The sequence below is a fragment of the Nomascus leucogenys genome, chromosome 4 (genome assembly GCF_006542625.1).
Source record: "Nomascus leucogenys isolate Asia chromosome 4, Asia_NLE_v1, whole genome shotgun sequence".
Classification (NCBI taxonomy): domain Eukaryota; kingdom Metazoa; phylum Chordata; class Mammalia; order Primates; family Hylobatidae; genus Nomascus; species Nomascus leucogenys.
The window spans coordinates 78842988-78986554 of NC_044384.1; the positions used below are offsets into that span (position 1 = coordinate 78842988).

The following is a 143567-nucleotide window of genomic DNA, read 5'->3' on the forward strand; positions in this document are numbered from 1 at the left end:
AAATAAAAGTCACCCTGAAGCTGATGAGAGAAACAGCACAGTGAATTTAATATCAAAAGAAGATAATGGGTCAAAAATAAACCCTGGCTTATAGAGTAGTCAAAAGGACAGGCCCCATGGGATGCAACAGTGAGCCCAAGGAGATTAAATTAGCCAAAGGATAATGAATGTTGAAGGATAGTGAATGTTGAAGACAAACTTTACTTAAGTCCCTCATTGGATCTGGCCTGGCCCTATAAGCATTCATGAACTAACTGGCTCAAATGTTTGCCACTTCCTGTCACCTGATCAACAAAATCTAACTTCTTACAATATTAACTTACTTCTGCAAGCAAACAGATTCTAATAAAAAGTCACACTTGCCAAATCACTATTCACAGGGTCTTGCTACCTTTGCCCAAGTAGCTTTGGTCTCAAGAGTCCCTAGACTTTTCTTTATGAAATTGCCTATGAAAAATACACACTACAAGCCACTTAATAGCCCATTTCACGCAAATCCATCCTTTGCCCTTTTCTTTCCTTCCTAATTCTTGTGACTCACTCAGATCAAGTTTTTATCTCTATATCAGAATCAGATGACTCCACAGATCTATAGGGCCTGATTAAGAAACATAATCCCAAGAGATCAAGAACCCAGGAACTCTTGGCATATCCTTGTCCCTGTTGACTTCCTTATGACTGTGTCTAAACATGCAACATAACCTGATTCAATAACTCAGGACAGAAAAAGCAATTGCATCTGATCACACAAACACTTATCGGCAGTGACATAAAATCACAAGTTGAGCAGCATTTTTCCCACTTAAATTAGTTTTTACTAGTTTTTGTTTGTTTTGTTTTATTGTTTGTTTTTTGAGATGGAGTCTCGCTTTGTCACCTAGGCTGGAGGGCAGTGGCATGATCTCAGCTCACTGCAGGCTTCGCCTCCCGGGTTCCAATGATTCTCCTGTCTCAGCCTCCTAGGTAGCTGGGATTACAGGCACACGCCACCATACCAGCTAATTTTTGTATTTTTAGTAGAGGTGGGGTTTCACCATGTTGGCCAGGCTGGCCTCAAACTCCTGACCTCAGGTGATCCACCCATCTCAGCCTCCCAAAGTGTTAGGATTACAGGCGTGAGCCACCGCACCCAGCCTAGTTTTTATTTTTATTTTTATTTTTTGAGATGGAGTCTTGCTCTGTCACCCAGGCTAGAGTGCAGTGGCACGATCTTGGCTCACTGCAACCTCTGCCTCCCGGGTTCCAGCAATTCTCCTGCCTCAGCCTCCCAAGCAGCTGTCATCAATAAATAAAAATTGTATATATTTACAGTGCACAGTACAATGTGATGTTTTATTATACATATACATTGTGAAATGATTGTTGTATGCTTTCACTATTTTTTAAGCTCTGCTGCTAAGAACTGTAGAAAAGTCAACTGACTCTGGGCACACATGTGGCTTTCAAACTGCTCTTTATGTATGTGCTCCCCAAATCAAATGTTTTCATAGTGAATATCTCTGGGTACACATGAAAAAATAACATAAAATAACTATGAAGTAACTGAGTTGATGAATATCAAGAGCTGTACCTAAAGTGAGCTATACATTTCAGAGATGTAGGTTAAAATAACTCTGGGGGCTGATGGGGCACAGTGGCTCATGCCTGTAATCTCAGCACTTTGGGAAGCCAAAGCAGGCAGATCACTTGAGGCCAGGAGTTCAAGACCAGCCTAGCCAACATGGTGGAATCCCATCTCTACTAAAAATACAAAAATTAACCGGGCATAATGGCTTCTGCCTGTAATCCCGGCCACTTGGGAGGCTGAGACAGGAGGATCACTTGAACCCAGGAGGCAGAGGTTGCAGTGAGTTGGGATCATGCCACAGTACCACTCCAGCCTGGACAACAGAGCGAGACACTGTTTAAAGAAAAAAAAATGTCCTGGGACAATGTACATGTTGCTTTAAACAGAAAATGTGGCCAGGTGCCGTGGCTCACGCTTGTAATCCCGGCACTTTGGGAGGCAAAGGCAGTTGCATCACCTGAGGTCAGGAGTTTGAGAATAGCCTGACCAACATGGTGAAGCCCCACTTCTACTAAAAATACAGAATTGGCCAGGTGTGGTGGCAGGCGCCTGTAATCCCAGACACTTGGGAGGCTGAGGCAGGAGAATTGCTTGAACCCAGGAGGCAGAGGTTGCAGTGAGCCAAGATTGCACCATTGAACTTCAGCCTGGGCAACAAGAGCGAAACTGCATCTGAATAAATAAATAAATAAATAAATAAATAAATAGAAAATGCACATATAAATCTATACAGTCTCTGAGAGCTGCTCTGACAGTGGCCACAGAGCTTTGAATTTTTCATTGTTACTTTTTTATTTATTTAAGTTTCATTTCCTAGCTGATTGCAGGCAAAGTGACTTTGGTCAAGAGGAAGACTGCACAGTCATTGGTGTGGTTTAACAAAACACTATCTTCCTGAGCCAAAGAGGAAAATGCACTGTCTCATGTGCTTCCTCTAGAGGAAAGGGTATGTCCTGAGTGCACTGGTGCCTCTGCATATATGTATGAGAGAGAACAGAGAAAAAATGAGAAAGAGGGAGACAGAACAAAAGAGAGAGAGTACAAGACAGAGAGCACTTGGTGACATTTTAATGACTCCCAAAGGAACTCCTGAGTTGTATTGTAGCATATTATATTGGCCACTCAGCTTCCACATTCATACCTAATAATATTCCCTTTGCTAATTCCTATATTGGGCTATGGCTGGAGACTAATACAGGTGGCCAAAACGTAGTAAGGCAGAAAAGAGTCAGAATACTGTAATTACCTGAGGTTGCCTTTTCCCATCTGAGGAAAGAAGATAAGAAAATCACTCACTTTGAGGTAGGCTTTACCTTAAACAGAGAATTTCCCCAGTACCTACTTCTTCTAAAACGCAGCTGGGGCATAAGTGGATCAATTTCCCACTTAAAGATTAAACCAGCAGTTAGTGTTAGTGCCTATGAACTTCTGAAACTGAAAAGCTGTTCGTGCTTAATTTTGAGAAATGCTGCAAATGTGTAGAATGTTCCTATAGAAGCCAAGACTCTTAAGAAACAAAGAAAAGACGTAGTTTTTCACTATTAGAAAGAGGGAAAGTGTGGCTTGCAAAATATAGGAAGACAGTCGGCTTCAGGAAATGTGGCTGTATTTTAGTTGGGACATTGAGGTTCAAAGTTTATTAAAGGTAGTTGAGAAGGTGCTGACATCACCAGCTCTCAGGAGGATGACTGCCTTGGAAAAACAGCCTTTGAAGGCAGTAATTCCTGTGTTTAGTAGATGCAGTTTTGTCTCTTGGCTGGGAATGAAATTTTGGAGGATCTGAGTAAGATGTTTTAATGACAAGATTATCTGTGCCTTCATGTACCACTGAATATGAATAATGCTTCTAGTAAAAGTTTTAGGGATTCAATCAAGAGTAAGGGATTTTCAAAATTGGAAAAGAGAAAACCATGATATGTGTGGCATCCTAGAAAGTCAACTTAATGTAGAGAATGAGGAAGAATTTGCTCAATGGGATGCTGCGGTATGGGGGGAACCCTCAGTTTGCAGGCTCTGTCCAAGATACTTGATAAGCTTGTTTCCAAAGAAGGGTCCCCTTTGGGATGATTTTTTTTCCTTTTTTTTTTTTGAGACAGAGTCTCACTCTGTCACCCAGGCTGGAGTGCAGTGGCGCAATCTCTGCTCACTGCAAGCTCCGCCTCCTGGGTTCACGCCATTCTCCTGCCTCAACCTCCCAAGTAGCTGGGACTAGGGGTGCCTGCCACCACGCCCAACTAATTTTTTTTGTATTTTTAGTAGAGACAGGGTTTCACCATGTTAGCCAGGATGGTCTCGATCTCCTGACCTCGTGATCTGCCCGACTCAGCCTCCCAAAGTGCTGGGATTACAGCCTTTCGGATGATTTTTAAGAAATCCTCATTATCTTTATTCTGACATTGCTAGACACGTGAAACTGTATTTCTTTATTCATTTCCCCACCCACTCTTTTTTTTCTAGACGGAGTCTCCATGTCACCCAGGCTGGAGTGCAGTGGCGCCATCTGGGCTCACTGCAACTTCCACCTCCCAGGTTCAAGTGATTCTCCTGCCTCAGCCTCCCATGTAGCTGGGATTATAGGCACCAACCACCATGCCTAGCTAATTTTTGTATTTTAGTAGAGACAGGATTTCACCATGTTAGCCAGGCTGGTCTAGAGCTCCTGACCTCAGGTGATCTGCCTGCCTCGGCCTCCCAAAGTGCTAGGATTACAGGCATGAGCCACCGCACCCAGCCCATCTTTCTATCTTAACTGTAAACTTCTTAAGGAAAGAATCTATATCTGAGTCACCTTTCCCTCAAAAAGACCACCTTAGTGTTATGGAAATCATACGTAGAGGAAGGAAATAAGAAAGAATATAGGAAAAAACTGAAGAACAGGAGAAAGGAAGAGGGGAAGGAGGGAGAGGACAGGTGATATGGGACACTCTTAGGCTTGTCACAGTGGTTTCCTGAGCAGAAGATTTGAAAACCATTGATTGATCATTGCAATATCCAAAAGAAAGTTCCTAGAGTGGGCTGCTGTCATTTACTAAAATACGCATCTGCATTCCAGATTAACCAAAGGTACCTTCTTGGATGATTCCTTCACTTTCCAGCCCTGGTAAGTACAATGTAGGGAGTTCTTCCTTCAAGGATTCTGGAGACTTGAAATCTGTGATGATTATTCTGAACATTTATTCTTGCCACCCCATATTGTTGACATAAATACCTTGGGAGGTGATTGAGAGAATCTGAATAAATACCAAGGGAATGGGAAAGAGAGCTCTTATTTTTCCGTGTGAGTAAAAGCAAGAGTGCTGCTTAGGGAAGCATAGTCTTTTAAGGACTTTTTTCCCTAAGTTCAGAAGAGTAAAATGGAAAAAAGAAATAGAGAAATTAAAGCCAGAATCAGAGAAAGAACTATGTGTGGACACCACGGTCACCTACGTAACACAAAAATTTAAGAACACCTCAAATCCATACACGAGTAAAAAATAAAACGGTAACTCTTGGGTTGGTCACAGTGGCCTGTGCCTGTAATCGCAGCACTTTGGGAGGTCCAGACAGGTGGTTCACTTGAGCCCATGAGTTTGAGACCAGCCTGAGCAACATGGTGAAACTCAGTCTTTTTGTAAAAATGCAAAAAAAAAACAGCCAGGCATGGTGGTACAACCTGTAGTCCCAGCTACTGGGGAGGCTGAGGTGGGAGGATCAGTTGAGCCCAGGAAGCGGAGGTTGCAGTGAGCCACGACTGCACCACTGCACTCCAGCCTAGGCAACGGGAGTGAGATCCTGTCTCAAAAAAACAACAACACAACAAAAAGTTTACTCTCAGATGATAGCTGGTGAAGACTATAACCATGTAAGTATAAAAGTAACTGTTACAAAAGTGAGTGGTCCGTTAAATTTTGCTTTAAATGTAATTCATTCTTTAAACATGAGATTAAAGTGTTATAAATGATAAATGTTATGTTTGTGATTTAAAACTTCATACTGAAGTATAATATGCTAACATACAGAAAAACGCACATACATGTACAGCTCAATGAATTTTTTTTTTTTTGAGACAGAGTCTCGCTCTGTCACCAGGCTGGAGTGCAGTGGCGTGATCTCAGCCCGCGGCAACCTCCGTCTCCTGTGTTCAAGTGATTCTCCTGCCTCAGCCTCCCAAGTAGCTGGGACTACAGGCGCGCGCCACCAAGCCCAGCTAATTTTTGTATTTTTAGTAGAGACGGGGTTTTACTATGTTGGCCGGGCCTCCACCCGCCTCAGCCTCCCAAAGTGCTGGGATTACAGGCGTGAGTCACCACGCTGGGCCAACTCAATGAATGCTTTTACACCAGCAGAATATGCCTGCTGGTGTAAACCAGCACCCAGATCAAGAAATGGAATATTACCAGCACCCAGAAGCCTCCCTTAGGCTCCCTTCAGTTTTGTATATATGAATAAAATGGAAGAGTGCATACTCTATGGTCCCTGGATTATTTAGCACAACATTATGTTTGTGGGATTCACTTATATTATTATGTATAGTGTAAATCATTCTCATTACTGTATCGTATTGTGTGAACATAACACAATTTATTTATCTTTTCTACTGTTGATGGATTTCTGAGTCATTTTCCAGTTTGAAGAAATTATAATCAGTGCTACTGGTCAGGTGTGGTGGCTCATGCTTGTAATCAACCTTAAGAAGCCAAAGTAGGAAGATCACCCAAGGCCAGGAATTTGAGACCAGCCTGGGTAACATAGGGAGACCCCAACTCTATAAAAAAAATTAAAAATTATTCCAGCATAAAAAAATAAATAAAAAGAAAAAAATTATTCAGGTGTGGTGACAGGCACCTGTAAGTCCCAACAACTAGGGAGGCTGAGGTGGGAGGATCGCTTGAGCTCAGGAGTTTGAGGCTACAGTGAGCTATAAGCTCACCACTGCACTCCAGCCTGGGTGACAGAGTGAGACCCTGTCTCAAAAAAAATAAAAAATAACAGTGCTGCTATGAATATTCTAGGACATGTCTTTTGATGAACATATGTACATATTTCCTAGAAGTAGAAATATGTCCTTAGGAGATATATAGGTAATGATATACAGATAGATCCTTTAAAAGAGATATATCAGCATACATGTAGATATATAGATATCCTCCTATGTACATATAAAACTATATCTATATATAGTCTTAGCAGAGATAATCAAATAGCAAAGTGGTTATACCAATTTTACACACCCACTAGCAGTGTATTAGAGTTCCAACTGTTCCACATCTTCACCACCACTTTTTCATCTTTTCAGCTTTTATCTTTTTCAATTTAGCCATTCTGGCGTGTATATTGTGGCTTATTGCTATAACTAATGAAGTTGAATTGGCATTTGGATATCCCTTTTGTGAACTATTGGTTTCAATCTTTTGCCATTTTGAGGTTGGGTCGTCCAGCATTTTTACTGATTTGTAGAGGCTCTTTATATATTCTGAACATGAGTCATTTCTCAGATAAATGTATTGTAAATATCTTGCTCCATTTGCAGGTTATCTTTGAATTCTCATAATGATGCTTTTATGAACAGAAATTCTTCATATATTCTGATTTTTTCCTACTATTTATTATTTTAAGTATCAGCTCTTATACTGAAAGTGCAATTGAATAGATTCACGGACTTGCAACCTCTGTTTCAGCAGCAGCAGTGAGAGAACTTTGTCCCCTTGGATGACTAAATCAAAAACCTGGGTAATCTTTCATCCAGTGGTGGCATACTGACTTGCAGACACAGTGAGTGCATAGGAAAAAGAACTTCCTCCTAATTCTGAGCCAAAACGTAAGTGAAAAGACAACACTAGATTTTAGGACATATCAATATTATTTAACTGCACTATTATTTCTTTCAGAGATGAACCTGATAAAGGATTTGTGATTCAATGGATCAGAGAAATTACACCACAGTGAAAGAATTTATCTTTCTGGGAATTACTCAGTCCCGAGAACTGAGCCGGGTCTTATTTATCTTCCTGTTTTTGGTGTACATGACAACTCTAATGGGAAACCTCCTCATCATGGTTACAGTTACCTGTGAATCTCACCTTCACACGCCCATGTACTTCCTGCTCTGCCACCTGTCTATTCTTGACATCTGCTTTTCCTCCATCACGGCTCCTAAGGTCCTGATCTATCAGAGTGTAATCCAAGCACTTTGGACCGAGCGGCGATCACAGGTCAGAATCGAGCCACGGTGAACCATCTCTACTAAAAATACAAAAAATTAGCCAGGCGTGGTGCGGCGCCTGTAGTCCAGCTACTCGAGAGGCAGGAGAATGGTGAACCAGGAGCGGAGCTGCAGTGAGCCGAGATAGCCCACTGCACTCCAGCCTGGGCGACAGAGCGAGACTCCGTCTCAAAAAAAAAAAAAAACCATCCTTCAGTGGCTGTGTCACTCAGATGTTCTTCTTCCACCTTCTGGGGGTAGCAGATGTTTTTTCTCTCTCTGTGATGGCGTTTGACCACTACATAGCCATCTCCAAGCGCCTGCACTATATGACCATCATGAGTAGGGGGCGATGCACAGGCCTCATCGTGGTTTCCTGGGTTGGGGGCTTTGTCCACTTCATAGCGCAAATTTCTCTATTGCTCCCATTCCCTTTCTGTGGACCCAATGTTCTTGACACTTTCTACTGCGATGTCCCCCAGGTCCTCAAACTTGCCTGCACTGACACCTTCACTCTGGAGCTCCTGATGATTCCAAATAATGGGTTAATCAGTTGGTTTATATTCTTCTTTCTCCTCATATCTTACATGGTCATCTTGATGATGCTGAGGTCTCACACTGGGGATGGCAGGAGGAAAGCCATCTCCACCTGCACCTCCCACATCACTGTGGTGACCCTGCATTTCGTGCCCTGCATCTATGTCTATGCCCGGCCCTTCACTGCCCTCCCCACAGACACCACCATCTCTGCCACCTTCACTGTCATCTCCCCTTTGCTCAATCCTATAATCTACACGCTGAGACATCAGGAAATGAAGTTGGCCATGAGGAAACTAAAGAAATGGCTAGGACATTCAGAAAAGGTTTTTAATTCAACCAGGATAAGATAGTACCCATATTTAAAGATAGACGTTAAATTTCACTTTCTCAAAATGGGAAAAGAGCATGTTCATGCCCAAAATAAAGAGATACCTATGGCCACCATCGAGTCCTAAAAGAAGTTATTTGATCGTATATGCTGGGGACCACGTGGATGATACTGCTTTAAGACAAAATCCACTCAAGTCTTTCCCTACTCACTTTCAATTATTCATCCCACAAATTTTTATAGAGCATACACTATATGCCTTAAAGTACTGGGATTCAGATTGCTGTAAAAAGATAAAATGTAGTCACCTTCCTGGAGGCATAACCCAAAATACTTTTTAAAAAATATAAACAGGCCAGGCGTGGTGGCTCACACCTGTAATCCCAGCACTTTGGGAGGCCGAGGCGGGCGGATGACCTGAGGTCGGGAGTTCGAGACCAGCCTGACCAACATGAAGAAACTCAGTCTCTACTAGAAATACAAAGAAAAATAGGCCGGGCATGGTGGTGCATGCCTGTAATCCCAGCTACTTGGAAGGCTGAGGCAGGAGAATCACTTGAACCCAGGAGGCAGAGGTTGCAGTAAGCTGAGATTGCGCCATTGCACTCCAGCCTGGGCAACAAGAGCGAAACTCCGTCTCAAAAAAAAATAAAAATAAATAAAAAATAAATAAACAAAGTGCTAGGGAAACTGTAGCCACAGTATTACTTGAGAGTTTCCAAAGACATTTAACAGCCAGTAGACATTTTCAAGGGGAAAAAGATAAGAAAAGAACAATCCAAGCAAAGAAAACAACATGTACACGTCCACATGAGGTGTCTTATGCCTGTAATCCTAGCACTTTGGGAGGCTGAGGTGGAGGGATCACTTGAGCCCAAGAGTTCAAGACCAGCCTGGGCAACTTAGTGAAACCTCATCTCTACAAAAAAATCATGATAATAGGCCGGGCACGGTGGCTCATGCCTGTAATCCCAGCACTTTGAGAGGCCGAAGTGGGTGAATCACAAGGTCAGGAGATCAAGACCATCCTGGCTAACATGGTGAAAGCCCATCTCTACTAAAAATACAAAAACAAAATTAGCCAGGCGTGGTGGTGGGTGCCTGTAGTCCCAGCTACTGGGGAGGCTGAGGCAGGAGAATGGCATGAACCCAGGAGGCGGAGCTTGCAGTGAGCCGAGATCACACCACTGCACTCCAGCCTGGGCAACAGAGCAAGACTCTGTCCAAAAATAATAATAATAATTAATAAATAAATAAAAATTAGCCAGACATGATGGTGCACGACTGTAGTCCCAGCTACTTGAGAGACTGAGGCAGGAGAGATTGAGACTGCAGTGAGTCATGTTCACTTCATTGCACTCCAGCCTGAGTGACAGATCAAGACACTGTCAAAAAAAAAAAAGAAAAGAAAAGACAAAAAGAAACCAGCATGTGCAAAGGAAGAAAATGAGGCGAGATTGTGCCACATTTGTGTAACAGTGAACTCAGTGCAGCCATGGCGTAATACACTCTTAGGGTGAATGCTGCTGGTACTGGACCTTTAAAAGAAAAGTTGGGAAGAATAACTCCATTTATGACCACCTGAACAATACAAGCCCATGATTTCTGTTGAGGAGAGAGGATCCCCAATTCACTTCAAGGACATAATTTCCTCCTAGGAGAAGGAAATAAAGCTGTTAGTGAGAGTGTTCATAAAGAAGAATCACTGTTGCCAGGCGCGGTGGCTCACGCCTGTAATCCCAGCACTTTGGGAGGCCGAGGCGGGTGGATCACGAGGTTAGGAGATCAAGGCCAGCTTGACCAACATGGTGAAACCCCATTTCTACTAAAAATACAAAAATTAGCCAGGTGTAGTGGTGAGTGCCTGTAATCCCAGCTACTAGGGAGGCTGAGGCAGGAGAATTGCTTGAACCTGGGAGGCAGAGGTTGCAGTGAGCCAAGATCGTGTCACTGCACTCCAGCCTGGGCGACAGAGCGAGACTCCATCTCAACAAAGAAAAAAAAGAAGAAGAAGAATCACTGTTGAGGCTGTGGACAGTTCCTTTGATTTTGAGAAAAAAATGAGCAAAGGCAGATGCCAAGCTCTCGCATGGGAAGCAACTGACTCCCCCTTATATAGCAGGATTAGCCAGATCCAAATTTCCCATTGTTTCTGTACACAGGGGTCTCACCACTCCTTTACCTGTGCCACTCAATCTATTAGAAGGTAAAGAAAGGGTATAAAAAGCATGATAGTTTAATTAGTGAACCTGAGAATTTGCCAGTCTCTGTTGTGAAAGAGACAGGGATAGTGCTAGAAGATTTATCTGACAATCCAGCTGATATTCTGCTAAGATCTATTGACTTCACCATACTGTGTTCCCCATTATGATAAAGCTCAAGCCATAGCAGCTGGCACACATTTGTCAATCAGAGTAGGCCAACCATTGCAACAAAAATGTCCACAGTCTAAGTAGTTAGCCATAACAAAAGTTTACTTATTGCTCATGTCACAGGCCAATGCTGTCTGCAGAAAGAAGGCACAGTGCCACACTGTCATTCAGAAATGCAGGCTTCTTCCGTCTTGGGCTCCACATTCTCTAGATCCTCAGAATCCTGTCCATGATCCAGCAGATGGAGAAAAAGAGAGAAAAATAAGAATAAGCGATTCTCCTGCCTCAGCCTCTTGAATAGCTGGAACTGCAGACATGCACCACCATGTCTGGCTAATTTTGTATTTTTTTTTTTTCATAGAGATGAGGTCTCACTAAGTTGCCCAGGCTGGTTCAAACTCTTGGACTCAAATGATCTCTCCACTTCAGCCTCCCAAAATGCTAGAATTACAGGCATGAGACACCTCACCTGAACATGCTCATACTGTCTTATGCTCCACAGTCTCTAGACCCTCACAATCCTCTTCATGCATCCAGCAGATAGAGAAAGGGAGAGAAATTAAGAATTATGGGGAAGGGAGGGGTGTGTCTTTATGGGACAGTCCTGGAAGTGGTGTGAACTACTTATGACCATATGCATTGGACAGCACCTGGTCACATTGCCTCACCTAACTGCAACGGAGCCTGGAGAATGAAATCAAACTCTGCTCCCAGAAAGAAGAAAATATGAAGAACAAACTCTAGTGATCTCTTCCACATGTAAGATTCACTGCTGAGAAATCACAATTGGGTTACATTACAAAGATTAAGACTTTGCCTTAAAAGGATTCTCTTAATACATAAAAATGTTTGCTACAGGGCTGGGTGTGGTGGCTCATGCCTGTAATCCCAGCACCTTGGGAGGCCAGGGAGGGAGGATTGCTTGAGCTCAGGAGTTTCAGACCAGCCTGGGCAACATGGCAAAACCCCATCTCTACAAAAAATATAAAAATTAGCAGAGCATGGTGGCACATGCCTGTAGCCCTAGCTACTCAGGAGACTGAGCTGGGAGGATCACTTGAGCCTGGGGAAGTCAAGGGTGCAGTGAGCCATGAATGCCCCACTGCACTCCTGCCTGGGCGAAAGAGTGAGACCCTGTCTCAAAAAAAAAAAAAAAGAAAAAGTTTGCTGGAAAGACAACTAGACCCTTAGAACACACAGAGAGCCAAACTGAAATGAAGGAGATGGGGGGAAATTTTTATTAACTTAAAGGAAGAGAGAAATGATCAAGGTAAACCCTGGGATTAGGATGAGAGTAGACTAGAAGGGCAGGGTTCCATGAGATAGAACATTAGGGTAGAGTGCCCCAAGAAGATTGGCCAAGAAGACAATCGTCATAGAAAGCAACTCTCACTTATTCCCAAACTTTTCATGGGCTTGTTATAAACAAGTTTTATTAATGCAGGAGCTCCTTTAGCAACGAATGTTCTCCAAAACTACCATTTGACAGAGCAATCCCATTGCTGGGTATATACCCAAAAGAAAATAAATTATTCTACCAAAAAGACACATTCAGCTGTATGTTCACAGTAGCAAAGACAAGGAATCAGCCTAGGTGTTACACCATGGAGTACTATGCAGCCATTTTTAAAAATGAATTCATGTCCTTTACAGCAACATGGATGCAGCTGGAGGCCATGATCCTAAGCAAATTAATGCAGGAACAAAAAATCACATACCGCATGTGCTCACTTATAGGTGAGAGCTAACCACTGATTTACACATGGACACAAAGATGGGAACAATAGACACTGGGGCCTACTTGAGGGGAGGAGGGTGGGAAGAGTGTGAGGTCAAAAAACTACCTATTAGGTACTATGCTCACTACCAAGATTGTCTTCTTGGCCAATCTTCTCTGGGCACTCTACCCTAATGTTCTATCTCATGGAACCCTGCCCTTCTAGTCACTACCTGGGTGACAAAATCATTTGTACACGAAACCCCAGCAACACACAATTTACTCATGTAACAAGCCTACACATGCTTGTTGTTGTTGAACCTAAAATAAAAGTTAAACAAAAATGAAATCAATGTTATCTTCTTTGCTGATTGACATTTCCTGTATTCTATTTCTACCACTCAAAAATGTTCTGAATTATTTTCCAATATTGGATATCTTTCCCCAAGTATGAAAATGCTAATACAGTCACAAATTAGTTTTCAGCTGGATCCAGCTGCAGCTATCGAATCACCACTTCCTGCCTGGCTCCATCCTTATTCCAGTATCATTGTTCCCCTCACCATCTAGTACTTTTTGCAACGATACCTTTTTTCCTACCTCCCTGTTGGTTTTACCGAAAACAAGACCTTTGCAACTGGGAAGAATTTTAAGTGACCAAAACTCCGCACAATCTTAGTTTATGTTCCTGAGTGTAGGATCTCACAAATGACAGCAACCCAGCAAAAGTTGCCCATGCAGCTGCTTTGGACTAATTGGAGAAGTGGAGAGTGTCAGAGTAATTCAGAGATACTGAATCCTTTGGACAAGGAGAGTGATAGAGCCAGCTACAGGAAAGGAAGGGTTCAGCTCTGGATAATAATGATCAGATCAGTTTTAGACATTTGAAATTAGAGATGTGCAACACACCCAAGTGAGATAAATCTATGGTGAGAGACAAGGTATCAAAAATACATGCAAAACAATCTGATAGAGTGAAGAAAAGTAATTGGGCCAGGCGCAGTGGCTCACGCCTATAATCCCAGCACTTTGAGAGGCCAAGGTGGATGGATCACCTGAGGTCAGGAGTTCAAGACCAGCCTGGCCAACATGGTGAAACCCCGCCTCTACTAAAAATACAAAAATTAGTTGGGTGTTGTGACGGGTGCCTGTAGTCCTGGCTACTTGGGAGGCTGAGGCAGGATAATCACTTGAACCCAGGAGGTGGAGGTTGCAGTGAGCTGAGATCATGCCACTGTACTCCTGGGCCACAGAGTGAGACTCCAAAAGAAGGGAAAGGAAGTGAAAGGGAAGGGAAAGGGAAAGGGAAGGGGAAGGGGAAGGGGAAGAGGAAGGGGAAGGGAAGGGAAGGGAAGGGAAGGGAAAGGAAGGGAAGGGAAAGGAAAGGAAAGCAAAAGAACACCAAGTTATTCTGGTGATCTCAGCATCGTCAAGATGCCTCTACCTGAAACAAAATACAGATTAATCCAAGTAATTATTTGATGTTATATACTTCTGATAAATATACTCCTCTTTTAATATAACATCAAATAATTACTTGGATTAATCTATATTTTACTTTAAAGGCCTTGTCTTAGGAAACTATTAAATATTAAACTGATTCTAGCTTAACCTACATAGATCATGTAAACTTGGTCCTATCATCTTTTATGTTTTTTCTATATAAAGAAGGCTTCTTTTAAATTTCTGCAGTATTTTTTCATAAGCAAATAAATGCATCTATACATTCAAACTGTCAAAGGAGTTATCCTAGTTTAGGAGTGATGCTGACATTTGGGTCTTCTTTCAGAAATTCAAAGAAGATTCAGATTGCTTTGGCTTAGTTTCTAAGTTGCTAGTATAGTCAGAACCCCAGGACCCACGTGTAAGCATCCACAAAATTCCATCATGAAGTGCTACTCTGGAGAAGTCTACAGAGTTTTGTTGTTGCTTTTGCATTGTTTGTTTTTCAAGTCTGAAAGAAAATGTTTTCAACATAGTTCCTGCTCAATAAAACAGATTATTCATTCAGTGTTATATTAGGAATCTATGGCTGCATAACATATTACCCCAAAAGTTTGTGGTTTAAAACAAACAAAAAAAAACCAACTTACCTTTTATGTCACAGTTTCTGTGGATCATGAATCTAACACAACTTAGCTAAGTTGTGGGCTTCAGGGTCTCTCAGAGGCTACCATCAAGGTGTCAGCTGGGAGCCACAGTCTCATCTCAAGGTTCAACTAGAGAAGGATCCATTTCCAAACTCACGCATACAACTGTGGGGCAGAATTATGAGTTGTTGAACTGAGGGCTTCAGTTCCTTAGTGGCTGTTGCTGGAGGCTATTCTCAGTTTTCAGAGATGAGTTTTCAAAAATTACATTGGGGGTGAGCTGAGATCAAGAGTTTTTGAAGGGAAAAAATGAAATTATTTGCTTTTAGGACCTCAGAACCCTCAGGCCTGGAAGATGATGAGTATTCAAAAAATATAACACAATTAAATATTTGGTGAATGAGAAGTACCAACACATCATATGTCTGTATATTTCCTCTCTTCACATGAGAAGTTTGGTGGAAAACAAGGAAGAAAATGCGTTTCCTAGACTTTATGATCCTCTGATTATCTACATTAAAAGGACAACAAGCAGGCCAGTGCAGTGGCTTACACTTGTAATCCCAATACTTTGGGAGGCCGAGGTGGGTAGATCACCTGAGGTTAGGAGTTCGAGACCAGCCTGACCAACATGGTGAAACCCCGTCTCTACTAAAATACAAAAAGTAGCCCAGCATGGTGGTGCATGCCTGTAATCCCAGCTACTCAGGGGGCTGAGGCAGGAGAATTGCTTGAACCTGGGAGGCGCAGGTTGCAGTGAGCTGAGTTCGTACCACTGCACTCTAGCCTGGGCGACAGAGTGAGACTCTATCTCCAAATTAAAAAAAAAAAAAAAAAAAGACAACAAGCAAATCATCTGCCCTTAGAAAAAAAAAAGAGGATGGGATAAAACACACAATACTAGGAGTTCTATTCATTTTTCCTAAGTTCCTACCTCTTAAGAAGATAGACTCCCGTTTAGTCCCCTATGACCTCTTTAGGCAAAGCTTGGGGCTCTAAGCCCAGTCTGTAAGGATTCATCTCATCCCCTACATTGGGAGAATTCCAAAAGCAAAATATGTGTGTTGCACACACCTACCAGTATATGTCTGACTTCTTAATAACTCCCAATGGAACTTCATCTCAATAGGAAAGTCCGGCCGCTCAACTTCAAAAGCCACATCCAAAAATATATTCCTTTTGGTGATCATTTCCTTGGCTCTGAGACTAATGGACTGGTACTCATGGCAGGCCCACTGTGGGGCAGTATGGTGGAGTCATGCCGAAGCGATTCTTGGAGCCTGCAGGGGAGAAGACACTGAACCAACCAACCCCTCAGATGCAGGTCTGCCTTAAAGGAGAATAGTCCTTGACAAGTAATGACTCCTAAAGTCAGAACAAATGGCCAGTTCTGCTTCTTGGGTAGGGATTAGAGGTAGGGGCTTTAAATGAGAACATTTCATTAAGTTAGAGCTTTGTGGTGTGTGCTTGTATGTCTAAATGTTTATCTATGCAGGTGCACCCATGCACAGCCAATTTTGAAGTATTATTGTAGATTACTTAGAAATGTATTGAATGCTAATGATGCTCTTGATAGGTATAGAATGACATACATTAAAGCTAAAAATTGTAGTGGTTCAGAGCAGAATAATTAGTTGTTCAATATTAGGAAGGTGACTTGAAGTGCATAGACAGTTCAACTTGTTAAGAGAAAGGGAGCAATATATGCTTTGTGGACAATAGAGTCAAGGGGTTCTCCAGGTTGGAGATGCTATAAAATTCCCTGTTTTAGTTGAATGGATTTACGTAGGCATATTTCTAAGGAACAAACTGGAGGATCCTCAGTTTGTTCTTGCCAAAAACAAAAACAAGAGAAAACTCATAAACTCTACTTCTCTGTTTTCTTCTTTCCTGTTGCAAACGGACACATGCATTCACAGGGCTTCCCACTGATCCTTCCACTCTCTATCTTTTATCTTTAGTTGTGCATAAATGTTATGCATGGAAGAGCACTATTTTGGCATTTTTCAGTTGAATTGGTGATTTGATCACTTTCACTTCTTTACAGAATCTCACATAATGAATGGATTCCATTCATCCCATTTTTAAGACAGAAAGCAATGATAGAATATTTTTAGATCTGCCTCATATTTTTCTTTCACCTAAAGTAACTGAACCACACACATCCCACCATGCAAGTGTTTGTCGTTGTTTGGTTGGGTTTTTTTTGTTTTTTGTTCTTTGAGACAGAGTCTCGCCCTGTCGCCCATACTGGCGTACAGTGCCATGATCTTGGCTCACTGCAACCTCCACCTCCCGGGCTCAAGCAATTCTCCCACCTCCGCCTGCCAAGTAGCTGGGATTACAGGCGTGCGCCTCCACACGCAGCTAATTTTTATGTTTCTAATAGAGACAAGGTTTCGCTATGTTGGCCAGGCTGGTCTTGAGCTCCTGACCTCAAGTGATCTGTACACCTCGGTCCCCCAAAGTGCTGGGATTACAGGTGTGAGCCACCACGCCCGGCCCCACCTGCAAGTTTTATCTGCTTCCCAATATATTAATCTTCCATGTGTGGAGCCCAAGGAACATCAAACACCTCTCATTTTCAATTTTTCCTGACCCAATTCAGTGACCTTGGATTGTCCCAAGCACCTAACACAGGCACAGGTTACAGGAAATCTAGGAGCCTCTGTTCAGCTCTTCTGCAGATCTCCAATCAAACCCACGTGGAATTCTGAATCATCCCAATCCACATGGCTGCACCACTTACTAGCTGTATACCCTTGGCCAAATAACTTATCTTTTCCTAGCTCAGTTTCCTTATATGTAAAACAAAGGATTTACCTCAAAGTATTGCTGTCAGAGCTAAATGAGCTGCAGCAAGCAAAGAACCCAGAAAAAATAGCTCAATTCAGATTTGCTGTCTCCCCTTCCCCACCTGCATTTGGATGGCCCTAAGTATGATAACTCACACATCCCTTGGTTCTTAAATATGCTCTGGATCTGAGTTTAACCCTGATCCTTGAATTGTTTCTTTTTTTATCACGTGTATTGGTCTTTTCAATAACAGCTTATAAACCTGCCTATGTGAGGTATGAGAAACACAGCTGGAGTCGTGCAAATAATCTAGATTTTTGTATGTATGTGTAGCAGTTTGGATACTGCAGAATGAATATGTTCTAGAGTCAGATGTAGACTAGATAGCCCTTAACTGCCAACCCTCAGCTGAAGAGACAAAGAAAAAGAAATCCACTTGTTAAGTATTTTTACTATTTTTTTCTGATTGCACATGGTTATTGATGTGATTGAATATATAGGCGTATTGATGTGATTGAATATATAGGTATATATTAATATACCTATATATTCAAATAATATGGAATAATATAGAGATTGTTATATATTCAAACATTGGGATATATACACACGCATATATGTGTATAAACAATATGGAAATCTCCAACATTAATTTATTTCTAAGAGATCTGTTAACACCTTTGATCACTTACTTTAAGGCTTTTTTTTTTTTCAGACAGTCTCACCCTGTTGCCCAAGCTGGAATGCAGTGACACAATCTCAGCTCGCTGAAACCTCTGCCTCCCAGGTTCAAAGAACTCTCTCCTGCCTCAGCCTCCTGAGTAGCTGGGATTACAGGCGTGTGCCACCACACCTGGCTAATTTTTGTGCTTTTTTAGTAGAGAGAGGGTTTTGCCATGTTAGGCAGGCTAGTCTCGAACTCCTGGCCACAAGCAATCTGCCTGCTGTGGCCTCCCAAAGTGCTGGGATTACAGGCGTGAGCCACGGAGCCCAGCCAGAGCATTGAATAATCTTAACCACTCCGTGAATTGATGATACTCATCAATCCCATAGTCATCAATATCTTTCTTGTTTTCAGTTTTATTTTACCTTCGTTGATGCTGGTATTGCATTTTGTTGTTGTTTTGTTTTGTTTGTTTGTTTGTTTGTTTGTTTTGAGAAGGAGTCTTGCTCTGTTACCCAGGATGGAGTGCAGTGGCGTAATCTCGGCTCACTGCAACCTCCACCTCCCCGGTTCAAGCGATTCTCCTGCCTCAGCCGGGACTACAGGCATGTGCCACGACGCCCGGCCAATTTTTGTATTTTTTAGTAGAGACAGGGTTTCACCCTGTTAGCCAGGGTGGTCTCAATCTCCTGACCTCGTGATCCACCCACCTCGGCCTCCCACAGTGCTAGGATTACAGGCGTGAGCCACCGCGCCCGGCCTTGTTGTTGTTGTTTTAAACGGATTTTCGCTCTGTCACCCAGGCTGGAGTGCAGTGGCATGATCTCAGCCCTCTGTAACCTCTGCCTCCCGGGATCAAGCGATTCTCTTGCCTCAGGCTCCCAAGAAGCTGGGATTACAGGTGACTGCCACCATGCTGGCTAATTTTTGAATTTTTAGATTTTTACTACAGTCAAGGTTTCACCATGTTGGCCAGGCTGGTCTCAAACTCCTGACTCAAGTGGTTCGCCTGCCTCGGCCTCCCAAAGTGCTAGGGTTACAGGTCTGAGTCACTGCACCTGGCCTGTTGCTAGTATTTCAATTTAAAGTAATAAAAATGGAATAAGGACCAGCATAAATAGAATTAGTTGAGGGCATTTGGGGCTGAGGAAGAGCATGAGCACCGACATGGTCCAGCAAACTTCAATTTGGAGGAACAGCACTGTATGGGCAGGGCAGTAACCAAAAAAGAAAAAAGAAAAACCAAGAAAGGAAAGCAAAGTGTTGGAGCCAGGTAGGAAGGTAGGTACTGGGGTCAAATGCTCAAAGTTGACTCGGAAGACATTAGCATACCTTTAAGCAAAGGTACCCAAGGCTTATTGATTAATTGTTAAGCATATGAATGTTAAGCTCAATTTTAGTCCTACTTCTATCATTTACTGGCCTATGAAAATCTTGACGTTAATACACGGAAGTGACTGCAAATCACATAAATGCATGCTGCTAGATCCAAAATAAGTGTATCCTAACTCAACCTCACCTTAACTAGATCCCCAAAATGCCTGTGACCTCTCTAAAGCCACCAAAAAAAGAATTGTGATGGAAGAGAGTTCAGAGTAGAAACAGGAGCCCTAGCTGATTGTGGTTATAATATTTTACTATTGCAAGCTCTACAAAAACATGTGACCATGTGAGCATATTGCTAGGCCTCTTCCCAGGGCCTTGGGCTCCACAAATAAGGGGCTACAAGGCTTAAGCTCCGTTAGCCTCATGAGAAATCCAATTTTAATCCTCCAGCCAGACCAAGGCCTCCTCAGAACTGGAACCCCTGGGCCTGAGTCAAATGTACTAATATAGGTCTGTCATAGATTTCATCTTTTTAGAATTTCATAATACAGGTACCAGTGAAGTGCTGCATAAACCACATTCAAAACTAAGGTTTTATTTCTAGACAAACCTGACCTGTGAATATATTGGTGCCAAGTAATCTCTTTAACAAACAAATCACATTTACATTCAAAATGGCATCTGCAGGGGTGAGATGGAGTTTTCCACTCGATCCTGGAATGGCAAGAAGAGGCCCTTGAGCCTCAGGGGCACTAACAGGTTGCTTCCTTCTAACAGAAGTCCCTGGGGATAGGAGCCCTCCGCTGTGATTTAAGGTGCAAAATACTGACTGTTTCAACCTGCTTGCTCCTTCTTTACATTTGGGAATTTCTAATTCTTTGAATGTTATAGCTAACTCCAGGCTAACAAAGACCTCCCTTCTTTCCACACTTTGTTAAAAATCTTTCTCGAGACTGGGCACAGTGGCTCACGCCTGTAATCCCACCGATTTGGAAGGCTGAGGCAGGAGTTCGAAAAAATAAATATTCTACCATTGCTCTATGAAGGGAGCAAGGTTGGCATCCAAAGCTCGTGACTTCCAAGATGGTGTCTTTTCTCTGTACCCTATTACTTCTGATTATAGTTCAACACAAAAGCAAAAAAAAAAAAAAAAAAAAAAAAAAAAACTTGTATGCATTATCTTGTGTTCTGATTTTTCTTAATACTTTTAAATATTTACTCTGAAGAAAACACCTGGCCTTTCAAAAATTAAAAATGTTTGAAAATGATGACATTCGCTGAGTTATTGATAGATTAATAGTTAATTGGGAGTCAGCCTAGAAAATTGGCTTTGTGTTGCTTGAACTTCAAAGGGAAGATCATAGGAGGTAAATTAGCTGAGTAGAAGTTGTGCTCTGATGAAACAATGAGAGGTAAAGGACTGTGAAATCCAGAAAGCTCAGTGGTTAGCAGTAGGACCAGACATTGGCCTCAGTATGGGCAGAACATGGAGGGAAAGTGTACAAAGGCACATCAAAGATATACACAGTGGGACATTGGTTAAAGCGGCAAAAACAGATTTTATTCAGTAACTACTGACAGTAGGGGAATGAGCTGGGCTCCACTGTGATTCGTGCAGAGGTGATTCGAGCATTTTACAGGGAGAATGAATGAAGAATGGGCGAGTGTGAGGTCTCAATAGAGTCAGAGAAGTGAAAAATTGCAAACGGTTCGTCAGTGTCAATGCGATGAGGCCAGCTGTGTCTGCTAGCTGGCAATCATCAAAGTTAGGATTCCACCCTCCCGCAGAGACTGGAAGACAGAGGCTTCATCCTTTTTGATAATTACATTTCAAAGGAATGGCTTCCAGGTCCTTAAGAAAGACATTTCTGAGTTCTAAGAGATACATGTTCACAATCATAAGTCATTTTTGGTAAATGCTATAAGTAAGGGAGGTCAGGGGCCTATCATCAGGGTTTGGGTAAAACAAACCATAAATTCTCCTGGCAGTATTGAGCTTACTCAGGCAGGCACTTAATGGGGGGCTGGGGTCATTCTAAGGACACAGCCTTATGCTGCTAGAAGCCATGTGAGAGTCTGGTCTAGTTCAGGGGTTTGGACGGAGCTATATGCCGAGAGTTCTGCAGTTCTCAGGAGCATGAGGTTTGGGGGATAATGGAGATACTCATTATCCTAATTGTAGTGTCAGTTTCACAGGGGTGTGTGTGTGTGTGTGTAAGTGTGTGTGTGAAAACTCAAGTTGTACCCTTTAAATATGTGCAGTTTACGGTACGTAAGTTATACCTTAACAAAGCAAGGGGCAATTTCATTTTAAGCAGTTTGCAAAACACAAAAGACATCCAGAAGCCTGTCAGCACTCAAAGTAGTATTTATTTTAAATGTTCTTTTTAAAACAGAGTGGAAAGTGGGAGGAGTTAAATTAGGATTTACAAGAAGTGATGTTTGGCAATAAAAGTTAAAAAGAGTGTTTCTTTACTTTGTACTCTGTTTTATCCTTTGCCTTATCTACTTTTTAAAAGTTAATATCTTTTTTTTTTTTGAGACAATAGTCTCACTCTGTTGCCCAGGCTGGAGGGCAGCGGCACAATCTCGGCTCGGTGCAACCTCTGCCTCCAGGGTACAAGCAATTCTTGTGCTTCAGCCTCCCAAGTAGCTGGAACTACAGGTGTGCACCACCACACCCAGCTAATTTTTTTTATTTTAGTAGAGACGGGGTTTCATCATGTTGCCCAGGCTGGTCTGGAACTCCTGAACTCAGAAATCTACCCACCTCGGCCTCCCAAAGTGCTGGGATTACAGGCATGAGCCACTACACACAGCTTTTCTTTTTTTTTTCTTTTCTTTTTTTTTTTTTTTTTTTGAGGCAGAGTCTTGCTCTGTTGCCCAGGCAACAGTGGGGCGCAATCTCGGCTCACTGCAAGCTCTGCCATTCTCCTGCCTCAGCCTCCCGAATAGCTGGGACTACAGGCTCCCGCCACCACGCCCGGCTAATTTATTTTGTATTTTTAGTAGAGACGGGGTTTCACCGTGTTAGCCAGAATGGTCTCAATCTCCTGACCTCGTGATCCACCCGCCTCGGCCTCCCAAAGTGCTGGGATTACAAGCGTGAGCCACCATGCCCGGCTGGCTTTTATTTCTTAAAGCAGTTTTAGATTCACAGAAAAATTAAACTGGAACTGTAGGGTTCCCATATACCTCCTCACCCCTCCAACACCACAGTTATCCCTCATTTGTTAACAATTGAATCAATATTGATACCTTTTTCTTTTTTTTTTTTTTTTTTTTTTGAGATGGAGTCTCGCACTGTCACCCAGGCTGGAGTGCAGTACAGGCACCTGGCACCACGCCCAGCTAATTTTTTTTGTATTTTTAGTAGAGACGGGACTTCACCATGTTAGCCAGGATGGTCTCGATTTCCTGACCTCGTGATCCGCCCTCCTCGGCCTCCCAAAGTGCTGGGATTACAGGTGTGAGCCACCACGCCCGGCCTTTTTTTTTTTTTTTTTTTTTTTTTTTTTTTTGAGACAGGGTCTTGCTCTGTCACCCAGGCTGGAGTGCAGTGAGGCAATCTCAGCTAACTGCAACCTCAACCTCCAGGGGCTCACTCGGTCCCTCCCAGGTAGCTGGGATCACAGACGCGCACCACTACACCCAGCTAATATTTAGTAGAGTCGGGGTTTCACCATGTTGGTCAGGGTGGTCTCAAACTCCTGGCCTCAAGTGATCCACTTGCCTTGGCCTCTCAAAGTGCTGGGATTACAGGCGTGAGCCACTGCACCGGCCAGAATTCAGTAAATTTTCAAGAGGAACATAGAATATGTAACATTTTGCAAAGTGAAAGTTTTAATAAGAATTATATGAATACACTGATATATATATGCTTCAATTAATTATACTGTGGGAAGCCCACTCTTCGGTGTGCTCTGAGAAAACTCAAGAAACACCATCCACTGGAGACAGTGCCCTGAAGTGTAGGCATCTATGTTTAAAAGGGAAATAAACCCTTAAAATAACCCCAAAGTGGCCAGGGGCGGTGGCTCACTCCTGTAATCCTAGCACTTTGGGAGGCCCAGGGGGGCGGACCACGAGGTCAGGAGATCGAGACCATCCTGGCTAACATGGTGAAACCCCGTCTCTACTAAAAACACAAAAAACTCGCTGCGCGTCGTGGCGGTCACCTGTAGTCCCAGCTACTTTGGAGGCTGAGGCAGGAGAATGGCGTGAACCCGGGAAGCGGAGCTTGCAGTGAGCTGAGATCGTGCCACTGCACTCCAGCCTGGGCGACAGAGTGAGACTCCGTCTCAAAACAAAGAAAAAAAAAAAAAAGTCCAACCTAACTCACAATAAAAAACACAAAATAAACCATTTCCAGCTGACTCAAAATTCAATTATTTTCATTTGAGAGAGACAGGAAGAACAAGGGCTTTCATATTGGAGTGAGTGTAATTCGATACAAGCTGTTTTGAAAGGAGTTGTGGCGGGGTTGTTGGGGACTAGCAGGGAGGTTGGTGGGACGGGTTTGCGGAGGGCGTCTCACCTTTTTGCCCAAGCTGGTTTCGAACTCCTGGGTTCAAGCCATACTTCCATCTCGGCCTCCCAAAGTGCTGGGATTACAGGTGTGAGCCAGTGCGCCCAGCCATCAATCAAATTTTTTCTAAGACAAAAAGGCAACACTCTTCTTGCTTGGGTTGATACTGTGTTCTGTCCCTGACCAGGGGTGTAACCCTGGGCCATTTCTTAATCTCACTATGCTTCCTCTCCCTCGTCTGTAAAACGGGATAAATAATAATAGAGTCATTACATTAAGTTAGCTACCCATGTAAGTGCCTGTTCAAGGTTTTGCTAGGATTGTTTTACATATTGCCCTATCTAAAACCAAGGAACAAGGAAATCTGCTCCGCATTGTTCCTAAGACTAGATACAATTTAAGTGTTCATCAAAAGGCATAAAGAATTGTTATATATTCAAACACAGGAAGTAAAAGGATAAGCGAAGATGTATGAACGAAATAGGAAGATTTTCAGAATATTGTTGAAGAAATGGGAGCGGTACCTATGTGTGCTACCTTTGTACAAAAAGCGTGAAGTGGCTTTTAAAGTAAATGTACATGTATACTGGTGAATGCATGGACAATTTCTGAAGGGTCACAAAAGAAACAGCTAACTGTTGAAAGACGGGACGGAAACATCACTGTGAAATACGTGGAGGTATTCTGAATTCTGTGCATGAAATTAATTTTTCAAAAAGCTTTTTTGTTTGTTTGTTTGTTTGTTTTTGAGACGGCTGTCTCCCAGGCTGGAGGGCAGTGGCGTGATTTCGGCTCACTGCAAGCTCCGCCTCCCAGGTTCACGCCATTCTCCTGCCTCAACCTCCCGAGTAGAGTAGCTGGGACTACAGGCGCCCGCCACCATGCCTGGCTAATTTTTTTTCTATTTTTAGTAGAGACGGGGTTTCACCGTGTTAGCCAGGATGGACACGATCTCCTGACCTCGTGATCCGCCCGCCTCGGCCTCCCAAAGTGCTGGGATTATAGGCATGAGGCAGCGCGCCTGGCCTCAAAAAGCATTTTTAATTTAAATAAATTAAGCATGAGGGCAGTGAACTTGGAGTTAATCAGCAAAGAAGAGGCGGCCTTCGCGATGTCCTTCGACTTAGTGGTGGCAATTTTTAGAGATGGCCCAAGCAAGGTTTAGAAGAAGGTAGGTGAGCCAAGGGGCAACACCCAGGAACCCAGAAGCAGGCTGGCCAGGCAGTGGACAGGCGCAGGCACAAGGGCGCGCGAAGCCTCCGTGGAGCGAGGCCGCCTGCACCTGCAGAAAGGCACCACACGGGGGCAGCCGAGGAGGCCGACTCAGCGCCGAGCGCTAAGAGAAACCGGGCTGATGATGCAGCAGGCGGGGAACAAGCCGTAGAAATTCCTGAGACATGGGTTCGTCGCCAGCTTCCTGGTGCAAAACCCAACACCTGGCTCACAAAACACAAGGTTACACCCCGTGGTCCCACTGGGGCTCGAACCCAGGACCTTCTGCGTGTAAAGCAGACGTGATAACCACTACACTATGGAACCCCACAGAACCAGGGGAATCCCCCAGGATTCAATAATTGTTCAAAAAGACATTTTAGCACTGAGGAATGGTTATGTAGACTTGACATCCGGCGATTGTGCACAGAGAAAAACTTTCAAAAGGATTCCTGATTTTTCAGTATTCAGAGGAGCACGACGGCGCAGAAACATTGTCAAAATGTCTGCGTCTCCAGCTTCCTGAAGCAAAACCCACCATTGGACTAGCAAAATGTTAATACTAAACATTTTAAAGAAAGGAAAGAAAAGAAAAAGGAGTCGACCACGCCGTGGTTCCACTGGGGCTCGAACCCAGGACCTTCTGCGTGTAAAGCAGACGTGATAACCGCTACACTATGGAACCGCGTGCGGGAAGGCCCTCTCTGGATTTAGCAATTCTGCATAAAGACCTGTTAACAACGTGGACTGAAATGGATTTACTGCTCAGCGATCGCGAACAGAGAGAGAAACTTTCACCAGGATTACAGACTTTCCAGTGTAATTCCTACCCACGCTCTCTTTAGAGACAAAGGTTCCACACTTACTCGTGGAAAGAAAGTGCCTCCCCTGATGTATTCATCGCGGAGAAGTCGCACGTGTCTGGCTCTGTGGCGCAATGGATAGCGCATTGGACTTCTAGATAGTTAGAGAAATTCAAAGGTTGTGGGTTCGAGTCCCACCAGAGTCGCTTTTTGTTTGAAAGAGGGCAAACGGAAAGTTAGGCGGAGGGAATGGATATAAAATAGATGAAACGAAAACTATCTACCATTTAAAATTTCCAGAATGATGTGAATTGCAGCTAATTGCAGTTCCTGGTTATGTCCCTTCACTTGAAGGCGTTAAGAATCCCGCTCCTCTATCGAGCCTTTTCTCCTTCACTTTTATGTGGCCCCAGTTTCTAGTGGCGAGATAAAAGAAATTAGGGAAATATAATCAAAGTCACGAAGTTTTTTCCCCATATTATTCTTTTACATCAGGAAAAAAAGTAATTTAAATTGTTCCGAAACTTTAGTCGCCTAGTGTTACCCGAGTTGCCTTAAAATAAGGTGTTATTTCATCAATTACCAGAATGGCCGAGTGGTTAAGGCGTTGGACTTAAGATCCAATGGATTCATATCCGCGTGGGTTCGAACCCCACTTCTGGTAAAGAGTAGTTGTTTTTCCGAGCAAAAACCTTTTTTCCTAATCCTTGGCAATCCATTTTGCAATCTTAGGCGTCCAGATAACAATAACTATAGTTAATATCATTTTGCCAGAAAACTTAAATATGGCGACAGCTTCACAGTTTATGGTTTGAAAAATAGAAAGAAAACGTCTGAAAAAAGAGAGAAAACATCTGGGTTCAGCTATATGGGAGTGAGGGAGCACAGAGCAAGAGGCACATTGTGCTGCAAAAACGTTCACTCCGAGTCGACAGTTTATTTCTTGAGATCCTATTACGTGCCAAGTACTGTTCTAAACACTGGGGTTGTGGTGATGCAGGTCTGTTGTTTTTTTTTTTTTTTTTTTTTAAAGCAAAACAACAAAAAAAACAAGAGCCTTACCATCAAGACCACTGCCCAATGTCACTTACATGACAAAGTGACAGAAGAAAAACATGGTTTAAAAACAAGCACACAGCCGGGCACGGTGGCTGACGCCTGTAATCCCAACACTTCGGGAGGACGAGGCGGGTAGATCACCTGAGGTCAGGAGTTTGAGACAAGCCTGGCCAACATGGCGAAACTCTCCGTCTCTTCTAAAAATACAAAAATTAGCCGGGCACGGTGGCGCGTATCTGTAATCCCAGCTACTAGGAGGGCTGAGGCAGGAGGATCACTTGAACCTGGGAGGCGCAGGTTGCAGTAAGCCGAGATGGTGCCACTGCACTCCAGCCTGGGCAACAGAAAGAGACTTCGTCTCCAAAAAAAAAAAAAAAAAAGCAGACAGGCTTCGTGCGGTGGCTCACGCCTGCAATCCCAGCGCTTTGGGAGGCCAAGGCAGGAGGATTGCTTGAGGCCAGGGGTTTGAGACCAGCTTGGGCAAGAACGTGAGACACTGTCTCTATTTTAAAAAACTTTTTTAATTAAAAATAAATAAAAACAACTGGACAAATTGGAGAATTTGAGAGACAGCGAAATGTACTACAGAGAAAATAAAACAAGGCAGCCCAACAGAATGGCTTTTTTCAGGACAAACTTATTCCATTTGATTATGAAAATCATCGTCCTTGACAGAAATGTTCTTCCTCTCTCTCTACCAAACAAAAACTTCCAAGGACGAATTCTGACCCTCCTCCTCCACTAAAAGCCTTTCCTGACCAATCACCCTCATTCAATTCTCCATTCTTTCATTCAAGGACAGTTTTTGAGAGCTTTCAGTGAGGCACTGACCCAGGGATTACAGATATACAGAGAGTTCCTGTCCTCACAGCAGAAACATTCTAGGAGGAAAACAGATTCGTTAAACAGGTGTTTAAGGTAGGTTGTAGTGGGCACAGCAACAGAGACAGGCTCAGAGCCCAGTTCCTAACCCTGTCTGGAAAGGATCAAGCAGGGATCTCTGGGGCAACTCCTGAACCCTGTCTGTAAAGATCAGCCAGAACCTTCCAAAAACAAACAAACAAACCACTGTGGAGTGCTAAATGAAATACTAACAGTTCCCTATGTTGTTGTTTGTTTGTTCGTTTTGACAGAGTCTTGCTCTGCCGCCCAGGCTGAAGTGCAGTGGCGCCATCTCTACTCATTGCACCCTTCAGCTCGCTGCAACCTCCGCCTCCCGGGTTCAAGCGATTCTCTTGTTCCAGCCTCCCGAGTAGCTAGGATTACCGGCACGTGCCACCACGTTCAGCTAATTTTTGTATTTTTTGTAGAGGTGGGATTTCACCATTTTGGCCAGGCTTCTCTCGAACTCGTGGCCTCAAGCGATTCGCTCGCCTCAGCCTCTCAAAGTGTTGGGATTACGGGTGTGAGCCACCGCGCCTGGCCTACTTCCCTGTGTTAAGCAGTCCATTACCACACAGTTAACACTTGATACAGTTAAGAATTTGAGACTTTTGGTCTGTGTTTGGTGCCTATCAAGCTGGTCTGTCCTAAAACAGGAAACGCATCTTCATGCTCTTATTCATTCAAAGCTGTACTCAGTAACCAGTACTACTCAGTTACTGTACTCAGTTACTCAGTGTACCTGGCACTTTTGTAAGAAGTAGAAGTTCACCGGGCGCGGTGGCTCACGCCTATAATCCCAGCACTTTGGGAGACCGAGGCGGGTGGATCACGAGGTCAGAAGTTCCAGACCAGCCTGGCTAGCATGGTGAAACCCCGTCTCTACTAAAAATACAAAAATTAGCCGGGCACGGTGGCATGCGCCTTTAATCCTGGCTACTAAGGAGGCCGAGGAAGGAGAATAGCTTGACCTCAGGAGGCGGAGGTTGCAGTGAGCTGAGATTGCGCCACTGCACTCCAGCCTGGGCGATAGAGCGAGACTCTGTCTCAAAAAAAAAAAAAAAAAAAAAAAAAAAAAAAAAAGAAAAAAGAAAAAAAAAGAAAAGAAGTGGAGGTTCAGAGGTTCGGAAAGAAACAGGCCAAAGGCTCGTAACCCCGAGGGACTGACCTCACGAGGCACAGGCACCTCCTTTCCAAGGGGTCTGGTTTTAGTTTTCTTCCTTGAGCCGAGACTTGCCATCAGATGCCTAGGTATCCACATCCTCATTTGTGAAAACTGTACCTATCAAAGTTGTGATTTTTCAATACCAACAACTCCCATCCAAAACAATGAGGCATGGAGGGAGTCCCGCAGAGGAGAAAGTGTGTGATTTAACCCTTCTCTTCTGGCTCTTTGTAGAAAAACTTCAAAGGAAGCTTTGATCTAAGGTGCCACCTCTGCCATCCCAGAAGCATGGAATATTTTAATAACAAATCATATTTTTCCCAGCACTTTGGGAGGCCGAGGCAGGCGGATCATGTGAAGTCAAGAGTTCCAGACCAGCCTGGCCAACATGTAGACACCAACCCCGTGTCTACTAAAAATACAAAAATTAGCCAGGCATGGTGGCGGGAGCCTGTAGTCCCAGCTATTTGGGAGGCTGAGGCGGGAGAATCGCTTGAACACGAGAGGAGGCGGTTGCAGTAAGCCGAGGTCGCACCATTGCACTTCAGCCTGGGCGACAAAAGAAAGAAAGAAAAGAAAAGAAGGAAGGAAGGTAGGAAGGAAGGAAGGAAGGAAGGAAGGAAGGAAGGAAGGAAGGAAGGAAGGAAGGAAGGAAATTAAGAAAGAAAGAAAGGGAAAGGAAGGAAGGAAGGAAGGATGGAAGGAAGGAAGGAAGGAAGGAAGGAAGGAAGGAAGGAAGGAAGGAGAAAAGAAAAAGAAAATAATGAAAACGTCCTCTCACAGGCTTCATTGCCATTCCTCAAAATGTAGCCATTTTATCAGGTTGTTTTCTATCTTTTTAGACCTTCCATGTATATGCAAACAACATTTATATATAATTATATGTATTATTAAAGGATATATGTTTATATAAGTTCATACACCTAAATCCTTTCATTTCTTTTTGAGACGGAGTCTTGCTCTGTCGCCCAGGCTGGAGTGCAGTGGCTCGATCTCCGCTCACTGCAAGCTCCGCTCCTGGGTTCACGCCATTCTCCTGCCTCAGCCTCCCGAGTAGCTGGGACTACAGGCGCCCGCCACCATGCCAGGCTAATTTTTTTTTTTTTTTTTTTTTTTTTTTTTTTTTTTTTAGTAGAGACGGGGTTTCTTAGCCAGGACAGTCTTGAGCTCCTGACCTCATGATCCGCCCGCCTCGGCCTCCCAAAGTGCTGGGATTACAGGCGTGAGCCACCGCGCCCAGCTGAATTCTCTTTCAAGGGATCCAGTGCTTTAAGAAATGAGATGGCAAAGAAGTTATGAAGAAACAGGTCGAACTTGCTTAGTTCCGAGAGTGCGGTATGCACTCAGTAAATGTCTAATCGATTATTGGAAACCTAATTTTTCATCACTGCTTCTCCCACAAGAAGCTCTAGGACTGACTCCTCAAAGACCAAAACTGGAATTAGAAATTCCGCTGTTTACCCGGAGGCCCGGTCAAATGTCTTAAATCTGGGAGGATTCCTCCTGGGAAATTCCCTTTAGGGCGCGGGGCAGGTCAGGAAGGCGGTTACTTTTTGGGTCTTTATCGTCTATGATGGGAGAAAAAGAGAAATGAAGACTCGATTTTGCTGAACGCCTGCTCAATATCAATTTTGCCGGTTCACCTCTCAAGAAATCAGCAAAAAGACTCAGAATTGTAATCGCGGAGGGAAAGAATGCGGCCACGTGGCCTACTTTCCTGTGGATAGACTAGGCAAACGCTTTTTTTTCAAGGGCCCGGATAGCTCAGTCGGTAGAGCATCAGACTTTTAATCTGAGGGTCCAGGGTTCAAGTCCCTGTTCGGGCGGATGCTGTTTTAGTTTCCAATACAAATGGATTTGGGCGAGGCTGCGCGAAAGGAACGTTATGTGAAACCTGCTTGGGTTGCCCCCTCCTTGAGGGAAACCAAAACTTGCTAGTGGGTTTTTGCCGGAAAAAGTGAAACGTGTGGAAAATGCCAAGAAACTTTCTCTTCCAATCGCAGGCTTTTCTTTTCCAACCTTTATACGTTGCTTTGTCTTAGGATATTTTTTCTTTTAAATTGTATTTATTTTATACTCAAAACAGATCAATAAACACATCGTCAGAGTCACAATAGTAATATTCTTGGCAAGAATTGTGCAGCTTTTGGCACCGAGGAATGTTTTCAGGCACTTTTTATTAAAAGTGCGATGAGGAAACTGAGATTCAAGAAATATTTCAGATGAAGACACGTGAAGACGCAAGATGCCTACATCTCCAACTGGACGCAGTCCTTCACCAGATTCTTAATGCTCTGGTGAGCCCCTGACTTGTGTCTCTTGCGGTAAAGACTAATGCTTTTGAACACTGTCCTCATGTCTGTCGTCGATGAGAAAACGTGCAGCCCCAGAGAGCTGACTACACTGGTGATCAAACCCAAGACCTTCCGCCTGTGGAACAGGCGTGTTGACTACCTCAGTAAAAAATCTTGTGCCACATATTGCCATTTAACATCCAGTAGTATAAATAGGGTGATTACGGAACTGGGAAGAAATCATTCTACGACTTCTGATTCCTTTGAGAGGCTTAAGTTCATCATGCATCCTCATAAAGACTTTGACTTCTGATTTCTCGAGAAGTTTATTCTTTGCATCCTTATAATACCTTACTAAATACTTCGTCTCATTAGTTTGTGCCCGCTTAAGAGACAAGGAGAACAGCCGTCTCCGGGTGTGTATGGCGTAGGTGCAAACGTGCAAGGGGACTGGGGAGGGAGGCGAGCCTCCAGAGAGGCTAAGAAATGGATTATAGCCCTGTCTGTTCAAAGGGGTTGAGCCAACAAAAGCTCTGCCGAAACCCGGGATCGAACCAGGGACCTTTAGATCTTCAGTCTAACGCTCTCCCAACTGAGCTATTTCGGCAAAGACGTGAGAAGATCCCGCCCTGTCAAGGAAATTTAAAAGAAAAAAAAAAGAAACTGGGCGTGGTGGCTCAAGTCTGTAATGCCAGCGCTTTGGGAGGCCGAGGCAGGTGGATTACCTGAGCTCGGGAGTTCGAGACCAGCCTGGCCAACACGGTGAAACCCCGTCTCTACTAAAAATACAAAAAAAAATTAGCCGGGCGTGGTGGCGCGCCCCTGTAATCCCAGCTACTCAGGAGGCTGAGGCGGCAGCATCGCTTGAACCTGGGAGGCGGAGGTTGCCGTGAGCCGAGATGGCGCCATTGCACTCCAACCTGGGCGACGAGAGCGAAACTCCGTCTCAAAAAAAAAAATAATAATAATAATAATAATAATAATAATCCTGTTTCCTCCCACTTCCAGGCTTTTAGTTCTTCATTTCACCTTCCAAACTGTATTATTTTTAGCCCTGAGGTTTTAAGAGCAATCAGTGAGAAAATTAATTCCTTTCATGTGAGGAAACTTTCGCGTTCTGCCTTTTCCCAGGCCACATTGTGTTGTCTTCCTCATGCTTTCTCTCTTCCCAGGGCCCTAATAAGAGTAAGAACCTCCGCTTTCTAAGAACCTACTGTGTGTCCAGCAGGGATCTACAACATTGCATTCAATTCCGTCCTCCCCCACGCCTACCTTTAATTGATATGATAATATACAAAATTTTAAATGAATAACAAATGTGCCACCAATCATCCAGAACTATTTGGGAGGCTCCAAAGCATCAAAGGCTGAACACCATGGCTGGAGAGGGAATGAACTGGAGGAGGGAAAGGAGGAAAGACTGGGGGAACCCAGAACTCTCCACCCTTGTCCTCTCGCTCCAGCCTGGTCTGTTCTTGCTCATTCAGAAACTGGTTGGAGTAAAGAGATTCCCCTTTTCGAGATCGCCAAAAGTGGAATTGATCGCTTTCGAAGGGACTCCTTCAGGAAGAAGGAGAAAAATTCGAGAAACTTACCTGTTTCTCTCTCTGGAATGCCTTCTGACCCCTGTGATTTACTTTCCTCACTAAAGAAGCTCGCCTTGCCCATCCAGCCCACTCTTCCTAGGAGCAGCGAGGATCGCTGTCCCTCCAGCACATACCAATCAACTCAAGTCATCTGAATGTGGGCATATTGGGCACATATTTCTTTGTAATTGTTCCTCTCCTATTACAGTATGTATCTGTTGTTTCATCCTTAGACTGAAAGCTCTTTAAGAATTATGGTAACAGTGTTACAGTTCTTTCAGAATTTGTTTAGCAGGTTTTCTGGTTTTCACAGGAAAATAAAATAAAAACAATAATTATAATAATGGCTACCGTGTTTTGAATGCTTGCTTTTAGGCTATTAAGCACAGTACATGCATTGGTCTCCCATTTAATTATCACAAGCTTATGAGATGGAAGCTATTATTCTTTCTCCTGGGGAAGCTGAGCTTTAGAGAGCAGGAGGTAATGTTGGGATCTGTGTGGACCACGGTAGAGCATTCCTGTGGGCAGGGTGAAGGCCCTGCCTCACGATTGGGTGCTGTCGCCATCCTGGCCTTTCCCCACTAATCAGGACGCACTGGGCACCACAGTCCACCAGCTAAGAGGGCAGCCTCTTATACGTTCAGCCCACATCCCCATCCTGTCAATGAGGAGATCAAGACCGACTTTCTTCTGTTGCCTGGCTGAAGTCAGGAAGGTTCCATCATTAGCCAAGCAAGGGATGCAACTGGTCCCTTCACCTCACAGGGAAAATTAGCTCACCTTGATGACCTTACATTCTAAAAACCTCTGCAGGAGCCGGATGTTTCCCCCACACCCCACCTTTTTTTTTTTTTTTCTTTGAGACAGAGTCTCGCACTGTCGCCCGAGCTGGAATGCAGTGGCGCCATTTCGGCTCACTGCAACCTCCGCCTCCCGGGTTCAAGCGATTCTCCTTCCTCAGTCTCCCGAGTAGCTGGGATTACAGGCGCCGGCCACCACGCCCAGCTAATTTTTTTGTATTTTTACTAGAGACGGAGCTTCACCATGTTGGCCAAGCTGGTCTCGAACTCCTGACGTTGTGATTCGCCCGCCTCGGTCTCCCAAAGTGCTAGGATTGCCTGTTTCCCTTTTTAATTTGTAGTAGGGGAGCACTAACATTTCATTTTTCCCATTTCAGTCCCTTGAATACGCTCTCTCTTACACACCCTCTTTCTCCCACCAACAGAAGCTGCTGTCTCCACCTCAACTTCTTCCTGTGTTCAGATCACACTTTTGAGAGGGGAGTCAGGGGTGGATTTGACCTGGTTTAACGAGGGGAACGGCTCAGTTTGGGGCTTCAGTTTCTAGATGATCATCACTTCCTTCTTATAGTACAGAAAACTCTTTCCTCAGGTAGTAAGGAGGGCTGGGAAGGTATAGGATCCCAGCCATATTCCTCAGGCACCCAATAGGAGAGAACCCAAGAGGGAGGGTCAGCAGGAGCCGTCACAGGGGAGCGAAGAGGGGCTGTCACTGGGGGGTCCTGGTCCTTTGATATATCCGCTGTTGGGATACAGCAGCCCGGCAGGTGACTACAGAATAATCTGCCTATTTCAGCCCCCAAAGCGATGGATTAGAAGTTTCCCGTATACCTCTGCACAAAGGCCTATCCCCATAGAGAGCCCAGGCTTACCCTCCGAGAAGTGATTGGGGTCGCAGTTTACACAATCCATGACTTTATTCCCTAATTTTGCAGTGGGTTAACAAACAAAAGATCCTAAAATTGGTTCTCATTCTTTTAATGAAGAAAAACTAACGCCGCCCGAACAGGGACTTGAACCCTGGACCCTCAGATTAAAAGTCTGATGCTCTACCGACTGAGCTATCCGGGCTCACAGTAATAAGCTTGCTTCCATTAATGAAGACTGTGTTACCATTATGCCGTGAACTAATGTGCAAAGCGGTGAACGAGTTCCTGGCCTCTTCCTTTGTGTGTGATCCAATCCAATTCCGATGCAGAAATCCGGCGAGGAACGGGAGGAGGCGAAGTCTAGTATGGGGAGGAAGGGTGATTAGCTTGTTATTTGGCAGCTGAATACAGATTCGTTAAATAAAGCACGTTCTCCTTATATTTAGAGACTGCGTGGCAAACGTGAACCCTCAGTTCTGCAAAACCGCTCAGGGGAGAGAAAAAGCCGCCCACGAATTGAACTGTCTGCACCGCCTACGCGTATCTTAGCCCTGAACCCAAAAGCGCATCCGGTCGGAAACCACACTTCAGTGGTTAAAGACATCAGGCTGCCCCTTCCGAGGAGACGCCACTTCCTGATTCCTTGCCCCCATCCTAGGTGCCCACCTCAAAAAAGTAGCGCGAAGCAGATTAGCTGAAAAGAGATGACGGGTGGTAGCCACAGCTCGCCGGCGATCCGGTGAGCGCGCCGCGGGCCCACCCCGCCCCCACGGCCCCGGCCTCGACGCACGCGCAGCTCCGTCGCAGCTCGGGAGCCGACCCGCCCCTCCCACTTCTCCCCTCTACACGCAGCTGTTTTCTTCTGACAGATCCCATCAACAACTTTCAGTCCTCTAGGCCTCGTACGTGCGGTCCCATCGCTAGCTGAAATGTCACCTTTCTTTCAACTCCTTTCCCCTCGTTACCTCCAACCACCTATAGAGTAGGAAAAATAATCTTCCCTCTACCAGTTTGAGTTCTCAGCTGGGACTCCTGTAACAACAGACAGAATGAAGAGAAAAACAAACAGAAGTGTATTGAGATGTGCATTTCATATATACATGGGACATACCCAGGGAATGAGTAATTCCAAAGGTGTGGCTGAGAACTCCATTTTATACAGCATCGTGAACAAAGAACAATACGTTTTTGGAGAAGTGACAACACAAAGGAAAAGGACCTTAAAGGCCGGGCGCGGTGGCTCACGCCTGTAATCCCAGCACTTTGGGAGGCCGAGGCGGGCGGATCACCTGAGGTCAGGAGTTCGAGACCAGCCTGACCAACATGTAGTGAAACCCCCGTCTCTACTAAAAACACAAAAATAAGCCGGGCGTGGTGGCGCGCGCCTGTAATCCCAGCTACTCAGGAGGCTGAGGCAGGAGAATCGCTTGAACTCGGAGGCAGAGGTTGCAGTGAGCCGAGATCGCGCCACTGCACTCCAGCCTGCGCGACAGAGAGGGACTCTGTCCCAAAAAAAAGCAAAAAGAAAGGACGTCGGGTCTCCAGGGACAGCAAATTGTGGGAAAGCAAATATATGGGAAATTAATGGTAGATAAAGGCAGGTTCCTGAAGCTTGTTAAATATACTCCTCTGGTCCGGTCTCCAAGCTGTTAAGGATCTAAAGTTGTCTTAGGTTATCAACCTTTGTCCTTCCTGGTAGAGAAAGGAGGAGGAACGACTTTGTAAATGTATAACCTGCTTTTCGGCAGATAGGGGGAGGCTATGGAGCTTTATTTTAATAAGCTTCTTCCCAATTGCCTTTAGCGCAAAATAATCCTTAGGCCAGAGTGGCATATTTTGGGGTGGTATATACTGCTACCCTTTACACCTTTGAGAAGGCAGCTTGGCCAAAGCAGTGGTTCACGCCTGTAATTCCAGTGCTTTGGAGGCCGAGGCGGGCCAATCACTTGAGGTCAGGAGTTTGAGACTAGCCTGGCCAACATGGTGAAACCTGGTCTCTACCAAAAAATACAAAAATTAGCCGAGTGCGGTGGCGCGCACCCGTAGTCCCAGCTACTCGGGAGGCTGAGGCAGGAGAATCGCTTGAACCCGGGAAACGGAGGTTGCAGTGAGCCGAGATGGCCTTTAATCAATGCTTTAACAGAGAAATATGCAAGACCTTTGGTAACCCAGAGAAATGACTAGAAGGAAGGCAGAGTAGCACCTGGCAGGGGGGGAAAGGCATTAGAACTGTGCCTTGAAAGGTGAGTAGGAGTGTGCAGGCATGCAGGAAATGTGATCCGGCCGGAAATACCGTGTCTTCTTCTCTGAGCTTGAATTCCAAAAGCTTCTCACCAGGATTCCCCCTCTCCTCTTCAGGCTGAAAACAGACAGGGCTTGCCTTTTTAGGGCAAAGGCTAGGCCCAACATTTCCTAGGAACATGCCTCCCACTTTTGGTCCCAAGGTGGTTGGCTTTTGCTCAGAGCAATAGTAACAATCTCATTCTTCACTCTTACCTGTGTATAAGTAACACTTTAAAGCATGCTGTCAGGTTCTCCAAAGAAACAGAACCAGTAGGACAGAGACAGATAGAAACAGAGGTAGAGAAAGATTATTTTAAGAGCTTGGTTCACACATTGTGGGGGTCAGCAAACCCAAAACCTGTAGGGCAGACTAACGGTTTGAAAATTCAGATAAGAGTTAAGGTTGCCATCTTGAGTTTAAATTCAGCAGGGCAGGCCAGGTGCAGTGGTTCATGCCTGTAATCCCAACACTTTGGGAGACCGAGGCGGGTGGATGACCTGAGGTCAGGAGTTCCAGACCAGCCTGGCCAACATGGTAAAACCCGGTCGCTACTAAAAATACAAAAATTAGCCGGGCGTAGTGGTGCACACCTGTAGTCAAGCTACTCAGGAGGCTGAGGCAGGAGAATCTCTGGAACCCAGGAGGCAGAGGTTGCAGTGAGCCCAGATGGCGCCACTGCACTCCAGCCTGGGCGACAGAGCAGGACTCCGTCTCAAAAAAATTAAATAAATAAATAAATTCAGCAGGGCAGTAAGCTGGAGACTCAGGAAGGCAGGTTTTCTATACCAAAGTTTTTTTTGTTTGTTTGTTTTTGTTTGAGATGGAGTCTTGCTCTGTTGTCCAGGCTGGAGTGCAGTGGCTCGATCTTGGCTCACTGCAACCTCCGCCTCCCAGGTTCAAGCGATTCTTCTGTCTCAGCCTCCCAAGTAGCTAGGATTACAGGCATGTACCACCATGCCCGGCTAATTTTTGTATTTTTAGTAGAGACGGGGTTTCACCATGTTTGCCAGGCTGGTCTGGAACTCCTGACCTCAGATGATCTGCCCGCCTCGGCCTCCCAAAATTCTGGGATTACAGCCGTGAGCCACCGCGCCCGGCCCCGGACCTTGTTATGGTTAAAAAAGCTGGACAAAGCCCGTGCGCCGAACGCTTTCGAGGACTTCTTTGGCCAGGAGGGGGCCCGGGCTGTCACCATTCCCGGTGAGCCCGCGACCAAGCAGGCGGCGGAGGCGGCGCAGGCCGAGAGCTCCCGCCCCTCTGACCCTGAGAGAAAGGTCACAGCGCCCACGGCTGCCTAGGACCCGAAAGAAGAGAAGCTGGGTGCGGGGGGACAGGGTTGCTCAAGAAAGTGAGCTATGCGCAGTGCTCCGGGAGAGCTCGTCTCAAACCAGGTCCCAAGTGAGGGCAGAGGCGTAACTTCGTACTGAGCAGTTTAAAATGTAGGACATATGTCCCCAGTATTCCCTCCCAGAGGAAAATGCCGATAAATTTTCCCTTAACTGCCCCAGCCTGAGTGAGAACCCACAGGGTGTTGACCCTGTTAACTGTGCAGAAATCACATGTAGTGATGACTAGCGCCTAAAACGGAAGCGCTGCCGAAACCCGGGATCGAACCAGGGACCTTTAGATCTTCAGTCTAACGCTCTCCCAACTGAGCTATTTCGGCTGATCCTACAACACTTTTTTCTTTTTTTCTACATAATTATAATAAAATAGTATTTGTTCCATGGTAACAAAATCATATGGATTCAGCTAGAGGTAGGCATTTTACAAATGTTACAAAGGTGATAAGGGAAGGTGATAAGGCAAGGCCCTTGTTTACAAACTAGAAGTGATAAATCACTTTTCTCAGGGTTTGTTGTTGTTGTTGTTGTTGTTGTAAGTTCCCTGCAATTTGCTTTTTTCATTTAAAAACATATTATGGACTTTTTTCATGGCAGTTATGTAGACCTATCGTGCTTTTTAATCCACGTTCGCCAGTATTGGATTGTATGGTTATAACATGATCTATGTAATCAAACTGACAACTATTGGCTTTTTTACCTTTTTCTATATCTCATTATTAAAAACAATACTGCCATAAATTTTAAAAATATACTTGTTCTTGTGCAAAGGCGGATTTTGCAAGGTAGATATATACAAACATTGTGATTTTTACAGATATCTTCAGATTGAAATCCTGGATACATAGAAGAGGTAAGGAAGGCCATTTGTAAAGGCTTCAAATGTAGCCTTTCAATGCTACCTCCACATGAGGTAAACATAGAGTCACTGTACAGTATTTGTTAAAAGCACTGATTTGCTAAACGTAGCATTAAAAATATACCTCAGTTTTTGGAATGCCATCTTGGCATTTTTCATTTTTAAATATATATAGTCAAAAAAAAAAAGAATTAAGTCAGGCTTCCCTCAGACTCTAAGAAGCAAGCTGTGGTTTAATAATATCTCTAATATGCTGATTTTATTCCTCCTCCACCTCCCATTTCATAATTTTCATCTCTTGCATTTATTCACTTAAAAATGTTTTAGCCAGACGCGGTGTCTCTGGGAGGCTGAGGCGGGCAGATCACCTGAGGTCAGGAGTTCAAGACCAGCCTGACCAACATGGAGAAACCCCGTCTCTACTAAAAATACAAACTTAGCCGGGCGTGGTGGCGCATGCCTGTCATCCCAGCTACTCGGGAGGCTGAAGCAGGAGAATCGCTTGAACCCGGGAGGTGGAGGTTGCGGTGGGCCGAGATTGTGCCATTGCACTCCAGCCTGAGCAACAAGAGCAAAACTCCATCTCAAAAAAAAAAAAAAAAAGTTTTATATAAACTCCATAAGGCTGTTAGAATAATTCAACGCTTCATATTCACTTGCTTCATAAATAAGGAGCCAGCATGGGCTCATTATAATTTGAAATAAAAACATGACCTTAGTTTAGAATTTATAAACAATAGGCTTAAAATGGAGGATGAGTATAGACTGTCGTTCTCAAGAAAGATTAAGAAAAGAGTACATCTGAAATGAGATGTTTGTGGCTGTCACGCCTAAACTAGGTGACTTTACAGTTTTTTCAGACTCAAGAGCCTATCATTTGTTTAGCTTAAATTTCACCCTTTTGGTTTCCCTGGGTAGTTGAAGTAGGAAAAATTCTAAAATGACCCACAAAACACCCTCCCAGCCCCACAAAACCCTGCATAATCCCTGGGACTATGAAATTCACCCTATTAATTTATAATCTGTTATTAGGTGATATTATATAGTACAGCTTACTCTAAAATATGTGATTATCTGGGTGAGCCTGACCAATCACTTGAACCCTTTAAAAGCAGAGAGTTTTCTCTAGCTGGTTGCAGAAAGGAGTGAGAGACTCAAAACACAAGACTTGAAGATGAAGGGGACCATGTGGCAAAAACATGTGGGCAGTCTCTAGAAGTTGAGGGTGGTTCTCAGCAGACAGCCAGCAAGGAAATTGGTCTTCAGTTCTACAACTGCAGGAAACCTAAGTTGGCCAAGAGCAAGAATGAGCTTGGAAGCAGTTTTCCCCTCAGTGCCTCCAGATGAGAACTCAAGCTGGTCAACTCCTTAATTTCAGCCTTGTGACACCCTGAGTAGAGAACCCAGTCACATCATGTGGGACTTCTCATCTTCAGATGAACGGATACACCATGAATGGATAGAACAGGTGTTGTTTTAAGCTACTGGTTATAGTAATTAGTTATGCAGCTATGGAAAATTAATACTGTAGTATAGACTTACCATAGGCTAGGTATATTAATGACAAATAGTGGACTTAAGTCCTTTTCTGGTCACTTACTTGCCTGTTCTTGAGTCACTTACTTGTCTATGCTCAAGTCGGTTTCTTTTCTTTTTTTCTTTTTTTCATTTTCTTTTTGTTTTTTTTTTTTTTTTTTTTGAGACAGAGTCTTGCTTTGCTGCCCAGGCTGGAGTGCAATGGCACGATATTGGCTCACTGCAACCTCCGCCTTCCGAATTCAAGAGATTCTCCTGCCTCATACTCCCGAGTAGCTGGGACTACAGGCACCCACCACCACGCCCGGCTTGCTTATTTATTTATTTATTTATTTATTTATTTATTTATTTATTGAGACAGAGTCTCGCTCTGCCGCCCAGGCTGGAGTGAAGTGGCACGATCTCGGCTCACTGCAACCTCTGCCTCCTGGGTTCAAGCGATTCTTCTGTCTCAGCCTCCCGAGTAGCTGGGACTACAAGCGTGTGCTACCATGCCCAGCTAATTTTTGTATTTTTAGTAGAGACGGGATTTCACCATATTGGCCAGGCTGGTTTCGAACTCCTGACCTCGTGATCCCCGCCCTCCTCGGCTTCCCAATGTGCTAGGATTACAGGCGTGAGCCACCACGCCCGGCCCCAGCTAATTTTTGTATTTTGAGTAGAGATGGGGTTTCGCCACACTTGCCAGGCTGGTCTCGAACTCCTGACCTCAGGTGATCCACCCTCCTCAGCCTCCCAAAGTGCTGGGATTACAGGCATGACCCTTGCACCTGGTCCCAGTGTGATAACACACACACACACACATACATACATATATATAATTTATATATACATATATGTGTATATATATAAAAAAAGATACACACACACACACACACACATACACATATATATATGTAAAATACCTGGACCCCATCTGCAGATATTCTGATTCAATTAGGGCTAGGGCAATTGTATGTGTGTATGTGTGTGTGTGTGTGTGTGTGCGCGCGCGCGTGTGTGTGTGTCTAAAATTGCCCTAGCCCGTAACTGAATTAGAATCTCTGCAGATGGGGTCAAGATATTACATGTGTTTTTAAGTTGGCCAGTTGATTTTATGTGCAGGCTGTCTCAGTCTCTCATTCCTCGGTTCTCACAAAAATGCCACTATCACATGTTAAGACCCATTTTCTACAATTGCTTACTTGACCTCTGAACAGGCACATCTTACAAAGCATGTCTAAAAATCAACCTGTTGGGTGCAGTGGCTCACACATGTAATCACAGCAGTTTGGAAGGCCGAGGTGGGAGAATTGCCTGAGGCCAGGAGCTTGAGACCGTCCTGGGCAACATTGTGAGACCCCGTTTCTACAAAAAATAAAAAATAAGCTGGGGGTAGTGGCACACACCTGTAGTTCCAGCTACTAGAGAGGCTGAGGCAGGAGGACTACTTGAGCCCAGGAGTTGGAGGCTGCAGTGAGCTATGATCATGCCACTACACTCCAACCTAGGCAACCCAGTGAGGCCCTATCTCTAAAAAAATTAAAAATGAACCTAACTTTCCTTCTAAACTTGTTTATCTTACTACCATCTTCCATCTAGGTTTCCTAAGTCAGAAAAATAAGAATTCCTTCTTCCCTCTGCCCTCCATTTTATGGGAAAGCCATGAAATGCTTTCATTCTACTTCATCCTTTCTGGAATCCCTCCATTTCTCATCTTCGTATCCTCTCCAACCTCCTTTTTTTCTTTTTTTTTTGAGAGGGAGCTCTTAACCCAGGCTGGAGTACAGTGGCACGATCTCGGCTCACTGCAACCTCTGCCTCCTGGGTTCAGGTGATTCTCTTGCCCCAGCCTCCAGAGTATCTGGGAATACAGGCACCCGCCACCATGCCTGGCTAATTTTTTTGTATTTTTAGTAGAGATGGAGTTTTGCCATGTTGGCCAGGCTGGTCTGGAACTCCTGACTTCAGGTGATCCGCCCGCCTCGGCCTTCCAAAGTGCTGGGATTACAGGCATAAGCCACCGCACCCGGCCCCTCTCCAATCATTTTCCACCCTGCTTAAGAATGTTTCACTAGCTCTCTAGTTGAAAACAAAAATCCAGGCTCTTGGGCCAAATGCGGTGGCTCAAGCCTCTATTCCCAGCACTTTGGGAGACTGAGGCAGGCAGATCACCTGAGGTCAGGAGTTCGAGACCAGCCTGGCTAACATGGTGAAACCCTGTTTTTACTAAAAATACAAAAAATTAGCCGGGCCTGGTGGCACAGGCCTGTAATCCCAGCTACTCGGGAGACTGAGGCAGGAGAATTGCTTGAACCTGGAAGGGGCAGGTTGCAGCGAGCCTAGATCGTGCCACTGCACACTCCAGCCTGGAAGCCTGGGTGACAGGGCCAGACGCCATCTCAAAAAAAAAAAAAAAGAAAAGAAAAGAAAAGAAAAAAAACCCAGGCTTTTTTTTCCCCTTTAAATATAAACAGAGACCAGGGGCCGGGCGCGGTGGCTCACGCTTGTAATCCCAGCACTTTGGGAGGCCGAGGCGGGCGGATCACGAGGTCAGGATATCGAGACCACGGTGAAACCCCGTCTCTACTAAAAATACCAAAAATTAGCTGGGCGTGGTGGCGGGCGCCTATAGTCCCAGCTACTCGGAGAGGCTGAGGCAGGAGAATGGCGTGAACCGGGGAGGCGGAGCTTGCAGTGAGCCGAGATTGCGCCACTGCACTCCAGCCTGGGCAACAGAGTGAGACTCCGTCTCAAAAAAAACAAAAACAAAAACAAAAACAGAGACCAGGATCTCACCATGTTACCCAGGCTGATCTGGAACTCCTGGGCTCAAGGGATCCTCCTGCCTTGGCCTCTCAAAATGTTAGAATTGCAGGCAGGAGCTACATGGCTTCTCCATAGGGTATGGAAAGCCTTCTATAACTTGGGGCTAACCTTTCTCCAGCAGCGTATCTCAGTGCTCTCTCTTTGACCCTAAACACAAGCTATTCATGCAGTCATCTGAACTCAGAATGCTTTGGCCTTGCATTTCATCTTCCTCCATGCAGCATTTTTGACTTTGCCCTTCTCCTAAACCCTATGTAACCTGCAACTCTCAGCTCACATACATTCTCCTAGTTCTGGAAGTCTTCTCAGACATGTCTCTATCCCCTCCCTCCTAATTCACTACAGAATAGTTGTCCCTACAGTGCTTTTACACCACTTATAAAACTGGATTGCAATTGCCTGTTTACGCTCTTTCTTGCTATTTGTATCCCCAATGTATGTCACGTAACAGGCTAGAGTAAATGTGGAATTAATAATTAATTAAAAAACCTCTAGCCATATCTCAGGACTAACTCTTTCTTTAGCAACCTCTAATGTCACCTGGTCAGACTTAGATGTGACCTCTGCAATACTCTTTGTAGAAGATCTGAAACCTTCAGCTTTTTGCCTTTAAAGAAGCCTCGTCTGGCTACCCTGTCTCCTTCCCTTGAGGGATCAATGTGAGCAGGAGAGTTTAGCCAAAAATTATGAGGAGAGTTTAACCACAAATTATGAGCTTTGGAAGGGAGCGCCATGAAAGGCTTCGGATGCTTCCCACTGGGTACGGTAGAGTACTTGGCAAAAGATTTTTTTTTTTTTTTTCACTCTGTTGCCCAGGCTGGAGTGCAATGGCGTGATCTCGGCTCACTGCAACCTCCACCTCACAGGTTCAAGTGATTCTCCCACCTCAGCCTCCCAAGTAGCTGGGATTACAGGCACCTGCCACCATGCCCAGCTAATTTTTGTATTTTTAGTAGAGTTGGGGTTTCACCATGTTGGCCAGGCTGGTCTGGAATTCCTGATTTTAAGTGATCCTCCCACCTTGGCCTCCCAAAAATCTGGGATTATGAGCCACCCTGCCTGGCCATAAGTTTTATAAACTTTTAGAAGCAAGTTATAATAAATTTTGATAACAATCTTAGAGTTGCACAAAATATACAACTATAGTGAATGAATTGCAAAGATTTTCTATACCTCCTTTTAGGACAATACTGTAGGTTGGTTCTCAATTATCTTGCTGAAAGTAGAGCAGACCCTTAAATGTATAGGTTTAACATTTTTGTGCAAATTCAGAGGTCCCCAACAAATAATTTATCATTTTGCTGAGTTATAATTTTCAATCATGACTGAGCATGGTAGACCCCTCAAGATCCACATCCTAGCCCATCATGTCACATTAAAGGATGCAATGAGGGGTCGGACACAGAGGCTCACATCTGTAACCCCAGCACTTCAAGAGGCCGAGGTGGGAGGATCGCTTGAGCCCAGGAGTTCAAGAACAGCCTGGGCAATATAGTGAGACCTCCATCTTAAAAAATAAAAATAAAAATAATAACGGATTCAGTGAGGGATCGTTAAATGTTTCAGCTACATTTGATTGTCCCTAATGCAGTACATTGTATGCCATGGTAGTATTCAAGATTGCAGGATACAGCTCTCACAAATGTCAGAGGTCTACTGCAGTGATTCTTTAGCTTGCCGGAAAAAAACCTTTGCTGAAACTTAATATCAAATCCAGCCAATGGGAGTCAGGCAAATGACTTGAACACTTAGTGGCCTTCCTAAGAACCAGGCTAGAAAATCATCCCTGACATCAGAGCCAACTTTGTAGACATGAGGGCCTTGATCAATCAAGGAGCCTGTAGACTGAATTTCAGGGATGCTCCTTTCTTTACATACAGCCTTAAAAGAAATGGTGCTGCCGGGCGCGGTGGCTCACGCCTGTAATTCCAGCACTTTGGGAGGCTGAGGCAGGTGAATCACAAGGTCAGGAGTTCGAGACCAGCCTGGCCAACACGGTGAAATGCCATCTCTACTAAAAATACAAAAAATTAGCTGGGCGTGGTGACATGCGCCTGTAATCCCAGCTACTCGGGAGGCTGAGGCAGGAGAATTGCTTGAACCTGGGAGGCACAGGTTGCAGTGAGCTGAGATCACGACACTGCACTCCAGCCTGGGTGACAGTGTGAGACTCCACCTCAAAAAAAAAAAAAAAAAAATGGTGCTATCAACATTAATTAGCTTCTGGAAATGGAAATGTGCACTTATGCATGATGTGATACAATCTAGGAGGAAAGTACTTAATTATCAGCTGCCTTCCAACCCAGAGTTTCTTCCAGAGCACAGGACTGTAGAGGTCACAAACTCAACCCAGCTTTGAATTCCAACACTGTGACTAACTGACCAGCTACATGACCTTGAGTGAATTTATTTAAATTGTTTCCTTCATCTTCAAAATGATTGCAACATTTTCTTCTTAAAATTGTTTATGTGCAAGCCAGAGAATGGTCAGAGTTCCTATTTCAGCACCCTGTACATGGAGGCAGATGCTCAGCAAATGTGAGGTCCCTCCCACGGGCAGGAATTGTGCTTGCTCTGATCTCAGCCCCCGCCAGGACCATAGGTTACTTCGCCTATCCCCTCCCTCAACCTGAACTTTCCAGTGAAAACTTGTACAAACATGTCCACTGTCATTAGTTTTCTCAAAGGTCTTCAAATCAAAACTCAATTGCTTGTTTCAAAAACAGAATTTGAGGCCAAGTTCAGTGGCTCACACCTGTAATCCCAGCACTTTGGGAGGCAGAGGCTGGTGGATTGCTTGAACCCAGGAATTCAAGACCAGCCTGGGCAACATGGCAAAACCCTGTCTCTACTAAAAATTGAAAAATTAGCTGGTTCTGGTGGCATGCACCTGTGGTCCCAGCTACTTGGGGAGCTGAGGCGGGTAGAATCGCTTGAGCCCAGCAGGCGGATGTTACAGTGAGCTGTCATGCCACTGCCCTCCAGCCTGGGTGACAGAGTGAGACCCTGTCTCAAACAAAAAACAGAATTTGAATTCCTACATAAAACAACCAACAATCTGAGAATCTAAATGGACAAGATAAATTAAATTTACAGGGAAAATTTTTGAAGTGGAGCAGACCCAGTACCAAAAACACTAAAAACGATTCCCCTGTACTAAGGTGAGATGTTGATGACTGTTAATTTCAGCAGCAGGGGCTGTTAAAACTACTCCTCTGCTCATGGCCCTCTGGAGTGGTGGTGAACAGCTTTTCTTTCCATTTCTCATGAAGACCAGGACTTCTGGGCTCTCAGATTCTTGAGCAGAACAAATTACCATTGGACCAGTTCTCCTTCACCTCCCCAACACCACTTCCTGCCTAGCAGCAGAAGTGAATCAGACAAACAATATGACTTTTAAAAAATTATTTAATTTAGTAGTTTTTTTTTTTTGGAAAAAAAGCAATAAGGCAAAAAAACTGAAAATATATATAGTTGTGTTTTGTTTTCATGTGACTTTATTCCACCTGAAAGATTCTAAACTTCTTCCATTAGCGGGAATCTGATTGGGGGTCAAGCCAGAAATGTAGTGCAGATGGTGAAAGAAGAAAAGGGGATAAAGCAGAGAAGTCCAATTTAGTTGGAGAATTCTCACTCTATCCAAAGCCCCCGATGAGGTCACTGCTTTTATGAGCCTCCTTGAAAGAAGCCTTGACATAACCCCTGGCTTATTTTGGGAATAAGGTTCTTAGGAAGAAATTCCCCAGCAGTCAAAGTCACTCCTCTCCCATGTTTATCACAACTAGGAAGGAAGGGATAGGGGAAGGAATAAAAGTACTAATTTACCCAGTAAAACCAATTTCCCCATAGGGATGGCTTCCTTTGGAATGATATTTCCCCCCAGGACCCACGCTGGCTGAGGCTCAGCAGTTAAGGAACAAAAACAAAAAATACTAACAAAAAGCATACAAGGAAGGCACCTCAATTTGTGATCCTCAACCAAGGGTGGGCTGCACAGGGGTGATATTTCTCAACAAGACAACAAAAACAAATACTGAACAAACAGAGAAGGAAGCCAGGGCCCCACAGGAGCAATTATCTGATCCACCCCCACATGACAGTAGTGCTTTAAGCCCCACATCCTAGGAAGAAAGTTCTTTTGGGATTTAGCCTATGCGCCGGACAGAGCAGAATTAAATTGGAAGTTGCCCTCCGGACTTTCTATCCACACTCTTCCTAAAAAGAGAAAGAAAAGAGGCAGGAAAGAGGTTAGGATTTCATTTTCAAGAGTCAGCTAATTAGAAGAGCAGAGTTTAGACAGCAGTAGGCACCCCATGATACAAACCATGGACAAAGTCCCTGTTTAGTAACTGCCAGACATGATCCTGCTCAGGTTTTGAATCTCTCTGCCCATAAAAGATGGAGAGCAGAGGAGTGCCATCCACATCAACACGTGTCCAAGAGAGAGTCTCAGGCAGACAAGGGATATCAAAAAACAAGATTCTTAATGGGAAGAAAATCAAACCAAAAAATTAGATTTTTCTCTACATATATATAATATACAGATATTTAACACATTCCAGAGGTGGCTCCAGTCCTTGGGGCTTGAGAGATGGTGAAAACTTTTGTTCCAGATTAACTTCTGCTCTCAAATTCTGAAGTATATCAGAATGGGACAGGCAATGTTTTGCTCCACACTGGGGCACAGACCCAAAATGGTACTGTGCCAGGAGAAAGAAGAGAAGCCAGAAAGACAATGAAGGATGGCATTGAGGGGGGTTGGGAAAGCAAAAGTGGCTAGTAGTCTTTTTCCATCCTGCCTGTGTTCTCAGAAGCTCTCCGCCTGAGGAAGTCCATAAAACCCCTTTGTGAGGAGAATGCACCCCTCTTACCAACGACCAAAGTAGTCTCCAGTTGCTATTAAAGATGATGGAAAACAACAGAGGGGTGTTTGATGCAAGTAAAAACAGAAACTTCCAAGAATGTAACTCTGAATATCCCAGCCCTATAGAACAATCTCTCTCACAGGTGTTCCAATATCGCAGTTATCTCCGTGTGGACACTCCATTAAACCGACCCTGCATGTGAACACACTTGATGATGTTATACCTAAGCTCCACTGCAACCATTCACGATGCCTCCATTGGTAAGTCTTATGTGTTTCTTTTTAAGGGAACTTCTAAATTCGGCTCTTGCTTTGAACAGCACCAAAATGACCCTGAATCATAATCTTACGCAGATCTTGGCTGAGCAGGATACTACAAGGGGAGGGTGAGTGACATCATCTTAAATGGGGGCAGAGGGAGAAAGAAGAGCCAAGAATACTTGACTTTGTGGATGTGGAATAACACTAACCTTCGGCCACTAAACCTCTCCCTTACAGACATAGTATCTCGTATGTCGATTTCAGTTTCAATCAGCTAAGGCAACCAGCCAATCACCACCACTGCTGTCTCCTTCTGGTGACTGATTTGGAAAAAATGATTGGTCAAGAGAGACAAACTTGAGGAAAGCACTTGGTAAGAGAGTCACAACTGCCAGCTTTCCCACACATCCTCTGTCCTCTTCTCCATTAGATGCTCCTCTTTTTTGTTACTGCCATTTCAGAAAATGTCCGGGCATGAGCTCCAGTCCTGTTTTTCTTTACACTCCCAGTATTCTCCCCTATAAATATGGGTTAACTCCTTGGTAACAGGGTCCTTCTTCCGCTCAAACCACAGTGCCTTATAGGGATCATATGGTGTGCCTAAAAGGAAAAGAGAGGAAAGAAAAAAATGAGTGCTGGCATTCTCCATGCATCAAGAAAGAAGAGCAGAAGGGAAGTTCATTACCATCCTCTGTGGCTTTCATAGCTTCCGCTTCTCTCTTCTTTCTGGAAAGTCTTTGTTTTTCCTCCAGGCGCTGCTTCTCCGCATTTGCTTCATCCCAGCGCCCATTTTCCATTAGTCTCTGGTCAGGTCGTAACCGGCTGTCTGTGGGGGCAGTGCCACTTTCCCAAGCATTGAGAGTCAGAGCAAGCTCTGAGAAGTAGTACATGTTTTCTGCATTCTTCCTAAAAGTAGAAGATAAGAAAAAGAAATGGTAATCCCAGAGCCGAGACCCTATTTAAAAAGCAACAACTAAGTACACTGCCAAGGCCACATCACCAAGGCTGTTCTACAAAAACAAGATCTGTGAAAAGGATCTAGGACCATGTCACATTGCCCTAACTAAAGGAGACAAATTGGATCCCTCCCCATCCCCTCCCCGGCATCACTCAGTTCCATAGTCTTCTGGTGTTGTGTGGTGCCCAGCTGAAATTATCTACGTTCATTAGAAAGAAGGAAACATTCTACTGAATGAAAATTCCTCACTCCTGTTTCCTTAGTTTTCTTTTCAACTCTCTCTGGGATTATCTTGGCTATCACTACAAACTGACTGTATTAGATGATGACAGGAAATAAGTGACCTCCATCTTGTTACCAAAGTCCTGTACATTGTCTCAGGGATCTTTCTTTTCTGCTGGGCTTTTTTTCTTTTTCTTATTTATTTATTTATTTAGACAGTCTCACTCTGTCACCTAGGCTGGAGTGCAGTGCATGACCTCAGCTCACTGCAACCTCAAACTTCTGGGCTCAAGCCATCCTCATGCCTCAGCCTCCCAAGTAGCTGGGATTATGGGTGTGCATCATCATATGTGGCTAATTTTTGTATTTTTAGTAGAGATGGGGTTTCACCATGTTGGCCAGGCTGGTCTTGAACTCCTAATCACAAGTGATCCATCTGCCCTGGCCTCCCAAAGTGCTGGGATTACAGGCGTGAGCCACCGCACCTGGCTGCTGATGGGCCTTTAGGCTAAATTGTTAACAGGTTGGTAGGCACCTTCCTTCTCTAGCCACTTTTGAACAGTTTTGCTCTAAATAGTAGAAAAATATCCTTCTGAGTCACAATCCAAAGGACCTTTAGAAAGCACAAAGTATTTTTTGTCAGACGTAGTTTGGTTTGAACTTCCTTAAAATAAGCATGCTACAAGTCAAATCATACAATGACAACCTTCTGTTACTCTCTCCAAAGGTCTCAATTTCCCTTGCTCAATTCCTCACATAATTAAGTGAGAGGGCAGGCAGAAATGCCTTCAATATTGCTCCACAGTCAAGGTCAAAGTGGTATCTGGGCAGCATGCATGCTGATACTCACGGTAAAGGATTCCTTTTCCACAGCATGACCCTGCTTTCCTCTGCTTCATGGCCTCTCTGCCGAGCATCACCCCCATTTTCCCCAGTTACTGGCTGTACTTTGAAACATTCCATTTTCTCATCCCATGTCCCCAGAAGAGCAAAGTGGACTTTTCCTGATGGATCTGTCACTTCCCCCGTCACCTGCAAGGGTAGAGAACAGGGCTTGGCTATATAGAATTCATTGTGAATTAGCTTACCTGACTATACTGGAAGTCCTAGGATAAATACTGGTTAGATCCTGTTATAACAAACACCAGGGAGTCATCCAAATTATTATTATTATTAGAGATGGGATCTTGCTCTGTTGCCCAGGCTGGAGTACACTGATGCAATCATAGCTCACTGTGGCCTCCAACTCTAGGACTCAAGTGATGTCTCACCTCAGCCACTCGAGTAGCTAGAACTACAGGTATGTGCCACCACATCTGGCTAAGTCTTTAATTTTTTTTGTGGAGAAAGGGTCTTACTATGTTGCCCAGGCAGGTCTTGAACTCCTTGGCTCAAGCAATCCTCTTATCTCCATCTCCCAAAGTGTTAGGATTATAGGCATGAGCCACCATGCCTGGCCTCAAATTATTTTGTTGTATTTTTTTTCTGCTACTTGAAATAACTGAGCCATGACTTGGGGATTTCATTATCATTTTTTGTTATATGGGGATTTTTGGTAAACTTTATTTTTAGTTTTTATTTTTGTGAGTACATAGTAGGTGTATATATTTATAATTTGCATTTATCCTTTGTGTTGCAAACAATTCAATTATACTCTTTTAGTTATTTTAAAACGTACAATTATTTTTGACCGTAGTCACCCTGTTGTGCCAGCAAATACTAGACTTTATTCTTTCTATTTTTTTGTACCCATTAACTATCTCCACTTCTTGCTCTGTCCCCTCCCCTCACTACCCTTCCCAGGGACTTTTGTATCAAAGATACATGTAGAAAAAGCATCTGACTGGTACTCAGAATTATATTTTCTTCTCTCAAGATATTCACAGGGACCTATAAACAGATTTAAATCCCCAGCTATTCTTCAGTCTCCCACAGAAACTCATGACACAAATCATTATGGTGGTATCACACAACTCCCCCTCAAACTTCTCAGTGATCAAACCCCTTTTTTCTGAAATCTTTTATTAGTCCTTCCTCTGTGTTTTCCCATTTACTTTCTTTTTTTTTTTTTTTTTTTTTTGAGACGACGTTTCTCTCTCGTTGCCCAGGCTGGAGAGCAATGGCGTGATCTCGGCTCACTGCAACCTCCGCCTCCCCGGTTCAAGCAATTCTCCTGCCTCAGCTTCCAGAGTAGCTGGGATTTCAGGCATACGCCACCATGCCCGGCTAATTTTGTATTTTTCGTGGAGACAGGGTTTCTCCATGTTGGGTCAGGCTGGTCTCGAACTCCCGATCACTCAGGTGATCCGCCCACCTCTGCCGTGTTTCCCATTTTCAATCTCTCATTGCTCTTGACACTTTCACTTCCTCACTTATTGTCATTCCCAGAAAAGAGAAGGAATTGGTTTAGTAATACAATATAGTCTTTCTTGATGACTTTCTCCTTCACCTCTACTTTTTCTTTTTTTTTGAGATGGAGTCTCGCTCTGTTGCCCAGGCTGGAGTGCAATGGTGCAAGACTCACTGCAGCCTCTGCCTCCCAGGTTTAAGTGATTCTCCTGCCTCACCCTCCCAAGTAGCTGGGATTACAGGCACACGCCACCACACCCAGCTAATTTTTGTATTTTTAGTAGAGACAGGGTTTCATCATGTTGGCCAGGCTGGGCTCGAACTCCTGACCTCAGGTGATCCGCCCGCCTCAGCCTCCCAAAGTGCTGGGATTACAGCTATAAGCCACCATGCCCAGCCTTTCACCTCTACTTTTTTTGAATCACTATATATACACATACACTATATATAATGTACACACCCCTATACCACCCCACATGTATATACATTCCAGTCCTAAAGGAGTATGCTTTCTAAGAGATACATGCTAAGTGAAACAATTTAAATTTCAACTTCCCTTACCTTTCTTGCTACATCCCGAGAGAAGTAGCTATAAGGAACGAATTTAAGATTACACTTGTCTCCTGTCTTGTGATTCACAATATCAATTTCGCCAGACTGTAAAATGAAAAAATTCATAGTTTTATTAAGACTCAATAAATTCAATGTCTGCCAAACCCATGGTTCATAATTCTTTACTTTTCAATCTTACATTCTAATAATCCCTTGTTTAAGATTCAGATCTTAGCTAGCCTTGGCAATGCTATAGAATCCCTATGTAACCTTGGTTTTCCAGGTTGAGATCAAGACCAAGTGACCACTTGTTTTGAATTGTATCTCACATGTTAGATGGCATGATTTGACCTTCAGCACATACACTGAAATTCACATGATAATTTACCTTTCCAAACCAATCCCTCACTAGTACCCTTCATGAACTCTTCTGCTTAAATCAAAATACTCTACTCACAATTGCAAATTACATATGGTGGGCCTTTCTATATTGGATTCATTTCATTTTCCCTCCTTTCTTTCTTTTTTTTTTTTAATTTTTTTGTAGAGACAAGGTCTCACTATGTTGCCCAGGCTAGTCTCAAACTCCTGTGCTCAGGTGATCCTCCCACCTTGGCCTCCCAAGGTGTTGGGATTACAGGCGTGAGCCAACATGCCCGGCCCATTTTCCCTTCCTTTCTATCTTCTAAATCCCAAACCACACTTTAAGATTCAACTTAACTCCCATAACTACTGTGAGGCCTTTCCTGACTGCTCAGAAGACAGTATTCCCTCTTTTCTAAATTTGCTGCAACCATTGTCTTACAAGAAAACTGACAATTAATTAGATACTATCATAGGGCATCTTTTATATTAGTGTATGTTGCTGCACATTTTCCAACCTACACACTGGTCATATATCTCCAATGATATAATAAATTCTTGAGGGACATCTCATCAGACTTTGTATCCCCAGGACCTAGCATACCGCCTGGCAATAAGTATTTGATGAATAATGAAAGGATTAAGAGTTGGGGCCATGTTTACTTTTTCTACCTGTTGTAGCACCCAACACAGTCCTAGCAGAATAGTCATTGATGAATGTTATAATTTGGTCATTTATAAACAATAATTTGTGGTACAGCAACTTGGAGAGGTAGAGGTAGGGCTACTGCCTGAGAGAAATTCCTTAGGAGAAACTGATGAATCAGTAGCAACATTCTGGGACCAGTTCACATGTCCTAAAAACTGCAGAAATATACCTAAAGAGGTATTCTTTTAAACTTCACACACACTTTGGTGGTACCTTTCCTCACCTGATCTATCCACAACTTGCCCACAATAATGTTGTGTACAGTTGTGGTAACTTTCTTCCAAGTGTAGTGGTGCCCAGTTGCATGGAAAATACAATGAATGGTACCTGGAAGCAGAAAGAGGTATCCAAATTAAGCCAAATGACAGAAAAATAGCACCATGCAGCCTCAAACAGTAATGGATTAATTTCCTTCTATTGATATTTATTACTTTTAGAAATAAAACAATAAATCAAAAAGGACTTACACTTTCTTAAATGTTGGAAGTATTGACTGAATTTTTCTCACTTGACTTTTAAAAATCTATGAATAAAACATAACTAAATGATGACAAACCCTGTCAACTGATATACCTTAGCTAGGACGCTGTGTTCTATAACACAACTGCAAAATTTACAGAAACAAGTCAAATGCGCCCCAACATGCATCATGGAAGTAATTGCATTATGGAAGGAGCACACATTGGTAGTCTGTACTGGGACCGGGCTCTATTGTTAGTTACTAGCTGTGTGACCTTAAACAAACCACTTATCTAAGGCCCTTAATTGTAAAAATGGAATAGTGGATAGAGCTGGGGCTTTGAATTCAGACAGAACTGGATTAAATCCTGGCTCTAGTCCTCATTAGATGTATGACCCTCTGTTGTATAATGAGGAATAAAACCCTTGTAACTTCCCAAGTGACAGGAATATCTCTGTTATTTATGGTGGACCTTGACAATTTATACTAATGAGGTGACTCATGGTGGGCCCCAGATAGCTAATGCTAATAACTTAGGATGCCAGGCTCCACCATGTGATTAGAGACAGGGTTTTGAGTCACCTGATATTGGGTCAACTTCCTGACCTCCAGGGATGAAAGAGGATCTGGACATTGAATTCAATCCTGCAATCAAACCTAAATAATGAAGCCCTGCTAAAATCTCTGGACACCAAAGCTCAGTGGAGTTTCCTGGTTGGTGAATAGATCAGTGTGCCAGGAGGGTGATGTGCCCTGATTCCATGGAGACAGGGCACAAAGCTCTGTGTTTAGGACCCTCCCAGACCTCACCCTATGGGTCCCTTCATTTGGCTGGTCCTGATTTGTACCCTGAATAATAAAATGGTAATGATAAGTAGAGCACTTTCCTGAGTTCTGAGTCATTCTAATGAATTATCAAACCTGAGGTAGTTGTGGGGACTCCTGAACTTATAGCCAGTTATCCGAAGTGCAGGTGGCCTAGGGCCTCCAACTTGTTGCTGGCATCTGAAGCAAGGACAATTTTGTTGGGTACTATGCCCTTAACTTAGGGAGTCTGCGGGAACTCTGGGTGGGTAGTGTCAGAATTGCATTACAGTATTGCACTACGAATGTTTCAAAGGCGTTGGTTTTATCATCTGTAAACTTGGGATAACCCGTCCTGTTGTGCAGTAAATGTCTGTTTATTTGCCTAATAAAATGCTTGAAACATACAGCTGACTCCTGTTCCTATGAGTCAGTCTCCAATGAATACCAAAATCAGTGGTTTCACAGCAGAGATAATTGAGGATTCAAAATAATCAAACATTTTAAAAGATACATAGTTAATAATAGTCAATTCCAGGCCGGGCAGGGTGGCTCACCCCTATAATCCCAGCACTTTGGAAGGCCAAAGTGGGCAGATCACTTGAGGTCAGGTGTTCAAGACCAGCCTGGCCAACATGGTGAAACCCCATCTCTACTAAAAATACAAAAAATTAGCTGGGTATGGTGGTGTGCGCCGGTAATCCCAGCTACTCGGGAGGCTGAGGTGGGAGAGAATCACTTGAACCCAGGAGGCGGAGGTTGCAGTGAGCCAAGATCACATCACTGCACTCCAGCCTGAACGACAGAGTGAGTCGCTGTCTCAAAAATAAAAAATAAAAATAAAAATAAGTCGATTTCAGTAAAAGTATAACGCTAAGTTCTCTCTGTAACCACTAATAAAAATAACTCACCAATTGTGGTTTAGACATGTTTCTTATACAAAAAATTAAAGTAGCCCTAGTAGTTGGCAGATAAGGGTAACAACAATGAAGGCTATGACATTAATGATAATAACAGCAACTCTGCTGAGAACACTTGCTGTGTACCAGGCACCATGCTATGGTCTCCTCATGCATTATTTCATTAAATTTTCACAAACACCTTCGAAATATTTGCTCCACCTAAACATATTCTAAGTCTCTGGTTGTTTGTTTATTTGTTTTTTGAGATAGAGTCTTGCTCTGTCACCCATGGCATGGTCACGGCTCACTGCAACCTCCACCTCCCGGGTTCAAACAATCCTGCCTCAGCCTCCCGAGTAGCTGGGATTAAGGCGCCCACCACCACACCCGGCCAATTTTTGTATTTGTAGTAGAGACAGGGTTTCGCCATGTTGGCCAGGCTGGTCTTAAACTACTGACCTCGTGATCTGCCCACCTCAGCCTCCCAAAGAGCTGGGATTACAGGCGTGAGCCACCACGCCTGATGGTTTGTTTGTTTTTTTTTTTTTTTTTTTTTTTTGAGACAGAATCTCACTTTGTCACCCAGACTGGAATGCAATGGTGCAATCATAGTTCACTGCAAACTGGACCTCCTGGGCTCAAGCGATCCTCCCTCCTCAGCCTCCCAAGTAGCTGGGACTATAGGCATATGCCAAAACGCCCAGCTAAATTTTTTTATTTTTTGTAGAGACAGGGTCCCACTATGTTGCCTAAACTGGTCTTGAACTCCTGGGCTCAGGCGATCCTCCCACCTCAGCCTCCCAAAGTACTAGGATTACAGGCACAAGCCACTGCACCCAGCCTGAATCTCTTAACCAATACCTCCTCCACTACCATCTCATTCTATGATGCCAGCACTCTCTGACACTAAAGCCAGACAAAGACACTATAAAAACCCAAAGCTACAGACCAATATCATATCCCTTACCAACAGTGATGTAAAAATCCTCAATAAAAAACTAGGAAATTGAATTCAGCAGCATATTAAAAGGATTACACACCATGACCAGGTGGGATTTATTCCTGGAATGCAAGGATGGTTGAACACATAAAAACTGGTAAATGTAATACACCACATGAACAGAATGAAGGGCGAAAAAACACATGATCATCTCAATTGATGCAGAAAAAGCATCTGACAGAATTCAACACCCTTTCAGAATGAAAACACTCAACGAGCTACAAATACAACGAAAATACCTCACCATAATAAAAGCCACATATGAAAACCCCACAGCAAATATCATACTCAATAGTGAAACACTTAAAGACTTTCTTCTAAGATTAAGAACATGGCAAGGATGCCCACTTTCACTGCTTCTATTCAACATAGTACTGGAAGTTCTGGCCAGGGCAATCAGGCAAGAAAAAGAAATAAAAGGCATCCAAGATGGAAAGAAAGAGATAAAATTATCTGTGTTTGCAGATGATATGATCTCATATGTGAACATGCTAAGAATTCCACCAAAAAAAGAAATCCTAATAGAATTAATAAATGAATTCAACAAAGTAACAGGGTATAAAGTCAACACACAAAAATTAGGTGCATTTCTATTATACATTAACAACAAATAATCTGGAAAGGATATTAAGAACAATTCCACTTATAATAGTATCAAAAAGAACACTTAGGAATTAACTTAATCAAGGAGCTGAAAACTGTAAAACATTGCTGAAAGAAATTAAAGTTAAATAAATGGAAACACATCCTATGTTCATAGATTGGAAGACTCAAAATTGTTAAGGTTGTCAATGCCACCCAAAGCAATCTACAGATTCAGTGAAATCTCTATCCAAATCCCAAGATGTTTTCTGCAGAAATAGAAAAACCTATCCTAAAATTCATATGGAATCTCAAGGGACCACAAATAGCCAAAATAATCTTGATAAAGAACAAAGCTGGAGGACTCAAACTTCCTGATTTTGATACTTAATACAAAGTTACAGTAATCTAAAATGTGTGGTACTAGCATAAAGATAGACATATAGGCCAGTGGAATAGAACAAAGAGCCCAGAAACAAACCCTTCATATGTGGTCAAATGATTTTTGGCAAGGGCGCCAAGATCACTCAATGGGGACAGGACAGTCTTTTGAACAAATGGACCCACATGCAAAAGAATGAAGTTGGACCTTTATCTAATACCACGTACAAAAATTAACTCAAAATAGATGAAAGACCTAAATGTAAGACCTAAACTATAAAACTCTTAGAAGAAAACATAGGGCAAAAGCTTCACAACATTGGGTTTGGCAATAATTTCTTGGATATGACACCAAAAGTAGAGGCAACAACAACAACAAAAAGACAAAACAGACCTCCTGAACATTAAAAAATTTTGTGCAATAAATGACAATAGCAACAGAGTAAAAATGCAGCCTCTAGAAATGGGAGAAAATATTTGCAAATCATATATCTGATAAGGGATTAATATCTAGAATATACAGAGAACTCCTAATATCTAGAATATACAGAGAACTCCTAAAATTCAACAACAACAAAAAAAACTAAAGAACTCAAGTCAAAAATGGGCAAAGGAGGCTGGGTACAGTAGCTCACGCCTGTAATCCCAGCACTTTGAGAGGCCGAGGCAGGCGGATCACTTGAGGTCAGGAGTTCAAGACCAGCCTGACCAACATGGTGAAACTAAGTCTCTACTAAAAATACAAAAAATTAGCCGGGTGTGTTGCAGGGGGCCTGTAATCCCAGCTATTCTGGAGGCTTAGGCAGGAGAATCACCTGAACCCAAGAGGTGGAGGTTGCAGTGAGCCAAGACCACGCCACTGCACTCCAGACTGGATGACAGTGTGAGACTCCATGTCAAAAAAAAAAAAAAAAAAAAAAAAGGCAAAGGACTTGAATAGATATTCCTCCAAAGATATACAAATGATAAATAAGTACATAAAAAAGTGCTCAACAACACTAATTAATAGAGAAATGCATGTCACACCACAATGAGATACTACCTCACATCCATTAGGATAGCTATGATACATTTTTTAAAAGTGTTAGCAAGGATATGGCGTAACCAGAACCTTTGTACGCTGTTGATGGGAATGTATAACCACTGTCGAAGACAGTATGGTAGTTTGCTCAAAAAATTAAGAATATAATTGCCATGTGATCCAGCAATTCCATTTCTGGTACATACTGCAAAGAACTGAAAGTAGGGTCTTAAAGAGATATTTGCTGTTTTTTAAACATTTTTTTTCTTAAGACTTTAGGCAAAGAGATGAAAGGGTATTTGTACATCCATGTTCACAGCAGTGTTACTCACAATAGCTAAAACATGGAAGCAACCCAACAGTCCATCAACAGATGAATGGATAAGCAAAATGTGTACATACATACAACAGGATAAATATTATTCAGCTTTAAAATGAAACGAAATTCTGACATTTGCTACAACATGGATGAACCTTGATGACATTACGTTAGATGAAACAAGTCAGTCACGAAGAGAAGAAAACTATATGATTCCACTTATAGGTGGTAATTAAAGTAGTTAAAATAGAGACAGAAAGTAGAATAGTGGGTGCCAGGGTTTGGGGAGGGGGAATAGAAAATTATTTTTTGGCTGGGTGCGGTGGTTCACGCCTGTAATCCCAGCACTTTGGGAGGCCAAGGCGGATGGATCACTTGAGGTCAGGAGTTCAAGAACAGCCAGGCCAACATGGTGAAACCCCATCTCTACTAAAACAACACAGAAATTAGACGGGTGTGGGGGCGGGTACCTGTGATCCCAGCTACTCGGGAGGCTGAGGCACAAGAATCGCTTGAACCTGGGAGGTGGAGGTTGCAGTGAGCTGAGATAATGCCACTGCACTCCAGCCTGGGTGAGAGAGTGAGACTCGGTCTCAAAAAAAAAAAAGAAAGAAAATAATTTTTTAATGTATATAGAGTTCCCGTTTTACAAGATTAAGAGTTTTGGGTGATGGTTGCACAACATTATGTATTTAATACCACTGACCAGTACGCTTAAGAATGGGTAAGGTACTAAATTTTATGTTATGTGTATTTTACAATTAAAAAATTGGAGGATGGGCGCAGTGGCTCATGCCTGTAATCCCAGCACTCTGGGAGGCTGAAGCAGGTGGATCACTTGAAGTGAGTAGTTCAAGACCAGCCTGGCCAACATGGTGAAACCCCGTGTCTACTAAAAAGACAAAAGTTAGCCAGGTGTGGTGGTGCATGCCTGTAGTCCCAGCTACTCAGGAGGATGAGGCAGGAGAATCAGTTGAACCTGGGAGCGGGAGGTTGCAGTGAACGAAGATCACACCACTGCACTCCAGCCTGGGTGACAGAGTGAGACTCCGTCTGAAAAAAATAAAATAAGTAATAAAAATAAGAAACAAAAATTGGAAAAAGGACAAAAAGAAAAATAAGTCGTAGAGGCCAGAAGGCAGTGGGATAATATATGCAAAATGCTGAAAGGAAAAGACTGCCAAGGTAAAAATTTTTTTTTTTTTTTTTTTTTTTGGTAGAGACGGGGGTCTCCCTATGTTGCCCAGGCTGGTATCAGACTGTTGGGCCCAAGTGATCCTTCTGCCTTGGCCTCCCAAAGTGTTGGGATTACAGGTATGAGCCACTGCATCTGTGCCAATAGTCTTAATTAAATGTCTCTTTTTGGCCAGGCGTGGTGGTGCCTCACACCAGTAATCCCAGCACTTTGGGAGGCCAAGGCAGGTGGATCACTTGAGATCAGAAGTTCGAGACCAGCCTGGCCAACATGGTGGAACCCAGTCTCTGCTAAAAATACACAAATTAGCTGGGTGTGGTGGAGGGCACCTGTAATCCCAGCTACTTGGAAGGCTGAGGCAGGAGAATCACTTGAGCCTGGGAGGCAGAGGTTGCAATAAGCAGAGATTGCACCACTGCCCTCCAGCCTGGGTGACACAGTAAGACTTTATCTCAAATAAATAAATAAATAAATAAATAAATAAATGCACCTTTTTAAACTTCAAGCATATCAGCTAGTTTCTATATCCTATAACTCAATGAAGAAATTCTTATTTGCGCTGGGCATGGTGGCTCATGAGGTCAGGAGTTTGAGACCATCCTGGCCAACATGGTGAAACCCTGTCTCTACCAAAAATACAAAAATTAGCTGGGCGCGGTGGCGGACACCTGTAATCCCAGCTACTCAGGAGGCTGAGGCAGGAGAATCGCTTGAACCCAGGAGGAGGAGGTTGCAGTGAGCCGAGATTGCGCCACTGCACTCTAGCCTGGGTGACATAGCAAGACTCAGTCTCAAAAAAAAAAAAAAAAAAAAAAAAAAAAAAGAAAAGAAATTCATATTTGCTCCTTACAATAGCCTTCATTATTTGGAAACTTCAGTTATATTTTCTAGAAGCATTCTTCTTTCCAAATGTCAAGGGTTCTAATCTTTTTAGCCTATTTTATAGGGAGACTCAAATTCATTGCCACTGCCTCCAAATATCTTTAGGCATTTTCATTAGTCTGTATTAGATTTTCTTCAGTCATGGCTATCACTTTTTCAAAGTAGAGTTAACAGAACCATAATTTTGTACAAAGTTGTCCTGCTACCAAATAACCTTAAAACTGCCTTATCTTGTCAGACCTCAGTGAGAATATTGGGCTGATGACTTCAGTGTCTTTTTTGCACTGTAACTGATGGCTTGTAGCCTCTCCTTTTCAGTACAGCCTAGCGACAATGACAGGGGTCCCTGAAGCCAGATTGCCTCGACTCAGATCACATACTAGCTGGTTAAGTTGACCCTGACAACCTAACCTATCTATGCCTAGTTTTCTTTGTTTAAAAAATGGCAATAAAGGTGTCTATCTCATAGAATTATTGTTTGGCCTGAATGAGTTAATACATGAAAAGCACTTATATCAATGACTGACCCATAATGAGCACTCAACAAATGCTACTTCAATTATCAACATAAAAGTTTGAACGACTTTTCCCTAGATGCCTTACTTTATGCTGAATACACTGGAGCAGTGTATTAAACTGTCAGTCATCTATCTGCTCACTCACTCACAACCCTGTCCATATATTTTTCTTCAGCTATATCTACTGGCTTAACAATGATTTTCTCTCTGAGAATTGAGTGCCATGGCAAATGTAAAAATTTCACTGCATTATTTGCCTTCCAAGCCACCGAGCCAAAAAGTGTTAAATACAGCCATCCCCAGGGCAAATGTCTAGAAATTCCATTCTTTAGATTTCTATATTCAGCTTCCTATCACAAAGTCAATTCTTTCTTCAATCTCCGCATGAAGATGGGGATTTTTGTTTTGTTCACTTACATTTCCCAAACACTGAGAACCATGCCTGCCACATGGCAGGTACTCAGTTAAGCAGCTGATATGTGGAGGAACTTAATAGGAACCTGGTGATCCAAATTCTTAAATAACCATAGGAATGCAAATACTATCAAATTGTTTTCTTTTTAATTAATTTTGTTTTCCTCTTATTTATTTTTAAAATGAAGTTTCCCTAGGATAAGAGAAATGTTTTAACTTTAAAAAATTAGATCTTTAACAAATTACTAAAAATTAGAAAAAAAATTAGATCCACCATCTATACCATGTTCATATATTCATTCCTCAAAGAAACCTAGATTAGTCAAATTATAGAAGAAATGTACAATATTTTATTAGTTAAGTTTATTGTTATCTTTTAGATGAATACTCTTCCTTTGGTATTTGTGAGGGATTGGTTCCAGAACACCCTGTAGATACCACAATTTGGTCAAGTCACTTATGTAAAATGGTGCAGAGTATCTGCATCTAATCTACACATATCCTCTCCCTCATATACTTTAAATCATCTCTAGATTACTTATAATACATAATACAATATAAATGCTATATAAATAGGTATTATATATTTTTTGGTCTTTTTTTGTATCATTATTTTTTATTATTTTTCCCCCCAGTATTTTCTTTTCTTTTCTTTTCTTTTTTTTGAGAGGGAGTTCTGCTCTTGTCGCCCAGGCTGGAGTGAAATGGCGTGATCTCAGCTTACTGCAACCTCCGCCTCCTGAGTTCAAGCAATTCTCCTGCCTAAGCCTCCCGAGTAGCTGGGATTACAGGCACCCACCACCAAGCCTGGCTAATTTTTGTATTTTTAGTAGAGATGGGGTTTTACCATGTTGGCCAGGCTGGTCTCAAACTCCTGACCTCAGGTGATCTGCCTGCCTCGCCCTCCCAAAGTGCTGGGATTACAGGCATGAGCCACCACACCTGGCCCCCAGTACTCTCAGTCCAAGGTTGGTTGAATCCGTGAATGCAGAATACCCAGGTATGGATGGCTGACAGTACCTAACCATCCATGGAATGAAATGTAATTCATCCCTTTAGAGATCCTCAAGGGGCCTCTGAAACTCTTCTCTATGGTGAAATGTCACATTGCAATATGGCCACTGACACCCAAATTCTGCAAATAAGATGTTAACATCCCAGGCATTTACTACTCTTAAGCTAATACTTCTGAAACTGTTAGCTGCAAAGACAATTAAGCATTAAGAAACTTTTTAAAGGTCCTTGGTAAAGATCAAGACTGATGTGTCACTTAGTCTCCTTTTCGTTTAGGGACCTTCTGCATATTAACCATGAAATTAGAGGTAACACTGCAATTTCTTTTCTCCCTTTACATATGTTACAAAACATTTATGAACTTTTTTTCTGGCTAATTTCTAGTTTGCACTATGTTGGCTGCATTTGTGTTTCTGAGCAAAGGTGAATTCATTAAAGAAGCAGTCTATATTGCAATATTTAAGAACTGTAGCTATACCTCGTGAAAGACTAGAACCTGGAAATGGAAAGCCACCAGGAGCTCAGGGAGTTATGGTCAGCTCTGTCTCTTGGGAGCTACTTGGTTTCTCTAACTGCATTGTGCTTTGATCTCTTTCTGTAGAGCAGCTTTTACTCTTCAGTACACACTTGGCCAAACATGGTTGCTCTAGTTCAAGAAAGCATTGAGAAGCTCTACCACACTTTTTGAATAATTGGATTTCTTCTAAGGTATAGGCTCTCTAACATTGTATACTAGGATTCCATTCCCAGGACTGATCCTGACACAAAATTAACTTGTAATCTAATAAGAGTTTTGGTTTTTTGGGTTTTTCTTTCTTTCTTTTTTTTTTTTTGAGATAAGAGTTTCACTCTACAGTCCAGGCTGGAGTGCAATGGTACAATCTCAGCTCACTGCAACCTCCGCCTTCCGGGTTTAAGCAATTCTTGTGCCTCAGCCTCCCGAGTGGCTGAGACTACAGGCGTGCACCACCATACCCAGCTAATTTTTTTTGTATTCTTAGTAAAGACGGAGTTTCACCATGTTGCCCAGGCTAGTCTTGAACTCCAGAACTCAGACAATCTGCCCACCTTGGTCTCCCAAAGTGCTAGGATTACAGGGGTGAGGCACTGTGCCCAGCCCCAAGTAAGATCTTTTTAAAATAAAGTTTCACTGACCTAGAATTCAGCCATTACATAAATGATACCTAACCCATCAGGTAGAGGAAAAGGGAGGAAGGAGAGGAGAAAGCAGAAGGATTAGCTGAGAAACCTAACCTTGGGATCATGAGTTCTGATTTACAGAGAGAACCCGATTGCTAAAGTAAGGAAGAAAACACCACCAGTTAAGAGAATTATTTTTTAATGCATGCTAGAATTTGTGTTCTAAATAGTGCTTAGAGATGCATTAAATATAGCTAAGAGGATAAAGAATTTAGGACTAGATGGGTCCTTAAAGAGTTTCTGGCCTCCACACTCATTTGATAGCTGAAAAGTTAAATACCTGCCCAAAGCCAGTTAGCGAGGGTCAGTGCCTGAATCAGACCTCCTGTCTCCTGACTCTTGAGCCAGTGACCTCCTCCATCATGCCAGAAAACCTTTCATTCCAGGAGCATTAATTCTGACAAAGATAGTAACCTTACCGAGGGGCATAATGGAGAGGTATTTGCCTCGAAACTTGCTGGTGATTTTGATTTCCTGACGCAATGTCCAGCCATTTTTGGACTCAGCATGGTGCGCAGCAGCAGGGGGATGATGACTCACCTTGAAGAAATCAGGTTCAAATTAAGAAGGCAGAAAGGAAAAGAAAAAGATACTGCCTGTAAATTGGTGAGAAACACCCAAAATTCACACTTCACACCCACAACAGTAGGTGAATCCCAAAACCTCCAGGGTCTCCAATGCTGAAGTTCTGAAGAAAAAGAATAAAAGCTGGGATGACAGGGACTAGAATTTCTGCAAATATAAGACCCAAGGGATTAACCAAAAAATCATCTCTTTCTTCAGAAAGGAAATGCATTATGGTCCTGAGACTTCTTTACCTGCTCACAGAGGGATCGGTACCCATTCTCCTCTAATCGGTCCAGCTCAAAGGTCTCTCCAAGCAGTGGGTTGAATGGCTTACTGGTGCGGAAGACAGTAGTGGAGTAGGAGGACACGGTGAAAGCTGCAACATAACAGAGCTGTTCTAGAGAATTCTCACATTTTGCAGCTCGGTCTAACAGCTCATGGTATTCCAGATCTTCAGTAAGGCGCTGAAGCATGGACAAGGGCTCATTAAAGTTTACCTGTAAGGAAAAGAACAGATATAAAAACCATGCCCACTCATCTACAAGAAAACAGTTTAATTTTTTTGCAGTTGAGGAAATAAATCACTGGGAAAAGAGGGCTTTGCTCAGTAGAGCAGCGCTAATATTTAACCCGCAAACAACCCATTCTCCTTGTCAACTGTTCATGTCTGTGAGTGGCAGAAATCACTGTTTTCATTTCACTAACTGTAAGCTCTTTGAGATGGGAACCATGCCTCTTCTGTTGAGTGCTACATACCCAAGATCCATCAGTGCCTGGCCAACAGAAGACTATCATCAAATAGGTGTTGGATGAATAAGTTTTTAAAAAAAGAAATGCAATGTATTTGTACAAGTATACCCAGAGAGGAAATCAGGTATTTAAAATTCTTGGAGAATGAAAGAAATAGTAGTAAATTATAAGTACAGCTGTATCCTGACTAGTTATAAAAGTTAGCTTCCACCCTGGACAAAACAATTGCTAAATCTCAGTTCAGTTCTGCATCAGGCCAGGATTCTGATTTCTCCTCTGAGGCTGGATAATTGTGTTTCTGGGAGTGAACTGCTCATGATGGGGGTTGAGAAGGGGTTGTGCATGCTCTTGCCTTTCTAATTTTGAAGCCAGCTTAAGGCGACCAAGTACTGGATAAAGCAAGCATGTATGTGTTTATGTGTGTGTGCCAGGGATTGGGGGCTTCTGTTGGGGGAGATGTTCATTCATTCATTTATTCACTTACTCATTCCACAAATATTTATTGAGTACCCATGTGTGCCAGACCCTATGCTACCCACTGGATACAGAGAAGTGAACAAGAGAAGCTGACTTTTTTGGGGAGTGGAAGGGTAGGGAGTGAGAAACATTGTTCATGCTCCCCACCCATCTGCTCCCCACCCATCTACTCCCCAAAAAAGTCAGCTTCTAAATTAACTTTGAAATTTTAAATGATTTTACTACGTAAAAATTCACTATAAAACAAGTCACGTTCCCAAGTTAGTCCATAAAGCTTATTTAATTAACAATATAGATGAACAAGTCTAAATATTATTAGCCTGAGTTCTAAGTCCAGAGAACAAAAGAAGAAAGAAAAAATTCCCTTTTTAGTGAATGGTTCTGGCCTTAAGCAACACTTTACTTAAACAAACAAAAAAAACACAACACTTTTCTTTCTGATGTTCCATCTCTTTTGGCATTTTTGTTCACTCTCCTACCCACCAATCTCTGAGCTACATATTACCCTAATATTTGCTATCCCCGCTCAATCGTGAAATTAATATCGTATAATTTTTACCTGTAAAAAACTTTGAAAACAAAGTATCAAGGAAAAAATTTTCTTGAAATGAGATCACCACTATTAACATTTTCAGTTTGTTTCTATACATACATACATTTTTAAAAGTAATAAACTTGGCTGCGTGTGGTGGCTCATGCTTACAATCCTAGCACTTTGGGAGGCTGAGGCGAGTGGATTGCTTGTGCTCAGCAGTTTGAGACCAGCCTGGGAAACATGGCAAAACCCCATATCTATAAAAAAACACAAAAATTAGCAGGGTGGGTGGCATGCACCTGTAGTCTCAGTTACTTGGGAGGCTAAGGTGGGATGATGGCTTGAGCCCAGGAAGCAGAGGTTGCAGTGAGCCAAGATCATGCCACTGCACTCCAGCCTGGGCAACAGAGCGAGACCCTGACTAAAAATAAATAAATAAATAAAAAATAAGTAAATAAAATAAAATTCATAAACTAGAGCCTTTTTCTCTGAGAAATATCCCAAATGTTTCTCTGTGAACATTTTCCAGTGAACACAGAGCCACAGGACCAACAACACTCATCCTTTGAGAAATAGGACCTACCAAAACAGTGTGCCATACTCCAGAGCCCTCTTCCCTACACTGAGAGACACGCAGTATGATGAGAGACTTCCCCTACACTGAGAGACAAGCAGTATGATGACACAAATGCACACTGAGGGGGGTGGCGAGCTGCAACAGCCCTAACCCTCGATTCTTTTTAAAGAGGGCACTTATTAACTACACTCAATAAAATCTGTCAGTGGCAGAATTTTACGCAATATGAAGTAACATTTCCATACATTTTGAGGAAAACTGGGGACAGGCAGTATACTCCACTGGTGGTACTAGACATACCAACAGTGCATGGGACTAGAATCAGCACATTGATATCACTGCTTTTCACACACACACACAGCCTTGCCCATCAACAACCAGTTTCTCCAAAAGTGCCAAGCTTCTTATGATGGTCATTTTATTACTCAAAAGCCAAACAGGGAAACAAATGAGTCTGAGTATTTAAAGTAGAAGGAAGCAGGGAGCTATATGGCTGATGAAAAATTGGGCAGCCAAAAAAAAAAAAGACAACCCAGAGATTAGCAGTAGCAGGAAGCCATAACCATTGGTAGGGTGGAGAGATGGGGAGAAGCAGTAGTATTACTACAACCCAGAGGTGGGGGTCCAAGAGAGGAGGATCAGGAGAATGTAAAACATCAAGGCAGGGGAGGCTTGTTCAGTGAAAACTAGAGCCACATAGGTGCTGCCAGAGCACCACTCAAGAGGGCATAGAGGGAGAGGCTTCCCACGGCTATAACCTCCTACTGGTATCTTGCATTAGTGAAGCCCAGCCAGACTCCAGTAGCCACGGAAGCCTGAAAAAACACTTCCTAGAGGGATTAGCTTTCCTGCGTCACAGCCTAGAGTAGGGGAAGGGTGAAGACTTGATCTGCGGGCAAACAGGTACAGGACTGTACATTCTTAAAGGCAAGATCAACAAGGAACTAATGGTAAAGGAGGACAGAGAAGTCACCTAGACCCAGAAGCTATTTCTTTTTTGTTTTTTGTTTTTTTTGAGACGGAGTCTCACTCTGTCGCCCGGGCTGGAGTGCAGTGGCACGATCTTGGCTCACTGCAACCTCCACCTCCCAGATTCAAGCAATTCTCCTGCCTCAGCCTCCCAAGTAGCTAGGATTACAGGCGCGCGCCAACATGCCCGGCTAATTTTTACATTTTTAGAGAGATGTTGGCCAGGCTGGTCTCGAACTCCTGACCTCAAGTGATCCGCCTGCCTCAGCCTCCCAAAGTGCTGGGATTACAGGTGTGGGCCACCGCGCATGGCACCAGAAGCTGTTTCTAAGCAGGAACTACATTTCTGAGACTGCAATGACATGCCTTTCCAGTCCACTTTCCCACTACTCCATTCAAGGCACCTAATACTCCAGGCAAGTGGGGTTTCTTTTCAAGCCCCCAATAAACTAATTATTATTTTAGGTTTATCCTAAGGCTACTCATGGCCTTTTCTTATCTGAAGGTCAACGTTTTTTTCTTTTGAGACAGGGTCTTGCTCTCGCCCAGGCTGGAGTGCAGTGGTGAGATCATGGCTCACTGTAGCCTCAACCTCCCGGTCTCAAGTGATCCTCCCACCTCAGCCTCCCAAGTAGTTAGGACTACAGGCACACACAACCATGCTGGCTAACTTATTATCATTATTATTATTATTTTGTTTTGAGAGAGAATCTCGCTTGTTGTCAAGGCTGGAATGTAGTGGCACCATCTCAACTCACTACAGCCTCTGCCTCCAGGGTTCAAGCCATTCTCATGCCTCAGCATCCTGAGTAGCTGGGACCACAGGCTCGTGCCACCATGCCCTGCCAATTTTTTCTATTTTAGTAGAGACAGGGTTTCATCATGTTGCCTAGGCTGGTCTCGAACTCCTGAGCTCAGACAATCCACCCACCTTGGCCTCCCAAAGTGCTAGGATTACAGGCATGAGCCACTGTGCCCAGCCGAACTTTTTATTATTTTAGAGACAGGGTCTCCCCATGTTGCCCAGACTGGTCTTGAAGTCTTGGGCTCAAGCAGTCCTTCTGCCTCAGTCTCCCAAGTGTTGGGTTGCACCCAGCCCAACACTTCTCTAACAATTCTACGTATTTGTACATAAACCTATTTGTTTTCCAAGACCCAGTTAATTAATCACTTCGACATCTGCTAAATGATTTATACATGCCAGGAACAGGGCTAAGCATCAAGGTCATAAACACCATCAAGACGTAGCCCCTGATCACAAGAAACGCAGTCTATGAAGAGGCAGAAACCACACATTGGTCCATAGCTTCAAGAGGGTAGGGAGAATGCCTTCTGTATTTTTGTATGCTAAGTAGCTGGCTGTGGACAAAACCTGTAGCCACTCGCCCATCCCCACTACCCATTCTTCCCTTCTTCTACAACTGGTAGAACTCTTAATTTTTCACAAGGCCATTCCATCCAGAACAGAAGTCTTCATTTCTAGCCTTCTCTCCAGCTAACTGTGGCCATATAGCTAAGTTTTAGCCACACGGATTTAAGTGATAGTGATTTATGCAACTTCCAGGAAGCATCTTCTTGGTTTTTTGAGACAGAGTCTAGCTCTGTCACCCAGGCTGGAGTACAGTGGTGCAATCTCAGCTCACTGCAACCTCTGCCTCCTGGGTTCAAGCAATTCTCCTGCATCACCCTCCCGAGTATCTGGGACTAGAGGTGTGCACCACCATGCCCATTTAATTTTTGTATTTTTAGTAGAGACAGGGTTTCACCATTTTGCCCAGGCTGGTCTTGAACTCCTGACCTCAAGTGATACACCTGCCTTGGCCTCCCAAAGTGCTGGGATTACACGCATGAGCCACCGCACCCAGCCAGGATGCACCCTTAAATGGTACAGCCTTTCCTCTTTTTCCATTTTCCGGCTGGCTGGAATAAGGCTCTGATGACTCAAGCTGGAGCGGCCACTTTGGGCCTGCGGACTGAGGCCAAAGGCAGCAGAGCCCCAGGACAGAAAGAAGCCTGGCCCTGACACCATAGAGTATGGCACCAGCCCTGGACCACCTACTTCTGGGCTTGAACACAATAATGAGTTAAGCCAACATTTGTTTAAGGCAGAGGTTGACAGCTTTTTCTGCAAAGGGCTGGATAGTAAATATTTAGGCTTTGAGGGCCATATGGTCTTTGTCACAACCACTTAACACTGCTGTTGTAGGATGAAAGCAGCTGCAGATGATACGTAAATGAAAGAGTATCACTGTGCTCCTATAAAATGTCATGGACGTTAACAACTGAATTTCATCTAATTTTCACATCACAAACTGTTAAGCTTCTTAGATGGTAGCCAGAGTTGGCCTGACGGCCTTAGTGTGATGACCCCTGGCTTAAACTGATATATTTTGAATTTTTTTTTTTTTGCCTCCCCAACCCCACAGTTGGCCCCATGAATTTGTTTCTTTAATAAATTGAACCTATATCTTCTATACCTAACTGAAAACTAGCACAACATCAGGCAAATAGTAGGCACCCAGAAAATGCTTGTGAAATGAACAAGCAGTGATACACACTGTTTACACCAACAACAGTGGAACACTTGTTGGAACACAAAGGGGAGACATTTCATCCTGACAGGATGCACTGGAGGAGGTTTGCTGAAAAAGACACACTATAGCTGCATCCTGAAGAAATGGGTATTAGCCACAGCAGAAAAAAAGCGGCAAGTGTTGATAGGGAACTGACAAAAGTCTAGGCAGAAAGAGCAGTGTGTACAAATGCCCTGACGGAAAGGACAGGATGCCTGAAGGAAATCCTAATGACTAGAACTCGGGATGTGTGGGGTGGAGCCTCGCCCATGGGGAGGAGTTACCAAGCCCCCCTAAGGTATCTGGACTATGATGAAAGCAATGAAGATCCAGTAAAGGATTTTCAGCCGAGGACTGACATGACTACATTGGCCATTTTTCAAAAATCACTTAGACAACAGTGTAGACAGACTGGAGGAAGACATGACGGGGCAGGGAGGTCAGCCCAAACACCATCCTTGCCATGGGGATGGTCATCTTTCTGGTTTGAATGAACGATTTTTGCTTCTGTGTTCCCTAAGCCTTTGTCTGTGTCGTACTTTCCATAATACTATCACAGAAAATAATATTTTCTACCTGTTTTCATGTGTCTCTTTTAAACTACATGCTTCTTGAAATTAGAAACTATGATGTATTTATCTTTGCATGTCCCCAGTGCATCTAGCATAGGAATCTGCTCAAAATTAACTGTTACTGAACATACACATCTGATTCTAGGTGATCTGGGAACATATCAGATCCAGAGCCAAAATTAAAGCAGCTAAATTTATGGAACAGTTTATGACTATAAAGGTAAAAAAGACCATGCCACAAACTGCCTCACAAGTGGGTGGGGCTGTCATATCAGCACTCTTCCCACTGAGGCTTGAGAGGAACTCCTGGCAGCAGCTCCAGTGTGCAAGAACCTTACCGGCATGGGGATCTTAGAGAGTTCTTTTCCAATGCAGTTCTTCATGATGCTCCATAAATTGAGGCTATAGTTTGGCTTGTATGGTATTCTGGTTCTCTTTTCCTTTTTGGTCTCCTCCAGCTGATGCTTGTACTGAGAGCAAAACAAAGCCATTCAACCACCCACAAAGAACAGAAAACCTGGTATTTATAACCTTCCCTTCCCCCGTGCTAAAAAAAGAAAAAAAAAATCAGTTTCTCTTAGCACTTCACAAAAAAAAAAAAAAAAAAAAAAAATTCCTTGGGAATCACAACCCACGTCCTCACCTCTGACATCTCCCATATAAGAGTTACCTGTTCATCAAGGCTGATGTCACTGCTTGCTCCACTGATATTGCTGCCAGTACGTCTGTACGGATAAGAAACACAGAAGAATTAGAACAAAGACCAGAACTAGAGTTTGGTCCTGGATATTTCTTTACAAAGCAGAATGCCAAGTACACTGTATAAACTTATTGATGGGTGATCGAATGATGACATTTAGAATAGGAATGAATTTAAATATCTCTGGAGAATTTGTTTATGTAAAAAAACTGACACTTTTTCACTTAAGAAAAAGGGCCCATTCTACAAACAGATCTTGAGACAAAAAAAAAAAAGGGAAAAGGGCCCAGATTCAATATTGACAATTGTAATACTCTCACTGAAATGTTTTTAACCTTTTGATGGTTAAAATATGATGGTAAAAAACGGTGGTGAAGATATGTTTATTTTCTTCAACAATCAAGGATAACTTACTTGTGGCCCAAATTTTCAGGCATGGTGATGATCTCAGGCGCATCAAAAAATTCATTCTCGTCATCTTCATCACTCATGTCCCCTTTGCCAGAGCAGCACTGATCTACAAGAAGAAAAGCCCCATTTGTTGACTTTGGTTATCTTTACCAAATGTCTGATATAGCAAGTTCTTTTAAATACTAACCACAAACACAGCAAAAAATGGTAGAAAGCAGTGGAAAATCCAGGATAAATCAATGGGTTCCAATTCCATTTCACATGAGTCATTGACTGTGGAGAGTTTGGAGTTCTCCTATCAACTGCAGAAAACCATCTGGCTCACCTTAGAACAGGCTACCTGAGAGCTAAGCGTCTTACCTTTACCAGAACCCACATTGCCAGGAGTGTTTGCCGGCAGCACCGTGGCTCCTCGGAAGGCCCTCTCCAGGTGATTATGCTGCTTTGCCAGCTGCTCGAGGGTCTCTTCCAGTCGGATACGCTGGTCTCTTTCGTACTGTAGTGACTTTTGCCATTTTTTACTATGGGTCTGGGCTAACATGAGGAAATCTCTGCAGGCCTGTATGGAGAAAGCGTTGACTGTGTCACCTCAACTAGTCAGAGTTTCCCCTCAGGCTTCTGCAGGCCCATTGAGTAACCTTATTCTGGGAACTTTTAACTGGCAAATTACAATGAAAGACTTTCCCTTTTATGCCAAGGTATCAGGGACAGCTAGCTCCATGCTGAAATCAAGGTCAAACCTAGAAAAAAAGTAAATACGGTTGTCATGGTTCTTTTACACTTTCCTGGTCACGAGAACCAAACAAATGCCAAGTGAGCAGTAAACCTAGACAAAGTATTTGGGGCAACATCAAAAAGAGCAGGTATGTGAACTGCACCAAAAGTAGAGAACTGCTGACTGAAAGAAGGATGAGAGCACATACAGGATAACTGCTTTCAACAAATTCTTGACTAAACTCAAGTGACTGAAAGCTAAGGAATTCAGACACTGAGAACAGAGAATCTACACTGAGGCAGACCAAGTATGGGGAAACTCATTTGGCTTTTATTTTGGTCACTAAGAGAAACAACTGACCTTAAAAATTAGGAGCCCTCAGTGTGCAGGAAGAAGGGTTAAAAAGAAAAATATTAGAAGCCTACTTCAAAAATCAAAGAAGAGATTTAGAGAAAAAACCCACAAATATGATTACATCAAGTCCCTCCACTGGCTCCCCACTGACATGAGGATGAAATACTGACTACTGGTTATGAACATAAAGAGACCTTCACAATACGGCCATCACCTGCCTTGTATTCTCCTCGCCAGGCAGGTGTACTTAGCACTGCACCCTACAATGCAGCCATACTGAACTGCTCACCATTTCTTGCACACAGATTTCTGGCACAGGCTGGAGTAGAGTGCAGATCACAGCTCACTGCAGCCTCAATCTCGTGGGGCTCAGGTGATCCTCCTACCTTAGCCCCGCTGAGCAGTTGGGACTATAGATATATACCACCATGGCCGGCTAATTTTTGTGTTTTGTAGAGATGGGATTTTGCCATGTTACCCAGACTGGTATCGAACTCATGGACTCAAGTCATCTACCCATCTCAGCCTCTCAAAGTGTTGGGATTACAGGCATGAGCCACCGTGCCCAGCCGTGGACACAGATTTCTTTCAGGCCTGCCTACCTCAGCATATGCTACTCACTCTACCTAGAATGTCCATCCCTATCCCCTGTTTCTAAGAAAGGGCAAATCTTTCTTTAAGATCTATGGCAGGCCGGGCGCAGTGGCTCATGCTTGTAATCCCAGCACTTTGGGAGGCCGAGGCGGGTGGATCACGAGGTCAGGAGATCGAGACCACGGTGAAACCCTGTCTCTACTAAAAATACAAAAAAATTAGCCGGGCGTGGTGGCGGGCACCTGTAGTCCCAGCTACTCGGAGAGGCTGAGGCAGAAGAATGGCGTGAACCTGGGAGGCGGAGCTTGTAGTGAGCCGAGATTGCGCCACTGCACTCCAGCCTGGGCGACAGAGTGAGACTCCGTCTCAAAAAAAAAAAAAAAAGATCTATGGCAAATGTTACTTTGTGACATCTCCCCACCAGTCTCATAAGCAGCCAGTCTCTTCTCTACATTTCCATTGCATTTTGCACAAACTTCTATTTTACACATGCACAGCAGTATCGTGACTGATTTTCTATCTCTCCAGATGGATCATATGCAATTTAAAGACACATTTTTGAGCTTATTCATATGTAGATCTCCAGCTCCTAATTTAGTTGCTCTGTACATAATAGGGACCTGATAAAGTTTGCTTAATAAATAAAGGAAGGAGGCAAGAAATGTAAGCTTAAAAATCTATTCCCTGTTACAGAGAAGCTAAAAGGTAAACAGGATATTTACTCCCATGGTTTCAACCACTGCCTATAGGCTAATGGCTACTAAATCAGTAATTCTAGCCCAGCACTTACTGAGATTCAGAATAGAATATCCAACTCCCTATTCAACAGCTCAAAGTAACTTCAAAATTAACACATCCCAAAGTGAACTCATCACCTTCCGTTTTTTTCTGAGACATGTTCTTGCTCTGTCACCCAGGCTGGAGTGCAGTGGCACAATCATGGCTCACTGCAGCCTCAACCTCCCAAGTTCCAGTGATCCTCCTACCTGAGCCTCCCAAGTAGTTGGGACTACAGGCATGAGCCACAATGCCCAGCTAATTTTTGTAGTTAATATAGAGGTGGGATTCTGCCATGTTGCTCAGGCTAATCTTTCAACTCCCAGGCTCAAGTGATCCACACCTGGGACTACAGGTGTGAGGCACCACACCCAGCCTCATCAGTTTCCTATGTTGTCTCTGCTTTTCCCTTTGATGTTCCACAGTCCAACTTTCAGGGCCCTCCCAGTTGTCCAAGCCAGAAAATTAAGGGGCATCCTTCTCTTACTTTTGCTTCCTTCCTCACAGCCAGTTATCAAGTCCTATTGATTCTTCTTTAATATTTTAAAAATCTGTACATGTCTTTCCATCCTCCATACTCAGAAACAGTACAGAGTGCATACTCTGGAGTTGGACTGGTGGGGCTCAAATCACAGATCCATCCCACTATCTAGCTGTACAAATATGGGTAAGTTATTTAACCTCTCTGTGCCTCATCTTCCTTTTCCATAAACAAATAATAACAATAGAGTAACTGCCTCAAAGAGTTGTTGTTTTACATGTAAGCACTTAGAACCATATTAGGCTCACAATAAACATTCAATAAGGTGTTAGTTATTATAATTATAAGCTGGGCATGGTAGCTCACGTATGTAAAACACTTTGGAAGGCCAAGACAGAAGGAGTACCTGAGACCAGGAGTTTGGGACCAGCCTGGACAACATACAAGACCCCATCTCTATATAAAAATTAAAAAAAGATATAAAAATTTAAAAAAGAGGCTTGGTATAGTGGCTCACACCTTTAATCCCAGCACTTTGGGAGGCCGAGGCAGGCAAATCACCCGAGGTTAGGTGTCTGAGACCAGCCTGGCCACATAGCGAAACTCCATCTCTACTAAAAATACAAAAATTAGCCAGGCATGGTGATGTGCGCTTGTAGTCCCAGCTACTTGGGAGGATGAGGTAGAAGAATTGCTTGAACCCGGGAGGCGGAGGTTACAGTGAACCAAGATTGTGCACTGCACTCCAGCCTGGGTGACAAAGCAAGACTGTCTCAAAAAAAAAGTTGAGTGTAGCAGCTCTGCCTGTAGTCCCAGCTACTCAGGAGGCTGAGGATTGCGACTCACTTGAGCCTGGGTGCTCAAGGCTGCAGTAAGCTATGATGGTGTCACTGCACTCCAGCCTGGGTGAGAGAGCAATACTCTGTCTCTAAAAAAAAAAAAAAAAGAAAAGAAAAGAAAAAAAAGAAAAAGGCCGAGCACAGTGGCTCATGTCTGTAATCCCAGCACTTTGGGAGGCCTAGGCAGGTGGATCACAAGGTCAGGAGTTCAAGACCAGCCTGGCCAAGATGGTGAAACCCCATCTCTACTGAAAAACACAAAAAATTAGCCGGGCATGGTGGTGTGCGCCTGTAGTCTCAGCTACTTGGGAGGCTGAGGCAGGAGAACTGCTTGAACCCGGGAGGCGGAGGTTACAGTGAGCTGAGATCACACTATTGCACTCCAGCATGGGTGACAAAGCGAGACTCTGTCTCAAGAAAAAAGAAAAAAATTATGACTGCATCAAAATTGGTCTCATCTTCTAATCCACTACTACCAAGCTTAGTTGGTATGATCTGCACCCCTTCCCTCACAATTAACTCCTCCCAAGCCTCATGCTAGCTACTTCCTTGCTCGACTAATAGTCAATTACCAGCAGTTCCCAGACTTTGGGGAAAGCGATGGATCTGAGTATCCCATACCACTACCTGGATCAAAGCTTCTCCCTCATTCCCTTTTATTTCATTTATGTATTTATTTATTTTTGTTTGTTTTTTTTTTTTTTAAATTATACTTTAGGTTTTAGGGTACATGTGCACAATGTGCAGGTTTGTTACATATGTATCCATGTGCCATGTTGATTTCCTGCACCCATTAACTCGTCATTTAGCATTAGGTATATCTCCTAATGCTGTCCCTCGCCCCTCCCCCCACCCCACAACAGTCCCCGGAGTGTGATGTTCCCCTTCCTGTGTCCATGAGTTCTCACTGTTCAATTCCCACCTATGAGTGAGAACATGCGGTGTTTGGTTTTTTGTCCTTGCGATAGTTTACTGAGAATGATGATTTCCAGTTTCATCCATGTCCCTACAAAGGACACGAACTCATCATTTTTTATGGCTGCATAGTATTCCATGGTGTATATGTGCCACATTTTCTTAATCCAGTCTATCGTTGTTGGACATTTGGGTTGGTTCCAAGTCTTTGCTATTGTGAATAGTGCCGCAATAAACATACGTGTGCATGTGTCTTTATAGCAGCATGATTTATAGTCCTTTGGGTATATACCCAGTAATGGGATGGCTGGGTCAAATGGTATTTCTAGTTCTAGATCCCTGAGGAATCGCCACACTGACTTCCACAATGGTTGAACTAGTTTACAGTCCCACCAACAGTGTAAAAGTGTTCCTAGTTCTCCACATCCTCTCCAGCACCTGTTGTTTCCTGATTTTTTAATGATGGCCATTCTAACTGGTGTGAGATGGTATCTCACTGTGGTTTTGATTGGCATTTCTCTGATGGCCAGTGATGATGAGCATTTCTTCATGTGTTTTTTGGCTTATTTATTTTTGAGACAGAGTCTCGCTCTGTCGCCCAGGCTACAGAGTGCAGTGGTGCGATCTCAGCTCACTGCAACCTCCACCTCCTGGGTTCAAGTGATTCTTATGCCTCAGTCACCAGGTCTGGCTAATTTTTTTATTTCTTTTAGTAAAGATGGGGTTTCACCGTGTTAGCCAGGCTGGTCTCGAACTCCTGACCTCAGGTGATCCACTTGACTCGGCCTCACAAAGTGCTGGGATTACAGGTGTGAGCCACCGTGCCTGGCCTCATTCCCTTTTAGTAATACTCACTGTAATTAAAATTTGCCAGAGACAATCATATGTCAGGCACTTTGCTGAGCGCCTCACATCAATTATCTGACAAAAGCCTTTCGACAAGCCTTTGAAGTATCTACTAGTATCATTACCATTTACAGATAAGGAATTGATGTCACAGAGGATGCAGGTTGCCCCAAGTTATACACATAGGTCATACAGGCAGTTGGACAGGATGCAGGTTGCCTCAAGTTACATACATAGGTCACGGAGGCAGTTGGGACTCCAGGCCCCAAGCTCTAGCTTGCCTTTCTTCATAGGAAGACTCTCACTGCTCCTTCAGAATTTAGTTGAGGAAATTAGAGAAATTTCCTAGTCTGAGCCAAATACTTCCAAAGTGCTATAGCATAGCAGCCTGTGCTCATTTCTATCAAGTCACTTAGCATAGTCCATAATGATCCCTTTAATTCTCCATCCCTCACTAAATAGTGATCTTCCTGAGGACACGGACCATATCTGCCCTCAGCAATATCCACTAGCACAGTTCGTGGAACACAGCTCATGCTCAATAGATGGCAGATGAATATACTAAAAGTGTCAAATTTACTTCTCTGGTCAGATTCACTTAGACAGTTAGAAAAGCTCTATCCTAAGCAGTCAAGAAAACTGAAGCGGCCATAAAAAAGAACAATATCATGTCCTTTGCAGCAACATGAATGCAGCTGGAGGCCAATATCCTAAGTGAATTAATGCAGATACAGAAAAAAAAAATACATCTTCTCATTTACAAGTGGGAGCTAAACATTGGGTACACACCAACACAAAGATAGAAACAATAAACACGAGGGATTCCAAAAGTGGGGAGGAAGAGAACCAAAGGTTGAAAAACTACCTGTTGAGTACTACATTCACGACTTGGGCAACGGGATAATCAGAAGCCCAAACCTCAGCATCACGCAGTATACCTATGTAACAAACCTGCACGTGTGCCCTTCGAATCAAAAATTAAATTAATTTTTAAAGAAGTAATTGAGTGAAACATATTCTTCCTTTGATACAACTTTGCCCGTTTAGAGCTGTGATGCTCTAGCATGTTAATTTTTAACATGTGTATTATACTTAAGGCCTTGCTAGTATCATCTAAAAGGTACAAAGGAAACAACACAGGGATAAAAAAGTGTATTTTAAGCAATAACTGGCTAGGAAAAGGGCACAGGCAGTGCAACAAGAGAGTAAAGAATGAAAACAGAACTCACCTCTGAATTCCAAGAGATCATTCCCTTTAACACAAACTCCGGACACTTAGAACTTAGGGAAGAATTTCCCCAAGGAACAAAGATGAGTACATTTTCAAGACAAAAATTGAAACTAAAATTTTAGTTTTATAAAGGGATGCTTTACTTAGCAAAATTTTTACATCAGGGTAAAAAAAAAATTATGGATTGGGGTGTTCACCTGATTTGGATAGAAGGTGGCATTCACTCTCAGACCATTGTGCCAAGTTGTTTTATTTAAAAAGTATACGTATTTACTATTTAATTGACTGTATGACTTAATGAGGTTTTCCTGATCACAAGGGGACTGGAAAACCAGACACAGAGTCTCCAGGAATACATGACCAGACATGAGAAACACAAGCACCATGACTGGCTGACTGGTCAGTCCTAGGAGATAATCTTCCCGCAGTCCCTAAGTGGAGAATGTAATTTGTCTTTTTACCTTCTGTGAATCACAGCACTGAACGAAGTGTTAAACACATCAGAAAAATGATGTTAAAATAAAGTTTATCCAACTTTCTATTAAGTAAGAAAGGGGTTAAATGAGAAAAATGATACTTTCCCATGGTCATGGGAAAGTCTGGCACTAGAGAGATAATTTCACCCCATTTAATTAGGAAAAAAAAAAATCTACCCCGCATAATTTCTCACAGAGTACCCTTCTCACTTATGAAATGCCTTTGAATGTTTTTATGCAGAAGGTAACTAAAACAACCTGCCAGGCGAGAATCAGTAGAGGAAAAGCAGCACTGTTTAAACCATGTATTCATTTCATACGTATCAATACATCGGTAATACCAGGGGTGCTCTGTTTACTCAGAGTCTTGTACCCAAGCAGCTAAAATGTTCTGCAAACCAACAACAGCCACCCAAGTTAGGAGTCATAAGGAGGCTGAAGTTTTACCACTCTTTTTAAAGAAAGGCGCCCAAAGTTGAATATTTTGTCTTATCACCAAAATTATCCTTGAATTCAAGGACTAAAGATGGGAATAACTAGTATTATAAGGTTCTCACTAGTACCTGATCTAGCCTCCACTTACCACCCTTTATGCCTGAATGCATTAGTAAAGTAAGGAGATGACTCTAACTTAAAGCTCAAAGAACATGACAATGGAAGGGACTCAGGGAGATCTTTTAGTTCCAACAGATGAAATGAGACAAAAATAAATAAATAAATAAATAAATAAATAAATAAATAAATAAAATCACGACCTAGAGAAATTAAGGGACTCAGCTAATACTAATCAGATGTCCTAGTGGTTGCAGAGCAGTCAGTGAGGGAACCCTGGACTCCTGATTCCCAGCTGAAGCAAAGACCTCCTGATCACTTGAGCAGAGCATGAAAGTCATTCAATCTGTACAGCCTGTTCTATTTCATGCAGTAAACAATGTAACTTAAAGCCCTTGAGCAGTGAAGCAGGCCCTAATGTTCTGTGCTTTATCAATTACAATTTTTAGGCATTTGGGGAAAATTATGTTTCAAAGAGGGAATGAATCAAAAAGCAACAGACACCATCTACACTCACGTTGATCATGGCATTGGATGTTATCCTAAATAGTGTGGCTCGTTCGTTGACCTGTTTGATCTTTTCATTGCTCTCAGCAGGCAACTTCAGGGACTCCAGCTCACTGAGGGAACGCTGCAGAGCTGTGCCATGCTTAGCTATCAAGTCATTGCACGTGCTCAAGTCCTCTACTTTGCTGGAGAGGGTCCGAAGTGTATTCTGCAGCTCAGTCTTGTCAGTTTGTGAGACAGACTCTTCATCTCCTGATTCATCTGCAGGAATGAAAAGAAAGGTTATATGATTCCAGAGCCAGGAGTGAGAGTTGGAACCCTACCTACTCTGTCCAGAAACAAACCAACATTCCTCATGCTGTGTGCATTCTGACTCACTGAAAACTTGCCATTACCAGATGGTTTCTCTATAGTGTGGTCCACCGATCACCTGCACCACAAACACCCCAGGTCCTTCTTAAAGGGGCAGAGTCTCTAGGCCCACCCCTAGAGACTTTCATTTAGCTGGTGTGAGGCAAAGCCCAGGAATCTGCCTTTCTAATAAGCTGCCCAGGTAACTGACACACACTGAAGTTTGAAAACCACTGACCTACAAGACAGAATGGAAAAGCTGAAAGGCTCTTGGAATTGGGAATTAATTACTGAGCTCTTTAACTCTAGCTTGAGGATTCCTATCTAGTCCAAGCTAACTATTACTGCAAATCCACTATCATCTGATAGGTGACTGATGGGACCTATATTAAATGAGTTGAGAATCACAGTCTAGCATTTTGTAGACAAAGTCCACATCACAAAAAAGGCCATTAATTTGTCTTCTGAAAGAGAGCTCAGAAACTTTATGACTAAAGCCACCATGAAAAGAATGCAAAAACTCACTTTAAATAGCTCTCCAATAATAAGTCAAGTACAGAAGCTATGTTGTACCTCTCACACTCAACACTTTGTAACTGCAAAGTGCTTTTCTAGCAGTGTCACTTCCTTTGGAGGAGCTAACATCGGCACTGAAAGCAAGAAAAAAAAAAAAAGAGAAAAGACCTGTCCTTTCTGCTAGACAGAGAGATGGGGCCAAAGTCAAAATATAACTTACTACCAAACAATTTACAAACCAATGAATTCTCCTTTCACTGATGAATGAACATACAGTATGGGAAATGACAGGGGATAAGATAACAAAGTCAGCAGATGACCATCTTGGTCAGTTCTAGGTAAACAAGCTCAGTATGATTAAACTATCAATATATCAGCAGAAAATCCTACCATTTTCCTTGAAGAATAATCAAAACATAACTTGATTGCTCCTTTTAGTTAACTAATGCAGCAAAATGAAGATTTTTCATAGAAAATATCACATTTACAGTTTTTGGCAGTCTCCTAAAATTGTTTCAACTTAACTAACAAAGAGTTAAGTAAGAAGGTATCAGGAGAAAAAGAAGGTATCACGAATAGATCCAAATTCTGAGGTATAATATTCCCAAGACTGACCCACCAATAAAATAATTATTTCTCAAAATTTTAAGGTAGCCAATTAAAAGGCAAAAGAACAACTGTCATGCCTCTAGGACAGAATTTTTCAAACTTGGCCAGATAATTCTTTGTTTTGGCAGCTGTTTGGTATATTATAGGAGGTTCAGCAGCATCCCAGGCCTCTACTCTCTAGATGCCATAGCACCTCCCTCCCTTAGCTGTGACAACCAACAATGTCTCCAGACACTGCCAAATGTCCCCTGGGGAAGAGAATCAACCCTGGTTAAGAACCATCACTCCAGCAGAAATACTGCATGAAGATGAGAAGCTTGAGACCTCTAGGAAATAGGTGATAATCAAATGACAAAGCATAATGATGACAAACAAAATCTGTGCATAAAAGGGGCAAACAGAAAGTTCCCCAGGCAGGTGTTCTTTGCTCCTGACCTGACTCTGCCAGCATCTTCACAGCTTTGGCCTTGGCCAGTTCCAGGGCCGTCACCCAGCGCTGCCGCTCAACTTCTGAACTAGCTTTCAGATGGTAGGTCTGAGCACCCCCATTGGAAATGATGAAGTTGCAGGAGTCCTCCACGGTGATGTTGGCTGTGGCGAGGTTGATGGTACCACGGCAGGTATGTCTCATTTCTGCCTTTGATCTGTAATAACAAGACAAAGACAATTTAAACAGAAAATTGACGGTTTATCTTTATCACATTCCATTTCTTTTCTTAACTCTGAGCTCCCTGAAAATATGATAGTCTTAGGAATCAGCAAGTTCTGGTCCCTCAAACGGGTCCCTAAAATTCAAGAAACAATTAGTGGGGATTTCCTTTCAGAGCCTGTAAGTGTTGTTTCTGAGTCAGATTTTTTTTTTTTTGCTTTGCTGTCCCTCTTACCATTTTCTTTTTAGAAATAGGCTTTACAGGCCGGGCGCCTGTAATCCCAGCACTTTGGGAGGCTGAGGTGGGCGGATCACCTGAGGTCAGGAGTTCCAGACCGGCCTGGCTAACATGGTGAAACCCTGTTTCTACTAAAAATCCAAAAAATTAGCCAGGCGTGGGGGCGTGTGCCTGTAATTCCAGCTACTCAGGAGGCTGAGGCAGGAGAATCGCTTGAACCTAAGAGGCGGAGGTTGCAGTGAGCTGAGATCCCAGCATTGCACTCCAGCTTGGGCAACAAGAGCGAAACTCCGTCTCAAAAAAAAAAAAAAAAAGAAAGAAAGAAAGAAATAGGCTATACTGAGGTATAACTACATGCAGTGTTAATTTAGCAATTTTAAAGGTACAACTCAATGAGTGTTGACAAATGTACACAAGTGCATAACCATCACCACAATCAAGATGTAGAACATTTCTATCATCTCAGTAAGTTCCCTCATGCCCTTCTGCAGTCAGGAATTATCTTTTACTTAGCAAGTTATAATTATAAATTGCCCTATAACCTCATGCAACAGTCTCATTTCCTAAGAATAGCTCCATTTTATATATACCAAACCATCTCGCTCCTGACTGTAACTCAGCCCAAATAAGAACTCAGCCCAATGTTACACCATGCTTAGAATTATATCGCAGAAGTGTAAAAAAAGCACCCTTAAATGTTTAGAGTATTAAATATTGGCTATGGTTCAAATGATACAAAATAAGAATAACTAGCTTTCTGGGGAAGTAAAAAGGAATCACCAAGTGTTTTAATCTTTCTGGAATATGTTCATTCCTAAGGTCCACCATACTCTACTGGTGGGAACTCCTAAGCCATCTATTAATAGCTAGGAAAGATTCAGCAGATCTGCTCTCAGAGAACTGGGTGTAAAAATTTTCCCAATCTCTAGTGACTGACAGTTCTATTAATAGACTAACTTTTGAACTTTACAGCATTACTTGGTGACAAGCTATAAGACACTTCACATAAAATACCAAGCTTCACATAAAATATCAAGCTTCTAGCACAATCGAGTGTCTAACACAAACTGTGTCATTTCCCTACCACCCGCTGGTTTATGCCCAGGAACCTGCATGTTGAGACTGCAGTTTTCCCTGTCCAAATTGGAACACAGAGGTCAAAGTCCTTTGCCAACTGCCACAGTACAAAGCAGAGCCATTTCCCTTTTAGTGGAGTCAAGCAGCCAAACACACCTGGCATATCCAGAATTCCTGCATGCCAGAAATGGCACACACCCCATAAGGTTTGGTGTATTTGAGAAAGTCTGGAAGACAGGTTTGTTGTCGTTCAATTTCTCACATGAACTGTTCTTCCTTCCTCAAATGCACACTTGAATAGTATGGGAAGGCCAGAGGGGTCTCAATGGACTGGGCCATTTTCCATCTCCTGCACCTGCCACACTGTAACATGAATCCGTTTTTTCTATTCTTACCTCCCCACCCCCAAGCTTCAGTTACATTATGAATAATGCAGGCTGAATTACAGATGCACAGCTGACAGGCCAGCTCGCTCATGTTTCCTACTCCAAGTATACTACTTGGACCTTCCTCCACATTCCTCCTTATTGGAGCTTTTCAGAAACCACTTCTTAGGAATCTCTTCTGCCTGGGTCATCATTGTAAACTAAAGAAGTTTCTCATATTACAAAAAGTCTGTAGCAGTTTAAAAAATACCAAGGAACTCTGGGAGTAAGGCAGGCTTGATCTCGGAGCTCTTGGTTTTGGGCAGATACACTTATGATTATAAATGATTAGTGCAGAAGCTGGAAAGACATGACTCTCAGGGTACAAGATAGCTTCTTCAGGCACTACAATATTAGGTGGTATTTTCTGGCCAGAAAGTTCTTCCCTGAAAAGGCTAGCTGAAATAGTAATTCAATCTCTAGAAGCTAGCCAGGAAAACTAATACTATGGCCTGTCACAATGTTTCTGGGAGAGCTGGGATTCTATATAAGGTTTTAAGTAATGGGACATCTAAGTAACTGGGTACATAAGGAAGCCCAGGATAGGTAAAGGAAGTGGTTTGCCAAGGCCTATTAGGACAGCTTATCTGAGGATGGGTCTAGGAAGTACACAATCCCACTTAAAAGGAAAACAGTATTTTGGAAACAGCATATATAAGAAACTGCAGGTTTTGGAGGTATGAAAAGCAGGAGGAATGACAACTTGTCTAAATAATTCTTGGAGGAAGATGAGGACCAGAAGAATCCTGCAGGAAAAAATAAACTGCCAGTATACTTGATAGGAAGTATTTCAGTGCAATTTTGAAGGTAGTGCACAGATTGATAACTCTGGATCCCGCTGGTTTGTTTATAGGTGGGACCATCTAAGTTGACTAGTGCAGGCCTATGGCGTATTTCCCAATATGTGGTTTGGTATGTTTTGGAAGGAGTTTTATATGTAGTCAGACAGGTACCACTAGCTCTTGTAAGGGAGAAGTTAAAAGTGGTAACAAATATTTAAAGAGACAGCAACATATAACTTATTTTAGTGTCTAAGATCACTATTGATCAACACTAGTACTGATCAAAGAATCAACTGGCCTGGAAAGTGGATCTGGTAAGAACTCGGATGAGAAATGACCACATATGAAGGCCCTGAGGTGATATACAATTTTTGAAAATGCAAAAACAGTATTAATATTGACTTGCGACACAAGTCAGGATATAAATCAATTAAACATTAAAATGATGGTCAATAATAACAGGAAAACATGAACTTGAATGAGAGAAAAATCTGGGGAAATTAAAATTTTAGATTTGTAATCTAAGTTTAAATGGATGGTCCTGGATAAGTAGTTAGAAAGGGTTATAATTAAAATCAATTCTGAATACAGTAATGCAAATGAAATATACAATTATTCACAACTGTTGATTAAGCAGTGAGGATGCGCTATCTAAGGCATTTTGCCCTGTAAGAGGACAGCTAAAAATGTGTTCCTGCCAACAACCTCCAACTCCCACCTTCAATTTCTCCTCAAAATTCTCTAAGAGCCAATACAGTGGAGTTGATGGAAAAGAGACTTGTTCAGCCTCTCTGGGTAGCAGAATGATTCCTGGTGAAGGAAAAGAAATATAGAGTGAGCTGCTCTTCAACATCAGTGTTTTGGGTCTCAAAGAGGACGGTCTCCGGAAAAAAATATTTCAATTGGAATGTCATTAAGCTAAATATCCCTTAAAGGAGACTTTTATACTTTTTGCATAAAATACACATAGTAAGCATGATCCATAAAATTACTTGCTATTGATAAGCAATTATCTCTGTAACTGACTGATTCATTTAACACTAACCTGAGTTTTAGGTTAGATTAGTGCGAACAGAAGTAGTTTCAAATCCCAACTCCTCCAAAACCTTGGGAAAGTTGCCCATGCTAAGTCTGTTTTCCTCATCAGTAAGATGGGAATATTTCCCAACTCCTAGGGTTGTTGTTGGGAGTCAACAAAACACTGTAATGAAATACTGTATATAAAACACCTAGACACATTGTCCAGCCCTCAGGAGATGTTTACGCCCTGTCCCCAAATCACCTATCTTAACTCCTCTATCCATTTTAGCCCAAAAGCATGCTATGGGATGGCCAGGTTAGGAGTCACCACAAATATGTATTAAACAGTCCGAAATAAACCTTGTTGAACAGAAGTAATCATACCAAAGACACGGATTCTTCTTTTAATACAAGTTAATCCTAACTAACCAAAAAAATCACAGAAATACCGGATAAAACACTTAATCATTTCCACGGGAGGAGGTGGGGCAAGCAAAAATAAAAGCAGCACCGGGGTGCACATCTCCATTCTGGGCTGTCCAGAGGCGAAAGCATATGCAAAGTCTTGGAGAGATAAGACAGAAAGGGGACGGAATACCGAAGTCACCCTGTGTGTGTGATGTCCTTGTGTCTGAATGTGAAGGGAGCAAGGACGGGCACATCAAGAGCTACGAATAACCTTGAGTTTTGGAGACTGGGCACTGACAGCTAAAACTTGGGACTTCCACTGTAAGTTCCTTGGGAGGAGTGCCTCGGGTTTGCTCTGCTGTATGTGTTCCCTTAGTACCTACACCAGTGCCTTCCTTGCAGAATTAATAATTGCACCCATGTGCGGTGGAAATACAATGGAAGAACAGACGCTCTCCATACAACTGCTGACTGGAAAGGCTGGGAGCGAAGGGAAGACAAGGCACCAAGAGTGGGTAACCCGAGGGGAGGGCAGGTGCACGTCCAGGGGCTTTTCACTTTCGTGACAGTGGGCTCCGACCCCTAGGCTGTCAATCCGCACAGATGACGAAAAGGGGCCTGGGGCAACCCTGGCTGCGGTGCCGGCTGGTGGTAATGCGGGCGCTGGGACTGCTGTCAGCGATTGGGGAGACAAGGTGAGCGACGGCGCCCCGGAAGCAGTTACCTGTAGTAGCTCAGGAGCCCGTTGCTCAGCACGAACCACCGCCGCTGGTAGCCTTTGATATAATTGGTCCATTTGAAGAGCCAGCCCTCTCGAGCCGAGCCCGAACCCCCAGCGCCCGAGCCGCCCGAGCCCCCAGTCGGCGGCGCAGGGGCCGGGCCAGCCGCCGCCACTCCCCCGGCCCCCTGGCCCGGGCCTCCCGCCGCCGCCGCGACCACCGTCCCTGACGCGGCCCCGGAGCCTGGCCCCGCATCTCCGCGGCCGCCGCCTCCTCCCACCAGTGGGGGACCGGCGCCGCCGCCGCCAAGTGCTGCAATGGCTGCCGGGCCTGGCCCCACAACTCCTCTTAGCTCCGTCGCCGCCATGAGCCGCCGCCGCCTGGAGATACAGGACCGGAACCGCCTACGAGAGCCGCCGTCGCCGCCCGGAGCGCCCCACACGGATACCGCATCAGCCACCGTCGCGCAGCGTCCCCGCCCCGCCAGGCCAGCCGCGGGGAGGAGGGATCGGCCGCCGGGAAGAAGAACGTCGATTGGTGCCGCTGAGTGTCACTTGAGGAAGACCCTGCGGACATTGGCATTTCTCTCGGGCCTGTCAATCTACAGCACCCAGTGAGAGCCTGGGGTGGGACGCGTCCGCCAGACCCGCCGTTGATTGGTTCAGATAAAGGCCAATCAGACTTTTGGGGAAGTTCATTGGTGCTTTCCTGAAGTTTCCAGCGCGCAGGGAGGACGGGAGAATGCGGAGTGCCCGGCCAATCTGATCGCCGATTGGCTGGTGTTTCCGCCATTCATTTCAGTTTATGCTCCTGTCACTGCCACGTCACCCCCTCCCATCACTCTTCTCATCATCCTTTTCCGCCCTTATGGATTGGTGGTTGGTATCAGCTGCTTCACCTTTTCTACCATTTACTGAACGAGTTGAGGAAAAAGGGAAGGAGTCTCGTCTTTACATCCTTATTTTCTTTTTTTATTGGTTGGCACCTATGCCACTCACGTGGTGGAGAGGCGGGGCAATAGTTGGAGATGATTGGTTGTGAGACCTTGGCTGTGAAAGCAGCATTGCTGACCAATGAGAGAGACCTAATGAGAGATGGGCAGGCCGGGGCAACCAATGAAATACGAGAAGAGCGCTTGGGGGCGTGTCCGCCTGCTTTCAGCCTTTGGGAAGTTGGTGGGAGGTGAAAGTGACTCGGCCTCTTAAAAGCGTTTTTTTGACGTGGGTGTGATGTCGTGTTCTGTTTTTCTGAATTAAGACCTTTGTAGCTTCTTGTTAGGAAGAACCTGGAGGACAGAGTAACTCTCGGCAGTCAGCCCCTGCCTAAGGCTCCCTTGAAGGACCCCCTTCTAACTCGAAGCTGGTCACCCAGATTCCAGGGGTGCCCAGAAGTAGCTTTTCCAGTCCCTTCCTGGATCCATGGTCCCCCTAGTTCCCTTCCCTGCTTGCTCTTTATCGCTCCACACCCCTTGTGTCTTGATTCCAGACTGTCATATGCCTATACTGATTATGTCCCCTTCAGAAGTAGATTCGCGAGGACCTTACTTTACGTGTCTCTTCCAGACCTAAAGGCCGTTGGTTTTAGCATCATAGGTGCCACGTATATGCTTAACTTTGGACAGAAAATTATTTTTTTGTATCTTTAAACTGATATATCGTAGTTGTACATATTTAACTTTGGACAGAAAATTTTTTTTATATCTTTAAACTGATATATCGTAGTTGTACATATTTTCAGGGATACATCTGATATTTTGATACATGTATTCAATGTATAATTATCAAATCAGTGTAACTGGGATATCCATCATCTCAAACATTATCTTTGTGTTGGGAACATTTTCTGCTATGCGTTCTCTTGTAGCAGGAAATCGTTATTTTTGATCAGCTGACTATTCACACATTTGTGAAGATTACAACTTCAGTAACTAATGTAACATTTCATGTAAGCTATTGTTGCAAATGTAGCCTAAAGCTCTGTACTTTGGGGAATCTAGCATCTGTTACATTTTGCTAGTTTGAACAGGCAATAGAAATAGCTATTAATACCGTAAAAGAAATTGACTTTCTTTGCCAATGTGCTTCCCAATGTCAATAAATTAGAGTATCCTTTTTTAGAAAATGGTTTTATTTTTTTATTTTTTTTATTTCTTTTATTAATTTTTTTTGCACACAAAAACAATAAACAATTTCTAAAAATACATACAAACAAAAAGATGCGTATCAAATATATTAGGAAGGTTACACATGGGAAGTCGGGGAATAGAAATGGGGGGTGGGAGTTAAAATAAGGTAGAGAGGGACTTTATGTGGATCAGTGATAATAACTCAATCCTCTATTTGACAAAGAAGAGGGAGAAGGAAGAGGAAGAAAAAGAAAGTGGGATAAAGGATCAGAAAGGGAGGAAAATAGAAAAAATTAGAGTATGACTCCAGGGTAGACCTGTTTTGTTGTCACTGGGTTGGTTGGTTGGTTTGTCTGTTGTATTTTTCATGTTTCGCCAAGTTGGCCAGACTGGTCTCGAACTCCTAGCCCGAAGTGATCAACCCGCCTCGCCCCCCAGAGTGCCGGGACCACAGGTGTGAGCCACCACGTCCAGCCCCCACATTGCTTCTGGCCTCCATGGTAGACCTCCCAGACGGAGCGGCCGGGCAGAGGCGCTCCTCACTTCTTCCCAGACACGGGGCGGCCGGGCAGAGGCGCTCCTCACTTCCCAGACGATGGGTGGCCGGGCAGAGGCTCTCCTCACTTCCCAGACAGGGCGGCCGGGCAGAGGCGCTCCTCACTTCCCAGACGGGGTGGCCGGGCAGAGGCGCTCCTCACTTCCCAGACGGTGGGTGGCCGGGCAGAGGCGCTCCTCACTTCCCAGACGGTGGGTGGCCGGGCAGAGGCGCTCCTCACCTCCCAGACGATAGGTGGCCGGGCAGAGGCGCTCCTCATTTCACAGATGGGCGGCCGGGCAGAGGCGCTCCTCACTTCCCAGACGGGGTGGCCGGGCAGAGGCGCTCCTCACTTCCCAGAGGGTGGGTGGCCGGGCAGAGGCGCTCCTCACTTCCCAGGCGGGGCGGCCGGGCAGAGGCGCTCCTCACTTCCCAGACGATGGGTGGCCGGGCAGAGGTGCTCCTCACTTCCCAGACGGGGTGGCCGGGCAGAGGTACCCCTCACCTCTTCCCAGATGGGGCGGCCGGGCAGAGGTGCTCCTCACTTCTTCCCGGACGGGGCGGCCGGGCAGAGGCGCTCCTCACTTCTTCCCGGACGGGGCGCCCGGGCAGAGGCGCTCCTCACTTCCCAGATGGGGCAGCCGGGCAGAGGCGCTCCTCACTTCTTCCCGGACGGGGCGCCCGGGCAGAGGCGCTCACTTCCCAGATGGGGCAGCCGGGCAGAGGCGCTCCTCACTTCTTCCCAGACGGGGTGGCCGGGCAGGGGCGCTCCTCACTTCCCAGACGGGGCGGCCGGGCAGAGGCGCTCCTCACTTCCCAGACGATGGGTGCCTGGGCAGAGGCGCTCCTCACCTCCCAGACGGGGCGGCCGGGCAGAGGGGCCCCTCACTTCTTCCCGGACGGGGCGGCCGGGCAGAGGGGCTCCTCCCTTCTTCCCGGACAGGGCAGCCGGGCAGAGGTGCTCCTCACTTCTTCCGGGACGGGGCGGCCGGGCAGAGGCGCTCCTCACTTCCCAGACGGGGCGGCCGGGCAGAGGTGCTCCTCACTTCCCAGACGGGGCGGCCGGGCAGAGGCGCTCCTCACTTCTTCCTGGACGGGGCGGCCGGGCAGAGGCGCTCCTCACTTCTTCCCGGACGGGGCGGCCGGGCAGAGGCGCTCCCCACCTCCCAGACGGGGCGGTGGCTGGGCAGGGGCTCGGGAGGCTGAGGCGGGCAGAGCACTCGGCGTCAGGAGCTGGTGAGCAGCGTGGCCAACATGGCGACCGCGCGCCTGCAGCCAAACGAGAAAAAGCAGGCAGCGGTGGCGCGCGGCGGCAGTCCCAGGCAGTCCGCGGCGTGGGCAGCAGCGAGCTGAGTAGATTCCAGCCTGGGCCACAGAGGGAAAGAAAGAGGAAAGAAAGAAAGAGAGAAAGAGAGAAAGAGAGAAAGAGAGAGAGAGAGAGAGAGAAAGAAAGAAAGGAAAGAAAGGAAAGCAAGGAAGCAAGCAAGCAAGCAAGCAAGCAAGCAAGCAAGCTAGAAAATGGTTTTAAAAGAAGAGAAGTATGTATTGAATTCTGGAGAGAGAATACTCTTTAAAAATCTGCAATTTTTACTATCAGGGTTCATTTGTATAGCTCATTACTAGTGAATTTCTCTGAATGTGTAGAGCAAAATAAAATCTGCTGTTAGATGTAGGCTATTTGGGATTAATTTTTTTTTAACTGAGCTAGAGTTAATCCATTTAGGCTTGAGTCCTGCTTTTGCTACTTACTGGGTCTATGACTTTGAGAAAATTAAGCACTCCAAGTCTCAGTTTTCACTTCTGTTAAACAGGAATAAAACCTCACAGGGATGCTGTTGTGATTAAGTGCATTTGAATGTGTTTGATAAACTGCAGATAGCTACAAACATGTGAGTTGTGTTGCCAAACACATCTCACAGGTTACTTGCCATCACAAAGGAGAAACATACTTTTACAACGGGGAGATCTGGCAGTCCCCACCTTAACCCAGTTATCCAGTTTAGTTATCAGTAACCCTTGGACAACCAACATTTTTATGAGGTTCCCAGTGTGCTGCAGCATGAAGTATACAGCATCACTTAATGGTGTTTTCTTGCCAAAAATACTGAAAGTGAATCTAATCAAGGCTTTGGATCTAAACTCCAGTTTACTGGGCTGGAAGAACCAGTTGAACCATAACCCCAAGGAGATAATCAGATAAATCAAGAACGTGAAGCATTCTATAAGACAACTATTTTATAGAAGATAAGACATAAAGATCAAGGAAAATCAATGTCATAAAAATGGCCAGGGGTGATTGTTCTTAATTTGAAAAAAAAAAACTTAAAAAGATATAATCAAATGCTTAATTGGATTCTGGTTCTGAAAAAGCAGGCTTTTAGACATTTTTGCGACAATTGAGGAAATTTGAAAATGGACTGGTATCAGATGTTGTTAGTTGTTACATTTGTTCATTGTAATAATGGTATGCTGGACATGGGGGAAAACATCTTTACAACTTGGACAAAGGTAGGAGTGAAGAGTTATCCGTAACTCTCTTTGAAATGGTTCAGCAAAAAAGAAAGATAAGAGACCAGTCTGGGCAACATAGTTAAACCTCTGTCTCTACTAAAAACAAAAGCAAAACAAAACAAAAAAATTAGCTGGGCATGGAGGCATGTGCCTGTAGTTCCAGCTACTTGGGAGACTGAGGTGGGAGGACTGATTGAGCCCAGGAGGTCGAGGCTACAGTGAGCTGTGATTGTGCCACTGCACTCCAGCCTGGGTGACAGAGTGAGGCCCTATCTCACACACACACACACACACACACACACACGGCCAAGGAAAGATAAATACTTTGAAATGCATACACACACACCTATCTGTCTGTCTGTCTGTCTGTCTACCTCCCTACCTACCTACCTATCAAGCAAATATGGCAAAATGTGGTAAGTATATAGGTGTTTACTGTACTATTATTTCTACTTTTATTGTATATTTGGAATAATAATTTTAAAAAAGGTTTTGAGAGGCTGGTTTGACCTACTGTTGTTACCTAACACTGCCTCCAGAGCACAGACCAGAATTCTTGGCCTGGCAAATGAGACCCATGACAATCTGACGTCACCTCTCCTTTCCAGTCCTTTTTTTTTAGGCAGAATCTCACTCTGTCACCTAGGCTGGAGTACAGTGGCACAATCTCAAGTGATTATCCTGCCTCAGCCTCCAGAGTAGCTGGGACTACAGGCATGCACCACCACGTCCAGCTAATTTTTATATTTTTAGTAGAGACAGGGTTTCACCATGTTGGCCAGGCTGGTCTCGAACTCCTGACCTCAGGTGATCTGCCTGCCTTGGCCTTTCAAAGTGCTGGGATTACAGACGTGAGCCACCAAGTGGTGGCTTTGAAATGCATACACACACATCTATCTGTCTGTCTGTCTACCTCCCTCCCTACCTACCTATCAAGCAAATATGGCAAAATGTTAATTGTTAAATCTATGTGGTAAGTATATAGGCTCATGCCTGGCCTCTCTCTTTTGTATTGGTGTACTCTGTGTTCCAGTTAAATTGATCCACACGTTTTTTTCCACATTCACCCTATACTTTCTCAAACTTATGCCTTTGTGTATGCTTTTCCTCCATTAAATGCCCAGTGAACTCCCTCCACAGAATTTCCTCAAATTTTCCTGGCTAGACGTAATGCCCCTTCCTCAGGACTTGCAGAGTTTCCTGTGATGTTAATTGTCTTGCCTTATAATTATCTATGTTTCAATCGTATCTCCCCTACTAGAGGGTCAATTTCTCTAATGTATAACCTGTATCTATTTCATCTTTGTTTCCCCCATGACAGCACAAAACCTAGCATATTCATCTATTTAACAAAAATTTTCAAGTATCTATTATATATCTTCAGGCCTGAGCCAAGTCTTAGGGACAAAGTAGTGAATGTACAAATAGGCTCTGGCTCCTCATGAAATGTAAAGGATCTTAGGGATGTACACAGTATTTGTAGTGAAAAAATATGTATAGTAATTATACACATATGCACAGTAATATGGAGGACAACAGGTGTAACCTGTTTCTTTTTTGTTTGTTTGTTTGTTTGTTTGAGACGGAGTCTTGCTCTGTCGCCCAGGCTGGAGTGCAGTGGCATGATCACGGCTCACTGCAAGCTCCACCTCCCGGGTTCACGCCATTCTCCTGCCTCAGTCTCCCGAGTAGCTGGGACTACAGGCGCCCGCCACCACGCCCGGCTAATTTTTTGTTTTTGCGTTTTTAGTAGAGATGGGGTTTCACCGTGTTAGCCAGGGTGGTCTCTATCTCCTGACCTCGTGATCTGCCCGCCTCAGCCTCCCAAAGTGCTGGGATTACAGGCTTGAGCCACTGCGCCTGGCCCTAACCTGTTTCAAAGAGGGATAAACTGTTTAAGTTGCCATCTGGGGACTAGGGAGGAGTAAGCAAAGGAAATAAATCAGTCATTTTTTTTTCTTTTCTTTTTTTTTCCTCTGTAGCTAAAATCAGTCATTTTTCTGTGAAGGACTGAGGAGGAAAAGAGAGGAAGTAACTGAGGTGGGTACATAAGGCATGGAGAGTGAAGACCCCAAAGGGCTGTGAGATCTCATAAGAAGTTCAAGTTTTATTTTCATTGCAACAGGAAGCAATCAAAGGGATTAGGGCAAGTGACCCCAATTCATTCATTCATTCTTTCTTTGTTTCTTTCTCTATCTCTCTCTCTTTTCTTTTCTTTTCTATCTTTCTTTCTTTCTCTCTGTCTTTTTTCTTGACAGGGCCTTGCTCTGTCATCTAGGCTAGAGTACAATGGTGTAATTAATTATGGTTCACTGCAACCTCGAACTCCTGGGCTTAAGCAATCCTCCTGCCTCAGCCTCCCAAATAGCTAGGGCTACAGGCATGTACCACTATGCCTAGATACTTTTTATTTTTTGTAGAGACAGGGTCTTGCTATGTTACCCAGGCTGGTCTCAAACTCCTGGCCTCAAGTTATCCTCCCGCCTCAGCCTCGCAAAATGTTGGGAGTGGACCCACCGTGCCTGGCCTCAATTCTTGTTTAAAATTATCACTGGCTGATGTGTGGAGTCAAAAGAGTGAAGAGGGACAGCAATTAGGAAACTACTACCATCTTTTTTTTTTTTTTTTGAGATGGTGTCTCGAATTGTCACCTGGGCTGGAGTGCAGTGGCGCCATCTTGGCTCACTGCAACCAGGTTCAAGAGATTCTTCTGCTTCAGCCTCCAGAGCAGCTGGGATTACCAGCACCTGCCACCACACCTGGCTAATTTTTTTGTATTTTTAGTAGAGATGGGGTTTCACTATGTTGGCCAGGCTGGTCTGGAACTCCTGACCTCACGTGATCCGCCTGCCTCAGCCTCCCAAAGTGCTGAGATTACAGATGTAAGCCACCACACCTGGCCTTCTACCATCTTTTAGAAGAGAAATATTGATGACTTGGTTGAATGTGGTGGAAACCGGGATGGAGAGAAGTGGATACATTCCACATATATTTGGAGATATAACTGATAGGACTGGGCACATGATAGTGATTCAGTTAATGCTTAATGTGTGAAATAATTACAACTTTAAAAAATTGGTATTTTATTTTTCTCAGGAAGTCATTGTCCTCATCCCTATATCCAGTCAGTAACAAAAAACTGGATGATCTTTTATGCACCCCTTTCTTTACTGGCCTGGATTCTTATGCTTTCTTCTCACTTTTAAACTCATCTATTTGCCTCTAGTCTATCTTCCAGAATTCTCACAACTGCCAAAGGGATCTTCTTCTTTTTTTTTTTTTTTGAGACAGATACTCTCTGTGTCGCCCAGGCTGGAGTGCAGTGGCACAATCTTGGCTCACTGCAACCTCTGCCTCCTTGGTTCAAGTGATTCTTGGGCCTCAGCTTTCCAAGTAGCTGGGACCACAAGTGCATGCCACCACGCTCTGCTAATTTTTGTATTTTTTGTAGAGACAGGTTTTTGCCATGTTGCCCAGGCTGGTCTTGAATTCCTGAGTTCAAGCGATCACCTGCCTCAGCCTCCCAAAGAGCTGGCATTACAGGCGTGAGCTACCACGCCTGGCCAGGATTTTCTTAAAATAGTCTGTTCCTTACCTGAGTTTCTTGCTCTGTAATCCTCAATGACCCCTTCTGGTCTACAGGATAAAGTCCTGATAGCTCACTTTGCCATCTAAGGCCCTTCCCTACCAGGTCCTAATCATGCTTTCCTGTCCCGCTTTTTACAACTCTTTTCAGTCCATACTGGTTCACCTGCCAGACTCCAATATATTGGATATTTTTGCCTTCGTGATTTTTTTTTTTTACATAGACTATATTTTTTAGAGCAGTTTTAGATTCACAGCAAAATTGAGCTGAAATTATAGAGAGTTCCATGCACAGCCTCTCCTACTACCAACATCCAGAGTGGTGTAACTGTTAAAATTGATGAATCTACACTGACACATCATTATCCACCCAAAACCCATAGTTTACATTAGTGTTTATTTGGCATTGTAAATTCTATGGGTTTTGACAACGTATAATGACATTTATCCAGGATTATAATATCATACAGATTAGTTTTATTGTCCTAAAAAACCTCTCTGCTCCACCTATTCATTCTTCCGTTTTCCTTAACTCTTGGCAACCAGTGATCTTTCTACTGTCTTCATAGTTATGCCTTTTCCAGAATGTCTTATAGTTTGAATCACACACATACATTTGTCCTTCAGTATCCATGGGGAATTGGTTCCAAGATTCTCTGCAAATACCAAAATCCACAGATGGTCAAGTCTGTTATACAAAATGGTACAGTATTTGCATATAACCTATACACATCTTCTCTTATACTTTAAATTATCTCTAGATTACTTCTAATACCCAATACAATGTAAATGCTATGTAAATAGTTGTTATCCTATATTGTTTAGGGAATAATGACAGGATAAAAGTCTGTACATGTTCAGTACAGGCACAAGCATCTCTTTTTGGGAGAATATTTTTGATCCTTGGTTGAATTCGTGGATGCAGAACCCACAGATATGGAGGACTGACTATAGTTGGAAAAGAAGCCTTTTAAAAATTGGCTTCTTGCCAGGCGTGGTGGCTCACGCCTGTAATCCTAGCATTTTGGGCGGCTGAAGCGGGTGGATCACAAGGTCAAGAGATTGAGACCATCCTGGCCAACGTGGTGAAACCCCGTCTCTACTGAAAATACAAAAATTAGCTGGGCGTGGCGGCACGTGCCTGTAGTTCCAGCTACTCAGAAGGCTGAGGCAGGAGAATCGCTTGAACTCAGGAAGGGGAGGTTGCAGTGAGCCAAGATCGTGCCACTGCACTCCAGCCTGGGCGACAGAGCGAGACTCTGTTTTAAAAAATAAATAAAATAAAATAAAATTGGCTTCTTTCACTTAGTAGTATGCATTTAAGTTTCCTCTATGTATCGCATTATGTAGATGTACCACAGATCTTGACCACCTCGCTTCAAATCCTGTTTTGGCTAAGTGATGCAATCTTGGGCTGTTTACTTAACCTCTCACCAGTTTCCTTATGACCGTAATAACAGCATCTTTTTCTCAAGGTTTTGGGGAAGGATTAAATAAAAATACATCAAATGTGTCTGGCATATGGTAAATCATAAATGCTGACTGTAATTACTAATTATGCAAGACTATCTTTGTAGCACAACATAACTAACCCTAAGAGGACCGACATGTCTTTCTTGAGGGCATTAGACATACCATAGAAAAACCTGGAAGTACTGGGACTTTATATGAGGTAAAAATAATATAATGAATGGATGCCAGCTTTTATTGAGTGTTAAGCACTTTCACAAATATTGATTTTTTTGTCATAATCCCACTTGTTCTACCACCCCTTTTACAGGGAGAGAAACTGAGATTCATGAATAAAGTAACTTGCAAAAGTGAGGCTAACACTCAAACACAGATATGAATAGGGCTATAGTCCGATATTACTTGTGCCTTGGAGTCATTTTTAAAACAACAACAAACAATTCGAGGTGCTGGGTGCAATGTCGCATGCCTGTAATCTCAGAATTTTGGGAGGCTGAGGTGGGCAGATCACTCGAGCTCAGCCTGGGCAACGTGGTGAAACCCCATCTATACAAAAAATACAAATCATTAGCCGGGTGTGGTAGCTCATGCCTGTGAGGCTGAGTTACTCAGGAGGCTGGGGGAGGCTCTCTTGAGCCTGGGAGATGGAGGCAGCAGTGAGCTGAGATCATGCCACTGCACTCCAGCCTGGGCAACAGAGTGAGACCTCATCTCAAAACAAACAAAACAATTCAAATAGTTAAATTAGGAGCCGAGATGTATTATATTTTCTGTCATCAAAATTAAACCAAATGTCACACAAACCCTTCTGTTTCACAGCTGATAATCATGCTTTGCACTTCACAGAGAAAATGCAGGCTCCGAAAGTGCTGGGACCGCAGGCCTGAGCCACCATGCCTGGCCAGACACAGACTTCTTTCTCCTCCTTTGTATATTGTTTCTGTTATTACCTTTTGCCCTAAGGTGGCTGCTAGAGCTGCTAGAATTCCCTAGAATTTGTAATAACTTAAAATTCAAGGGTGGGCACAGTGTCTCACGTTTGTAATCCCAGCACTTTGGGAGACTGAGGTGGGTGGATCACCTGAGGTCAGGAGTTCGAGACCAGCCTGGCCAACATGGTGAAACCCTGTCTCCACTAAAAATACAAAACTTAGGCCAGGCACGGTAGCTCAGGCCTGTAATCCCATCACTTTCAGAGACCAAGGAGGGTGGATCACCTGAGGTCAGGAGTTCAAGACCAGTCTGGCCAACATGGTGAAACCCTGTCTCTACTAAAAATACAAAAATTAGCTGGGTGCAGTGGCGGGCACCTGTAATCCCAGCTACTCAGGAGGCTGAGGCAGGAGAATTGCTTGAACCCGGGAGGTGGAGGTTGCAGTGAGCTGAGAAGGCCCCATTTCACTCCAGCCTGGGCAACAGAGCAATACTCCATCTCAAAAAAAAAAATTAGCCGGGCATGGTGGCATGTGCCTATGGTCTCAGCTACTTGGGAGGTTGAGGTGAGAGGATGGCTTGAACCCGGGAAGTGGAGGTTGCAGTGAGCTGAGATCACGCTACTGCACTCCAGCCTGGGCGACAGAGTGAGATCCTGTCTCAAAATAAAGTAAAATAAAATAAAATAAAATAAAAAAATTGTCTAATTACACTTAATGAACTCTAATACAGGTTGAATAGCCTTTATCCGAAATGCTTGGGATCAGAAGAATTTCAGATTTCTGATTTTATTTTTGGATTTTGGAATATTTCCATTATATATAGAGTGCTTACTGGTTCAGCATCCCTAATCTGAAAATTCTAAACCTGAAATGCTCCAATGAGCATTTCTTTTGAGCACCATGTCAGCACTCAAAAAGTTTCAGATTTTGGAGTATTTTGGATTTCAGATTTTCAGATTAGAGATGCTCAACCTGTACCAAATGATTGAAAAAGTCCTTCATAATAATTGGGATTAGGTTTATTTGGAAGTAACAGAGGCCCAATTTCCATTGGTTTAAACCCATAATAGTTTTTTCTCACACAGGAAAGAAATCCCAGGATAGGAAGCTCAAGGTTGGAATGGTGGCTCAAGGAAGTCTTCAGAGACATAGCCTTTTTTTTTTTTTTTTTTTTTTGAGCCAGGGTCTCAGTCTGTTGCTCAGGCTGGAGTGCAGTGGTTCAGTCTTGGCTCACTGCAGCCTCGACCTCTCAGTCTCAAGGGATCCTCCCACCTCAGCCTCATGACTATTTTTTTTTTTTGGCATTTTTAGTAGAGATGGGGTCTTGCTATGTTTCCCAGGCTTGTCCTGAACTCCTGGACTCCAGTGATCCGTCTGCTTTGGCCTCCCAAAGTGCTGGGACTACAGGCCTGAGCCACCTTGCCTGGCCAGACAGACTTCTTTCTCCCCATTGTATGTTGTTTCTGTTATTACCTTTTGCCCCAGAGTGGCTGCTAGAGCTTCAGTCATTACATCTGCATTCTAAGCAGCAAGAAGAGGGAAGTAAAGAGGACAAAAGTGTAGTGCCTTCCCCTTAGGGGGAATTTTTGGAAGTCACACATAACATGTCTCCTTATTCTTTGTGGGATAGAGAAATGATGGAAAATGATTGTAATCAGGCTTTCTTTGTCTGCCGCTCACTCACTGCAATCTTGGACACATCATGTACGTGTTCTCTCTCTCTTATTTTCTTCCTTCCTTCAAACAGAAGCCTATTACATTTTAACTTAATTAACTCTTTAAAGAACCCATTTTCAAATAGAGTGACATTCTGAGGTACGGGGGTTAGGACTTCAACATAAGAGTTTTGAGGGTGGACACAATTTAGCCCATAACATACAGAGGATACATATGATATGTGAAACTTACAAAGCACAATAGTCAAAGCAATACTGCTTAATGCACCACTCAACATAAGAAATACAAAATGATCAGTTTGCTACATCCTATCCCAATACCATGCCCCTAAACACTTCCAAAAGTAACTGTTGTCTTAAATGTATTTTTTTCCAACTTTCATTTTGGATTCAGAGGGTACATGTGCAAGTTTGTTACAAGTGTATTGTGTGATGTTGAGGTCTGAGGTATAGATGATCCTGTCACCCAGGTAGTGAGCATAGTATCCAATAGTTTTTCAGCCCATGTCCACCCTTCTCCCCACTTTTGGAAGTCCCCAGTGTCTACTGTTCCAATTTTATGTCCATGTGTACTCATTGTTTAGCTCCCACTTGTAAGTGAGAACATGCAGTATTTGGTTTTCTGTTTCTGCATTAACTCACTTAGGACAATGGCCTCTAGATGCATCCATGTTCCTGCAAAGGACATCATATTGCTCTTTTTCATGGCTGTGTAGTATTCCATGATGTATATGTACCACATTTTATTTATCCAATCCACCATTGTTGATGGGCACCTAGGTTGATTCTATGCCTTTGCTATTGTGAATAGTGCTGAGAGGAACATTTGTGTGCATGTATCATTTTGGTAGAATGATTTATATTCCTTTGGGTATATACCCAGTAATGGAATTGTTGGGTCAGATGGTAATTCTGTTTTAAGTTCTTTGAGAAATCTCCAAATTGCATTCCACAGTGGCTGAACTAATTTGCATTCCCACCAGCAGGGTACAAGCATTCCACAGCCTTGCCAGCATCTCATATTTTTTTTCACTTTTTAATAATAGTCATTTTGACTGGTGTGAGATGGTACCTCATTGTGGTTTTGATTTGCATTTCTCTGATGATTAGTGATGATGAGCATTTTTTCATGTTTGTTGGCCATTTTTCTGTCTTGTTTTGAGAAGTATCTGTTCATGTCCTTTGCCCATTTTTAAATTGGAATATTTGTTTTTTGCTTGTTGCTAAATCTATGTTTAAAAAAATTGTTCCCTCAGTCACTTTGCCTTTTAAAGGCCCAGATTCATCCTGTAGACCAGTGATAATATGAGGCTCTCTGATAAGTGCTCCCTTTTTTTGTTTATTTCCATCTCCATACAGCAGAGTGATCTTTAAAAGTATAAGTCATATGACGTTTTGTGTTTTTTACTTAAAACTCTGCAAAGATTTCCCATTGCAATAAGAATAAATCCCTTCAAGACCCTGTGTGGTCACTCTCTGCCCCACTCCATTCGCTCTAACAACGTTGACTTTCTGTGGTTCCTTGAACTCAAACTCATTTTCATCTCAGAGGCTTGGCTACCTTCTTTATTTTGCTTAGGATGCTTTTCCTTGACCTTTGCATATCTGTCTCTTCTCATAATTCAGATGTCTGCTTGAATGTCACCTGCTTATTGAGCCCTTCCTTGCTACTCTGTCTACAGTACAAGCACATCTCCCCCACTCGAATCACTTTGTTCTTTTCTTAGCACTTATCATTGTAAGTATCCCCCTCAGAATGCAAACTGCACCAGAATACGGGTTTAGTTTGTCTTTGTCACCACTGTATCTGGAGTAATGTGGGACATACAAGAGCTTAACTGACTTATATGATCAAATTTTTCCTGATCTAGGGGTTGTTGTGATAAAATGAGTGACAATGTATTTTGAAATGAGTCTCGTAAACACAGACTAATTTATTACATCGAGCTCTATTCTCTAAATAATCTCTTTAAGCTCTGTTTGTTTGCTTCTTTTTCTTTTCTTTTCTTTCTCTTTTTTTTTTTTTTTTTTTTTTTTGAGACAGGGTCTCACTCTGTCACCCAGGCTGGAGTGCAGTGGCATGATCTCGGCTCACTGCAACCTCCACCTTCCAGGCTCAAGCGATTCTCCTGCCTCAGCCTCCCAAGTAGCTGGGATTACAGCTGCCACCATCATGCCCAGCTAATTTTTTATCTTTTTAGTAGAGACGGGTTTTCACCATGTTGGCAGGCTGGTCTCAAACTCTTGACCTCATATGATCCACCGCTTTGGCCTCCCAAATTGCTGGGATTACAGGTGTGAGCCATCATGCCCAGCCTTCTCCTCTCCCCTCCCCTCCCCTCCCTCCCTCCCTCCCTCCTTCCTTCTTTCCTTCCTTCCTTCCTCCCTTCCTTTTCTTCCTTCCCTCCTTCCTTCCTTCGTTTTTGTGAGATAGGGTCTCATTTGTCAGCTGGAGTGCAGTGGAGCAATCACAGCTCACTGCAGCCTCAACTTCCTGGGCTTGTGATCCTCCCACCTCAGCCTCCTAAGTAGCTGGGACTATAGGCATGTGCCACCATGCCTGGCTAATTTTTAAAAATTTTTTGTAGAAATGGGGGTCTCACTATGTTGCCCAGGCTGGTCTTGAACTCCTAGGCTCAAGTGATCCTCCTGCCTCAACCTCCCAAAGTGCTGGGATTAAAAGGGTAAGCCACTGCACCCAGCTAAGCTTTGTTTCGTTTTCTTTTCTTTTTCTTTTTTTTGAGATGGAGTCTTGCTCTGTTGCCCAGGCTGGAGTGCAGTGGTGCAATCTCAGCTCACTGCAACCTCTGTCTCCCAGGTTCAAGCGATTCTCCTGCCTCAGTCTCTTAAGTAGCTGGGACTACAGGCGCAAGCCACCATACCTGGCTAATTTTCATATTTTTAGTAGAGACAGGGTTTCACCATATTGGCCAGGGTGGTCTCAAACTCCTGACCTCAAGTGATCTGCTCACCTCAGTCTCCCAAAGTGCTGGGATTACAAATATGAGACACTGTGCCCAGCCTTGAATTTTAAATTGGGATTACAGGTGCTGGGATTACTGGTGTGAGCCACTGCGTCTGGACAGCTTTGTTTCTTAATAACAAAACTATTTCATGACCAGGTATTTGTTGGATGTCTGCGAGGTGTTGACTCTGTGCTGGGCTTTGCAGTACAGCCATGAACAAGACAGACTATTTCCGTATTTGTGAAGCTCCCATATTAATGCAGTGAATTTATGAAAAAATAATTGCTGTGACAATATATCTAATGTAAAAAATACATTTCAAAATACTGGGAATGAGGAAGAGTGGAGGCAAGGAGCTCTTTTTTTTCCCTCCCTAGATGATGTTTAAATAAAAAAGACCATAGAGATGCTTGACCGCTGCATTGCTGTGACTCTGATCCTTATATATTGCAATTCGTTCTGATAATTACAACCTGAATTGCTCCCTTTTTGACATTACTGAGAGGCAATTGTCTAATCTGCTTACTGCAAATGAAGGCATTAAAATTCAATCAGAAGAGTTTGCAGATGCAATGCTAAAGCCTCGCAGCTTTTCAGCTGCTCCTCTGAAGCTTGGGTCTAGGAATAGGAGCCTTCTTGCAGCCAAGACACTAGAAATGGAGCTCAAAACTTAAGGTTTAAATCCCAGTTTTAGACCTTACCAGCTGGAAGGTCTTGCTGATCTAGTTTTGGTACTGTACAATTATAGTTGCCCATCCTACTTCAAAAGGTTATAGAGAAGACTGAATTGGAACACGAATGTGTTCTTTGTACACTATAAAATAACTATGGAAATGTGACATTGTGGGTTTACCTTTGTTACTGTTAGATGAACAACAGTAACTGAAAAAAAGTATTTGAAGATTGAATCCTATTAACAGGAGAACAATCAGATAAATGATGGCATAATGGCACACAGTGGAATATTATACAACTATGAAAAAGAACAGGGGACTGGGTACAATGTCTCACGCCTGTAATCCCAGCACTTTGAGAGGCCAGGCTGGGAGGACTGAATGAGCCCAGGAGTTTGAGACCAGACTGGGCAACAAGCAAGACCTTGTCTCTGCAAAAAATAATTAGCCAGGCATGGTGGTGCACATCTTTTTTCCCAGCTATTCAGGAGGCTGAGGTGGAGGTTGGGGGTCTAGTGAGACATGATCACACCACTGCACTCCAGACTGGGCAACAGAGCAAGACCCTGTATCAAAAAGAAAAGAACAGGGTAGCTCTCTATATACCAACACAGAAAGATGCCCGTGATGTATTAAGAGAGAAAAATGTAAAACTATAATTCTATCTATGTATGCATGTACATGCACACATCACTTGGAGAACAATACGCTCAACTGTTAGCAGTGTTTTTTCTGGGGGGTCAAATTTGAGAAACCTTCCTTTTGTTAGTTATATGCAGATTTGTTTGTCATTTGTTAGAGTAGTGCAATCTAAGCAATTTAAGAAATTTTATATTCACAACTGGCAAAGTACATGTGTCACTGATTACCTAGCTCCCTGCTAGATATTTCACAGATCTGAAGTCTAATTTTGGTTAATATTGCTTTGGAGAATGAACTTGGCTGAACTGGGAGCTTGGAGAGTCATGTTGAATAATAAACAAGTTCCTCAGAACAGCCTTACATGCAACATTTGCAAAATAAGAAGCAAAGCAGAGGCTGTCATGAGACCTGCAATCTATTCACAACTTGCCTTCTGATGCAAGAAGGAAGAAGGTAAAAATGCTATTAGGTGATTTTAAGATACTGATTTCCCAGACTAAGACTTGTTTCCTAAAAACCCACATACTAAGTTCTCAGGGGCCACAATATTAAATGTATTTAAGCATAGCTGGGAGGGGAGGAAAAATACAAGACCCCTTCAGTCTTCCCAGTTTTGCTTCTCACACAATGAACTTCACAGCCCCCAAAAAGTAGATGGCTGTCAAATTCAGAAAGCTGGCCAGGCGCAGTGGCTAATGCCTGTAATCCCAGCATTTTGGGAGGCCAAGGCAGGCAGATCACTTGAGGTCAGGAGTTCGAAGCCAGCCTGTCCAACATGGTGAAACCCCATCTCTACTAAAAATACAAAAATTAGCTGGGCATAATCTCAGTAGCTGTAATCCCAGCTACTCGAGAGGCTGAGGCAGGAGAATCGCTGGAGCCCAGGAGGCAGAGGTTGCAGTGAGCCAAAATCATGCCACTGCACTCCAGCTTGAGCGACAGGGTGAGATTCTGTCTCAAAAAAAAAAAAAGTTCAGAAAGTCATGCCTTGTCCTTCCTAATGTTTAGCAGGGCAACTTGGGTGATTTAACAGCCACAGTTTGGAAAAAATGCAATTTAGTGTAAATATAGAAGCTGTATTTGGGGATTTGTTAAAGTGGTTCTTTGATCTCACACTTGGTATATCATCTTAAATGTTTATAGCAGAGGTCAGGTGCAGTGGCTCATGCCTGTAATCCCAGCACTTTGGGAGGCTGAGGTGGGCAGATCACAAGGTCAGGAAATCGAGAACATCCTGGCCAACATGGCGAAACTCCATCTATACTACAAATACAAAATTAGCCGGCCATGGTGGCGCATGCCTCAGGAGGCTGAGGCAGGAGAATCGCTTGAACCCAGGAGGTGGAGGTTGTGGTGAGCCAAGATCATGCATCGCACTCCAGCCTGAGCAAAAAGAGTGAAACTCCGTCTAAAAAAAAAAAAAAAAAACTGCTCATCATCACTGGTCATTAGATACATGCAAATCAAAATTACAATGAGATACCATCTCACGCCAGTCAGAATGGCGATCATTAAAAAGTTAGGACTTATTGGCCAGGCGCGGTGGCTCACGCCTGTAATCCCAGCACTTTGGGAGGCCGAGGCGGGCAGATCACGAGGTCAGGAGATCGAGACCATCCTGGCTAACACGGTGAAACCCTGACTCTACTAAAAATACCAAAAATTAGCCAGACATGGTGGCGGGCGCCTGTAGTCCCAGCTACTCAGGAAGCTCAGGCAAGAGAATAGCGTGAATCTGGGAGGCAGAGGTTGCAGTGAGCCGAAATCGCGCCACTGCACTCCAGCCTGGGCAACAGAGCGAGACACTGTCTCAAAAAAAAAAAAAAAAAAAGTTAGGACTTATTTTTTCACTAGAAATAGCTACTATGTTTAGCAGTTTTAAGATAATATCCCCCTTTTAAGGTTATAATACATGCTCATTGAAGACAAATTGGGAAAATATGAAAAAGCAGGAACAATCACCTACACACAAAATCCTCCACAGCCCTTTCCCTTAAAGGCAACCACTATTTGGTCATCTTTGATTTCACTCTTCTCGCCCATATATATCTATATCTATATGTATATCTGTATCTGTATCTATATCTGTATCTATCTATATACATATATTGAGATGGGGTATCACTCTGTTGCCCAAGCTGGAGGTCAGTGGCACAATCTTGGCTCACTGCAACCTCCACCTCCTGGGTTCAAGTGATTATCAGCCCCAGCCTCCCTAGTAGCTGAGATTAAAGGTGCACACCACCATGCCCAGCTAATTTTTGTATTTTTAGTAGAGATGAGGTTTTGCCATATTGGCCTGGCTGGTCTCGAATTCCTGATCTAATGTGATCTGCCTGCCTTGGCTTCCCAAAGTGCTAGGATTGCAGGCATGAGCCACCACGCCTAGCCTCCCATATATTTTTTACTCCACAGAGATTGTCATGTACATATACAGAACCTATTTTTTACTTAACGTTATATTCTCACATTTTCCTATGCAACTAAATTCTTCAAAAACAACTTTTTCTTGAAAAATATTTTTTCTTCTAAGAACATAATACGTTTTCTCTATAGAAACTTTGAAAATTATTGAAAAGCCAAAAGGAAAAGAAAGTTCTCCGTAATCCCATCACCTACAGATACCAGTAATCTTTAGAAAAATATCTTTCCAATATTTTCTTCGTACATGCATTTTCTTAAAAATTGGATTCAAAGCATATATGTTTCTTCACCATACTATATAAAATATTTTCCATGATTAAATATTCTGCCTTTTTAAATTTTTCTAGACAGGGTCTTCTTGCTCTGTCTCCCAGGCTGAATCTTATAGCCTCGAACTCCTGGGCTCAGGCAATCCTGCCTCGGCCTCCTGAGTTAGCTGAGACTACAGGCACATGCCACCACGCCTGGCTAATTTTTAAATTTTTTTGCAGAGACAAAGTCTTGCAAAGTCTTCCCTCCCAAAGTGCTGGGATTACAAGCATGAGCAACTGCACCTAGCCCAATATTCTGCCTAATTGTCCACAACACATGGATCATTGTTTACTTAACCATTATTGTAATGTTGAACATTTAGATTATTTCTAATTTTTCTATTGTAAGTAAAGCTGACTGGGTGAAATGGCTTATGCCTCTAATGAATCATTTGGGAGGCCAAGCCAGGTTTGAGACCAGCCTGGGTAACAGAGCAAAACCCTGTCTCTACAAAAAATAAAATAATTAGCTGGGCAGGGTGGCATGTGTCTGTAGTCCCAGCTACTCGTGAGGCTGAGGTGGGAGGATTGCTTGAGGCCAGGAGTTCAAGGCTGCAGTGAGCTATGACTGCACCACTGCACCAAAGCCTGGGCAACAGAGCAAGATTTTGTCTTCAAAAAATAAAAATAAGGAAAGCTGTGGTAAGTACCATTGCTTTGTTATATTTTCTTAGATTTCTAAAGCCAAAGTAATTGTTCAAAGGCTAAGAATACTTTGAAGTGCTCCACACTGTGAAAGCACTTTCCAGAAACGTAGACATTTACCCCCACCAGTGAGTGGCAGCCCCAAATTCTCACTAACATTATTTTTAAAGTTTTTATTAATTTGGTAGGATAAAAACATTTACTTTTTACTTCTCTGATTACCAGTGGGGGTGAGGTTCTTAATATTATTCACTTGCACTTTATTTTGTGAACGTTTATTCACAAGGCCTATTACCCATTAGAGTTTATTACCTATGTATTATTTATCAGGTTCTTTTTCTTACATAGGTCATTACATGCATTAGTATCAGTTTTCAACTCTGTGCCATATTCTTGTAAATTACTTTAGTGCATCACTTAATTTTTTTGGAAGTTAATATTGTCCTCATTAGTTACTCTGAGGTTTACAAATTACTTTTTAAGAAATAATAATAAAAAAATTGTACATGGGATTTTACTATGTTGCCCAGGGCCAGGTGTAGTGGCTCAGGACTTTTAAAAGTCATTTGTGCATTTGTGACCAGGCACAGTGGCTCATGCCTGTAATCCCAACACTTTGGGCAAGTGATTCTCAAGGCAGGAGAATCACTTGAACCCAGTAGTTCGAGAGCAGCCTGGGCAACATAGTAAAATCCCATGTACAAATTTTTCTTCTCTTTTTTTGAGACTGAGATGGAGTTTTGCTCTTGTTCCCCAGGCTGGAGTGCAGTGGCGCAATCTCAGCTTACTGCAACCTCCACCTCTGGGGTTCAAGTTGATTCTTCTGCCTCAGCCTCCCGAGTAGCAGGGATTAACAGGCATGTGCCACTATGCCTGGCTAATTTTGTAATTTTAGTAGAGATGGGTTTTCACCATGTTGGCCAGGGTGGTCTCAAACTCCTGACCTCAGGTGATCCGCCTGCCTTGGCCTCCCAAAGTGCTGGGATTACAGGCATGAGCCACCGCACCTAGCCTCACATGAGTTTTTTTCTTGGCTTTACTACTAGCCACCTGTGGCACCTTGGGCAAGTCACTGCACTCTCAGAGATTTGGCTTCCTCAAATTGTGAGGACTGGACTACATGATCTCTAGGGATTTCTTCACGTCTGACATTTAGAGTCTAGTCTTCTGTGAAGGTAGGGGCATCCTTGGGCCAGTCCACTCTAACAAAGCAGGGCTATCTAATAACACCTTGTGTTGTTTCATGTTAAGAGGTGTGAATAAATCTTTTACTGGAAGAAAATTTCCTTACAGCAATAGTATGCTGTATGAGTTTCCTGCTCTGCTGCCCATTACCTGTATCACCTCCACAAGCTACTGAACCTCAAGGAACCCATCTCCTCATCAGGAAGAAAAATAAGCTTTATGTAGGTAGGCACCTAATAATGTTAAATTATTTCCTCTTTATCATGTAAAACTTTGGAGGCTCACTCCTGTAATCCAGTACTTTGGGAGGCCAAGGCAGAAGAATCCCTTGAGCCAGGGTTTTGAGCCCAGCCTGGGCAACGTAGCGAGACCTCATCTCTACTAAAAATCAAAAAAATTAGCTGGGCATGATGGCACCCGCCTGTAGTAGTCCCAGCTACTTGGGAGGCTGAGGTGGAAGAACTGCTTGAGCCTGGGAGGTAGAGGCTGCAGTGAGCCATGATTGTGTCACGGCACTGGAACCTGGGTGACAGAGAAACTTGTCTCAAAAAAAGAAAAAAACCTTCAGTCTGAGTGCAGTGATTCACGCCTGTACTCCCAGCATTTTGGGGGGCCAAGGTGGGAAGATCACTTGAGCCTGGGAGTTCGAGACCAGCCTGGGCAACATAGGGAGATCCCGACTCTACAAAAAGTGCAAAAATTAGCCAGGTGTGGTGGTGCACACCTGTAGTCCCAGTTACTCGGGAGGCTGAGGTGGATCACTTGAGCCTGGGAGATCGAGGCTGCAGTGAGTGGTGATTGTGCTACTGTGCCACTACACTCCAGCCTGAGCGACAGAGACCCTGTCTTGAAAACAAAACCCCACTTTTTTTTTTTTGCCCCTTTCTATGTGTTTGCTGAATCTTTTATCTTGAGCATTTTAGAGTAAAAATGATACTCAAGTCTGAAATAATAAAAATAAATTTACTATAAAGAATGACCTTTTCCCATCTCCTTTGAAGAGATGAGTTTTGAAATACAATATGCTCAGAACTAAGTAAATACTATCCATGAAGGCAGCTGAATGCCTCATTGGGCTACAAGAGTCTCTTAAAGGGGGACAGATTCCTCAATGCCTAGAGATGGGCAGGATGGAGAAGACAAATTACAGTTTATCTACTACAATTTATAATTTTGTCGTATAGTTAAAATGGGGGGAGGAGAAACTGAAAGCATCTTCGATTTTTAAAGAAAAGTTATTATATAAAAATATTTGTCTCCTTTGCAACAAAATTAAAAACCTAAAAATATAGGTAATAATATCTTTAATCCCCAACATCAAGAAGTTGCCAGTCTATCTAAATATGCTAGAAACATAAAAATCATTTTCAGAGTATGAACTCAAAGTAGAAATGCAGGCACTCATTTTTAAGTATACAATTTGTTTTTATTTACAATACCCTATAAAAATGTAAATTTAGAAACTTTTATTTTCATTAATTAGAACCAAACAAAAAAGATAAAGCACAGTAAGGAGGAGATAATAATCAAGTATTTACTTGATTGGTTGTGAAGGGAAGGTAGGAAAGGCATGTAGTGGAAATGGTCAGTAGATAATGGTAGAGGGAAGCTAGGTAACATCACTGGGGAACAGCTGGCGGAGCCTGGGGTTACAGCATGGGAAGAAACGGAGATGGAGAACAAGGACAGCTGGTTTTAACAGAGGATCTTACTGTTGTACAATACATGTATGTGCAAAATGTTTATTCTCTTTAAATACCACAACCTGTCCCCCCCACCCCCCAACTACATTCGAAAAAGTAAGAACAGCAGAAAGATCACCAAGGCCATGTAAATTTAATTTTCTTCAGGGCTGTAATCACTAGGGACCAAAACTCCTTAGTCTGGTTGACTGCTGAATGGGAGAGGAGTGAGAAAGATCATGAAGGCCATGTAAAATTAATTCAGATTTAATTTTCTTCAGGGCTGTAATCACTAGGGATCAAAACTCCTTAGTCTGGTTGACTGCTGAATGGGAGAGGAGTAAGTGAGAAAGATCACGGCAGGCTGGCCCTGCAATTATTCAAATCCAGGCCCCTGGCTCCCTGGGAACAAGACTTGGGTGAGATGAAATAGTAAAGACAGCAGTTCTGCCCATGGTGTGGAGACTAAAAAGCAAAGCAGGCCAAACTTAGCTTCCATGGTTACATATGTAAGTTTCTATTCATGACACCAAATAAAAGTGGGGAAGAAGGAAGCATGGCTTACTGAAGTAGTCTCAGGAAGACAGGGCAAGTGTGCAAAAGGCCACATTGCCAAAGCAGGCTACTAGTGAGGATCATCCTGGGTGACTTCAAATGCACTGGAGGGGAAAGGCTCAAGTACCCTGTAGTTGTAGCAGGAAAAAGACATAACCATGTGCTGTTTCGATTAAGGTGGACAGAAACTAAGGAAATAAAGGTGGGAAGAAGAAAAAGGACTTCTCAGCCTAGACCTGGGCATAAGCCAATTAAGAGTTCTGATTTTATTAAACGTGCTGCATACTCTTTATTTATGTTAAAACAAGTAGAACCCACCAAATTAATTACAAGATAGAACAGAAACAGATTAAAATACATCAGCTGGTTTGTGTTTAGAAGAGGTAATGAGACAACTAAATATTTTTCAATCTAAAATTCATTCTTTAAGGACCCTCTGAAGACCACATAAATACATGTATGGGGTGTGTGTGTGTGTGTGTGTATCTACGTGTGTGTGTATATCTTGATCTCTACTTAATTGGCTCTTCTATAGTCATATTAATATGGGACAATGAAAAAACAACTTCAATAGGATGAGGGAAGGAATCCTTTGGCAGGCTACAATCTACTCTGAGGTGGAGTAGTGGAGGGATAAAGGGAGAGATTACACTTGTGTCTCTAGGGCAAAGAAAATGCAAAACAGAACTGAGTAAAAGTAGGACATGCAGAACTGTAACATAGAAGGTAAAGAAACCAGCAGAAGTATCACCCAGCCAAATTTCATAGAGCAGTGGGGAAATATCTGACATTTAGAGAGACAACCCCTGTAAACAGGAATCAATCCTACAAGACTTCGCTTTGGGGAAAAAGCTACCTTCCCTCCCTCATTAAAAACACTCCATTGGTGATGGCAGCAGTGCAGGTACAGGACACATTTGGAGATCTTTTATCGTATCCCCTGAACTAGCCTAGGGGTACAAAGGAGAGAAAGGAAAATTGTATGAATGAGTTAAAATAGAAGACAATCTTTCATATTACAGTTACATCTTTGTAAGACTTCTCATAACAAAACACCCGAGATATTTCTCTTCCCTTAGCATTTGTTCATCTTTTATGAAGGCTCTGTTGTACCCAGCTCAGTGTTTTATATCTAACCGACACACAAATAGTTAATAAAAAGTCAATCTCTTCCACCAAATTCAGTTTTATTCCCCCCTCCACCCCAATCATAACTTCTTTTTATTTTTGTTGAGACAGGGTCTCGCTCTGTCACCCAGGCTGGAGTGCAGTGGCGTGATCTCAGCTCACTGCAATCTCTGCCTCCTGGGTTTAAATGATTTTCATACCTCAGCCTACCGAATAGCTGGGATTACAGGCATGCACCACCGCACTTGGCTAATTTTTGTATTTTTTAGTAGAGACAGGGTTTCACCATTTTGGTCAGGCTGGTCTGGAACTCCTGGCCTCAAGTGATCCACCCGCCTGGGTGTCCTAAAGTGCTGGGATTACAGGTGTGAGCCACCGCACCCAGCCTCCCAACCATAACTTCTAAAGTCCCAACTTTAGTGAGATGTGAAACTCTTCGGTTTCAAACTTACTGCAGTTTTGTCTCCAGCAAGTTCAGTTTCTGCCGGTCAACATAGCGAGAAAAGAGGGACACTAGGTTTGTAGGTATAGAGATTGGCTTGGCGAGGGCTGCTTGGGGAATCCGTAGAAGTTCTCGTGTTGCCATGAACATCACCTCCGTCCTGACAGGAAAGACGCATAATAATATTACGAGAAAAAAATTTAAAAATTACCTCAAAGAACTTAAAATAAGAGAAGAAACAGTCCACACTGACCACTGATTATTTTGCGTTGATTCTGTGGCAGGGTCTGAACTCTGTAGGTCTTCACCACGGCTCAGGAGGATGAGGAGCAGTGACAGGCCAAACTACGAGAGAAGACAGAGGGAATCAAACTCAACACTACGTCTAAACCTCCTCCACCACTGTTGAAGGGATCCTGGCATCAGATGGGGAACAGCTCTAAATCAAAATAACCTCACTACTGTGCTTCTCTGTGAAACCAGGCAAAGATCAGACAAGCATGAGTTGAAAGGCTATGTCTCCCTCCAGGCTTTATTCTGGCATAGCAATGACCAGGCACAGTCAACAGAAACGGAAAGTCATGGTGTCCAACACGCCTCTCTGTTCCCCATGCTGAGGTTAAAAGATGGTTTTTCCTTGCCATGGATAATGTAGAATTTGACTTTTCTCCTATTTATGAGAACTGAAATAGGCTAAAAAAGAAAGTCAATGAAGACCAATTTTGGTAGAGAAATTAAAAATCAGGAAAAAATAAGAAAAAAGCATTAAATACAGTAAAATATTTTGAATTGAGAAACAAGGTGTAAACTGTAGGAAAATATACAAATAAGGACAACTGAAATAAACATGGTATAAAGAGAAACTTTTCATTAAAAAGCACATCTCTATCTGGAAATATAAAGTCTTAGAGAGAATGTTAATAAAAATCTAAAAAATAAAAAGAAAGGGTAAACAGACGTATACACCGTATCTATAATTAAAATTCAGCAACATGCTTTAGAGTATGAAATATATAAAAATGGTCAGGTGTGGTGGCTCATGCCTATAATCCCAGCACTTTGGGAGGCCAAGGTGGGTGGATCACCTGAGGTCAGGAGTTTGAGACCAGCCTGACCAAAATGGTGAAACCCCGTCTCTAATAAAAATAGAAAATTAGCCAGGCACGGTGGCACATGCCTGTAATCCCAGCTACTTGGGAGGCTGAGGCAGGAGAATTGCTGGAACCCGGGAGGTGGAGGTTGCAGTGAGCCAAGATCACACCATTGCACTCCAGCCTGGGCGACATGAGTGAAACTCCATCTCCAAAAAAAAAAAAAAAAAAGTAACATATAAAAATGTGTTTTATTTAGTGGACAGTAAAATCAGGAAATATAGTCTTTGGGGCATAGGATAAAAATATGGGCCGGGCGCGGTGGCTCATGCATGTAATCCCAGCACTTTGGGAGGCCAAGGCGGGTGGATCAAGAGGTCAGGAGATCGAGATCATCCTGGCTAACATGGTGAAACCCCATCTCTACTAAAAAATACAAAAAATTAGCTAGGCGTGGTGGCGGGCACCTGTAGTCCCAGCTACTCGGGAGGCTGAGGCAGGAGAATGGCTTGAACCCAGGAGGCAGAGCTTGCAGTGAGCTGTGATCACGCCACTGCACTCCAGCCTGGGTGACAGAGCAAGACTCCGTCTCAAAAGAAAAAAAAAATGAACAGGGGGCTGGGCATGGGTGTGGTGGCTCATGCCTGTAGTTCCAGCACTTTGGGAGGTGGAGGCAGGACTGCTTGAGTCCAGGAGTTCGAGACCAGCCAGAGCAACATGGTGAGACCCTGTTTCTGCAAAAAATATAAAAATCAATTGGAGGCTGGGTGTGGTGGCTCACACCTGTAATCCCAGCACTCTGGGAGGCTGAGGCAGGCAGATCACATGAGGTCAGGAGTTCCGGACCAGCCTGGCCAACATAGTGAAATCCTGTCTCTGCTAAAAACACAAATATTAGCCTGGTATGGTGGTGGGCACCTGTAATCTCAGCTACCTGGGGGGCTGAGGCAGGAGAATTGCTTGAACCTGGGAGGCAGGGGTTGCAGTGAGACAAGATATCGCCATTGTACTCCAGCCTGGGTGACAGAGCAAGGCTCTGTCTCAAAAAAAAAAAAAAAAAAAAAAAAAAAAAAAGTCAATCGGGCATGGTGGCACGTGCTACTCAAGAGGCTGAGGTGGGAGGATTGCTTTGAGTCCAGAAAGTTGAGGCTGCAATGAGCTGTGACTGTGCCACTGCACTGAAGCCTGGGTGACAGAATGAGATCCTGTCTCGAAAAAGAAAATACAAATAGGGACAAGAAGGTCTAGGTTAAATATATGACTCATAGCTATAAATGGATCATAAAAGGAAGGCTGGCAGTACTTTGGGATTCCATCCCAACTTTCTAGGCTCACTCACTTTTCCACAAAATTTCCCTTCATGGCCGGTTGCAGTAGCTCACACCTGTAATCCTAACACTTTTGGGAGGTCGAGGCAGGCTGATAGCTTGAGCTCAGGAGTTTGAGAGACCAGCCTGGACAACATGGCGAAACCCCACCTCTACAAAAAATACACAAATTAGTTGTGCGTGGTGGCATGTGCCTGTAGTCCCATCTACTTGGGAGGCTGAGGTGGGAGGAAGGCTTGAGCCCAGGAGGCAGAAGTTGCAGTGAGCCGAGATCTTGCCACTGCACTCTGGCCTGGGTGACAGAGCAGACCCTGATTTAAAAAAAAAAAAAAAAAAAAAAATCCCTTTTCATGTTATTCTCAGAAAAAAAATACTACTGCCTTTACTAAAATTAAAACTAAGAGACCAAATAACAGGCACATTCCTGATCACTCCAGAACCCTAGAGGCACTGTCACCTCTTCTGCCTCTGATATACTGCCCTTTAGTGTCATGCTTTGGCAGGTTTTCTAGTGCAAATGAGCAAGAGGCCTTGAGACCACTTTTTCATCTCTACTGTACACAGAATGGCCCTTAATGAGTAACTACTATGTACCAGGCATTATATCGAACCACTTACAACTGTTATCTCATTTAAGTACCAGGACAACTCTATGAAGTCACCTCCATCTTACAGACAGCAATGTGGTATCATCTGTCCAAGGTCACAAAGCTAGACAGTAGCAGGGAAGGACTAAAAATTCATATTCTTTATTTCATATTATGTTTCCCTTAGGAATCTCTGAATCTTTAACCTGATGCAAATAAAATATGAAATGGATGATTCTACTATTCATAGTGTTATGACAGAGACTGCTAATTGCCTACCTAATATGCCTTCCTACCCATTATCAGAACTCTTATGTGTCATGACAATGGCATAAACTACAAGTTATTTTCCAGTCTTCCCTGCACTTAGGTGTGGCCATGTGACAATGTCCTGGCTATTAACAGTAAGTAGAAGTTTTTGGTTAGAACTCCTGGAAAAGGTCTCAATAAGGAAGATGGACGGCTGGTCCACACCTTTTTGCCCTCCACATCCACCCGTCCTTCTTGATGTAAAGCTGAATCTTGAATTCCACAGCCATCTTGGACCATGAGGAATAATGAACATGAAAGCCACTGGTAAGAACGGCAGAGGAAAAAAAGTGAAAAAGCCTGGATCCCTGATGACTCTGTGGAGCTACTAAATCAAATTTATTTCACACTAGATACATAAAATCCCATTTTGTTGAAAACACTGTTATTTCTAGCCTGTTACTAGGAGCTTAATGTAACTCTTGACTGAAAGAAGCCTTTTTCCCAAGTTGCTTGAGATATAGCAGCCATTATTTTAATCTATAATGCAAATTAAGACACTTCACAAAGTTCAAGGACTTAAAAGGGCAAGATCACCTTGTTCTGGAGCACAGCAGTGAGGTGAGGATTGGAGGGTGCTGGTGTAGCTGCACTTTGAGGTAGGTTCATTAGCTGTTGCAAAAGGCTGGTGATAGTCACTGATGGAAGATGATAGAGGAGGAGAGAGAAGGGACTCAGTAAGCATGGCAGCACCTACAAAAAACAAATAAAAGCATTATATCCTGGCATGTGTTACTTCAGTTACCCTCCATCAGGGGCATGGATGGAAGGATGTTCATTTGTATATTCAACCACTTAAGGCACAAGTCTGGCAGATATGACTAGAGTCTTAACAATGAATTCTAAGCTATCTACTGAGAACTTTTTCATCTCAATTTGCATTGGAAACACCATGACTTGTGTGAACCAAAGGTGTAAAAAAAAAATCACTCCCAAATACGTACCAAGATTTATGCTAAAACATCAATATTTTAACTCATCCATAAATATTTAAATGCTTACACTGTGCCAGGCACCATGGGCTAAAAACAAATGGCAAAAGGACACAGAACCTCAGGGATCTAAAGTATAGTGGAGAAGATATGGGTTAATTGGCAATTTCAATATACTGTGAGAAGCACTCCAAGATAGGTTAAAGGCCAAGCAGAAGATCCCTTCAGGCCAGGAGTTTGAGACTAGTCTAGACAACGTAGCGAGACCTCATCTCTACAACAAATAAAAAAATTTCACCTGTAGTCCCCAGCTACTCAGTAGGCTGAGGTGGTAGGTTTGCTTGAGTCTAAGAGTTCAAGGTTACATTGAACTATGATTGCACCACCACATTCCAGCTTGGGTGACAGGGTGAGACTCACCCTGTCTCAAAAGAAGTGTTTTCAGATTTAATTGTATTTTCTTTTATTTTTATAAAAGCTCAATGAGGAAGAAAAGAAATAATTAGCCAATATTTATAGATTTTTAGAGAATCTATAAAATGATCAGAAACTCAGTGTTTGGAGTTACATAGCCACAGCTAGAGCCAGAACCCAAGGCTGCTGAATTCCAGCCTTCTAGTCATTTATTTATTTTTGTCATGTAGCCAACTGGAAGGTTAAAATACAGAACTATTAATATAAATAACTAGGTTATAACACAACAAAGGAAATCAAAAGCGCTTCCAGACAATCAATGCCAATGGTATAAAGTGATGGCTGGTTTTACTTTAAACGGCACCTGCAAATGGGGAGTAAAATATTTTTTGTGGTCTACCACTATAAATAAAAAAAACTTTTATGATTGTCATTTTAGAACATACACAAAAATACAAACAACAGCATAATGACATTCATGTACTCACCACCCAGTTTCAACATCAACCAAATTATCAACATTTCGCCAATCTTATTAAATCTACGTTCCTTCTGTATATCATTTCATCCCAAAATACATCAGTTTGTATTTCTAACAAAAATCTCTCACAATATCATGCCTAACAAAATAAACAATAATTTTTCTTCATAGACCATTTCTCAGGAAATAATTTTAAAATATCATCTAGTATCTGTTTCAAATTCAAATTCCCCCAAATGCCTTTAAAAATATCTTTTAGCAGCTGTTTGTATTAGAACCATTATTGTGCTAATTATGGTTCAAACAAGATCCACACATTGCATTTGCCTGGTAAGGTTTTTAAAATCTCTCTAACAGGTCTTCTGCCACTGGCCCTTTTCTCTTGTTATTTATCTGTTAAAGAAACTGGGTCATTTGTGGTTCTATAGTTTGAATTTGGCAAACTGCATGTTGGCAGTGTCACTTAGCAGGTTCTGCTATCCTCTGTTTCCCTCCTAAACGGATAGTCAGAATAACAGGTTTATTTGATTCAGGTTCAGTAGGGTGTGGGAGGGACATGTGAGAAAACGTCATGGATAGAACTGCGTGTTTTCCATTGCATTATGTCAAGAAGAGCTAGGTATGGTGGCTCATGCCTGTAATCCCTGCATTTTAGGAAGCAGAGATGGGAAAACTGCTTGAGCCCAGGAGCTCAAGACAAGCCCGGACAACATAGGGAGACTTCGTTTCCTTTTATTTAAAAAAAAAAAAAAAAAAAAAAAGCACAGTGCTTGGTTGTCCCACTCTTAGAGGTGTTGAGTTCATCAATAGGTTCAGGTGTTGCCAGGCTGCTCCAACCACTGTAAAGTTCCCCATCCACTTTTTACCTAATGCTTTTAGCAGCCAGTAATGAGCGCTGTCTAGATTGACTGCTTTTCTGTTGAGGCTTACAAAAACAGTTATTTTCTAATTTTATCATTTCTTTTGTATTTATTAGCTAAAATTCTTCTACAAAGAACTTTGTATTATCAACTCTCTGATTACCATGACATTTGGTTGTAATGGAAAGGTAGGATAAACGCTTTTCTTTTATTTACCAATTTTCTGAATAGTGAGTTGATGGCCTAGTAGTCTCCAAAGGTGATCAATATATATTTAACATTATTAACTCATTAAATATATTTGATATATTTCAATCTACTGCTGTAACTGTTCTTTCTGATGAAAATTATTCCACTTTTGGCCAGTATGAGTCCCTTGAAGTTGGTTTGTATATCCTTTAGACAGGACTCTAGTATAATCTATTAACTTCCTTGCTTTCTGGCACTAGATATTCCAGGATATCTTGTACATTTCATGATTCAGACCTAGAACCAGCTATTACTTCAGGAAAATGGTATTTAGAGATGTGGTTTATTACTCCTTAAAACATACAGGTAAAAATCAGCCTCGGTATTTAGCCAAGCTTTCTTCCTAGCAGGTAAGCTCCACAAAAGCAGGCATTTTTGCATTCTTATCTTTTAGCACCTAGAACTAGGTGTTGTATTTCTAGGAGGTAAAATAGTGCCTGGCACATAGAAGTATTCAGCAAATATCTCCCAAACTTGTTTCCACACAAGAGGTCTGGTGGGATTATGAGTGCCCGTTACACTGCTTACAAATTACATGCTCTAAGGTAGCTGTTACTTTTTTATTCTGGTCTTCTATTTTCTAGGATAAACCTCAAATACTGGAACTTTTCCCCAACTCATTTTTCATTTGTGGAATTTTTTTTTTTTTTTGAGTAGCTGGGACCACAGGCATACACTACTGTGTCCCGCTCATTTTTTTTTTCTCTATTTTTAGTAGAGACAGGTTTTCACCATATTGCCCAGGATGGTCTTGAACTCTTGGCCTCAAGCACTCCACTTGCCTCAGCCTCCCAGTGTTGGGATTATAGGCGTAAGCCACTGTGCCCAGCCAAATCTTTTAAATATATACTTGTCCCAACTCACTTCACTTTTTTTCAATGAGACCTAAACTTCTCATTCATTTCTTCTGCAGATGCTAACATTTCCAGGATCTATGAAAGAATAATTTCCCTTTCATAGCATACCATTTATAAGGTATTCCGGTATTCTGTATTTTCTGGGGACTCATTACTTAGATGGTTATTACTCAACTTGTAGTCTATAACAGGTTCACTCCCATATATTCTACTATTCTGAATCTTGCACTAATATTCATCCTTTGTCCCACTTTTATCAGTTTCTTATTTTGAACTTAAGACTATTCTAAATTTTGCTCATCTTTCAGATGTGCTATGACAAAGATAAGGAGAGAAAAACTCTAACCAAGAATTAACTTGTACATGTGATAACCATGTTAAAATTCCAGCCTAGTTTAGATCATGATAAAAATTATTTAAAGGGCTGGCTCGGGCTGGACACAGTGGCTCAAGCCTGTAATCCCAGCACTTTGGGAGGCCAAGGCAAGAGGATTGCATGAGTCTAGGAGTTTGAGACCAGCCTGGGCAACGTGGCAAAACCCTATCTCTACAAAAGGTAAAAAAAAGTCAGCCGAGCATGGTGTCGCATGCCTGTAGTCCCAGCTACTCAGGAGGCTGAGGTGGCAGAATCACCTGAGCCTGGGATGCGGAGGTTGCAGTGAGCCGAGATCACACCATTGCTCTACTGCCTGTGTGACAGAGCAAAACTCTGCTCTGTCTCAAAAACAAAACAAAACAAAACAAAAAAACAACAACAAAAAAAGGGGACTAGCTCAGTTGCTGTGGGATATCATTTAACTAAGTCTACAGGCTAATGTTAAGCTACTGATAACAGACCAATGAATGATACTTTATATCTAGCAAAGTAACCAAGACTAAAATTTTTCAAACTTCAGTGAACATCAGATTCAGCTGGAGACTAAAATACAAAAACCCTAATCCTTCTGTAAATTCTGATTCAGCAGTTTGGGGTGGAGTTGAATTATCTACGCAAGTAATTCTGATACAGACCACATCTTCACAACTATGTCAAGTAAGAGGGAATTGTTTTTCTCATGTTTAGAAACACAGTCTGTTCGATCAAATATGGGATTAAAAACATAGGCCTGAAATACTAAAGGTTTTGTTTTAAACAATCAAATCACACGGCCAAAGATTAGACAAAAATACAAAAGGGAAGAGGAGAGGAAAATAAGTTTGCATTCTAGAAATCTTATCACTTATAAAGACTCAAAGGAAAGATGTCCCGTCTTGCATAGTCACCTCATCTTGTGCATCCTTCTTGATGAGGAAAGCGAGGTTCCTGGCTGTTGTCATGAGAATGTCAGCTGCTTGCTCTGTGGAGAGGAAAGGAAGAATACGGGCAACCATTCTCTTCCCTTTTCGGATACACATGATCTGTACAAAGTGGTCATCACTAGGTCTGCAACGGAAGAAAAATGCCAACTTAGGTCAGCAAGAACAATTAAGAAACCCTCATTTTCTTCCTCTTAGATGTTACTGAATGAATATACTGCATTCATTTTCATTCTATAATAACCTGTACTATAAAATAGTAGGAATCACTTCTCCAAATCTCAACCAAATAAAAAGTAAATTTTCAGGTTTTACAAATGTAGAAAATCATCATTTCACAAATTATATGGTTAAAAAAAACTTGGCCAACTGTATGCACTAATTTCCTTAACTTTTTTTTTTTTTTTTTTTTTTTTTGAGACAAAGTCTCGCTTTGTTACCCAGGCTGGAGTGCAGTGGCGCTATCTTGGTTCATTGCAGCCTCCACCTCCTGGGTTCAAGTGATTCTCCTGCCTCAGCCTCCTGAGCAGCTGGGATTATAGATGCCCGCCACCACGACCACCAGCTGATTTTTGTATTTTTCTAGAGACAGGGTTTCACCATGTTGGCCAGGTTGGTCTCTGAACTCTTGACCTCAAGTGATCTGCCCACCTCAGCCTCCCAAAGTGCTTGGCTTCCTCTCTTAACTTTTAAGTAACCACACAAATACCATATGGTTAACAGCAACAGCTTAAAAAAAAAAAGAAAAAAGAAAATAAAAACATTCGTCAACTCAGAGTTAGTGTTACCATTTTAAACATTTTGCTTTGTATTATTTTTTCTTTCATAAAAAAATGGGCCCATATAATTCATATGGTTTTGTACCTTGACTTTTTTCACTCAACAACTTATTTCCACGTCAATAAATATATTTCAACTACATACATTTTAATGGCTGCATAACATTCAATCTATGGATAAACCATTTATTCAACCAGTTTCCTGTCAGCCTAACTCCAGACAAGGTGTGTTGAAAAGAAAGTGCTTATTCTTATGTTTGGTTTTGTGTATGTCCTGGCTTAGAAGGATCAGCAATTCTCTTGAACGGGTAAAAAGAAAGGGAGTTATTAGAAGTTGTAGTTCTCTTGAATACATCAAATAAGTATTCAGGATTTACAGAACATTTAACATTAGCAAGATTCTTTTGCAGATAATGGGGTAGGAGAGGGATTCCCCATTGGAAGACTGAAGGGTTTCGATAGGATATAAATATTTTGTGGAAATCCCAGGAAGTATAAATGTTTGTACATCTGATCTTAGTAATAAAGGAAATACATAAAGATTACAAGGTTAAACATGCTAGTAATCATAAATCAGGTGCAATCTCTAAGCACAAAAACCCAATAACATTACCCACTGTATCTCTAGTGCCTAGCACTGTCCCTAGCAGATACTATGTATTTGTTGAACGAATAAATTCAGGATAAAGACTTTTTTTTTCTTTCCTCACTGGAAAAGATAATTCATATTTTAAATGAAGTGGCATTTGAGTTAGGCTAAAAGGATAGATTCTGAGTTTACAGAGATGGTAGGGAAGTGTACCTAAAAGGCAAAAATGTATGAAATCCAGTTATGACAGAGGAAGGAGTCCAGTTAATGTTTTCCTCAAAGTGCACAATGCTTACCTCTCTTGTCCAGGCAATTTCCCCCTTAAGTTGTCATACATGCTACAAATTTTGTGCTTTCTCTCATCCATTAGGGCAGGTCGCTCTTCTTCCAGACTTAGGAGATAACGTCTTTCATAGTCCTCCACGTCAAGGAGTAAGCTGTACGTCTAAGAAGGGAGACAAAAGCAGGCCACAGCATGCTAGGTCAGAACCACAGTAGTAGTTAAACAATTTCACAGTTTAGGACTACTAGATAAAGACAAAAGAATAAAAACTCATTATAGAAAGACTGAGATTTTTTTTTTTTAAGTAGAAAACCATATGAAAGAACTTAAAAAATTCCTCAAACCACCATTCTTTGTCTCTCTCTGACCTCTATTCTAGCAGGCAAAGATAGTAAAATAGTCCGGGCGCGGTGGCTCACGCTTGTAATCCCAGCACTTTGGGAGGCTGAGATGGGCGGATCACGTGAGGTCGGGAGTCCAAGACCAGCCTGAACAACATGGAGAAACCCCATCTCTACTAAAAATACAAAATTAGCCAGGCATATTAGCACATGCCTATAATCCCAGCTACACGGGTGGCTGAGGCAGGAGAATTACTTGAACCCGGTAGGCGGAGGTTGCAGTGAGCCAAGATCTCACCATTGCACTCCAGCCTGGGCAACAAGAGAGAAACTCCATCTCAAAAGGGGAAAAAAAAAAGCAATCCAAAGACAAAACTACTACTATCATCTCCATTTTTACAGATAAAGAAACTGCGGACAGCATAGAAAGGTTAAATAACTTGCCTTAAGTTACAGACTCAGAAATGGAAAAAGACATGATTTGCAGCTTGGTTCTAGAGTCCACACTTTTAACCACTATAGTGTATGGCCTTATAATGTGGTATTTACATTTTACAAATCAACTATTAATATCCATTATTTTCCTCAGCACCCAGAATAGTGCCCAGTAAATATCTGTGAACTAAATTAATCCATAGGTAGGACAATGTAATTTTTATTCCCATTTTATCAGGCTTAGAAAGGTGACCTGCCCAGACACTCAGCTATTAACTGAATAAGCTTGGACAAAAACCCAGCACACTTCCAACTTTAACTGCAGTGTTCTTTCCATGATGCCAATAGGTGAAACATACCATAATCCTTTCCAGAGTTATCTGGTACACAATAGTCACTTACCAAGAATATATTCATGAATTAAAACCAAAGAACATTGACTAGTTGCTCACTGTTTCAGTTCTAGTGTATACATACATTTGACAGTTCCATATTTGAAACTAACTACAGCAACAAATTCTACACTTACTTTCTCAATTATAACAAGGGTTTTTCTCCTCTTGTCTCGAACTTGTTTTTCTTTTGTCTCCTAAAAAAGAGAAGACTATTCAATGCAAATTCTTTATCTCTGTTAAAATAATTTACCAAGTGCCCATTTGTAGGTTCATTTGTGACAATACTTTGAGAAGATAATTGATTCTCTGAAAGTTAATAATCTAAAACAACCCTAGTATGAACAAAGGTCAAAGTTGACTGAATCAATGCACAAACTATTAAATTCCATTCATAGATAGGCAAAGGGTAATCTTAGTAGAGGATAAGGAAATCATACGAAATATGAAAATCTTTTTTTTTCTTAAACTTTAATTTTAGGTTCAATGGTACACGTGCAGGTTATAGGGTACATGTGTTTGTTACATAAGTAAACTTGTGTCATGGGGGTTGTACAAATTCTTTCATCACCCAGGTACTAAGCCTAGTGTCCCATAATTATTTTTTCTGATCCTCTTCCTGAAAATCTTAAAACACATAGAAAATGATAATTTTTTTAAACATCAAACTAGAGTAAATACATGCTGTTTGCAGCCAGAGCTACCCAATCCAAAGACTCCTGCCACCCTAGTCCCTGCCTGGCTGCCTTAGAAATGAAGATGTTAATACTGCAGCACATCTGTGGAAAACTAGAATGCATGACAAGGTGGGAGGCCCCGGGTTAGACTACAAACTCCTCTACCATGCCTGATCTCATTCCATGGTGACCCCAAAAGAAGTGGTCACAAATCAGATGTTCTTAAACGGATAATTGTGTTGACACTTACATCATCCTCACTCCGAGATGTCACAACAGCATCAATCATTTTTCGGGGATTATTCACACTAGAAACGGTAAGCTTTCCCAAAGACCCCTCAAATTGCACTGCAAAGACAAAAAAAAAATTTCCAACAAAATAAAAAGTCATCAATGCAGGCAGGCAGTGTTCAAAGAAGATTTTTACTTTCCTCTGTCCCTTACTCATAGTCTAATAACTTACTGCAAAACTCAATGTATCATTTAGGCCGGGTGTGGTAACTCACACCTGTTATCTCAGCACTTTGGGAGGCCGAGGTGGGTGGATCGCTTGAGGCCAGGAATCCGAGACCAGCCTGGCCAACATGGCAAAACCCCACCTCTACTAAAAATACAAAAATTAGCTGGATGTGGTGGCACACGCCTGTAATCCCAGCTACTCAGGAGGGTGAGACATGAGAATCGCTTGAGCCCAGGACGTAGAGGTTGCAGCGAGCTGAGATGGCACCAATGCACTCCAGCCTGGGCAACAGAGTAAGGTTCTCAAAAAAAAAAAAAAAAAAAGACAAAAAGTCGACGTATTATTTAAAGCAACCCCTTACCCTTATCAAAATCTATCCTTTCTCTCTTTGTTACAATAATTATCACAATAAAAATCTAAAGTATTTCCCCCTTATTTATTTTAGGGGTATTGAAAATTATAACACATTTAAAAAATCATGAAATCTCAAGTAGAAACGGACCTAAAAAGGCACATGTCAAAGCGTCCAGTCCAGGCTTGAATAAAGGCTGATTTTTGCATTTATTAAGGACAATGGTACTTTTAAAATCACTTTGAAACATCTTTGCATATCCTTCCACATATATACTTGTCTATATTTAATCACATCAGCAGCTTCTCAAATTTCTTTTATTATGGGCATTTTTCTTATGAGGACCTTACCTGGCTTATAGGCGTGCTCCAGTTTGGCCACCTGAGGGGTGATAAGCTTGGTGCGCTCCTTCTTAGGGCCATCACCTTGTATTTCTTCAGCAGCTGACAGTTTCTCCAGTTTTTCAAAGTAATTCTACCACGAGAAGATGATTTCAGTTGTAACACAAAGCACAGAATACGACTGTTGTTTACCATCAAATAATTTATGCCAGTGACAGTAAAACAAGTTCAGCTCTAGAAATATACTGATAGTGAATACTGCAAGAGGCTAAGTACCTCAAAAGAAAATTTTACAAATATTTAATTGTACCAATATTTAAATGAATACCCTCACCAGTGTAGGGGACCAAACTATTATCCTCAAAACTAGTACAGAGTATTTACCTGGTAATAAAAATCATCCAGGTAGGGATCAGTGCTTTGCAGTTGCATCATCTGGATTTTGGAGACCCAATCCTTTTCCCGCTGCAACATGAGATTAGCATACGGATCCTTTCGGAGATGATCTTGATGACTGCTCCGGTGACTTCCTCTATCTCCGGCACCATTGAGATTCCGATGCTGACTGAAAAACATACACCACATTCACTCCAAGTGGGCAAATTAATTACGCTTTTTAACAACAGAGGAATAAACCAGGCCAGTTTTTTTTTTTTTTTTTTAAAGATTCCCCTTTGCTTTTCTTAAAAGGGGAGTGAAAAAGAACTAAGTCTTAATAGAATTTAAGAGGAAAGAGCTACATAATAAATAATGAAGAAATAAAACTAAGATCTGAGTACTTTACCATATGCTAAGCATATTCACCTATGGACTTTTGTATAAGCTCTAGAATAACTCTGTGAGGTAGGTAGTTTTCTCTTCCCCACTTAAGACAACAAATCGATGCCAAGAGAGATCAAGTAACTTGTCCAAAGCCATACATCTAGTGGTGGACTATGGGATTTTAACACAGGCGATTTAACTCTGAAGTCTACATAAATTGTTTTAACTCATTAAAAATCATGAAATATTTCAAATGCAGAGAAAAAGCCCAGCAAATACTATCATAAATATCCATTTACCCATCACCTAGACACCCAATAGAAAAAAATGTATTTGGTTGAATTTGCTTCAAATATTTTAAAGTAATATTAAAATGACAGTGTTACACTGACAGAGGCCCTGTTGTACCCCTCTAGACCCAGTTTCCAGCTTTTCTTCCTTCGTAGAGGAATCACTATTATGCCCTTGGTATGTATCCTCCCTGAAATGTTTTTGTACGTTTATTACTTGTGTGTCTGTCTTTAAATATTACACAGTATTATTCCGTGTGCCTTTTAGTTTTACATAAATGGTACATATAATTCTGTTCCTTGCTTCTTTACTCAATATTATGCTTTTCATATTTACATGTTGATAGTACATCCAGGTTTATGGATATGAAGTAAACTTACTAAAAAAACAAAACAACTAAATAGCATGTTGTTACACTGTCAAAATTAAAAGCTGAATTAAGAAACCATAAAGGAATCGGATGAGTACTTACTTTCTATTCTGTTGCTGTCTCTGATGCAAGAGTCGACGGTGCTGTGGATGAAGGTGAGTTGTGTCCGGTCTAAACATTGGGGCCTGAGATCTAAGAAAAAAGGAAAAGAGGTTCTCAGTTTGGTCATCCTGATGATTTGAAATTTTAAAGAATGTTGTCAGTACAGGATAACTTCACACAGGTTAACTTAAGGGACTACAAAAGTCTATTCGGGCTGGGTGCGGTGACTCATGCCTGTAATCCCAGCACTTTGGGAGGCCAAGGCTGGTGGAACACTTGACGTCGGGAGTTCGAGACCAGCCTGGCCAACATGGTGAAACCCTGTCTCTCCTAAAAATACAAAAATTAGCTGGGCATGGTAGCAGGTGCCTGTAGTCCCAGCTACTTGGGAGGCTGAGGCAGTAGAATCGCTTGAGCCTGGGAGGCAGAGGTTGCAGTGAGCCGAGATCGCGTGGGTCACTGCACTCCAGCCTGGGAGACAGAGTGAGACTCTGTCTCAAAAACATAAAAAAAAAAAAAAAAAAAAAAAAAAGAGTCTATTCTAAGGAGACCTTTTAGAAGCAAAAGACAGTCATATTTTTACATATCTTCTACAAAGACCAAGTTCTAAAAGGGTGATCATGAAATCTGAGTGAATTAGGAGTAAAGCAATATAATTCTTTTTCTTTTTGCTTCTGTTTAACAGAAGTATCTAAGTAGGTTTAACGTACTCAGCTTCAACTATGTGGAAATGTCATTAAAGATGTATTTGTGATAGTTAATATTGCTAGGCCTTAGTACCCAGTTATTTGGTCAAACACTGTTTAGATGTTGCTGTGAGGGTATTTTGTAAAGATGTGATTAACATTTATAATCAGTTGACCTTACAAAAGAGATTACCCTCAATAACGTGGGTGGAGCTCATCCAGCCAGCTGAAGGCCTTAAGAACAAAACTAAAGTTTCCCAGAAGAAGGAATTCTGCCTCAAAACTGGAACACAGAAATCCTGCTTGAGTGTCTTGACTGCTGACCTGCTATACTTATTTCAAACTCAAGACTGCAACTTGAGCTTTTACTTTTATTTCTTGCCTGCTGGTCTGTCTTATGGATTTCGAACTTCTCAGCCTCTACAATCACGAGCCAATTTCTTAAAATAAAACCTGCTCACATGAACATTCTTGCTCTCTTTCCTCTACTGGTTCTTGTGTGTCTCTTGAAAATCCTGACTGACACAATATGATATGTAATAAAACACAACTTCACTGAAACAGGAACTTGAACCCCTTTTGTTATAAAACCAGAGGATAAAAGCAAACAGCTTAGCTAGTGTGAAGATTAGCTGACTTTTCAGCATCTGTCGCTCTATTCTATACCCTCTGGTAATGTGAGAAAAATGTGATTCACAAGACAGCCTGGAGATTATCAAACATTTCCATGTTTGCCAACTGGAGGATCCAATAACATCTTAAAATTTATTAGTTAGCAAATATCAAGAGACTTATAAAACTACACATCGACAATCAAGAGACTTGGCTGATAACTGATAAACAGTGGCATTGATTTTGTATACCTTAGGTTTTGCAGGTGGGGTCCTGGGCCAGGAGGGTGCTGCTGTGGAGGTGGTGTAGCGGAGGGTGGAGCACTAAAGAAGGCACGGAAGCCTGGTGCTGGGGGAAGCATCTGCCCAACTCGCCCTTGTAGCAACTTGGGATTCATGGCAGCAAGTGGACTACCAACAAATCCAGGGACCCGTGCAAACTGGCTGGGAGACATCCGTCCAGGCTGTAGCTACAAAGAGGAAGAAGATCTTAGATTTAGACAATCAGCAAGTCCCCTTGCTTTTGTCTACAGAAAAGTGAATACAGTTTTCCATCAATAACTTTGTTTGAAAAACTAAAGGCAAAAATAAAAGTAGTGATTAACAGCAAAAAAAGGGGCTATCATCTAATGAACTTTAGGAAAGTAGGAGGGTTCTTTATGGGTAGGGCTAATCACAGGCTTACCTGTGCTCCTCCAAGAAGCTGTGCTCTCTGGAGGGGGCTGAGAACAGGAGGAACACTAGGAGGAAAAGGGTGACCCAGGAGGGAAGAGTTCTAAGGTAAAAAAAAAAAAAAAAAAAAAAAAAAAGAATATGCTATAAAACGGGGTACATCAATATAAGGAAACTCAGCAGAAATGCAGTATAAACTTGGATATAAAAACTCTCAAATTATAGAGTCAAGCTCTGGAATATAAAAAAAGAGTAATGCTAGAAATTATAAAAACACCATGACCATGTGACATGAAAAAGAAAGCAGTAGAACATGGGACTGAAATAGCAAGAACCAGATGATCACAATGAGTTTAGATTTTTAAAGATAAGAAAAGAGCTGATGTAAGAAACAACTGTCCTCTGACCTGGGGACAATTAGATGCAGCAATTTAAGTAATGAGATTATAAAAAATAGGTATAATTTAGGAGATGTCAGCAAATCTAAATACTGGCAGTGATCTTACAAATAGTGATCAGAAAATACATACTGCACATTTTTGTTAGGCTTAAAGTGACATACCGGGACACCGCAGAGCTGGTTTGGAGACATCCTCTCACCATAGGGAGCAGGATAACGAGGTGGCATTGGAGGCCGAACATGGACAGGCTTCGGACACAGAATCTATCAGGACAAACATATATACAACTACACTCAATGAAATCAGTTTTTCTTCCACCTATACTCCCTCCCCTCAAGTACTGGTAGAGACACAGAACTCAATGCAAAGCCCTACTTCTAAGCAAATTGCTATGGCTACAGGTTCAAATACAGAACCTTGGGCCACTTTCTCTCACAAATCAAGTAAAGTGTCAGCATTAACTGAGGAAGATTTAGCTAATTCTCCAGTTATCCCCACCCTTCCATGCTGTCTGAGGGAGATACCAGCAGTCTGACTTGCAAATTCTCTCCAAGAGGATATATTTTGGTAGCACTGAGGGAGAAGGAATGATAAGAAAGCTGGAGGATTAACTAAGTCCTATTCTGAAGCCCCTGTGATATGGCCGCCATGCTCAGCACTTTTGTGATACATTGTGACTCCACCATTTCATAGGATGTTGAGCCTAACTAGGCCATACCAACACCACCCTCCCCCCATACCTTCCAAATTGGCCTTCCTTTTCAGCTGCTGGTTTCAGGTGGAGGAAAGTCTATGGAACAGGACTGCACAGGCTCTAGGGAAAGCAGGGATATCTTAAAGGTAAAAAGGGATGTGGACAATGCTGTGTGTTCCCACTCCCCCCGGCTTTCAGTTATCTCTCTGACAATGTTTTGGGCAGCCAGCAAAACACTTTTAAAAGGATATATGTGCTAAATGTGGCTAACTACCCTTTTTTCTCCCCCAATTAAAAGGCAGCAGCAATAGCAGCAGCAAAGGGTATCAGGGAATGTGTCTCTAATTTGTACTAATTTCTCCTCTAACTAGCTATTTTTCTTTCTAATCTAATGCCTACCCAAAATTTCCACCCTCCACCCAACATCACCAATTTTCCAAATAATTTTGCCCAGATTCCCAATATCCTGGGCTGTGTGCTTGTTAATGAGAGGTACCTGTTGGGTGAAGCTGGGTACAGCCATCTGTTTAGGTGGGGTGCCTATGGGGACAGCTCTAACAGGAGGACTGCCAATGATAGGTGAAGTTGACCGCCTTGGTAATGCACGTTCAGAAAGGTCCCGATCATCTTCTGGACCCTGGGGGGGCCTCTGAGGCAAAGCATATTCTAATACAGACACTGTAGGCATTTCCTAATTGAGGAAGTGGTAAAATAAAATAGAAATTAACTAACTTGATATGCTTTAGTAACCTCTACAGATGCCAAAAATACCTTAAGAAATTTTTTAACTTTTTATTTATTTTTAATTCACATATAGTAAAATTCACTTTTTGGTATATGGTTCTCTGACTTTGGTAAGTAAGCGGCTCATGCCTGAAATCCCAACGCCTTGGAGGGTGAGGTGGGAGGATCACTTGAAGCCAGGAGTTTGAGACTAGCCGGGGCAACACAGCGAGACTTCATCTATACAAAAATAAAAAAACTTAGCCAGGCATGGTGGCATGCACCTGTAGTCTCAGCTATTCAAGAGGCCGAGGTGGGAGCATCACTTGAGCCCGGAAATTCAAGGTTACAGAGAGCTATGACTGTACCAGCGCACTCTAGCCTGGTTGACACAGCAAGACCTGGTCTCAAAAAAAAAAAAAAAAAAAAAAAAGAGCAAGAACAGTTGTATCACTCCCCAGAAATTCCATTGTATTGTTCCTCTGCAGTTAACCCCTCCTGCCATGTCCAACCACTAGTAAACACTGATGACTTCTCTGTCCCTATAGTTTTGCAAAGAAATGACTTTTTTTTTTTTGAGACGGAGTCTCACTCTGTTGCCCAGGCTGGAGTGCAGTGGCACAATCTTGCCTTACTACAACTTCCGCCTCCCAGGTTCAAGTGATTCTCCTGCCTCAGCCTCCTGAGTAGCTGGGATTACAGGTGCCCACCACCATGCCTGGTTAATTTTTGTATTTTTAGTAGAGATGGGGTTTCACCATGTTGGCCAGGCTGGTCTCGAACTCCTCACCTCAAGTGATCCATCCATCTCAGCCTCTCAAAGTGCTGGGATTACATGCGTGAGCCACCACGCCTGGCTCAGAAATGACTTTTTAAGTGATTCAAATCATAGTCATACACTAACAAATTTAAATTCCAACGGCTCCCTTGCAACCTTTACCCTGGAGGCTAAAGAAAGGCATAGCTAAGTGCTGGATGCAGTAGTCGACATAATTCTAGCAAATGAAAGACCTATAAACCCCTTCAGTAAGGAAAGGATGACAACGGGAACTTAAAATTTTTGGATATTATAAATTTTATAGAAAGAGAAAATATTTAATACCTGAGCAAGCAGTGGTCCTCGAATTCGCCTCAGAACTTCAGATCCATCCCAGATACTGGAATTCAGACTTCCTGGTTGGGACTAACAAAAAAGGAAAACATACACACAGAGTCTGAAATGTTGTATACTCTCTGGGTGACTTATCTGCTGTTGGGGAACAAGGTTCCAAAAGGGCCTCAAGTTGCTTTAGAATACGAAATTATAGGGCTCCAGAATATACACTATTCCCCAACTTTATCTCTAGAACTGCTATCATCAGGAAATATATTATCAATTTTCTATGGCATATGTAAATCTCTCATTAGAATAGATAAAAATAAAATGGCAAAGTTCAATACTTCACTTTAATTTTTAGTCTGCTATAGTTCTCAAATCAGAGTAACTTACTTACTTGTAAAACTGGCCTGGTCTGCACTGCCCTCATGATAGCTGGATCTTCTAGTTCATTTTCAATCACCATCTTACTGAGCCTTTCTGCCAGATTCTCCTCATGGTCACCCAACAAGTCCATTTCATCTCTCTCTCCATTGCCTGTTTGTTCATTAACTGCCACTGGTAGCTTTTCTTCCAGTTCAGCCAGGCGCTCATGTGCTTCCTGCCAATCATCATCTATAAGATGACACAGTTCATGTAAGAAATAGTTCATAGTGGTACAAAAAAGTTTTACACAATTATTCTGTTTTTTTTTTAGACGGAGTCTCACTCTGTCGCCCAGGCTGCAGTGCAGTGGTGTGATCTCGGCTCACTGCAACCTCCACCTCCTGGGTTCAAGCGATTCTCTGCGTCAGCCTCCCAAGTAGCTGGAGTAGCTGGGACTACAGGCGCCCACCACCCCACCTGGCTAATTTTTGTACTTTTAGTGGAGGTGGGGTTTCACCATGTTGGCCAGGCTGGTCTCAAACTCCTAACCTCAAATGATCCACCCACCTTGGCCTCCCAAAGTGCTGGGATTACAAGCATGAGCCACCACGCCCGGCCTACACAATTCTTCTGCTAACCAAATGAATAATTCCAGAAGATAGGTAGAAAGTTAAGTTTCCACTTAGAAACAGGAAATAAGGTTTAAACTAAGGGACACATAAAGCGTGCTTTTTACAAGTAAAAGCAAATAACATTATACCAGGAATAAAATTCAAACATGTGAATTAATAGCTTAAAACATTATCAATAATGTCCAAACTATATTCTGAAACTGTTTCCTAAATTGGTGATAGATATGTATAGTACTACTAGTTGGTTTTGAGATTCTATGATATTTCAAGCAAAAACTTTAAAGGGAAGTTAAAACTCATAGCATTAGCATACAACTTTCTCTTAGATTGTAAGTGCCACATTCTTTACATGCTTTTGAATCCATTCGTTCCATTCAATTAATATTTGGTAAGCATCTATTATGTGACAAGCCCTGTTTTAGACACATGGGACACATCGGTGTGCAAAAAGACACATAGATTCTGCCTTGATAACACTTTCATGCAAGCAGGAAAGAGAGGGATGATAGACAATAAGCATAATGATTAGATACTATACCAGAAGATGAAATTGCTGTAGGAATATAAAGGAAGAAAGGCAGATTGAAAATTTAAATAGATGGTCAGAGGTAGGCCTCATTGAGAAGATGACATTTGAGCAAAGATTCTAAAGAGTAAGACGGTTAGCAATTTAGATATCTGGGAGAAGAGGGTTCCAGGCAGAGGGACAGTCAGTATAAAGAAAGGCCTTAAGGCGAGAGATTGATGGTTTTGAGAAACGGCAAGGAGGACTGTGTCTGGAATGGAATGAGCAGGGTGGGGAGAGCAGAAGAAAATGAGGTCAAGAAGTCATGAGGAGGGAGCTCATTCTGGGCCAATATGATTGAAATGGGAAGCCAATGGAAATTTTCATTTGGCTTAACTTTTAAAAGAATCACTCTGGCTGCTGTGCTGAAAACAGGCTAGGGAAGAGGAAGGGACATTTCCTCTTTTATTTTAACTATGTCTGCTATTACTGCACACTACTATAAAGTCTGTAGCACTGACACTAAGGTTGTTTTTGCATTTGGTATGTTGGCATCATTTTTTCTGTTTTGGAATCCCATTACAGCAGAGATTACAATCTTTAGAACCCTCTATCAGCTGCTCTGGGGCTAGACCTTACTTCCATCACATCTCACTCCAGTTCTCTCCAATCTTATTCCATTCTGCTTCCATCATGAAAACTGTACTCATAGTTTTGCTCCTTTCAGTATTCTTTTTTATTTTTATTTTTTGAGACAGGGTCTCACTGTCACCCAGGTTGGAGTGCAATGGTGTGATCTGGCTCACTGCAGTCTCGACCTCCCGGGCTCAGGTGATCCCCCCACCTCAGCCTCCCAAGTAACTGGAACTACAGGTTTGTACCACCACACCAGGCTAATTTTTGTTTTTTTTTGTAGAGTCAGGGTTTCCCCATGTTGCCCAGACTGGTCTTGAACTCCTGGGCTCAAGCAATCCACCTGCAACGGCCTTCCAAAAAGCTGGGATCACAGGCTTGAGCCACTGCATCCGGCCTTTCTTTTCAGGTATTCAAATGCGAAACTTCCTCCTCATTGGAGCTACTCCTAAATAATCCTTTCATTTTATTTCTTCCTTTACCTCATCTCAATATGCACTACTTTCTAACCCACAAAAAGTATTATTTTGTATATGTTATATGGTATTCTGTTTTTAGTTACATCCTTTATATATTTTATAAAATTCAACAGACAGGGATAACAGGTTATAACCAACACAGAAACAGAGACTTTCTTTTTTCTGCTTTCAAAGAAAATACGTGTTTAAAAAATTCAAACACCACAAACACATGTAACTTAAGTGAAAGTTCCCCGTAATTCCACAGCTGTGTTAAGTTTTAAACAGTTTTAAGCTGTGTTAAGTTTATAAAGTTAACTTGTTTCTTTTTATTTAAGCAATATGTCTTGGACATCTTTTCATGCATGCACACAGGCATAACTACTGATATTAACTCATTCTTTTTAACACCTACATAAGATTGCATTTTATTGCTAAACTATAATGTAATTTATCCCCTACTGGTAAACATTTGGATTATTTACAATTTTCCAGTATAATAATTAATACTGTAATAAACATCATACATATCTTAACATTTTATGTGACTATTTAAATAAACTAATTTCCTTTTAGAATCAGATTATATTAAGTTAAAATTTGCTATATATACATATTTTTTAATCATACAACGACGTATCACATAATACTAGTGATCCAAAGAGTGAAGGAAGTGCGACTTTCAGATATATAATTTTGGTATCATGGGACCCACTGCCTAGTTTGGGGGCACTGTGGTAGATTTATGTATTAGTTGTGGTAAGGGATTCCTTAAGTTGTGGATCACTGTGCCATCACTGGGATAAAGGCTGTGGGCAAAAGCTATAAAAATATCCTTACCTAAGCCTCCGGGACATGGGTCTTCTTTATAATTATGTGGTATTTCCCACCCAACAGCTTCCTCTTACCTGAGTGACTAGTCAGGTGGCGCTCTTCCTGTAAACTGTCATCTTACAGAAAAGAATTTAAGGTAGCCATTTTATGATGATGGTCTCTGATAAGCCTATCCTGATGTGCTCCAAAAAATGGAAAAATCCACTTTAAATGAAAATTACACTGTTAATTTAAATGACTAGTCATATGAAAGAAAATATTTAAAGAATAATGTAATTAAAAACCAAATGTGACATTCATATTTGTGCTTTCCTTGGTAAGGAATAGTAAGCTGAGACAGGATAAATTTTTTTTTGCAACTTTACTAACTTAGCAATGCCACAAGAGTGGGAATCTATCATCCTGAATTGAGGGATTTGTCAAAACATTTACTTCCCAAATTTAAGAAGTTAATTTGTTAGTGGATTTGTTCTAATGCAGTAGAGTTCTAATTTGCATGCTTTTCTATCACAACTTCCAGTATTCATGCTTGCTAACTTTACCAAATCCTATCAAATATGGATAATCTATTTCCCCTTAATAATAATATTTTAAAAATATTGGTTAAGTCGCCATATTCTGTGAGAATAGATCTCTGGTGAATTGATTGTTACATTTTCAAACATGTAACCAAAGGAATCTATGCCATAAAATACCATCATCATCATTTTAGATTTTTCTTACTCTTGTAAAAAATTATCTGAAGTAGTATTTTAGAGATATTGTGCCCTTACTATAAAACAATATTTCACCCTGTATCTTTTTCAAATGACCTAAAAATATAGTTACTTAGATATGCCAGTGCTTGACCTGAGTCCATTACTGGTCAAAATGATAAAAGGTAGGCAAAAGAATAACAGAGAAATGAAGGGAAAGAGATTATCCGTAATAACAAACTAACCTGTACTCTGATATGGGTTACTGAATTCCTGGCTGCTTCTATAAACTTATACTTGTAATAACCCCTGAAGCCTGTCTCAGGGAGTTTTGAATGAAAACAAAATAAAAAGGAAGTAGAAGTGATTTAATTTTAAGGCAATCTCAATCTCTAAAGACTATAGTAGCTATCAATAAAAGAGAGGTAGGAAGGAGGGTGATTCCTTCCAAGTGGAGGCAGGAGATTTCCAAAGACTCCTCAAAAACTATTTAACATAACTAGTAGTTTACAGTAATTGTGTCTATAGTTACTTAACCCGTCACTCTTCCTCATTTGTTAAAATGAGGATAATAATAGTACCTATCTCACAAGGTTGTTATAAGGATTAACAATATATGTAAAACATTTAGAATGGTGCCTAGCACATAATAAGCACCATGTTAAGTGTAAGCTTTTATTTTTAGAGAAGGAGTTGGGATTACTGCAACACTATTTATTGCTCTAAGATGATGCAAACATTTTTTCATGCAGAAGACTAGTTTCTTAAGGAAAGGTGACCATTTGTAGCCAGTGACCTAAAATGTCTACTGTACTAGCAGGTATTATTCAAGATGCCCGCTACATGAATTAAAAATCATAAAATCAAAACAAATGTCAAAGGTCTGACATTTCACCTCTTGATTTAAACTCTCTATACCAGCTTTATATCAACCTGCAGAGGAGTATCAAAGAAGTCACAGGTTGACTTGGAAAACAATTTTCTTTTTATAGTATTTACACCAGGCTGTTAAGAGGAATTAAGATCTTCACTTTACAATTCAAGTACATTACACTCTCAAGGGAAAGGGCTCATCTTTGGAAATCTTTTCTCTATATTATTATAAACTTTCTTGGCCAAAAAATCCTTTCTAATCACCCTTTGGCCCTAAGGTACAAAGTGGGCTAATCATATGCTATTTAATTGCCTTAACTTTGTACTAGCTGTTCTTTTACTGTGTAAACCTAATGGCTTTTTTGGCACGTGTGCACTTTTCTTCTTTCCCATCATATAAAATACCGTTCTGGACACTCTAACATCCTTTTAAGGCAATATTATTCCCATCTTATGAGAAAAAATAGAAACTCAGGAAAAAAAGACTGTCCACAGCACTCTGGAAGCCAATGAGAAGGCATGACTCTTCCTCTTCTGTCCAGGTTGAAAACTGAGAACATGGTACAATGCTGCCTCATTTTAATGTCTATAAATCAATTCTAGCTAATTCATTTTAATACTGAAGAATTTGTTGAAAAAACGGTTAACATTCAGTACAGTATTTTAATAGAAAAACAGTTCTAGAAACAAGCACATGTTGGTAGCTTCTATGGTATTCTATTTTTAAATTATTTGATAATTAACTTTTTAGAGACAAGGTCTCGCTCTGTTACCCGGGCTGGAATGCAGTGGCACCATTATAGCTGATGCAGCCCTGAACTCCTGGGTTCAAGGGATCCTCCAGCCTCAGCCTCAACCTCCTAAGTGGTACATACCATCATGCCTGGATATTTTTCAAAAAAATTTTGTGGAGAAAGAGTCTCACTATGTTGCCCAGGATGGTCTTGAACTCCTGGCCTCAAGTGATCCTCCTGCCTTGACCTCCCAAAGTGCTGAGAGCTGTGGGCTTGAGGCACCACAAATAGCTTATTGTGTCTTATTGATTATCACTAAACTATCTTCCAAATATAATTTGCAATTCACATCAGTTTCCTGCTTTTGTAATTCCACTCTACATCTCTTTGCCTGTGATCTCCATGGAGAGAGATAATAGCATCTAGGATCATGTTATCTCCTGGACAATCTCATCTCCTAGCCCATGCCTATAATCCAAAAGGTCTTTGATTCCTTTCCATCATGAGTCTAGCTGCTACTTTCAACACTTTTCTTGCTGCTTCTAATCATAACAAAGTTTTAGTTCTCTACTGAATTTTACAAAGGACTGATAATGTTAAAACACCTTCATTTTTGCCAGTTTATTCAACTCAGTCTAAGCTTTAATAAATTTATTAGGTCACTGCAAAACCAGTGACCACTATAATACTTTAAGGCCTCTTATTTGTTTTTGATATTCAACATCTTGGGATTACCAACTATTGCTAAATTTTCTCTTTTTCCTTATGACTTAACTTGGAGTATTTGTTGCACGGACAGAAGTGTTGTGACTCCAAAAGAATCATACACATTTATACATTTGAACATAAACGCTGTTATTGCAGCTTTCCAGCACCAAGTCTAAGCAAACATATCTGCATTGACTCTTACCTATTCATTTCCTTAAAAATATACAGTTTTGGCCAGGCATAGTGGCTCACACTGGTAACCCCAGCACTTTGGGAGGCCGAGGAGGGATCACTTGAGGTCAGGAGTTCATGACCAGCCTGGCCAACATGGAGAAACCCTGTCTCTACTAAAAATACAAAAATTAGCCAGGTGCCTGTATTCTCAGCTACTTGGGAGGCTGAGGCAGGAGAACTGCTTAAACTAGCAAGGCAGAAGCTGCAGTGAGCCGAGATCACGCTACTGCACTCCAGTCTAGGTGACAGAGCAAGACTCTGTCTCGTAATATATGTATATGTATATAGTTTAAAAGTTTAAATTTTAATTTATTACTCCCCTTGTTCTACCCCTGTTCTAAGTAACATGTGTTCTCCAACTTTATCATATAAGCTTACTTCCTAAATTTTCCATCTTGATATTTATAACCCCATGGCCTGTAAGCTTAGTTTGGCTCTTCAGTTTTTAAACTTTTTCCAACTCTTAAAATATGTATCTATAGGCCAGGCGCAGTGGCTCAGGCCTGTAATCCCAGCACTTTGGGAGGCCAAGATGGGCGGATCACAAGGTCAGGAGTTCCAGACCAGCCTGGTTAGCTGGGTGTGGTGGCAGGCACCTGTAATCCCAGCTACTCGGGAGCCTGAGGCGGGAGAACTGCTTGAACCTGGGAGGCGGAGGTGCAGTGAGCCGAGATTGTGCCACTGCACTCCAGCCTGGGTGACAGAGCAAGACTCCATCTCAAAAAAGAATAAACAAACAAATAAATAAATAAATAAATAAATAAAATGTATGTATATCCAGGGATGGACAAAATTTCATCTGTGCATACTTTTCTAACTTATGAGTCCTTTTCTTGACCCCCAAAATTCTTGCTACAAAAAGCTTTATATTTTGAAGATACTATAAGTTGCAAAATTATATACTAGTGATAGACTAAATTTTAAAACACATATACCCACATCCTAGAATCTGAATTTTCTACTAGCACACTAGTTTTCCGTAAGTTATATGTTATACAAATAAAAATTCCTCTCATCTAGGATTAGTTTAAATCTCTCTTAAATGTTTACTTCTCTAAACATTTGAATCCCTCATAGGGGCAACCTGTAGTCATAGATCATATAGCTGGAAGGGGCAAGGCTTACAGGATACCTGATTTTATAGGTGAGGCAAAAAGAGACCCAGAGGAGCAGGATAGGTGCTGTTTCCAGTGAAGAATGAACTATTCTAAGATGAGGAATAGAAGAATATCTTGCCAAGTTAGTGAATAAGGTTACCCCTAACAAGATAAAGACTTCTAAAAGACAGCACTTGAAAAGAGCAGGAGGCTAAGATGATATTATAAGAGAAAGATGTCACTTACCAACTGCACCTGACCCAAATGTATCATCATTGAATTGATCAATCTCTTCATCTTCTTCTCCCAGTCCCTGAAATGCATCTTCATCTTCATCCAGAGGACAATCCTCCAAAGACTAAAAAAAGAGAAAAGACATTAGTTATTCATGAAATTCACACCCTCATTTTAAAAATGTTCTAAAAATGTTCATCTTACCTTCTCAAAGAACATAATTGCTTCATTATGACTTTTTGTAAAGATGGCATTTTTTTTCTACTTCCCAATTTCCCTGACACTGGAAAATTTCATTATCTTTCTTTCACTTTCTATTTCCTATTCCTTATTTAATTCTTACCCCACCTCACAGCATTCCATTTCTCTATTTTATCAAGAATCCACTAACAGCAGTTCCTCATGCAAGCAAGAAATTAAGCCCACAACTTCCCTTACATCACTGGTTGGAACAGTGATGACAACTAATAATGAACCCTTTATTTTCTTGTATCTTTATGTATCTTTTCCAGCAAAATTCTCATTTTTCTCATTATATTCATGCCATCTTTTCAACTATTATTCCGTTTTAAAGCTTTGTCTTCATTTTCCACCTTTCTTATCTTCCCTATAGGCCTAAACTCTAGTGATAAAACAGAAAGGTCTTCAACCACAATAAAATGAACTCTAGAAAAGCTGTGGTATGACAAGTTCAAGTTCTGGCTCCATTCCTACAATCAGTGTCAACATGGGCAACTCAGAAAATTTCTAATTAACTCATCAAATACCTTTTAAGGACCTATTGTGTCTAAGGCTCTGTGCTAGGCTGTAAGGCTCAATGTCTTACATTGTAATGCAGGGACAATACCAACTATGGCAGAGAGTTGTGATGATCAAAGTGGGCAAAGATTACAGATTATCGAACAAAGGCTAGAAGTCACCACATCCTAGGTGTGTTCTATTTTCCCCCTTTACTTCAATTTTACTCAATTGATTTATTCTCCAAGTTTTCCTTTCAGTTTGGTCTTGGACCATTCCTATCAGGTATACCTGTCCTCAATTTTCAAAAATTCAGAATCAGAATTCCATATTCTATCAGTAGCTACGTTTGTGATACACCTCGCCTGGCTACCTCTTAGCTACCCTGTTTACAAAGGAAAGACTAGGTCAAAGGGCGTTATTCTCCCCCCGGAGCCCTTCCAAACTCATGCCAATAGGCATGCCACTGCCTCCTTATCAGAGGCAACTTCCAGCAGTACTCCCTTCCAAATCACAAATATCTACTTTACCAAATCACTGCTTTTTTAAATTAAAAATTCTTAAGGATCCTTTACATCAGTTCTTTCATGCTACAAATCCAGAAAGTTTACGTCCAGAGATTAGCAGTCACTCAAGGTCACACAGTGAGTTGGTGACAGGGTCAGTACTGTCTGTTGCTAGCTACATTCCTGGGACCTTCACCAAACCCACGTCTCCCAGCACTAGCCCAGAAGGAACTTCTGCAGGACACGCCCCCCTCCCAACTCGGAGCCCTCTTTAGTAAACGGGCTGGGGCCCTAGTCCAACGGCAAGCCCAGGCCCCCTTCACCTGAAGGCAGCCTGTGTGAATGGGGTGTGTGTCAGTGTAATTCGAGTGGAGGTGGGTGGGGGGTGGTTCCGGGTCCAGAGCGGGAAACTCGGCTCTGGGAATTCCCGGGTGACACCTACTTAAGAAAAGCACCCGGGTAGATGCAGTGTTCTATCCTCCACGGCTCCTCTAGGGGTGGGGGCGGGGGTGTGGTCTGGTTACAGCACTTAACGGGCCCTCCCCACCCCAAAACGGAGGCCAACTTTCCCCAGCAGCAACTAATGGGACTGTCTCGACCCCTGAAGCCAGCTCCCAGCCCTAGGATTAGACCCGCGACCCCAGGCCAGTCGCGTCCAGCTAAGTCCTGCGACTCCCCCCGCCAGCCCCCTGCCCCGCAGGAACACGGGACCGGCGCGCGGAGAGAGAGTGAGCGAGAGGGGCGCGGGACGGAGGGAGAGGGGCGCGGGAGGGAGGGAGGGGTCACTTCCGGTCGCAACAGCTCACCTCGTAGCGGAACATTCTTGGGGAGGGGGGCAGGGAGCGGGGAGGGGAGAGGGGGAGGGAGGGAAGAAGCGCTGACTCCCCGGCTCCTCCGCGCGCGGGTCCTCCACCGGCTCGCGACCCCCGGCCGCCGCCGTACGCCGGAGCGTGCGTGGGGACGTGCGCAGGCGCGCCTCAGGCAGGGCGGCCACCCCGCTCGGCGCCCGGCGGCGGCGGCTGCGCAGGGACAGATTTGGCGTCCCACTTCCTAGTCTCAGCGGCGGGAAGGAGGTCCCGTGGCGAGAGAATGCGCACGCGCTGCCCGTCTTCGGCTGCCTGGTGATCTGGGCTTCCAGCTCCGCCCCCTCTTTCTCCGCGCCCTCCAGGCGCTTGGCTTGGAGCTGAGGGGCCGGTCACGAGTTCTCCGTCACCCGCGGGGCGGAGAAAACCCTTGTGATTGTCACAGGATATGGCTCTGAAGAATCCTGCGCTTAGCCTGGGCTGGGAAACATGGAGATTCCCAGGCTGTTTTTCCGACGTCCGACTCACTCAGGCTGCTCGGGGGTCTCCCCGTTGCGATCTGCGCCTTGCTCAGGGAAACAAGAATGGAAAGTTGCTGGTCTTCGAAAGGGGCGGAGTTCTTCGCCACTTTCAGCGGCTCGTCGCCTGCTGAAGCCACAGCAGGTCAGGGCTGTGATTTATGTGGCTCAAAGTGATGACGGCGCCCGTGTGTGTTTTTTTTTTTTTTTTGAAATGCTGAAGACAGGTTCCGGGAGGTTTAACTAGGGTGGT

The 143567-nt window shown here is 42.7% G+C and overlaps 3 protein-coding genes and 9 non-coding genes across 14 annotated transcripts; 5 read left to right on the top strand and 7 right to left on the bottom strand.

Annotated features, from left to right (window-relative positions):
* Window positions 1-7464: 7464 nt before the first annotated feature.
* On the top strand, window positions 7465-8638 carry LOC100591024 (olfactory receptor 4D9). The gene is made up of 2 exons (XM_030810042.1): window positions 7465-7714; window positions 7932-8638. The coding sequence occupies exons 1-2, from the start codon at window positions 7465-7467 to the stop codon at window positions 8636-8638; spliced, it is 957 nt and encodes a 318-aa protein (XP_030665902.1).
* Window positions 8639-25575: 16937 nt separating this feature from the next.
* TRNAV-UAC lies at window positions 25576-25648 on the bottom strand. The gene has a single exon. It is a non-coding gene; the product is annotated as a tRNA-Val (tRNA).
* Window positions 25649-25933: 285 nt separating this feature from the next.
* TRNAV-UAC lies at window positions 25934-26006 on the bottom strand. The gene has a single exon. It is a non-coding gene; the product is annotated as a tRNA-Val (tRNA).
* A 238-nt stretch (window positions 26007-26244) lies between these two features.
* TRNAR-UCU lies at window positions 26245-26330 on the top strand. The gene is given in 2 exon segments: window positions 26245-26281; window positions 26295-26330. It is a non-coding gene; the product is annotated as a tRNA-Arg (tRNA).
* Window positions 26331-26705: 375 nt separating this feature from the next.
* TRNAL-UAA lies at window positions 26706-26788 on the top strand. The gene has a single exon. It is a non-coding gene; the product is annotated as a tRNA-Leu (tRNA).
* Window positions 26789-30983: 4195 nt separating this feature from the next.
* TRNAK-UUU lies at window positions 30984-31056 on the top strand. The gene has a single exon. It is a non-coding gene; the product is annotated as a tRNA-Lys (tRNA).
* Window positions 31057-32058: 1002 nt separating this feature from the next.
* TRNAF-GAA lies at window positions 32059-32131 on the bottom strand. The gene has a single exon. It is a non-coding gene; the product is annotated as a tRNA-Phe (tRNA).
* A 1240-nt stretch (window positions 32132-33371) lies between these two features.
* Window positions 33372-33431, top strand: LOC115834930. Its single transcript, XR_004029917.1, has one exon. It is a non-coding gene; the product is annotated as a U7 small nuclear RNA (small nuclear RNA).
* A 1480-nt stretch (window positions 33432-34911) lies between these two features.
* On the bottom strand, window positions 34912-34984 carry TRNAK-UUU. Its single transcript has one exon. It is a non-coding gene; the product is annotated as a tRNA-Lys (tRNA).
* A 3675-nt stretch (window positions 34985-38659) lies between these two features.
* TRNAF-GAA lies at window positions 38660-38732 on the bottom strand. The gene has a single exon. It is a non-coding gene; the product is annotated as a tRNA-Phe (tRNA).
* An 8270-nt stretch (window positions 38733-47002) lies between these two features.
* Window positions 47003-88641, bottom strand: OSBP (oxysterol binding protein). Of its 2 annotated transcripts, XM_003275198.3 has the most exons (14): window positions 87800-88641; window positions 82912-83120; window positions 81011-81261; window positions 73074-73272; window positions 72717-72819; window positions 72273-72327; window positions 71941-72072; window positions 65401-65646; window positions 65002-65122; window positions 54114-54217; window positions 52828-52923; window positions 50768-50949; window positions 49423-49643; window positions 47003-49337 (listed from the first exon to the last, which is right to left on the bottom strand). In XM_003275198.3, the coding sequence occupies exons 1-14, from the start codon at window positions 88159-88161 to the stop codon at window positions 49195-49197; spliced, it is 2424 nt and encodes an 807-aa protein (XP_003275246.1). In that variant the 5' UTR covers window positions 88162-88641; the 3' UTR covers window positions 47003-49194. The 2 variants fall into 2 exon arrangements, with proteins under 2 accessions (XP_003275246.1, XP_030666717.1); XM_030810857.1 differs by lacking the exons at window positions 81011-81261; window positions 82912-83120; window positions 87800-88641 and adding an exon at window positions 73789-74262.
* A 22241-nt stretch (window positions 88642-110882) lies between these two features.
* Window positions 110883-142959, bottom strand: PATL1 (PAT1 homolog 1, processing body mRNA decay factor). 2 transcript variants are annotated; one of them, XM_030810858.1, is made up of 19 exons: window positions 142800-142959; window positions 140762-140873; window positions 133144-133361; window positions 132753-132833; window positions 131424-131618; window positions 130395-130496; window positions 129846-129935; window positions 129413-129630; window positions 127864-127953; window positions 126723-126903; window positions 126348-126471; window positions 125436-125533; window positions 124646-124705; window positions 123354-123502; window positions 121657-121816; window positions 117138-117293; window positions 113539-113630; window positions 113296-113445; window positions 110883-112665 (listed from the first exon to the last, which is right to left on the bottom strand). In XM_030810858.1, exons 1-19 carry the CDS (start codon window positions 142812-142814, stop codon window positions 112644-112646), a joined length of 2313 nt encoding a protein of 770 aa, XP_030666718.1. In that variant the 5' UTR covers window positions 142815-142959; the 3' UTR covers window positions 110883-112643. The 2 variants fall into 2 exon arrangements, with proteins under 2 accessions (XP_030666718.1, XP_030666719.1); XM_030810859.1 differs by lacking the exon at window positions 129846-129935.
* Between the last annotated feature and the right edge of the window lie 608 nt (window positions 142960-143567).

What these genes read in the sequence shown, in the direction of transcription:
- LOC100591024 (XM_030810042.1), top strand. Translation starts at nt 7,465, where the DNA reads ATGGATCAGAGAAATTACACCACAGTGAAAGAATTTATCTTTCTGGGA. An exon ending in GGCTCCTAAGGTCCTGATCT is followed by an intron (nt 7,715 to 7,931) that starts ATCAGAGTGTAA and finishes ACAGAGCGAGAC; the next exon opens with TCCGTCTCAAAAAAAAAAAA.
- PATL1 (XM_030810858.1), bottom strand. An exon ending in CCCCACCTGCAAAACCTAAG is followed by an intron (nt 127,954 to 129,412) that starts GTATACAAAATC and finishes CTTTTTTCTTAG; the next exon opens with ATCTCAGGCCCCAATGTTTA. An exon ending in TGGATGATTTTTATTACCAG is followed by an intron (nt 126,472 to 126,722) that starts GTAAATACTCTG and finishes TTCTCGTGGTAG; the next exon opens with AATTACTTTGAAAAACTGGA.
- OSBP (XM_003275198.3), bottom strand. Translation starts at nt 88,161, where the DNA reads ATGGCGGCGACGGAGCTAAGAGGAGTTGTGGGGCCAGGCCCGGCAGCC. An exon ending in CATCCAATGCCATGATCAAC is followed by an intron (nt 73,273 to 81,010) that starts GTGAGTGTAGAT and finishes TTCTCCATACAG; the next exon opens with GCCTGCAGAGATTTCCTCAT. An exon ending in CTCGGGATGTAGCAAGAAAG is followed by an intron (nt 50,950 to 52,827) that starts GTAAGGGAAGTT and finishes CTACCCTTGCAG; the next exon opens with GTGACGGGGGAAGTGACAGA.